The 144,179-nt window shown below is 40.8% G+C and overlaps 5 protein-coding genes and 1 pseudogene across 5 annotated transcripts; 2 read left to right on the forward strand and 4 right to left on the reverse strand.

Moving 5' to 3' along the window:
- Positions 1 to 23,932: 23,932 nt before the first annotated feature.
- On the reverse strand, positions 23,933 to 37,725 carry CLEC6A (C-type lectin domain containing 6A). Its single transcript, XM_070370017.1, is given in 7 exon segments — positions 23,933 to 24,380; positions 25,590 to 25,670; positions 25,672 to 25,697; positions 28,226 to 28,377; positions 33,390 to 33,491; positions 36,534 to 36,626; positions 37,547 to 37,725. Coding segments are annotated over 7 exon segments (612 nt in total). The 5' UTR covers positions 37,560 to 37,725; the 3' UTR covers positions 23,933 to 24,235.
- Positions 37,726 to 38,443: 718 nt separating this feature from the next.
- LOC102266907 (serine/arginine-rich splicing factor 3 pseudogene) lies at positions 38,444 to 39,794 on the forward strand (annotated as a pseudogene).
- A 9,231-nt stretch (positions 39,795 to 49,025) lies between these two features.
- On the reverse strand, positions 49,026 to 63,638 carry CLEC4A (C-type lectin domain family 4 member A). Its single transcript, XM_014482400.2, has 7 exons — positions 63,595 to 63,638; positions 63,295 to 63,499; positions 59,233 to 59,346; positions 56,581 to 56,682; positions 53,966 to 54,117; positions 52,726 to 52,850; positions 49,026 to 51,665 (listed from the first exon to the last, which is right to left on the reverse strand). The coding sequence occupies exons 2-7, from the start codon at positions 63,371 to 63,373 to the stop codon at positions 51,524 to 51,526; spliced, it is 714 nt and encodes a 237-aa protein (XP_014337886.1). The 5' UTR covers positions 63,374 to 63,499; positions 63,595 to 63,638; the 3' UTR covers positions 49,026 to 51,523.
- Positions 63,639 to 77,181: 13,543 nt separating this feature from the next.
- On the reverse strand, positions 77,182 to 88,995 carry NECAP1 (NECAP endocytosis associated 1). Its single transcript, XM_005908314.3, has 8 exons — positions 88,840 to 88,995; positions 83,584 to 83,684; positions 83,324 to 83,428; positions 82,579 to 82,660; positions 81,683 to 81,791; positions 81,410 to 81,593; positions 79,477 to 79,579; positions 77,182 to 78,910 (listed from the first exon to the last, which is right to left on the reverse strand). Exons 1-8 carry the CDS (start codon positions 88,932 to 88,934, stop codon positions 78,862 to 78,864), a joined length of 828 nt encoding a protein of 275 aa, XP_005908376.1. The 5' UTR covers positions 88,935 to 88,995; the 3' UTR covers positions 77,182 to 78,861.
- Positions 88,996 to 108,248: 19,253 nt separating this feature from the next.
- Positions 108,249 to 117,800, forward strand: C3AR1 (complement C3a receptor 1). Its single transcript, XM_005908313.2, has 2 exons — positions 108,249 to 108,463; positions 114,402 to 117,800. Exon 2 carries the CDS (start codon positions 114,413 to 114,415, stop codon positions 115,856 to 115,858), a length of 1,446 nt encoding a protein of 481 aa, XP_005908375.1. The 5' UTR covers positions 108,249 to 108,463; positions 114,402 to 114,412; the 3' UTR covers positions 115,859 to 117,800.
- Positions 117,801 to 119,806: 2,006 nt separating this feature from the next.
- On the reverse strand, positions 119,807 to 140,358 carry FOXJ2 (forkhead box J2). Its single transcript, XM_070371022.1, has 11 exons — positions 139,248 to 140,358; positions 131,786 to 132,132; positions 129,582 to 129,656; positions 128,546 to 128,614; positions 128,234 to 128,374; positions 127,564 to 127,759; positions 126,117 to 126,485; positions 125,460 to 125,561; positions 123,453 to 123,662; positions 122,516 to 122,617; positions 119,807 to 121,500 (listed from the first exon to the last, which is right to left on the reverse strand). Exons 2-11 carry the CDS (start codon positions 132,116 to 132,118, stop codon positions 121,412 to 121,414), a joined length of 1,686 nt encoding a protein of 561 aa, XP_070227123.1. The 5' UTR covers positions 132,119 to 132,132; positions 139,248 to 140,358; the 3' UTR covers positions 119,807 to 121,411.
- Positions 140,359 to 144,179: the final 3,821 nt, after the last annotated feature.

Genomic DNA, 144,179 nt, shown 5'->3' on the forward strand with positions numbered 1-144,179 from the left:
AAAAAGAATGAATTTCAATCAGTTCTAATAAGGTGGATGAAACTGGAGCCTATTATACAGAGTGAAGTAAGTCAGAAAGAAAAACACCAATACAGTATGCTGCTGCTAAGTCACTTCAGTCATGTCTGACTCTGTGCGGACCCCATAGACAGCAGCCCACCAAGCTCCTCTGTCCCTGGGATTCTCCAGGCAAGAATATTGGAGTGGGTTGCCATTTCCTTCTCCAATGCATGCATCCACATTAAGTCACTTCAGTCGTGTCTGACTCTGTGCGACCCCATGGACTGTAGCCTACCAGGTTCCTCCATCCATGGGATTTTCCAGGCAAGAGTACTGGAGTGGGTTGCCATTTCCTTCTCCACCAATACAGAATACGCATATATATGGAATTTAGGAAGATGGTAACAATGATCCTATATGCGAGACAGCAAAAGAGACACAGATGTAAAGAATAGTCTTTTGGACTCTGTTGGAGAAGGTGAGGGTGAGATGATTTGAGAGAATAGCATTGAAACAATATTATCATATGTGAAACAGATCGCCAACCCAGGTTCAGTGCATGAGACAGGGTGCTCAGGGCCATTGCACAGTGATGACCCTGAGGGATGGGATGGGGAGGGAGGTGGGAGGGGGGCTCAGGATGGGGAACATATGTACGCCCATGGCTGATTCGTGTCGATGTATGGCAAAACCCACTACAATATTGTAAAGTAATTAGTCCCCCATTAAAATAAATTAACTAATTTTAAAAAATCTTCTCCAACATCCCGGTTCAAAAGCATCAATTCTTCAGCACTCAGCCTTCTTTATGGTCCAACTCTCACATCCATACATGACTACTGAAAAAACGATAGCTTTGACTATATGGACATTTGTTGGCAAAGTCATGTCTCTGCTTTGGCAACTGCGAAGTGCAGGAGCAGCTGAGAGGAGCTACCCCACATTCAAGGTAAGGAGCAGTGGCTGCGGTTTGCTGGAACAGCCATGAAGAGATATCCCACCTCCAAGGTAAGAGAAACCCAAGTAAGACGATAGGCGCTGAGAGAGGGCATCAGAGGAAAGAAAGACTGAAACCACAATCACAGACAACTGGCCAATCTGATCACACGGACCACAGTTTGTCTAATTCAACGAAACTAAGCCATGCCATGTGGGGCCACCCAAGACGGCTGGGTCATGGTGGAGAGGTCTGACAGAACGTGGTCCAAGGGGGAAGGGAATGGCAAACCATTCAGTATTCTTACCCTGAGAACCCCATGAACAGTATAAAAAGGCAAAAAGATAGGACACTGAAAGACGAACTCCATCGGTCGGTAGTTGCTCAATATGCTACTGGAGATCAGTGGAGAAATAACTGCAGAAAGAATAAAGGGACGGAACCAAAGCAAAACAACACTAAGTTGTGAATGTGACTGGTGATAGAAGAAACGTCCAATACTGTAAAGAGCAATATTGCACAGGAACCTGGAATGTTAGGTTCATGAATCAAGATAAATTGGAAGTGGTCAAAACAGATGGTAAGAGTGAACATCGACATTCTAAGAATCGGCAAACTAAGATGGACTGGAATGGGTGAATTTAACTCAGATGACCATTATATCTACTACTGTGGGCAAGAATCCCTTAGAAGAAATGGAGTAGCCATCATGGTCAACAAAAGAGTCTGAAATGCAGTACTTGGATGCAATCTCAAAATGACAGAATGATCTCCTTTCGTTTCTAAGGCAAACCATTCAATATCACGGTGATCCAAGTCTATGCCCCTACCAGTAATGCTGAAGAAGCTGAAGTTGAACAGGTCTATGAAGACCTACAAGACCTTTGAGAACTAACACCCCAAAAACATGTCCTTTTCATTATAGGGTACTGGAATGCAAAAGTCGGAAGTCAAGAAATAACTGGAGTAACAGGCAAATTTGGCCTTGGAGTACAGAATGAAGCAGGGCAAAGGCTAACAGAGCTTTGCCAAGAGAACACACTGGTCATAGCAACACCCTCTTCCAACAACACAAGAGAAGACTCTACACATAGACATCACCAGGTGGTCAACACTGAAATTAGATTGATTATATTCTTTGCAACCAAAGATGGAGAAGCTCTATACAGTCAGCAAAAACAAGACCGGGAGCTGACTGTGGCTCAGATCATGAACTCCTCATTGCCAAATTCAGACTTAAACTGAAAAAAGTGGGGAAAACCACTACACCATTCAGGTATGACCTAAATCAAATTCCTATCATTATACAGTGGAAGTGAGAAATAGATTTAAAGGACTAGATCTGATAGAGTGCCTGATGAACTATGGATGGAGGTTCGTGACACTGTACAGGAGACAGGGATCGAGACCATGCCCAAGAAAAAGAAATGCAAAAAAGCAAAATGGCTGTCTGAGGAGACCTTACAAATAGCTGTGAAAAGAAGAGAATCAAAAAGGAAAGGAGAAAAGGAAAGATATACCCATTTGAATGCACAGTTCCAAAGAATAGCAAGAAGACTTCCTCAGCGATCAATGCAAAGAAATAGAGGAAAACAATAGAAGGGGAAAGACTAGAGATTTCTTCAAGAAAATTAGAGCTACCAAGGGAACATTTGATGCAAAGATGAGCTCGATAAAGGACAGAAACAGTATGGACCTAACAGAAGCAGAAGATATTAAGAAGAGGTGGCAAGAATACACAGAAGAACTATACAAAAAAGATCTTCACGACCCAGATAATCACGATGGTGTGATCACTCACCTAGAGCCAGACATCCTGGAATGTGAAGTCAAGTGGGCCTTAGGAAGCATCACTATGAACACAGATAGTGGAGGTGATGGAATTCCAGTTGAGCTATTTCAAATCCTGAAAGATGATGCTGTGGAAGTGCTCCACTCAATATGCCAGCAAATTTGGAAAACTCAGCAGTGGCCACAGGACTGGAAAATGTCAGTTTTCATTCTAATCCCAAAGAAAGGCAATGCCAAAGAATGCTCAAACTACGGCACAATTGCACTCATCTCACACTCTAGTAAAGTAATGCTCAAAATTCTCCATGGCAGGCTTCAGCAATACGTGAACTGTGAAATTCCAGATGTTCAAGCTGGTTTTAGAAAAGGCAGAGGAACCAGAGATCAAATTGCCAACATCCGCTGGATCATGGAAAAAGCAAGAGAGTTCCAGAAAAACATCTATTTCTGCTTTATTGACTATGCCAAAGCCTTTGACTGTGTGGATCACAATAAACTGTGGAAAATTCTGAAAGTGATGGGAATACCAGACCACCTGACTTGCCTCTTGAGAAACCTGTGTGCAGGTCAGGACAACAGTTAGAACTGGACATGGAACAACAGACTGGTTCCAAATAGGGAAAGGAGTACGTCAAGGCTGTATATTGTCAGCCTGCTTATTTAACTTATATGCAGAGTATATCATGAGAAACACTGGGCCAGGTGAAGCGCAAGCTGGAGTCAAGATTGCCAGGAGAAATATCAATAACCTCAGATATGCAGGTGACACCACCCTTATGGCAGAAAGTGAAGAGGAACTAAAAAGCCTCTTGATGAAAGTGAACAAGTTGGCTTAAAGCTCTACATTCAGAAAACTAAGGTCATGGTATCTGGTCTCATCAGTTCAGTTCAGTTCAGTTGCTCAGTCATGTCCGACTCTTTGCAACCCTATGAACCACAGCATGCCAGGCCTCCCTGTCCATCACCAACTCCCAGAGTTTACCCAAACTCATGTCATTGGAGTCGGTGATGCCATCTAATCATCTCATCCTCTGTTGTCTCCTTCTCCTTCTGCCTTCAATCTTTCCCAACATCAGAGTCTTTTCCAATGAGTCAGCTCTTTGCATCATGTGGCCAAAATACTGGAGTTTCAGCTTTAACATCAGTCCTTCCAATGAACACCCAGGACCAATTTCCCTTAGGATGGACTCATTGGATCTCCTTGCAGTTCAAGGAAATCACTTCCTGGCAAATAGATGGGGAAACAGTATAAACAGTGGCTGACTTTATTTTGGGGGGCTCCAAAATCACTGCAGATGGTGATTGCAGACATGAAATTAAAAGACGCTTACTCCTTGGAAGGAAAGTTATGACCAACCTAGACAGCATATTAAAAAGCAGAGACATTACTTTGCCAACAAACATCTGTCTAGTCAAGGCTATGGTTTTTCCAGTAGTCATGTATAGATGTGAGAGTTGGACCATAAAGAAACCTGAGTGCAGAAGAACTGATACTTTGAACTGTGGTATGGGAGAAGACTCCTAAGAGTCCCTTGGACTGCAAGGAGATCCAGCCAGTTCATGTTACACAAGATCAGTCCCGGGTGTTCATTGGAGGGACTGGTGTTGAAGTTGAAACTCCAGTATTTTGGCCACATGATGCGAAGAGCTGACTCATTTGAAAAGACCCTGATGTTGGGAAAGATTGAAGGCAGGAGGAGAAGGGGACGACAGAGGACGAGATGGTTAGATGGCATCACCGACTCAGTGGACATGAGTTTGGGTAAACTCCAGGAGTTGGTGATAGACAGAGAGGCCTGGCGTGCTGTGGTTCATGGGGTTGCAAAGAGTCAAACATGACTGAGCAACTGAACTGAAATAGGTCGGTCACAGCTTTTCTTCCAAGGAGCAAGCATCTTAATTTCATGGCTGCAGTCACCATCTGCAGTGATTTTGGAGTCCCCCAAAATAAAGTCTCTCACTGTTTCCATTGTTTCCCTATTTCCCGTGAAGTGATGGGACCAGATGCCATGATTTTAGTTTTCTGAATGTTGAGCTTTAAGTCAACTTTTTCACTCTCCTCTTTCAATTTCATCAAGGGGCTCTTTAGTTTTTCTTTCTTTTTTTTTTTTTTTTTAGTTTTTCTTCACTTTTTGCCATAAGGGTGGTGTCACCTGCATACCTGAGGTTACTGATATTTCTCCTGGCAATCTTGATTCCAGCTTGTGCTTCATCCAGCCTGGCATTTTACATGATGTCCTCTGCATATAAGTTAAATAAGCAGGGTAACAATATACACCTTGACATACTCCTTTCCCTATTTGGAACCAGTCTGTTGTTTCATGTCCAGTTCTGACTATTGCTTCTTGATCTGCATACAGGTTTCTCAGGAGGCAGGCAAGGTGGTCTGATATTCCCATCTCTTGAAGAATTTTCCAGTTTGTTGTGATACACACAATCAAAAGCTTTAGCATAGTCAAGAAGCAGAAGCAAATGTTTTTTCTGGAATTCTCTTGCTTTTTCTATGATCCATTGAAGGTTGGCAATTTGATCTCTGATTCCTCTGCCTTTTCTAAATCCAACTTGAACATTTGGAAGCTCTTGGTTCACATGCTGTTGAAGCCTCGCTTGGAGAATTTTGAGCATTATTTTGCTAGCGTGTGAGATGAGTGCAATTGCACAGTAGTTTGAACATTCTTTGGTATTGGAAAGAAAATTGACCTTTTCCAGTCTTCTGGCCACTGCTGAGTTTTCCAAATTTGTTGGCATATTGAGCCTAACACTTTTTTTTTTAATTTTATTTAACTTTACAATATTGTATTGGTTTTGCCATATATCAAAATGAATCTGCCACAGGTATACATGTGTTCCCCATCCTGAACCCTCCTCCCTCCTCCCTCCCCATACCATCTCTCGTCCCAGTGCACCAGCCCAAGCATCCAGTATCGTGCATCAAACCTGGACTGGAAACTCGTTTCATGTATGATATTATACATATTTCAATGCCATTCTCCCAAATCATCCCACCTCTCCCTCTCCCACAGAGTCCAAAAGACTGTTCTATACATCACTGTCTCTTTTGCTGTCTCGTATACAGGGTTATTGTTACCATCTTTCTAAATTCCATATATATGCGTTAGTATACTGTATTGGTGTTTTTCTTTCTGGCTTACTTCACTCTGTATAATAGGCTCCAGTTTCATCCACTTCATTAGAACTGATTCAAATGTATTCTTTTTAATGGCTGAGTAATACTCCATTGTATATATGTACCACAGCTTTCTTATCCATTCATCTGCTGATAGACATCTAGGTTGCTTCCATGTCCTGGCTATTATAAACAGTGCTGCTATGAACATTGGGGTACACATGTCTCTTTCCCTTCTGGTTTCCTCAGTGTGTATGCCCAGCAGTGGGATTGCTGGGTCATATGGCAGTTCCATTTCCAGTTTTTTAAGGAATCTCCACACTGTTCTCCATAGTAGCTGTACTAGTTTTCATTCCCACCAACAGTGTAAGAGGGTCCCTTTTCTCCACACCCTCTCCAGCATTTATTGCTTGTAGACTTTTGGATGAAAAGATGCTCAACATCACTCATTATCAGAGAAATGCAAATCAAAACCACTATGAGGTACCATTTCACGCCAGTCAAAATGGCTGTGATCCAAGAGCCTAACACTTTAACAGCATCATCTTTTAGGATTTGAAATAGCTCAGCTGGAATTCCATCACCTCCACTAGCTTTTTCGTAGTGATGCTTACTAAAGCCCACTTGACTTCGCACTCCAAGATGTCTGATTATAGGTGAGTGGCCACACCATCGTGGTTATCTGGGTCATGAAGATCTTTTTTGTACAGTTCTTCTGTGTATTCTTGCCACCTCTTCTTGATATCTTCTGCTTCTGTTAGGTCCCTACCATTTCTGTCCTTTATTGTGCCCATCTTTGTATGAATTGTCCCTTGGTGTCTCTAATTTTCTTGAAGAGATCTCTAGGCTTTCCCCTTCTATTGTTTTCCTGTTTCTTTGTATTGTTCACTGAGGAAGGCTTTCTTATCTCTCCTTGCTATTCTTTGGAACTCTGCATTCAGATGCTTATATCTTTCCTTTTCTCCTTTGCCTTTCGCTTCTCTTCTTTTCTCAGCTACTTGTAAGGTGTCCTCAAACAACCATTTGCCTTTTTGCATTTTTTTTTCTTGGGGATGGTCTTGATCACTGCCTCCTGTACAATGTTACGAACCTCCATCCACAGTTCTTCAGGCACTCTATCATATCTAATCCTTTGAATCTATTTCTCACTTTCACTGTATAATCATAAGGGATTTGATTTAGGTCATACCTGACTGGCCTAGTGGTTTTCCCTACTTTCTTCATTTAAGTCTGAATTTGGTAATAAGGATTTATTATCCTTAAGTTAATTAATAACAAGGATAGATAAATAGATATTAAAATAGTTATATATATACATAATGTACTTATATTATGATGATAAATTAGAAATATTTGAATGTATAAAAATTTATTAATTTATAATGATACAAAAGGAAGCAATTTATATTTCCAATATAAAATGTGAATATATAAGACTTGCTTATTTTTTTAAAAACTTTTTATTTTGTACTGGGTTATAGCCAGTTAACAAACATGTTGTAATAGTTTCAAGTGAACACCAAAGGAACTCAGCCACATATATACACGTATCCACTCTCCCCCGAACTCTCCCCTCCCAACCAGGCTGCCATATAACATTGAGCAGAGTTTCCTGTACTGTAGAGTAGATACTTGGTGGTTGTGCACTTTAAATATAGCAGTGTATACATGTCCATCCCAAACTCCCTAACTATCCCTTCCCCTCAAGCCTTGTTTATTTTTAACTGACTTTGGAAAACAAATGTATTATTATGATATGTACATTAATATTTGTCTTTTCTTCTTTCAGTAAGAATATATGCATTTCCAAGCATAGGTATTTCCTTGTTCTGTTTTGTAGAACTAAATAATTGATACAGAAATGGTAAGACAAGTAATTCTGGAGGAAAATTTCTGGAGCAAAAACAGGAATGACTAATGTGCAATAGTTGCTACATCTGAAAAACCAAGCAGAAAGAGAAGCCAGGAGTTCATACAAAGTAACTGAATAGGGGATTTCCATGGCAGTAAGTAAGCCTTCGGAGAAGGCAATGACAACCCACTCCAGTACTCTTGCCTGGAAAATCCCATGGACGGAGAGGCCTGGTGGGCTGCAGTCCATGGGGTCACTAGGAGTCGGACATGACTGAGCGACTTCACTTTCACTTTTCACTTTTCACTTTCATGCATTGGAAAAGGAAATGGCAACCCACTCCAGTGTTCTTGCCTGGAGAATTCCAGGGACGGTGGAGCCTGGTGGGCTGCCGTCTATAGGGTCGCACAGAGTCGGACACGACTGAAGCAACTTAGCAACAGCAGCAGCAGCAAGCAAGCCTGGTTAGGACTCCAGGCTTCCATTGCAGGGGGCACAAGTTCAACCCTTGGTATGAGAACTAAGATCCCACATACCCGTGGGGTAGGTCCAAAAATAAAAAATAGAAAGATAACTCATAATGTGCTACAAAGTTACAAATTAGTCAAACATGCTAAGAAAAAGAGCTAACAAGAAAGACTCCCTTATACTCTAGAAAATAATACCCTAACATCAAATGACAGACTTTGAAAATATAAGAAATACATGGCTTTGGAATAATGCTGACAGATGAAGTCAATGAGTTATGTAGCATTTAGCCAGTAAGATCGTAGTATATGTATGATATTTCTGGAAGAAATGTCTGGTTGCAAAAAAAAACAAAAAGAAAAAATGTGAAAAGTACAAGATCAAAATAGACTGATGTCACAAGTGAAATTTAAGAATAAAACAGCTATCAGATTCTGGTTCAAGACAGTGTTATAAGAGGTTCCTTAACACACTTCCTTCCATGGACACACCAAATCTACAGCTACACATGCAATAACTCCCTCTGAAAGAAATCTAGAAACAAGCTGAGTGACTCCTGCATATCAAGCAAACATAAAAAAAAAAAAAATCAAAATGGGTAGGACCATGGTTGACATATTGTCCATCTCTAAGGAAAACAAAATCTGGAGTCATGATTCAGCAGGAGAATGTTCACACCTTGGTCAGACTTGAAATCAGACAAGTAATAGCACTGAGAGCCTTGATAACGCTTGTGTGTAGGTACAGAGAACTGCCAAAGTAATGGCTTGAAAAAAGGATAGGTACAAGTAAAGATCACTTCAGTTGTGTCTGACTCTGCAACCCTATGGACCGTAGCCTGCCACTCCTCTGTTCATGAGATTCTCCAGGCATGAATACTGGAGTGGGTTGCCATGTGTTCCTCCAAGGGATCTTCCTGACCCATGCATGATCAAACCCATGTCTCCTGCATCTCCTCCACTGGCAGATGGGTTCTTTACCATTAGTACTACCTGGGAAGCCCTAGAAAGGATAGGATTGTGGGTCAATTGAATAGTTTTCAGCACAGGGTCCAAAATTCAGCAAGAAACCAGAGCCAGACTCATGGGCACAAAGCCTGAGTCAGAAACCTAATCATATTAAATGGATGAAAAATGAGTGTATTGGAAAGGGTCTTATGATCTTAAGATAAAGATTTTAAAAAGTCATAGACATTGCAAGTTAACTTATACTGTAGATATCAGGCTTTTTTGCAGCAAAATTGATTTCAACCCTACAAATCAGAGAAGCTGGTGTCCTTTATGATTTCTCAAGTCATCTCAGAAGCTGAGAAATACTGAGTCTGTAGGACGTTGACGTTGGCAAATAAAAACTGGAAAAGGCTGAAGAGAGGAGTGGCTGACAAGTATGGGTGCCCCGTAGACTAATTCCTAAGATGGTTTTAAAGGTTTTCTCTGATTCATTATCCAAATCTTTTGTTTAGTGTGTCTGACACACCGACAGTCCTGACAGTGTATGTCAAAACTTGGACTTTATCCCTAAGAACAATTCTTGTCTTTCTTTTCCCCTTCCTCAATGAGGGACCATGAAAATAAAATTAACCAAGTTATTTCAAGGAACTTTGAAAACTATCATGGGCCATGCCAGTGTAAGTTGTGTTGTATGAGTGGTCACCATCTTTGTTGTTATTACTGTGCAGGAAAACAGTTTCTTTTGCACAGTTGAGTTCAGTTCAGTTCAGTCGCTCAGTCATGTCCAACTCTTTGTGACCCCATGAATTGCAGCACGCCAGGCCTCCCAGTCCGTCACCAACTCCCGGAGTTCACTCAAACTCATGTCTATCGAGTTGGTGATGCCATCCAGCCATCTCATCATCTGTCATCCCCTTTTCCTCCTGCCCCCAATCCCTCCCAGCATCAGAGTCTTTTCCAATGAGTCAACTCTTCGCATGAGGTGGCCAAAGTACTGGAGCTTCAGCTTTAGCATCATTCCCTTCAAAGAACACCCAGGGCTGATCTCCTTCAGAATGGACTTGTTGGATCTCCTTGCAGTCCAAGGGACTCTCAGGAGTCTTCTCCAACACCACAGTTCAAAAGCATCAATTCTTTGGCACTCAGCTTTCTTCACAGTCCATCTCTTACATCCATACATGACCACTGGAAAAACCATAGCCTTGATTAGACGGACCTTTGTTGGCAAAGTAATGTCTCTGCTTTTCAATATGCTATCTAGGTTGGTCATAACTTTTCTTTCAAGGAGTAAGTGTCTTTTAATTTCATGGCTGCAGTCACCATCTGCAGTGATTTTGGAGCCCCCAAAAATAAAGTCTGACACTGTTTCCACTGTTTCCCCATCTATTTCCCATGAAGTGATGGGACCAGATGCCATGATCTTCGTTTTCTGAATGTTGAGCTTTAAGCCAACTTTTTCACTCTCTTCTTTCACTTTCATCAAGAGGCTTTTTAGTTCTTCTTCACTTTCTGCCATAAGGGTGATGTCATCTGCATATCTGAAGTTATTGATATTTCTCCCAGCAATCTTGATTCCAGCTTGTGCTTCTTCCAGCCCAGCGTTTCTCATGATGTACTCTGCATATAAGTTAAATATTGCACAAATGTTCCTAAACTGAAATCATGCAAATGAGACCAAAATGCAGGATCACTCAAGCAATTTGGAAGTAAAAAGCCAACCAAGACTAATGTTTAAAATTCATGAATTGAATCAATGCTACAAAATTTCAAATTAGCAGGTTGATGGCATGCTCAAGTCACTGGACAGCTCTGCACATCTTCAGGAAACAAGAATTAGACTTCTCAAAGATTGAAAAAGAGGTATAAATGCATATTATTTAAAGGACAACAGGTATTCATAACAGACTAACAAACTCCATTTCAATGATGGTCAATTAAGCAAAGCAAGTATAAGGTATTTTAAAATTAGCTTCCAAGAAGGATTCATATTGGTTTGGAAATTTTAAACAAAGGCATCTTACTCAAGACTCTGTTTTGAAGAAGATAGCCATTATAAACAAGAGAATGAAGCAAATTTGGCTTGTCTTACAGACTAGTTATAGCAGCTCAAAACCATGTGTCCCTGTTGGTGGGAATGTGAATTGGTACAGCCACTATGGAAGACAGTATGGAGATTCCTTAAAAAACTAGGAATAAAACCAGCATATGACCCAGCAATCCCAATCCTAGGCATATACCCTGAAGAAACCAAAATTGAAAAAGACACATGTATCCCATTGTTCACTGAAGCACTATTTACAATAGCTAGAACATGGAAGTAACCTAGATGTCCATCAACAGATGAATGGATAAAAAAGTAGAGGTACATATACACAATGGAATATTACTCAGCCATAAAAGGGAATGCATTTGAGTCAGTGCTAATGAGGTGGATGAACCTAGAGCCTAATATACAGAGTGAAGTAAGTCAGAAAGAGAAAGATAAATATTGTATACTAACACATATATACAGAATCTAGAAAAATGTTTCTGAAGAATTTATCTGCAGGGCAGCAGTGGAGAAACAGACATAGAGAACAGACTTATGGACATGGGGAGAAGGGAGGAGAGGGGGAGATGTATGGAGAGAGTAACATGGAAACTTACATTACCATATGTGAAGTAGATAGCCAATGGGAATTTGCTGTATGGCTCAGAAATAAAACAGGGGCTCCATATCAACCTAGAGGGATGGGATGGGGAGGAAGATGGGAGGGAGGTTTAAAAGGGAGGGGATATATGTATACCTATGGCTGATTCATGTTGAGGTTTGACAGAAAACAACAAAATTCTGTAAAGCAATTATCCTTCAATTAAAAAAATAAATTTAAAAAATGTGCCCTCCACATTAATGAAGAAACTAGACTATATCAACAGTTTCTAAAGTTGAAAATACTTCAGGGATTCATCAAATAACAAAATGCTTTATTTAAAAATACACACACAAAGATTTAGACTGCTACAGAGAGTTTGTGGAGAAAGATTTTTTTAAACTTCTTTGGTCAAAAAAAAAAAAAAAGTTAATATAAGTAACCTAAGCAATGCACCTGGGAGAATATGAACCAGTTCATGCCAGCTGTAATAATCTTGAAACATTATTTCAAAATGCCTCTAAAGTGGTGATAGTTCACATTAATTGATTAGACCAGGGATTATCCTAAGTACTGAACAGAAATTAACTTCCATGATTTTCACAAAACAAAGTATGTACTATTATCTTCCCACCATTACAAATAACATACCCACGCCTTTGAAAAGTTAAAAACTTGCCAGAGCTCCCACAGAGAGTATGCTAGCATTCAGATCTAGGTGATACAGCACATAGCCCATACTGTTACCTACCAAATTATAGCCCTCTGAGAAAAGAAGGACATTTCATCATGTAAAAAGCCACTGATTAATAGCAACTGACAGAAAATTTTAAAAAATAGCCTAACAGGGAGTAAGACTGTATCTAGTATGGAAATCATGACTGGACCACACTCAAAAAAGAGTTGGCAAGAGGAAGGAAAAGAAACAATGCGTACCCACTACAGAGGTGATGAAACCAGAATGGACAAACGGAATGAAAACCACAGCCGCAATCCAGTGATTCGGTGGGGACCGACAGCTTCCTCTTTTGAGGGAGCAAGTAAAGAACACACTGATATATGGCAATAGGTTTCTCAGAGTCAAAGGGTTCAGAGTAAACTAGAGGTGATATCTTGTGTTGTTGTTTTTTTTTTTTTTTTTGTAATTGTATCTTTCTAATTAACGGATAATTGCTTTACAGTATTGTGTTGGTTTCTACCAAACATCAACATGAATCAGCCATAGGTTTACCTATGTCCCCTCCCACTTGAACTTCCTTCCCACCTCCCTCCCCATCCCACCCCCCTCCCCATCCCACCCCTCCAGGTTGTTTACATCTCCATGATGATTAGTGATGTTGATTGATCATGTGTCTATTAGCCATCTGTATATCTTCTTTTAAAAATATCCAATTAGGTCTTCTGCTTATTTTTTTGAGTTGGTTTCTTCAATGTTGAGTTTCATGAGTTATGCACATATTTTGCATATTAATCCTTTATCAGATAAAAATTTTCCAAATTTCCACCTTTTTGTCTTGTTGATAGTTTCCTTCACCCTACAAAAGCTTTTTTGTTTCATATATTCTCATTGTCTATTTTCGTTTCCCTTGCTTAAAAAGACATATCAAAAATATAGTGTCAACCAATATCAAAGAGCATATTGCCTATGTTTTCCTCGAGGAGTTTTTATGGTATCGGGTCTTACATTTAAGCCTTTGGTCCACATTTTGAGTTTATTTTTTGTACATGGTGTTTTGTACATACTGGTGCACTCAATATGCTAGCAAATTTGGAAAACTCAGCAGTGGCCACAGGGTTGGAAAAGGTCAGTTTTCATTCCAATCTCAAAGAAAGGCAATGCCAAAGGATGCTCAAGTTCAGTTCAATCGCTCAGTTGTGTCCAACTCTTTGTGACCCCATGGACTGCAGCACACCAGGCCTCCCTGTTCATCACCAACTCACAGAGTCTACTCAAAGTCATGTCCATTGAGTCAGTGATGCCATCCAACCATCTCATCCTCTGTCATTCCCTTCTCCTCCCACCTTCAATCTTTCCCAGCATCAGGGTCTTTTCAAATGAGTCAGTTCTTCGAATCAGGTGGCCAAAGTATTGGAGTTTCAGCTTCAACATCAGTCCTTCCAATGAACACCCAGGACTGATTTCCTTTAGGATGGACTGGTTGGATCTCCTTGTAGTCCAAGGGACTCTCAAGAGTCTTCTCCAATACCACAGTTCAAAACCACAAATTCTTCAGTGCTCAGCTTTCTTTATAGTCCAACTCTCATATCCATACATGACTCCTGGAAAAACTATAGCCTTGACTAGATTGACCTTTGTTGGCAAAGCAATGTCTCTGCTTTTTCACATGCTGTCTAGGTTGGTCATAACTTTCCTTCCAAGGAGCAAGTGTCTTTTAATTTCATGGCTGCAGTCATCATCTGCAGTGATTTTGGAGCCCAAAAAAGTTAAGTCTGCCGCAGTTTCCACTGTTTTCCCATCTATTTGCCATGAGGTGATGGGACCAGATGCCATGATCTTAGTTTTCTGAATGTTGAGCTTTACGCCAGCTTTTTCACTCTCTTCTTCCACTTTCATCAAGAGGCTCTTTAGTTCTTCTTTGCCTTCTGCCATAAAAATGCTCAAACTAGTGCACAATTACAATCGTCTCACACGCTAGCAAAGGAATGGTCAAAATTCTCCAAGCCAGGCTTCAACAGTACATGAACCGTGAACTTCCAGATGTTCAAAATAGATTTAGAAAATTCAGAAAAAACAGGCATCAAACCGCCAACATCCGTTGGATCATCAAAAAAGCAAGAGAGTTCCAGAGAAACATATAATATTGCTTTATTGACTATGCCATAGCCTTTGACTGTGTGGATCACAGTCTGTGAAAAACTGTGGAAAATTCTTCAAGAGATGGGAATACCAGACCACCTGCCTGCCTACTGAGAAATCTGTATGCAGGTCAGGATACAGTTAGAACTGGACATGGAACAACAGACTGGTTCCAAATAGAGAAAGGAGTACATCAAGGCTGTATATTGTCACCCTGCTTATTTAACTTATATGCAGAGTATATCATGAGAAACGCTGGGCTGGAGGAAGCACAAGCTAGAATCAGGATTGCCAGAAGAAATATCAATAACCTCAGATATGCAGATGACACCACCCTTATGGCAGAAAGTGAAGAATAACTAAAGAGCCTCTTGATGAAAGTGAAAGAGGAGAGTGAAAAAGTTGACTTAAAGCTCAACATTCAGAAAACTAAGATCATGGCATCTAGTCCCATCACTTCATTGCAAATAGATGGGGAAAGAATGGAAACAGTGACAGATTTAATTTTGGAGGGTTCCAAAATCACTTCAGATGGTAACTGCAGTCATGAAATTAAAAGGTGCTTGCTCTTTGGAAGAAAAGTTATGACCAACCTGGACAGCTTATTATAAAGCAGAGACATTACTTTGCCAACAGAGGTCTGTCTAGTCAAGGCTACAGTTTTTCCAGTAGTCATGTATGGATATGAGAGTTGGACTATAAAGAAAGCTGAGTGCCAAAGAATTGATGCTTTTGAACTGTGGTATTGGAGAAGACTCTTGAGAGTCCCTTGGACAGCAAGGAGATCCAATCTGTCCATCCTAAAGGAAATCAGTCCTGGGTGTTCATTGGAAGGACTGATGCTGAAGCTGAAACTCCAATACTTTGGCCACCTGATTCGAAGAACTGACTCATTTGAAAAGACCTCATGTTGGGAAAGAATGAAGGTGGGAGGAGAAGCAAACAACAAAGGATGAACTGGTTGGATGGCATCACGAACTCAGTGGACATGAGTTTGAGTAAACTCTGTGAGTTGGTGATGAACAGGGAGGCCTGGCATGCTGCAGTCCATGGGGTCACAAAGAGTCAGACACGACTGAGCAACTGAACTGAACTGAACATGATGTGAGAAAGTAGTTCAGTTTGATTCTTTTGCATATAGTGATCCAGTTTTCCCAACATTTACTAAAGAGACTGTCTTTTCCCATTAGATGCTATTGCCTCTTTTGTTTAGATTAACTGACCATATAAGCATGGGTTCATTTCTGGGCTTTCTGTCCTTTTCCATTGATTTCTGTGTCTGTTTTTATGCCAATATCCTACTGTTTTGATTACTATAGTTTTTTAATATAGTTTGAAATCAGGAAGATTTATACCACCCTTCTTTCTCAAGATTGTTTTGGATATTCAGAGTCTTTTGTGCTTCCATACCAATTTTTGAACTATTTGTTCTAGTTTGATGAAAAATATCATTGGCATTTCGATAGGGATTGTATTCAATCTGTAGGTTGCCCTGGGTATAATGGTTATTTTAACAATGGCTATTCTTCCAATTCATGATCTCAGCATATCTTTCCATCTGCTTGTGTCACCTTCAATTTCTTTCCACGGTATCTTACAGTTTTCTGAGCACAGGTCTTTTACCTCTTTGGTTAGATTTATTCCTGTGGACTGTAGCCTGCCTGTTCATGGAACTCTTCTGTTCATGGAATTCTCCAGGCAAGAATACTGGAGTGGGTAGCCATTCCCTTTTTCAGGGAAACTTCCCAACCCAGGGATCAACCAAGGGATCAAACTCAGGTCTCCTGCATTGCAGGCAGATTCTTTACCATCTGAGCCACCAGGGAAAGGTATCTTACAATTATAAGGATCCCAAGGGTCAATCCAGCCACAGCATTAGTTCTGAAAGGGGAGAAGTCTATAGTTTATAGTCTATAAAAGTTTATAGACTATAAAACTTGCCAGGTTCCCAGGTGAATGTCCCTAAGCATTTCTAGCCAATAACATTGCTATCAATAGTCAAAGACCAGCAGAAAACAGGAAGTAAAGCAAGGAAATTTGTTGAGAATGATTCTTTATGAGTTGAGCACCTGTTTACATGGTGATTGAAGCCATTTACTGAAATGGAAGCACTAGAAAAAGCGGTTTTTAGTAAAATCTAGGGCATTCAACATGTTAAGCTTGAAATGCTTCTTTAAGATCTTCAAATAAGGGAACTTTACTCAATATTCTGTAATAATCTACATGGGAACAGAATCTAAAAAGAATGACTATATGTATATGTATAACTAAATCGCTTTGCAGTACACTTAAAATGTTATAACAAAATATTATACACCAACTATGTTGTTTAGTCACTGACTCTTATAATATCTGATTCTTGTGATCTTCATGGACTGTAGCCTGCCAGTCTCCTCTGTCCATGGGATTTCCAGGCAAGCATACTGGACTGGGTTTCCATTTCCTACCCCAGAGTATCTCCAGCCATTCCCCAGTGGCTCAGTGGTAAAGAATCAGCCTGCAATGCAGGAGACCTGTAGAAGGCACAAGTTCAATCCCTGGGTAAGTCAACTATACTACAAAACTGGAATGGGTAGCCTATCCCTTCTCCAGTGGATCTTCCTGACCCAGGAATCAAACCAGGGTCTCCTGCATCACAGGTAGATTCTTTACCAACTGAGCTATCAGGGAAGCTGCCACAATATAAACAAAAATTAAATTTAAAATAAATTTTTAAAAAAATATCTCCAAATGAGACAGCAAGACCTACTCATTTGGAACTCAGAAGAAAGATTCAGTTGAACAGAAATTTAAACATTAGAACAGAAAGTTTGATTAGTCCTAGCAAAATTATGTATTTCAGTAGGATTACACTTCACAAGCAAGGCACATAAAATTTTTCCATTAGGCAGACTTTTGAAGAGTCACTGGGAAAGAGGAAGGGGGTTTGTTCCTTTATGGTACGTTATGTCTTTGTTAGACTACGGAGAGTCATGTTCTTACAAACCACCAGAACACAACCACCCCCTCAAAGATCATTTTACCCCTGTTCTCCCACATGCACTCTCATTCATGTGCCTTAAGATACAATTTGCCATCACGATTTCAGCCATTTAATACTAACTTCCTCCTTTTGAGAGTTTCTGAAGTTTCCTGACTACTACTAACTACCAAGAATCGTAAGAGATAATATAACAGACAAGGGAAATTTTTAATGCTTTGAGATATCCTAAATTTCTTACAATAAAAACTCTCTCTTTGTTTTTTTGGAAAACACAGGCAGAGATCTTTCAATTCCTCACTTCATTTCATCCCTCTGTTCATTCTTTTTTTTTTTTTTTTTTTTGATGTGTGGGCACTCAACTCAGTCTGATTTTCCTGTATTCCTTAGTCAAATATGGATTTTCTAATCCACTTCCCCTTGATCAATGTTATACATATTCTTAAATCCTTCTTTCTCTATCACTTGACCTTGAAAACCTAAAATGGAGCTAACTTTTGTGATGATGCTGGGTTTGTTCTTTTTTTTTTTTTTGATTACACTAACATCTGAGGTTGTTTTTTTTTTTTTACCATTCAAGAAAATTTCAGGTTATATAAACCAACATGTTCCAAATTCACATAAGGAGGCAACTTGGTTTGCTCTCTCTCACTCTTATCTGATTTTTTATCATCACATCAGAAAACAGATATTTTAAATCATCTGAGAAATAACAAAGCAAAGTGATGAGAAATCTTTAATGTCTCTCAAAGTAGAAAATCTTAGATATCATCTTGAATCATGCTGCATGTTTCTCTTATCTTCCCAATTGCTCATAAATCTGAGTTATTTTTCTAATTTCATGCTTCCTTAGCCTATTATCATGTATGACTTCTATTTTAGTTCTAAAATCATCTAGCTTCACAATTCTTTCACTTTCTTGGGCGCTTACTTTATAGAACATCACTCTTGAAATCAACATCAATTCCTAAATTCCCATTCTCGGTTTTACTTCAACTCTCCTATCTGGAACTATTATAAAAAGAAAATACAATCTCACTTCCACTTTGAAGTTATTCTTCTAGAAACACTAGTATGTACCCTTGTAGTGAGGCATGTGGAATCTCTTAGGTCTGTTTCCGTGAAGCTTTTACCCAGGAAATCTGGATTTATTCAGAGAAGCTAGACCTTAGTCATTTTACTCTGAAAGATTAGGAAACTTTAGATGTGAAATTAATCTCAAAAGATGTAGTATTGTTAAAGGCTAATTTTTATTCAAGGGGAGAAAAAAATTCTAGAACCTGCATGTGTCATAACAAAAATTACTCATATTTGGGACTTCCTTTGTGGTCCATTGGCTCAGACTCTGAGCTCCCAGTGTAGAGGGCCTAGATTCATTCCCTGGTCAGAGAATTTGACCCTGCACGCTGCAACTAAAGAGCTACACGATGCAACAAAGATCAAAGATCAAAGGTCCCGCATGCCACAACTAAGACTCAGCACAGCCAAATAAATAAATATTTTTTTAATTATTCAAATTTCTTTAAAATCCAGATGAAATGTATGCTCTAACTTCACAGTCGTTTCCCTGCTTGTTCAGCCCTCTGTAGGCTCTGGCCTCTTTTTGCCAGAGACCTTGAGTCTAAGTCAATCCAGGCTCAATTTACACAGGCTGCTTTTTCTCACATTACAGCATTTTCATCACAGTGAAGAAAAGTAAAATAACTCCTACTCTGCAACATTTGTGTATGAACATGCCCATTAAAAAGTTTAATACACTATTAAATAATTAGATAATTTTTTAAAGAACCTTATATACATGCAAAACTTCTTTGTGGGATATGATATAATAATTTATAACAAGATGTACATAATAAGATATATTGATATATTTGGTCTTCAACCTTCATTTGTGACTCACACACCCAAAGTACTTGTAATTTCCTGAGTGATTAGAGCAATAGAAACATCTTTTGTTACACTTGTTTTTTGTCCTTGGTTTCTAATATAGCTCAGAGCAATAAAGGTAAAATGGGTGTCTTTTATTATTTTTTTAATGTATATGTGTCGTCGAGTCCCTTAACAATTCACCTGAAATTATCACATCACTGTTAATCAGCCATACCTCAATACAAAATAAAAAGTTTATAAAAGAAAATTAAAAAAAAAATTTTTAAACCTTTCAAGCACACCTGAGTTTATGCTAATGAGATAACTTTTGGAATGTCCCTATATAATCTATGGATAGAGGCTGATTAACAAGGGGACCAACCATATAATTAGAGTGCTGAAACTTACAGCCCCACTCACCATCCTCCAGGGAAGGGAAAGGATTGGAGGTTGAATTAATCACCAATGACTGATAATCAGTCATTCTATTGATACATGATGAAGCCCCAGAAAACCCCAAAAGGACAGGGTTCAGAGAGCTTCCAGGTCAGTGAAGAAGAATACCTCCATGTGCCAGGACAGTAAGGCATCATCCCAAACTTCATGGCAGCAGAAGTTCCTGTGCTCAGGAAACTTCCAGACCTCATTTCATGTATGTCTTCATCTGGCTGCTAATTCTTCTCCTTAACCTTTGTAATAAACTAGGAATCTAGAAAGTAAGAGGCTTCCCAGGTGGCTCAGTGGTAAAGAATCTGCCTGCCAATCCAGGAGATGCAGGAGACTTGAGTTGGATTCCAGGAAGGCCCTCCGGAGGAAGAAATGGCAACCCACTCCAGTATTCTTGTCTGGAGAATCTCATGGGCAGAGAAGTCTGGTGGGCTACAGTCCATGGGGTCGCAGAGTCGGATACCACTAAGTGTCTAAGCACGCATGCACACACTAGTAAGTAAACTGCTTTCCTGAGTTCTGTGAGCTGTGCTAGCAAGTTAAACAAACTGACAAATTAAAAATTAATACAAAATAGATGGTTTTATAAAAGATAAAAATTATTGGAAATGACTAAGAAGAATTAGAAATCCTAAGCCTCAAAATCATAGAGAAAAGGGAAAATGTGGTCAAAGAAATCCTCTTAAATAGACAGGAGTTCTGAGAACTTCATGGGCAAATTTAACCAAATTTCTAAGAAGTATATATACACCTATATGCTACGGTCTGAATGTTTGTGTCCCTCAAAAATTTACGTGTTGAAATCCTAATGCCAGAAGATGGTGCTATTAGGTGGTGGGGCCTTTGGGGGGTGCTTAGGTCATGAGGACGGGGCCATCGAGAATGGGACTCATAAAAAAAAAAAAAATGGGACTCGTGCCAGGAAACCCCTAGACTTTCCCTTCCATCCTGAGAAGAGACAGGATGAGGGTTGTCACCAACACATGATCATGCTGATGCCTTGACTTGGACTTCCCAGCTCCATTACTTTGAGAAATACATTTTCTATTGTTTATAAGCTACCCAGTGTCCAATGTTTTGTTACAGCATTCCAAACATGCAAAGACGCTATAATGCAGATAAATTTAATCAAATGGTTCAGAAAATAGAAAAGAAGAAGAGCATTCTGACTCATTCTACAAAGTAGACATAAACTGATTTCAAACTTGCAGAGCACACACACACATAAAAACTGTGGGTCTTCTCACTTACAGATAGAAATGCTTAGAGCAAACCTTACAATGTATTTAAAGAATGCTGTATTCCAACTATGTTAGATCTAGTCCCTCAGCCCTCAGCATCCACTCCCACCTCCTTCATCGTACCTACCATTGCTATGGAGAATGGAAAGCTATGAATGACATTTTCCAGACTCTCCTTTATTTTCTTGATGCAAATTTGTAAACATCAATTAAATTCAATGGTGTGTGAGACTTGGGAGTAAAAATGAAGCAGGAGCTAACTTTCTATTGATAATAAAGGTTTTGCCTTCCAATGCAGGAGGTGCAGGTTTGATCCCTGTTCAGGATGCAAAGTTCCCATGGCCAAAAAGTCAAAACATAAAACAACAATATTATTACAAATTCAATAAAGTCTTTAAAAAGAAGAGAAAATTGTGATGAGGGTGGCATGGAGGCAAAACTCTCTGGATGCTGCAGACCCTGGGATCACCGTTACTGCAGTATGACCTTGACCTCAAGAGCAACATTCAAGAATCACCAACTCGGAGAGATATAGAAGCTGAAAGGGCCCAGGCACCACCATTGCTCTGGAGAGGCAATGGACATCTTAGATGGACAAGTGTTGGACAGCAAGAGTCAATCCCAATGAACATTATCTTTTATCACAGGTTTCTTCTGTGGAATAGCTGAGTTTGTGGTTTTGTTTTTCAGAACTCTACTTCAGCAAGATGTGAAAAAGAGATGAGGTTATGGAAGCTCATCCAATTCCAGATATGATGAAGGAAGAGGGCCATCAGGAAAGTACCCCCTGTCCCCAGAAGAATGGGTTGAATTTATCACTTAGCCACCTGCTTGGCCCTAATCCTCCTTCAGTAGCCAGTGGATGAGGAAGGTGCATGTCTGCATTAAGAAGCAGACAAGTGGACATGAACTTTCATGGCAGAAGGAAACCAGCAAGAAACAGAATGCTGACCACGCTGGACAAGCCAGATGAACATGTGCATCTAACCAAGGACTGCTCTGTGTCCTCGCACTCGAATGAGGTTGTGCTGGGAATTCACTCTGCAGGGATCTGGCAGGACTGAAAGCAGCTCTCTAAATGCACAGGTTTGTCTCATCTTTTTTGTCATTTATTAAAGTATTAACACACTATATTAATTAAAATACTAATTAATTGACATACTATTAATTAATAAAATACTAATTAATTGATACACTATTAATTACAGTATTAATATACTATATATTAATATACTATATACTAGTATTAATATATACTATATTCTCACCTTTATATAATTAAAAAAAAACGTTCCAAATGTGAAGAAAAGTAAAATGCTGTGTATTGAGTGCTGCTAGTGTCACTGTTTTCAACTTCTGAAATACTGTTCGTGGTTTTTATTGTTGTTATTCTCATTTATAAATATATCACACTGTATTTACTAAAAAAAAAAAAGAAAGAATCCCCAACTCTCATTGATTGAGTCTCCAATCATTTTTCATATTTAAACTTTGGGTGCACAAAAAAATTTTCATTATAATTTGAGATTTCTAGTATACTAGCCTCTTGACATTCTTGTTTTCTTTTGTTGTGTTTGATGTTTATTATATGAATATCATTACCCAATATAAAAGCTAGAACTTTATAACATGTCTATGTGCTTCTGCCAATCCTGCCTCCTGCCTACCATACAAATGTCACCATTATATTGAGCTTTGATTATCAAACCCTCAATTTGTTTTCACTTTTACCATATATGTGCCTAAACAATGCAAGCATACTGATTAAAGTTGGTGGCTCAGAGGTAAAGAACTTGTCTGCCAATGTAAGAGAAGTGGGTTTGATCCCTAGGTCAGAAGATCCCCTAGAGAAAGCAATGGCAACTCAATCCAGTATTCTTGCCTGGAAAATCCCCTGGACAGAGGAACCTGGCAGGCTACAGTCCATGGAGTCACACGTCAGACATGACTTTGAGACTAAGCAGGCACACACTTGGAGAAGGAAATGGCGACCCACTCCAGTGTTCTTGCCTGGAGAATCCCAGGGACGGGGGAGCCTAGTGGGCTGCCTTCTATGGGGTCACACAGAGTCGGACACGACTGAAGTGACTTAGCAGCAGCAGCAGCAGCAGGCACACACTGATTAAAGTTATCCCCACGAAACAACTCTTCATTTTAATAACCACATTTCATAGACCCTAGATTTCTCTTAATACAGCATTTGTTGGATGATGTTTATAAATGAAAAATGTAGATATATGTACTTCCCAATGTGGTTGTACCAATATAAATTCAAATCAGTAAAGTGTAAGAGATCTCATTTATCTACATCTTCAACACTTGGTATTACTTATTTATTAGTTTTTGCCATTAAAATGGGTATGAAATATTATATTACTATGATCTTGACTTGCAGTTCTCAAGTTATGAGTGAAGCTGAGCATCTCTAAAAATACAGCTTTTTAGGTTATGTACTTCCTCTTCCATGAAGTGATTTTCAATTATTTTTCCCAATTTTTGTCTTTCTAATTATTTCATTACAGTTGTTTAAGGTTCTTGGTATTAATACTGTGCTCATTAAAAGTAATTGAAATATCTTCTCCCAGCTCAGTTTTCAAAAATTTTAAATTTAAAAACACTATACAGTGTTTTGATAAACACAAGTTCATAAAGAATCTGCCTGCCAGTGCAAAAGATACAGGTTCAATCCTAGATCTGGAAGATCCCCTGGAGAAGGAAATGGCAACCCACTCTGTATTCTTGCCTGGGAAATCCCATGGATAAACGAACCTGGCAGGCTACAGTCCATGGGGTCGCAAAAGAGCCAGACACAATTTAGCAACTAAACAACAACAAAGCCTTTTAATAGACAAAATAGTACAATATCTGGAACAAAGAATGTTGAAAAGAAGTATGAAAAAAGAAAAGAAAAGAATGAATAACAAACTAAACAAAATAAAAAAATTAAGGAAAGCTCATCCTAAGATTAGTGGGAAAGAGGTTAATAGAAGAGGACGAACTGAAGAGAGAAAGGCATCGGAATATCCCCATGACCTGATATGATAAGGATTACCGTAAGTTACAAAAGGAAATTATAATTTTACAGTGGCTCTAAATTTTAAAGATATTACTGAATAAAGTTCCACTCATAGGTAAATCTTCTTCATCTCACATATTGATTTCCTTTTAGAATCACAGAAAACATCATTCCAGCCCCATCCTCTCCCATCCCAGAAAACAACTGAAGCACATTCCTCTGCAGAAAAGTTGGGTTCATTTTGGTGCCAAAATCTAAGGAGAAACAAAGGGTAAAAATACTTCAGTGAATGCTGAGTGATTGGTTAGAAAGTACTTAGGATTAGGGTTGAAAAAATTGGGGTTCAGGATGAAAGAATATCCCAATGATGACTCCTTTTCTTTATATAGCCATCCTCAAAAAGCTCACATGCAGGTGATTTCCCTGATGGTTCAGTGGTTAATATTTTGCCTCCCAATGTAGAGGGCACAGGTTCCATCCCTGGTCAGGGAGCTAAAATCCCACATGCCTTGAGACCAAAAAACCAAAACATAAGCAGTATTGTAACAAATTCAATAAAGACTTTAAAAATGGTCCACATCAAAAAAAAAAAGTCTTAAAAATAAAACCACATGTGCAGACACATACTTTCACTCTTGCTAATCTAAAATTCTCCTGGAAAATAAGTTTTTATGAAACAAGGCAAGATTTAATGTTTTAAAATCTGATCTTCACTTCCTCCCCTATACAGACCACTTATCCTGACTTCTCTCACTTATGCACTCTTATCATATTTCTAAATCTCTCTGTTCTCATGGAGCTACACAAAGTGAGTATCAGAATGCTTGAGTCTGGGATACAATCTGTGGTAGGGTGGGACGGAAGGGACAGGACATTATTTTTTAAATTAAAAGACCTGGTACTGCTGCTGACTCATTTGACTTTAAGGAAGTAATTAAATTCTTCATCTACAAAGATAGGAATCACCATAAGTTCCCCAAATAGCTCACAAGGTTGTGTAATAATGTATAATTAAATTCAAGGTTTTTTAAAGTCACAAACAAATAGTATTATTATATAATTATCCTATTAGAATTTGAACATAATACTGCTTCAGACGTTTAAATCTTATTAGTTGGAGAAATACTTAACTGAATTGTTTAGGAGCAGCAAAAGTAACAGTTAAGAGCACCATCTTTGGACTCAAATAGAGTTGAGACTACTTTCTCATCTTACTAATTTATTGAACTTGGGCAATTTATTCTATTTCTTATCAGTAAAATGAGTTCTGAAAAAAAAGTTTTTATGAAATTTAGGTAAGATAATGCATGCATTTAGATAATCATAATCTAAATGATTGTTAGACTCTTGTTTTCATAATTATGGCCATTAGTATTAGCATTGATAGTTGCTGCTAACAAAATTTATCTAATTTTTTTGTGTAAACAAGGCACTAGGGTTCATTAATCTGAGTCTGCACTCACCTGACATTTTCCTTGTAAGGTGTCTGATCAATCCATTGCCAGTTGCCATTCCCTTGTGGGTCTGAGAGTCCCAGAAAATGTTTTATTCAGCTGCTGGATAATGAAATCCTATGTGAAGAAAAAGAGTCACAGACTGAAATTTCCAGGCTGGATCAAGTAAGGGTTATCTCTAGCTCTGGAGAAAAGAAAATGCAGGTATGAGGAACAGTGTCATGACAGCACACTGAACAAGAGTGATGGCTGAAAACACCAACATTATCCCAGAAGGAAGAAAGTGCTGTTCTATGAATTCCCATCTCAGACAATTTATTCTCTTCACCAAGAGACAATTCTTTTTCAATGTACAGACCAGTTTCTGTGCTTTAAATGTTTAATAAATTTTACAAATGTGTGTTTGTCATCTTATTTATCATTGTTTATCAGTAAAATTACATTTGGGTCATCAAAATTCAAATTTGTTTGTCTACTTTCCTAAGCAGTACTTCTCTAAGAAATAGATTTCAATACTTGCAGAAGTTAAACATAAAGGAGTTCTAACTAAGTTTTAACTGTAGTGTGCGATTAATTTCTGAAATTATTATTAGTTTTGACCAAGAGGAGCCAAGATAGAGAGTAGAAAGACCCCGAGTTCCCTCCTTTCACAGCACACCAGGATTACAACTATTTCTAGAGCAACTGGCAATGAGAATGACCTGCAGGCTAGTCAAAAGATCTTCTACAACTTAACAACAAAGTGACTGGCAGATGGGCCAGAGATACAGAGGAATCAAGATCCATACGCCCAGATAGGTAACCCATAGATGAGATAATAATTAAAATTACAGAGATTATCTACAAGAAGCAATAGACCATAGAGTAGTTAACTGGATAAAAAAAAAGCAAACTCCAGTGAGACTCACTTCAGTCTTAAGGACACACACAGATTGAAAGTGAACAAATGGAAAAAGATATTCCACACAAATGAAGCTAAAATGGAGCAGGGGTAGCAAAAAATGAATTTGGACCATTACCTTACACTGCATTAAAAAAAGAAGAATTCAAAATGGAAGAAAGACCTAAATATAAGACCCATAACTATAAAAATTGTGAAAGAAAACACAACAGAAATGTTCTAAGACACTGGATTTGCCAATTTTTTAGCTATGACACCAAAATCACAGGCAACAAAGAAAAAATAAACTAACTTAATCAAATTCTAAAATTTCTGAGCATCAAAGGAGATAATCAACAGGGTGTAAAGGGAACCTGTGAAATGGGGGGAAATATTTGAAAATCATATACCTGATAAGGAATTGATATCTAGAATATATAAAACTCCTATAGCTCAACAAAAAACCCCACAGATATCTCAACTTTTAGAATAGGGAGAATACTTGAATACACATTTCTCCAAAGAAGGCATGCAAATGATCAACAAATATATGAAAATATGCTTGATACTGCTAATCATTAAAGAAAAGGAAATCAAGTCACAATAAAATATAATTTCACACCCATTAGGATGGCCACTACTGGAATAAAGACAAAGAAAATAATGTGTTGTCAATAAAATGGAGAAATTGGAACCTTTGTGTGCTCTTTGTGGGACTATAAAATAGTGTAGCCACTGTGTAAAACAGTATAGTGGTTCCTCGAAAAATTCAAATTAGGATTACTATATGATCCAGCAATCCCACTTCTGAATATATATGCAGAATAATTGAAAGCAAAATTTCAAAGATCATCTGTGTTTATCTCAGCATTGTTCAGGAGAGCCAGGTGATGGAGCATCCCAAACGTCCATAAACATGTGAATGGATAAGTGATACATGTTTTATACATAGACTGGAATATTATTCGGGCTTACAAAGGAGGAAAATCCTGTCACATGCTACAAAATGGATAAAGTTTGAAGATATTACACTAAGTGAAATAAGGCAGTCACAAAAATACAAAATACTATATGATGACACTTGTATGAGGTATCTATAAGTATTAATAGTCAAACTCATAAATAAGGAAATTAAAAGGGTGGTTTCCAGGGACTGGAGGGAGGGGGAAATGGGTTGTCACTGTCCACTGGGTATAGAGTTCGGTTTGGCAAGATGAAAAAGTTGTTAAATCTTGTTATTGAGTTGGTCAAAAAGTTCATTTGGGTTTTTCCATAAGACATTAGCTCTAATACTTTGGTCACCTGATGCAAAGAGCTGACTCTTCTAAGAAAGGACTCTGATGCTGGGAAAGATCGAAGGCTGGAGGAGAAGGGGATGACAGAGGATGAGATGGTTGGATGGCATCACTGACTCAATGGACGTGAGTTTGAGCAAACTCCAGGAGATGGTGACAGACAGGGAAGCCTGGCATGCTGCAGTCCATGGGGTCGCAAAAAGTGAGACATGACTGAGCGACTAACCAACAATAAGACATTACAAATACAAATGTGAATATAGTTAGCACTACTAAACTGTACACTTAAAAAGAGTTAAGGTGGTAAGTTTTGTTATCCTGTTTTTAAAAAATTTTAATGTATACCTGTGGTGGGTTCATTTTGATGTTTGGCAAAACTAATACAATTATGTAAAGTTTAAAAATAAAATAAAATTAAAAAAATGTAATTAAAAAAAAATTTTAATGAAAAATAAAGAAAACCAAAGTACCTGCTCTGTTTCTGTGTTGATCACCACCAAGTGAGCTCCCATCCCAATGCAGTTCTGCTCACTCTTAGCCCAGAAATTCTCTTCAGAAGAAATAAAGTAGCAGCTGGAACCAAACGGCTTCCAGGTACCTGGGCAACATCCCCAAATCTTTTCTGCATTGTGTGAAAGGAAACGGTGAGTCTAAGATGAGAATAATAAGCTTAAAGGGCATGTTCTATACATATAAAATTCTGATGATCTGCAGTCGTTTTTCAAAGATAGGTTTCTTAATTCATGTATTTTCTTTCAGTTCCCTTAATTATATAATTTGATGCCATAGAATTGCTTGTAAATAAATATTATTCAACATTAATCCCTCAATATTTACTAAGGTTTGCCCATATAATTTTTCTGGATTTTTTTTTTGCCAAAAAAAGTCACTATCAATATATTTTTCCTATTCTTCATATTCTTTATATGTTAGAAGCACCAAATTCTTTCAGAGTTTCAAATTATCAACATAAGTTAGTCTGGAATTCCAGTTCTCCTTAATAATCTTGGGCAACCCACAGAGCCTCAAATTTTTAACATTTTAATAATGATAATTATTCTCAGGATGATTGTGGGAATTATAATTATTTATCATTAGAATTCTGTCTCTACCATTTATTATATATGTCCTTGAGCAAATTCCATAACCTCCTTGCACCCATTTTTTTAATCCTTAAAATGGAAATAACAATACCAAACTCAAGGTGAGAGTTAATCACATAATATATACAAAGCACTTTAAAGAATGCTTAAGATGTAATAATTATTCATAAATATTACCTAGTACTAATTTTTACACAGTATCAAGCACTTAAGACTATAAACAAATAGTTCTCCCCTTTCTCCTTCAAAGCACCAGTTTGTCACTCTCCTTAGATTAAAATATCTGCAACTAACTGTAAAAATATCCACTGATGTCTTTTATATGTACATATATATAATTTTAGCACATGTATATGTATATCTAAATAATATAACTTTGTTGGGTTTTGAACTTTCTTAAAGGTATTATATGTAGTCTTCTTGGGTTAATTTCTCATTCCATAATGCTAAAATTCATCCATATTGTTATATGTAGCTCTATTCTATTTGTGTTTTTTTTAATTATGGTCAAATTATTACATATTAAGTAATGAGGAAACATTTAAAGGCTTATAATTCATTTTATAATATTATAAAATGAATAAAATAGACTACATGAATATCATTTTAATATTGGCCCCCTTTAGAAATCTATCTTAATTCTATATTCTGATCACTATTAAAAATTGTCTTTTAACAAGACTTCTCAAAATGTGCCTTAGCAGATTATTTTAATTTTAAAAGTCTAATTTGACTGACTGTTTTGATAGTACGGATTGGTTTTGCCAATTAATTATACATTGCAAACATTTTTCACATGTTAAATACAAATCTCCAGTTCCAAGGTTGACAAAAATACTGAAAAATGTGATGAGTAGAAGAATTTGTCAAAAAGGCATATTGATTTTAATATATTTCCATTTCCTAACTGAGAATAATGGACTGATTAAAATGCTTTGTAAGTATTGAAAAATAGATGTAATTAATAGTCATTTGATAAGACTTCCTAAACATTTTTGGTGTACTTTCCAGAAATTGAGAAAGTAAATGACTACTGACTGAAAAATAGCAAGACTTTGTAAATTATTCCATTTATTATTCTTAACACCCAACAGCATTGAAAAATAACCTAATCAAATTCTCAGCAGACCATCACAAATAATTTTTGGTACTAGAACACTGTATGATTTCTGGAAAATTTTCAAAAAATTGACTGACATCCTAACAAAGCACATTCTATGCCTATCTATCTACTTATTTAGGTAAGTAAGGCTTATCTAAAGTTTGTGTTGCTAAAGTGAAAAACAGGAACAGAATTGACGTTGAATTCTCTCTCATTCTAGTAATAATGTTAACCAAGTAGATACTGTCTGATTGCATTTTTCAAGTCCCATTCATCTAACTAAGAGATGGACTTCCAATAGGATTTTGTTTTATTAGTAGTAACTTATCAATATTTAAAGTACATTTGAGATGTTTTGAACACAAGAAATTTCATTACACTTAAAGCTCAGTGTTCCACAGAATATAAATACATTAATAAAATTGGAGCATAACGGCTAGAAGCAGTCAAAATGTTTGGGCCTATACATGGATCACCATGAATGTGACAACTAATATGCAGACTGCTACCACAAACAATTGCCATTGGTGATGTGATATTCTGAAATAACAATGTTGAATAAACTTCTGAACAAAGGAAAAAATAAAAATATTAATGTACACTTATCTATATATTTTGGCAAATGGGGGAAGTGTGATGTAAATATTAGTCCAAGGGGGAAAAAGAATCATGTAAAATATCTAACCGTTAAATAATATATGTTATTCTTTTCCTTAATGTGGACCTTTTTAAAAGTTTTTACTGATTTTATTACAATATTGCTCTTGTTTTATGTTTTTTGCTTCTGTTTTGTGTTTTGACTCCCAATCAGACTTGCACCCCCTGCACTGGAAGATGGGGTCTTAACCACTGGACCACCAGGGAAGTCTTGGTTACTCCTTTTTTTTCAACGCATGATGAGAGTGGAGGTAACACTCTGTAATGCCATTAAGACACTGGTAGATACATTTTTAAAAGACGTAGCAGGTTTTTTAAACGTTAATATTAACAATGCTCCAGAAATTGAAGCCTTTGCTTCTGTGTGTGCTCAGTCGCTAAATTGTGTTCGACTCCGCAACACCAAGGACTGTAGCCCACCAGGCTCCTCTGTCCATGAGATTATCCAGGCAAGAATACTGGAGTGGGTCACCATTTTTTGCTTCTATAACATGATGCAAAAATATAGACATTGAATTAAATTATGTAAGTGAGAACATAATCTGTTTTGTTTACATTTACAAATTTATTTTTTATTTAAAAAAAAATTTTGCCCAACATATTACAGACAGAAAACTGTATAAAATTGATATATACATTAACAAATTATTGAAAGTTGAACATCCTTATAACTGCCACTTAGGTCAAGATATGGAATTTTACCAGCTACCCCAGATGGGCGTATATGTGCCCCATCTTAATCACAAGACCCTTTCTACTCCTCTAGATATAATAACTGCTTTTCGAAATCCTTTTAGGGGCTTGGCAAGCAGAACAGTTTGAATGTGACAGGTCGGGCTTCCCTGGTGGTCCAGTCGTTAGGACTGCCTGGCAATGGAAAGGACACCTGCCTGATCCCTGGTCCAGGAAGGCTGCACGTTCCATGGAGCCTCGAAATTTATGTGCCACAACTACTGAGCCTGTGTGCTGCAACTGTTAATACGGAAGCCTGCACGCCAAGAGACTGCGCTGCACAGCAAAGGAAGCCACCGCAGTGAGGAGCCCACGCACTGCAACCAGAGAAAGCCCGCGTGCGGCAACCAAGACCCACCACAGTCGAAAAATAAAATAAATAAATCTTTTTAAAAAAGAGGACAGGCCTTGGCAGAGCACAGGTCCACTGAAAAAACTCTGACTTTACCCATGCCTCTGAACATTTCAACACCAGGACTGGGTGGGGGAAAAAACGGGAAAGATACAATATGGATTTCAATTAGGTTTTAACTTCAATCAAATGGGAATTTTGTGTTTGAACTTTCATTTTTCATTGTCATAACAATTTGAAAAGTTATTGTTTAAAAGCTGGGCATTTATATTTGATGATATGGTATTACACAACATAATTTCATTCCATAAGCTTATCTGTAACTTAAATTGGTTGTGTTGAACACCCTGAGTGGCCATAACATTAAGTTGGATAGATTTAGAGAGTGAATTTGAAGTCTCTTATGTCAGATGAATGTAGAGTTAATTTAATTAATATCCATCTGTTTTGTTCAATTCAGAGTATTCTGAAGGCAAAGGCTTCCAGAAAAGTATTCTTTAAAATTTCAGTAGTTATGGTTGGAGTGTCTCCAGAAGTCAGGAGGAAGACAATCCTGATAGACTTATGTTTTCCTCCCCGGAAGGGCCACTCTACAGCTGTTTGACAAAAAATAAAACTCCAATGTGACAACAAAACCATAGGTCAGGGAGAATAAGGAAAATTACTCCTCAACACACCCATGCACTACATTCTTGCCAAATACCAAAAAAATGGGGGAATTTTCAACATCTCATATAAATACAAAGAAACCTCTGCCCTCTCATTACCTTTCATGAGTTTCTTCATAAAAGCAGAGGAGGAAATATTTAGTTCCTGAAATAGCAGGAGTCTAATGTCTATTTGGGTCTCATTACTTGGAAGGAGTCAAGTCATAATGACCACTGCAAACATGCACTTTGCCTTTCTTGGGCTTTTGTGAGTCAGGCCAGTGTTCAGCAGTTGTGGCGTGCGGGCTCAGTAGTTGCCACTCCTGAGCTCTAGAGCACAGGCTCAATAGTCGTAGTGCGGGAGCTTAGTTGCTTCACAGCATGTGAGATCTTCCTGGATCAGGGATCAAACCCACATCTACTGCTTGGCAGGTGGACTTTTTAACCACTGAACTCCCCTGAGCCTTGATATGGGCATTATTAATTGGGCATCTTAGATATCAAAAATATTTTATCCATTTGGTAGAGGGTGAGGGTAGTGTGAAACAAGAACCGTTAGGAATAATTTCCAGGGTGGGCTTCAGCAAATTATGAGGGTATGTTGGTAGCACATATTGAGGTCAACATGGCTGGAGGAGGCATTTTTTGAAGGCAAGTCTAGAACCTGATGTGAACAATGAAATTTAGAGATACATTAATTATATCCATGCAGCAACTTTGCGACCTGTGCTGTGCTTAATCACTCAGTCATGGCCGACTCCTTGCAACCCCATGGACTGTAACCCACCAGAAGCCTCTGTCCATGGGGATTCTCCAGGCAAGAATACTGGAGTGGGTTGCCATGCTCTCTTCCAGGGAATCTTTCCCAACCCAGGGATCGAACCCAGATCTCCCACATTTCACCAGATTCTTTACCATCTGAGCAACTAGGGAAGCCCGCAGCAACTTTATTTTTTTTTAATAGAATAAACCAATCTTGAACTCAACCCTGACCTCTCTCTAAGAAAAAGGGAAGTCTAGTTAAACATTGCAACACCTTACCTGTCACCCTTGTCCCTTCACTGAAGCAGGTTAGATTTGAATGGTGTGTGTGCAGTTCAGACAGCCTTTTGCCAATGTTGCCATGTGTAAAATAATAAGTCACTGTAAAAGGAGAAGAAGGATTAGTATCCTTCCGTTTTTTCACTATTGAGCCTTATGCTCTAAATCTGTGCCACGCTGGCTTACCTGCAACTGCCACCACTCTCTTCTTTCTAAGCCAGCTCAATAAAGACCATGCTGATTGTATATGGAATCTAGGGGAAATGTACTGATGAACCTATTTGCAGGGCAGGAATAGAGACCTGCACATAGAGAATGACTTGCGGACACAGGGTGAGAAGGGGAGGGCGGGACGAATTGAGAAAGTAGCATTGACTTATCTACACTACCATGTGTAAAATGGATAGCTAGTGAGAAGCTGCCATATAGCACAGGGAGCTCAGCTGGGTGCTCTGTGATGACCTAGAGGGGTGGGATGGGGGCGTGGAAGAGAGGCATAAGAGGGAGAGGATATATGTATCCATATGGCTGATTCACACTGTTGCACAGCAGAAACTAATGCAATTGTGTGTTGTGTGTTAGTCACTCAGTCGTGTCCGACTCTTTGAGATGCCCTGAACTATAGCCCATCAGGCTCCTCTGTCCATGGAATTCTCCAGGCAAGAATACTGGAGTAGGTTGCCATTTATACTCCAATTAAAAAAAAAATGTTTACTGCTTGCTTGTATGCATTATCATGTTTGTTTTTATGCCTACACATTTATTTTTTACTCTTTCCCCCATTAAAATTTAAGATCTATGTTCTAGGGCAGAGATTCTGTTTTCTTTTCTTTTTTTTTTTTTTGCCATTAGTTTTTATAAGAGTATGGTTGCTTTACAATATTGTATTAATTTCTACTGTCCAGCAAAGTGAATGAGCCATACATCTACATATATCCTCTCCCTTTTGGACTTTCTTCCCATTCAAGTCACCCCTGAGCATTAAATAGGGTTCCCTGTGCTATTATACAGTATGTTCTCATTAGTTGAGATTCTGTTTTCTATACCAGTTAATCACCTAGAGCTGTGACGATCACAATAATCAATAGACACTGTTCATTCACTGGCTATCTGCTTCTCTTCAATTTTTTTAACTCTTTATTTTGTATTGGTGTATAGCCAATTAACAATGTTGTGATAGTTTCGTGTGGACAGTAAAGGGACTCAGCCGTATATATACATGTATCCATTCTCCCCCAAACTCCCCTCCCATCGAGGCTGCCACATAACATTGAGCAGAGTTCCATGTTCTATACAGTAGGTTCCTTGTTGGTTATCCATTTTAAATATAGAAGTATGTACATGTCCATCCATAACCCCCTAACTATCTCTTTCCTCCATACTTTCCCCACCCCCTGATCCAGCAACTATAAGTTCATTCTCTAAGTCTGTGAGTCTTTTTCTGTTTTGCAAGTAAGTTCATTTGTATCCTTTTTTTTTTTTTTAGATTCCACATATAAGGGATGTCATATGATATTTCTCCTTTTCTGTCTGATTTACTTCATTCAGTATGACAATATCTAGGTCTACCCATCTTCCTGCAAGTGGCATTATTTGATTTTTTAATGGCTGAGTAATATTCCATTGTATACATATACCACATCTTTTTTATCCATTCACCTGTTGATGGACATCTAGGTTGTTCCATGTCTTAGCTATTGTAAACAATGCTGCAATGAACATTGGGGCACATGTATCCTTTGGATCATGTTTTGCTCCAGATATATACCCAGAAGTGGGGTTGCAGGGTCTTATGGTAGCTCTCCTTAATGTTAATAATCCTGAAGTGAGTTTTCAGTTTATTCCAGTATTTTTTAAAATTTCTGACTGCTGGTAGCTACACTTAAACACAGAGGATAAATAACAACCAAGGGGAGCCTTTAAACCTTTAGAGTCATTTTAAATGTCTCAAATGAACATAAACTTTTATGTTCAGGGTGTGCACATTGAGTAAGACCTGTTCTCTTTCAGATCCTGACTTGATTCTTCACTCATATTCTTCTCGTCCTTCTGTTATTGAAACCCTGTACTATCAAACGTTACTACCTCTCTCTTAGCCTATGTCTTGGAGTTATGAATACCTGCTTCCTCTTGATTACTGAAATAACTACCATTAAACCCCTTTCTCTCTTGCACTTGACCCTGTAAAGTAAAGCAAATTCTAATCCTGGTGATAATTCTTTGTGCTTTAATGAAGACTATAAGATTGATTTACATGTCAGAAGGAGCTTCAAATATGGCCCATTTGACATAGGAAGACAGTTTCACCCCCTCAGATTATTCAATAACTATTTTTAACCACCTTGTCAGTGAATAGAGAACTAAATTGTGGGTTAGAGAGCAAAAAGGCCTCTAAGACTTCTCACAAAATGAACTTGAACTATTTAACTGGAAGCAAAGGGAACAGGAAAGAAATACTTTATTCTCTTCTAGTTCCAATATTCCACTTGAAAACTTTTTCCTTTCCTAGTGGGAAAGACTCCCACATGAAAGCCAAAGACCCTAATGTAAAGTATTATGATCATAAAGGCAGTTATGGCCGTCCTCTCACTAGAGGGCTTTATGACACATGATCACAGTGAACCCAGGAGTGAAGATGGAGTCCTCGAGGATGGCGTCCTCAAGGATGGTGACAAGCAACATACAATCTAGGTGAGGTCATGATTGGGTAAATGCTAGTAAAACCAGGCAAAATAAATCTGGAAGAAGAACCAGTTATCAAAACATGGAGGAAGCAGAGAAAAGGGAGGAGCAGGGGAGAGGAAAATGAAGAAAAAGCATGACATTCCGAGTAAGAGCTAACATATTAATTCATGAAGGAGAACATATTCTAGGGAAGGGGTCCCCAATCTCTGGGATCTAATGCCTGATGATCTGAGGTGGAGCTGATGTAATAATAATAACAGAAATAAAGCTCACAATAAGTGTAATGTGCTTGAATCATCCTAAAACCATTGCCCACCTTAACCCCTAGTTTGTGGGAAAATTGTCTTTCACAAAGTGGGTGTCTGGTGCCAAAAAGTTTGAGGATCACTGCCTAGAGGGTCTACATAGAACTTGATGGGGAAGGGATCAAGGGACATAGCCCCTCAATGCTGAACTTACCCACACAGCTCACAATGAAACATGCACTGAGGAGGGCTAAGCCAAGTACTGCAATACACCAGAGCCTCATCCGGAAGCAGGATTCTGCATTCCCTGTCAAGTCAGCAAGACAGATGTAGTTACCAGGAGTTCCAGGAAGCAAGAGACCCTAAGAAGCTTAGAGCAATGAAGACATCAGATGAAGAATCTCAGAGTAATTAAAAGACTTAAATAAGAAGAGAACTTAGGGGACTCCCCTGGCAATCCAGTGGTTAAGAATCTGCCTTGCAATGCAGGAGACACAGGTTCCACCCCTGGCCGCAGAGATAAGATCCCACATGCTGTGGGGCAACTGAACCCACATGCCTCAACTAAGACCTAACACAATCAAGTAAGTAAATAAGTATCTTTTTAAAAATAGAGAGAGAGCTTAGAAATGCCTTCAAGATTAAATAACCAGGTAGTGGCTCTCAAAGGTGGACCTAGTGGTGAAGAACCCGCCTGCCAATGCAGGAGATATGAGACACGGGTCCAATCCTTGGGTCACGAAGATCCCCTGGAGAAAAAAATGGCAACCCACTTGAGTATTCTTGCCTGGAAAACTCCATGGACAGAGGAGTCTGGTGGACTACCATCCATGGGGTCACAAAGAGTCGGACATGACTGAAGCAACTTAGCAGCAGCTCTCAGGTCTTAAACAATCCAGGCAAAACTCATCCTCAGTCAAAGGTAATTTCCATTTCCTTCTTCTCTCTTCTTAATATTATAATCATCTGTTGACTTCCCCATCTTTCTCAAAATATCATTTCTGCCTCTTACTTCTCATAAATCTCTGTGGTATGTGGTTTCTTATACTTTCAAGTGAGCCTGGCCTCTGAGGAATTATTCTTTCTTTCAGTCTTCCATGACTCCACAATGTGGTCCAACCTCTTTCCCATCCATTTGTCTGTTGTCTACCTCTTCTCTCCAGATGACTCATCGTTTCATCACACACTTATACCTTTCTTTCTTGAATGGAGAAAAGGAATACTTACCTTCCCGCACCATTCTGTGGGCTCCCTGTGTTCAGAAGGCCCAAGAGCCTCTTTCTCTTTCTCTGTCTCTCTGAAGATGTTACCCAGAGCTCTGGCTTCATTCAAAGAAGTCAGAGCTCAGAGATGAACTGCTGAACACTCTGATGTGACTAAGAGACATCCAATATAAAGGGGACCTTGAAAGAAGAAGTCGCGGTTGGGACTATAGATTCCAGTGATTTTAAATAGTGGGTAAAATGAAAGAGAAACTGAGAAACCTAGCCTAAACTGTTCATGAGAACTTCAACAAGAATCTCATTTGTTCACTTTCTGACACGAAGTCTCTCTCTCTGATTCCTACTCAGAATAGAGTAGGAATCTTTTAAAAAATTACTTGTAAGATGTAATTAATTCAGTGGTCCTTAGCCAATTTGAGGGGGCTTTCCTTGTGGCCGAGTGGTAAAGAATCTGCCTGCCAATGTAGAAGACTTGGGTATAATCCCTGGGTAAGGCAGATCCCTTGAAAAGGAAATGGCAACCCACTCCAGTATTCTTGCCTGGGAAATCCCATGGGCAGAGGAGCCTGGTAGACATGAGTTTGAGTGAACTCCGGGAGTTGGTGACGGACTGGGAGGCCTGGCGTGCTGCAATTCATGGGGTCACAAAAGAGTCAGACATCATTTAGCAACTAAACAACAAGCCAGTTTTTACATTGAGTTTTATGTAAGACTTAACCCATGTGTTTAATAGTGTCCTAGGAAGTGAGCAAAAGTCTGATTGAATAGATATGACTTAGATAGTAAGGGTTAATATAATAAATTATATAAAGAACCATGGACATTGTTTAGGAATATAATTGCAAAGTGAAAGAGACTGGAATCTATCTGTAAAAGTGATAAAACATTCTTATTGGCCATTTCGTGGACGCCGGGTGTGCGAGAGCATCCGGGAACGCCGGGCGGGAGGTGGACCGGGAAGACCTAACCTAGGTTCTGTGGATTTGAACCTCCGCATTTCTAACCCAAGATCTCGAAATGCATCGTGATTCCTGTCCATTGGACTGTAAAGTTTATGTAGGTAATCTTGGAAACAATGGTAACAAGACTGAATTGGAACGAGCTTTTGGCTATTATGGACCACTCCGAAGTGTGTGGGTTGCTAGAAACCCTCCCGGCTTTGCTTTTGTTGAATTTGAAGATCCCCGAGACGCAGCTGATGCTGTCCGAGAGCTAGATGGGAGAACACTCTGTGGCTGCCGAGAAAGAGTGGAACTATCGAATGGTGAAAAGAGAAGTCGTAATCGTGGCCCACCTCCTTCTTGGGGTCATCGCCCTCGAGATGATTATCGGAGGAGGAGTCCTCCACCTCGACGCAGATCTCCAAGACGGAGAAGCTTCTCCCGCAGCCGGAGCAGGTCCCTTTCTAGAGATAGGAGAAGAGAGAGATCACTGTCCCGGGAGAGAAATCACAAGCCGTCCCGATCTTTCTCTAGGTCTTGTAGCCGATCTAGGTCAAATGAAAGGAAATAGAAGACCAGTTGGCAAGAGGAGTGGTGTACAGGAAATAACTTCATTTGACAGGAGTATGTACAGAAAATTCAAGTTTTGTTTGAGACTTCATAAGCTTGGTGCATTTTTAAAATGTTTTAGCTGTTCACATTTGTTTGTCTGTTGGAACAGTGACACAAAGGTGTAATTCTCTATGGTTTGAAATGGATCATATGAGGCATGTAATATCAAGAATTGTTATTTTACAATGTTCCCTTAAGCAAAATTTAATTTGCTTTGAATTTTAGTCTTGCATAGGCTGATAATAAACCTCTTAACTCCTGCCCAGACGATGTTTAACATTATGGAAATAAAAACTGGCAAAAATTGGAAGATTTTTTTTTCAACATACCTGGGATATGGTATGCAGCTGTAGTAAGCAGTTTTTAAAAGCTGCTGTGAACTCAAAAGCCAGCTGGAAAAATTAAAGCTGCACCCTTAAACTAGATTAGAGGTTTAAAAATCCCACTAGTCTTTACACTGGACAAAAGGTTGTCCAGTTGGTGTAGAATCTAAGAAGTTTCAAGGAAGTTAGTTTACCTTTGCTTTAGGTTGTAAGTTCATTCTGTGATTGCTATATATGAATACATAGCTCTTTGTAACGTTCTTTATTTGGAAATATGAGACTACTCAAGATAACAAATGTCCTGCCAGTTTAAGGGTACATTGTAGAGCTGAACTGAGTTACTGTGCAAGATTCTTTTTTCATGCTGTCATTTGTAATATGTTTTGTGAGAATCCTTGGGATTAAAGTTTTGGTTACAAAAAAAAAAAAAAAAAAATTCTTATTACATCAAGACCAAGACTGAAGAACATTTAGTAATATATTACAATCTCCTTGATTAAGTAACAAGGAGCTTGAAGTGGTATAACATGAAGGGTGAGCTTTATTAATTTCTTGTTATTACTCAAGGGCTTAGGGATCCTTCCTCACATACAGTTTCCAGAATGTAGAGTTTTCTGTTAATATTACATATATCTCCACAATCTCAATTGAGCAACCACAAATACAAGAAACAAAAATCAAAACTACCATGGATGTATGACTATTGAACTCAGCAGGATTTGCTTGTTTGTTTTTCTGGCTGTGCCATGCAGCATGTGGGATCTTTACTCCCGGACCAGTAATCAAAGCCATACCTCCTACATTGGGAGCTCAGAGTCTTAACCACTGGACCACCAGGGAAGTCCCAACTCAGCAGGACTTTTTAAGTAATAGGATAGTTATCAATAATAATGAAAATAGACATTGAGACTAGGATTAAAAACCCACAGAAGTCTCCCCCCACCAATTAGTTTGGGATGCAACAAGTCATAATGGGAGAAGAAGTGATTATAAAATGTCATCATCTGTTTCCAGTTCCCCTTAGAGATGAAGAAACATAAACCCAAGGATGAAACCATTTCATGGTCCAGAAAAAGAATATTCTCCTCAAACGTGGAGAAAAGGGAACTCCATACACAGTTGGTGAAAATGTAAATTGGTATAGCCACTATGGAAAACAGTATGGAGATTCTCTAAAAAACTAAGAGTAGAACCATATGATCCAGTATTTCCACTCCTGGGTATATATCCAGCAAAAATAAAAACTCTAATTTTAAAAGACGCACTATCAATCAGCATTGGATCTGATTGACATTCATAGAATATTTTATCCAAAATACACACTTGTCCCCAGCTCACATAGAATACTACCAAGATAGGCCACATTCTGGTCCATAAAATACACTTTAACAAATTTAAAATAATGGGAATTATACAATGTCTGCTGTCAGTCCACAGTGGTATTAAACTAAAAGTCAGTAATAGAAGAACAGCTGGAAAATCCCAAAATACTTGGAGATTAAACAACACACCTCTAGGGTACTCTTTCTACCCCCTTCTGATGGCTAAGTCAGAAGCTTTCTCTATCTCCTTTATACTTTAATAAAACTTTATTACACCAAAAAAATAAATAAATAAATAAACAACACACCTCTAAAAGACACAAGAGTCAGAGAAGAATTTCTTTTTTTAGCCATGCCACAGGGCGTGCAGGGTTTTAATTCCCCCACCAGGGATCAAACCAGGCCTACAGCAGTGAAAGAGTCGAGTCCTAACCACTGAATCACCAGGGAATTCCCCCCAGTTTTTTAAATTTTAATTAAATGAAATGAAATGTATCAAAATTTATGGGCTATAGCAAAAGAAATGCCTAGAGGAAAGTTTTATATCATTGAAGCCCTATATCAGAAAAGACGAAAGACCTAAAATCAGTAACTTAAGCTTCCACCTTCAGATCAGATCGGATCAGATCAGTTGCTCAGTCGTGTCCAACTCTTTGCGACCCCATGAATCGCAGCACGCCAGGCCTCCCTGTCCATCACCAACTCCCGGAGTTCACTCAGACTCACGTCCATCGAGTCAGTGATGCCATCCAGCCATCTCATCCTCTGTCGTCCCCTTCTCCTCCTGCCCCCAATCCCTCCCAGCATCAGAGTCTTTTCCAATGAGTCAACTCTTCGCATGAGGTGGCCAAAGTACTGGAGTTTCAGCTTTAGCATCAGTCCTTCCAAAGAAATCCCAGGGCTGATCTCCTTCACAATGGACTGGTTGGATCTCCTTGCAGTCTAAGGGACTCTCAAGAGTCTTCTCCAACACCACAGTTCAAAAGCATCAATTCTTCGGTGCTCAGCCTTCTTCACAATCCAACTCTCACATCCATACCTGACCACAGGAAAAACCATAGCCTTGACTAGACGAACCTTTGTTGGCAAAGTAATGTCTCTGCTTTTGAATATGCTATCTAGGTTGGTCATAACTTTCCTTCCCAGGAGTAAGCGTCTTTTAATTTCATGGCTGCAATCACCATCTGTAGTGATTTTGGAGCCCAGAAAAATAAAGTCTGACACTGTTTCCACTGTTTCCCCATCTGTTTCCCAGACAACTATAAAAACAGAGAAAATTAAATCCAAAATAAGTAGAAGAAAAATAAATAATAAAAGTGAGAGTAGAAATTAATGAAATTGAAAACAGCAAAACAATAAAGATAAGGAAACCAAAAGTTTGTTCTTTAAAAAATATCAACAAAATTATTTTAAAAATCAACAAAATTGATAATCTCCTAGCCAGTTAATGAAGAAAAGAATGAGAGAAGACGTAAATTACCAAAATTAGAAGTGAAAAAGAAGTTATAAAAGGAGTTATCATGAATGACCCACACAGACGTTAAAAGAATAACTAAGAAATATTATGGGAAAAGCCCACATAACTACATGCATTACAGAATGTGGATCACTTCTATTCATTGCTATAACACTGTTCTCAAAGCAGCTTACAATTAGCATTCTTATAAACATCTTTGTTAGACATGCACCTTAACACTCCCCTGCACGCATTTCAGGATAGTGGTCATGTCTACTCACTGACATAACAGTGGTCTGAACTCAACTTGCAAATTGCATTTTGGTTGTTGCTGTTTAGTCATTAAGTCACATCTGACTCTTTTGAGATCCCATGGACTGTAGACCACCAGGCTCCTCTGTCCATGAAATTCTCTGGGCAAGAATATTGGAGCAGGTTGCCATTCCCTTCTACAGGGGATCTTCCTGATCCAGGAATCAAACCCAGGTCAATCTGCCTGTAATGCAGGCAGATTCTTTACTGTCTGCAAAATTAGATAGTCTCTTTGGAAGTCTGGCAGTTTCTTACAAAGCCATGCATAATCTTAACATAAAATACAGCAACTGTGCTCTGCTCTTAGATATTTACCTAAATGAGCTAAAAGCATGTTCACAAAAAAAAAATCTGCACATGAATGTTTTGTTATTGTTGTTTAGTCCCTGAGCCATACTCGACTCTTTTGGAACCCCTTGGACTGTAGCCCGCCAGGTTCCTCTGTCCATGAAACTTCCTAGGCAAGAACACTGGAGTGGGTTGCCATTTCCTTCTCCGGAGGATCTTCCCAACCCAGGGATCAAATCCAAGTCTATGTGAATGTTTACAGCAGCTTTATTCACAGTTGTCAAAAACTGGAAACAACCATGATGTCCTTTGGTAGGTAAGTAGATAAACTGTTGGATCTAATATCTGTTGGATCATCGAAAAAGTAAGAGAGTTCCAGAAAAACACCTATTTCTGCTTTATTGACTATGCCAAAGCCTTTGACTGTGTGGATCACAACAAACTGTGGAAAATTCTGAAAGAGATGGGAATACCAGATCACCTGACCTGCACCTGAGAAATATGTATGCAGGTCAAGAAGCAATGGTTAGAAGCAGACATGGAACAGACTGGTTGCAAATTGGGAAAGGAGTACATTAAGGCTGTATATTGTCACCCTGCTTATTTAACTTATATGCAGAGTACATCATGTGAAATGCCAGGCTGGATGAAGCACAAGCTGGAAGCAAGATTGCCAGGAGAAATATGAATAACCTCAGATACACAGATGACACCACCCCTAGGGCAGAAAGCAAAAAGGAACTAAAGATCCTCTTGATGAAAGTGAAAGAGGAGAATAAACAAGTTGGCTTAAAGCTCAACATTCAGAAAATTAAGATCACAGCATCTGGTCCCATCACTTCATGGCAAATAGATGGGGAAATAATGGAAAGAGTGACAGACTTTATTTGGGGCGGGGGGGGAGGCTTCAAAATTACTGCAGATGGTGACTGCAGCCATGAAACTAAAAGATGCCTGCTTCAGATGAAATCAAAAAAGAAATCAAAATTTGCATAGAAACGAATGAAAATGAAAACACAACAACCCAAAACCTGTGGGACACTGTAAAAGCAGTCCTAAGGGGAAAGTTCATAGCAATACAGGCATACCTCAAGAAACAAGAAAAAAGTCAAATAAATAACCTAACTCTACACCTAAAGCAACTAGAAAAGGAAGAAATGAAGAACACCAGGGTTAGTAGAAGGAAAGAAATCTTAAAAATTAGGGCAGAAATAAATGCAAAAGAAACAAAAGAGACCATAGCAAAAATCAACAAAGCCAAAAGCTGGTTCTTTGAAAAGATAAATAAAATTGACAACCATTAGCCAGACTCATCAAGAAACAAAGGGAGAAAAATCAAATCAATAAAATTGGAAATGAAAATGGAGATATCACAATAGACAACACAGAAATACAAAGGATCATAAGAGACTACTATCAACAATTATATGCCAATAAAATGGACAACGTGGAAGAAATGGACAAACTCTTAGAAAAGTACAACTTTCCAAAACTCAACCAGGAAGAAATAGAAAATCTTAACAGGCCCATCACAAGCACGGAAATTGAAACTGTAATCAAAAATCTTCCAGCAAGCAAAAGCCCAGGTCCAGACAGCTTCACAGTTGAATTCTACCAAAAATTTAGAGAAGAGCTAACACCTATCCTGCTCAAACTCTTCCAGAAAATTGCAGAGGAAGGTAAACTTCCAAACTCATTCTATGAGGCCACCATCACCCTAATACCAAAACCTGACAAAGATCCCACAAAAAAAAAAAACTACAGGCCAACATCACTGATGAACATAGATGCAAAAATCCTTAACAAAATTCTAGCAATCAGAATCCAACAACACATTAAAAAGATCATCCACCATGACCAAGTGGGCTTTGTCCCAGGGATGCAAGGATTCTTCAATATCCGCAAATCAATCAATGTAATACACCACATTAACAAATTGAAAAATAAAAACCATATGATTATCTCAATAGATGCAGAGAAAGCCTTTGACAAAATTCAACATCCATTTATGATAAAAACTCTCCAGAAAGCAGGAATAGAAGGAACATACCTCAACATAATAAAAGCTATATATGACAAACCCACAGCAAACATTATCCTCAATGGTGAAAAATTGAAAGCATTCCCTCTAAAGTCAGGAACAAGACAAGGTGCCCACTTTCACCATTACTATTCAACATAGTTTTGGAAGTTTTGGCCACAGCAATCAGAGCAGAAAAAGAAATAAAAGGAATCCAAATTGGAAAAGAAGAAGTAAACCTCTCACTATTTGCAGATGACATGATCCTCTACATAGAAAACCCCTAAAGACTCCACCAGAAAATTACTAGAACTAATCAATGATTATAGTAAAGTTGCAGGATATAAAATCAACACACAGAAATCCCTTGCATTCCTATACACTAATAATGAGAAAAACAGAAAGAGAAATTAAGGAAACAATTCCATTCACCACTGCAACAGAAAGAATAAAATACTTAGGAATATATCTACCTAAAGAAACTAAAGACCTATATATAGAAATCTATAAAACACTGATGAAAGAAATCAAAGAGGACACTAATAGATGGAGAAATATACCATGTTCATGGATTGGAAGAATCAATATAGTGAAAATGAGTATACTACCCAAAGCAATCTATAGATTCAATGCAATCCCTATCAAGCTACCAATGGTATTCTTCACAGAGCTAGAACAAATAATTTCACAATTTGTATGGAAATACAAAAAACCTTGAATAGCCAAAGCTATCTTGAGAAAGAAGAATGGAACTGGAGGAGTCAACCTGCCTGACTTCAGGCTCTACTACAAAGCCACAGTTATCAAGACAGTATGGTACTGGCACAAAGACAGAAATATAGATCAATGGAACAAAATAGAAAGCCCAGAGATAAATCCATGCACATATGGACACCTTATCTTTGACAAAGGAGGCAAGAGTATACAATGGATTAAAGACAATCTCTTTAACAAGCGGTGCTGGGAAATCTGGTCAACCACTTGTAAAAGAATGAAACTAGAACACTTCCTAACATCATACACAAAAATAAACTCAAAATGGATTAAAGATCTAAACATAAGACCAGAAACTATAAAACTCCTAGAGGAGAACATAGGCAAAACACTCTCCGACATACATCACAGCAGGATCCTCTATGACCCACCTCCCAGAATATTGGAAATAAAAGCAAAAATAAACAAAAGGGACTTAATCAAACTTAAAAGCTTCTGCACAACAAAGGAAACTATTAGCAAGGTGAAAAGGCAGCCTTCAGAATGGGAGAAAATAATAGCAAATGAAGCAACTGACAAACAACTAATCTCAAAAATATACAAGCAACTCCTACAGCTCAACTCCAGAAAAATAAATGACCCAATCAAAAAATGGGCCAAAGAACTAAATAGACATTTCTCCAAAGAACACATACAGATGGCTAACAAACACATGAAAAGATGCTCAACATCACTCATTATCAGAGAAATGCAAATCAAAACCACGACGAGGTACCATTTCACGCCAGTCAGAATGGCTGCGATCCAAAAGTCTACAAGCAATAAATGCTGGAGAGGGTGTGGAGAAAAAGGAACCCTCTTACCCTGTTGGTGGGAATGAAAACTAGTACAGCCACTATGGAGAACAGTGTGGAGATTCCTTAAAAAACTGGAAATAAAACTGCCTTATGATCCAGCAATCCCACTGCTGGGCATACACACTGAGGAAACCAGAAGGGAAAGAGACATGCGTACCCCAATGTTCATCACAGCACTGTTTATAATAGCCAGGACATGGAAGCAACCTAGATGTCCATCAGCAGATGAATGGATAAGAAAGCTGTGGTACATATACACAATGGAGTATTACTCAGCCATTAAAAAGAATACATTTGAATCAGTTCTAATGAGGTGGATGAAACTGAAGCCTATTATACAGAGTGAAGTAAGCCAGAATGAAAAACGCCAATACAGTATACTAACGCATATATATGGAATTTAGAAAGATGGTAACAATAACCCTGTGTACAAGACAGCAAAAGAGACACTGATGTATAGAACAGTCTTATGGACTCTGTGGGAGAGGGAGAGGGTGGGAAGATTTGGGAGAATGGCATTGAAACATGTATAATATCATGTATGAAATGAGTCGCCAGTCCAGGTTCAATGCACGATACTGGATGCTTGGGGCTGGTGCACTGGGACGACCCAGAGGGAGGGTATGGGGAGGGAGGAGGGAGGAGAGCTCAGGATGGGGAACACATGTATACCTGTGGCAGATTCATTTTGTTATTTGGCAAAACTAATACAATATTGTAAAGTTTAAAAATAAAATAAAAATTTTAAAAAAACAGATGAATGGATAAAAAAATAAATAAATAAATAAAAGATGCCTGCTCCTTGGAAGAAAAGTTATGACAAACCTAGACAGCATATTAAAAAGCAGAGACGTTACTTTGCCAAAAAAGGTCCGTCTAGTCAAAGCTATGGTTTTTTCATAGTCATGCATGGATGAGAGAGATGGACGATAAAGAAAGCTGAGCACTGAAGAATTTATGGTTTTGAATTGTTGTGTTGGAGAAGACTCTTGAGAGTGCCTTGGACTGCAAGGAGATCCAACCAGTCCATCCTAAAGGAAATCAGACCTGAATATTCATTGGAAGGACTGATGCTGAAGCTGAAGCTCCAATACTTTAGCCACCGATTCAAAGAACTGACTCAGTGGAAAAGACCCTGATGCTGGGAAAGATTGAAGGTGAAAGGAGAAAGGGACAACAGAGAATGAGCTGGTTGGATGGTATCACCAACTCGATGGACATGAGTTTGAATAAACTCTGGGAGTTGGTGATGGACAGAGAAGCCTGGGGTGCTGCAGTCCATGGGGTCGCAAAGAGTTGAACACAACTGAGCGACTAAACTGAACTGAGATAAACTGTGGCACAGCCACATGATGAAAATTTTCCATGATAAAAAGAAAGGAGCTATCAAGCCACAAAATGATGCGGAAGAATCTTAACTATATATTGCTAAGTGAAATAAGCCAGTCTAAAATGCTACATAATGTATGATTCCAACTATATGACAATTTAAATAAGGCAAAACTATAGAAACATAAAAAGGTCAGTGGTGTCCAAGGGTCATGCAAAAGTGAAAAAGGAATGAATAGGTGAGGCACAGGATTTTTAGGGCATTTCAACTACTCTGTATGATACTGTAATGGTTAATACTGCTTATTTAACTTATATGTAGAGTACATCATGAGAAACACTGGGCTGGAAGAAGCACAAGCTGGAATCAAGATTGCTGGGAGAAATATCAATAACCTCAGACATACAAATGACACCACCCTTATGGCAGAAAGTGAAGAGGAACTAAAAAGCCTCTTGATGAAAGTGAAAGAGGAGAGTGAAAAAGTTGGCTTAAAGCTCAACATTCAGAAAACTAAGATCACGGCATCTGATCCCATCACTTCATGGGAAATAGATGGGGAGACAGTGGAAACAGTGTCAGACTTTATTTTGGGGGGCTCCAAAATCACTGCAGATGGTGATTGCAGCCATGAAATTAAAAGACATTTACTCCTTGGAAGGAAAGTTATGATGAACCTAGATAGCATATTGAAAAGCAGAGACATTACTTTGCCAACAAGGTCCGTCTAGTCAAGGTTATGGTTTTTCCAGTGGTCAGGTATGGATGTGAGAGTTGGACTGTGAAGAAAGCTGAGAGCCAAAGAATGGATGCCTTTGAGCTGTGGTGTTGGAGAAGACTCTTGAGAGTCCCTTGGACTGCAAGGAGATCCAACCAGTCCATTCTAAAGGAGACCAGTCCTGGGTATTCTTTGGAAGGACTGATGCTAAAGCTGAAACTCCAATACTTTGGCCACCTCATGTGAAGAGTTGACTCATTGGAAAAGACTCTGATGCTGGGAGGGATTGGGGGCAGGAGGAGAAGGGGACGACAGAGGATGAGATGGCTGGATGGCATCACCGACTCAACGGACATGAGTTTGAATGAACTCTGAGAGTTGGTGATGGACAGGGAGGCCTGGCACGCTGCAGTTCATGGGGTCGCAAAGAGTCAGATACGACTGAGCGACTGAACTGAACTGAACTGAATGGTTAATATATTACATTCCTAGTTACATATTGAAGACAAATAAAAACACATGACCACAAAAGTCATATAAATGAATGTTTATAGAAGCTTTATTCATAATGTCTAAAACCTAGAAAGGACTCAATTGTCACTAAAAGAAGAAAGGATAACATTATGATATATTATATACAATGGAATACAACTCAACAGTAAAATTGAATGTAGAACTGAAAAAATACAAAACGTGAATGAATATCACTAACACTGAGCAAAGGGAGGTAGAAACAAAACAGCATATTTTATTATTGCTCCTTTATGAAATTTTAGAGCTGGCAAAACAAATATGTGTGAAAATGAAAGTGTTAGTCACTCAGTTGTGTCTGACTGTGACCCCGTGTCTGCGATGTCGGAGACCCAGGTTCAATCCCTGAGTCAGGAAGATCCCCTGGAGAAGGGAATGACTACCCACTCTAGTATTCTTGCCTGGAGAATTTCATGGACAGAGGAGCCTGAATCTCTCGCATCACAGACAAATTCTTTACCGTCTGATCCACCATTGATAGAAATCAGATCACTGTTTTACTGGTGTAGAGACACAAGGAAATAGTCCACACTGATGGAAAGGTTCTTTATATTGTTTGATATGGTGGCTACAGGTTTGCAGGCCTTTGTCAAAATTATTCTACTGTACTCTGAAAATGTTAGCTTTTTACTGAATATAAATTAAACATTGATGATTTCTATATTGGTAAAGACAGATTGATTAATTGATGTTGCAGTCTCGAGATCATCTAAGCAAGATTAACACTTAACAGACCATAAATGGTCATCAAGTGTCAGCAGATTTCCACCTTCAGAGAAGACATACAAGTTGATCCTTTTAATTCCAAAGGACAAAAGTATTTTTCCCAGTACTGGACATTTCAGAGTTTCTACATCCTCTTCCATTTATAAGTGACAAAAGAGCTTAAAGTGTTGGTAGACTTTTTTTTGTTTATGTGTTGTTTTTAAAGTAACTAGAAAGATGAATATAGAGACTAAAATTCTAAGACATATTTCACTTACAGACTTAAATATATCTGCCAGATAAACCAACACATAAACACAGTGTTCAAATAGTTCTGGATGTAGTCTATCTCTTTTTTAAATTAGTTTTTATTGGAGTAGCTGAATTAGAACATTGTGTTAATTTCTGGTATACAGCAAAGTGAATCAGCTATATATATACACATATCCACTCTTTTTTGGATTATTTTCCCATATAGGTCATTACAGTGTATTGAGTAGAGTACCTTGTATTGTATGCTAGGTCCTTATTATCTATTTTATATTTAGTAGTATGCATATGTCAATCCCAATCTCCCAATTCGTCCCACTCTCCTTTTCCCTCTAAATGTCCATACTTTTGTTTTCTACATCTGTGACTTTATTTCTTTCATAAATAAGTTCATTTGTAAGCTATCTTTTTTTTTAACCTCAGAGAATATTTACCTAAATTTTAATCAAGAATTTTAAGGACTCCCCTGGTGGTGCAGTGGATAAGAATCCATCTGCCAGTGCAGGGAACACAGATTTGATCCCTGGTCTGGGAAGATCCCATATGCCACAGGGCAAATAATCCCACGCACCACAACTTCCAAGCCCACACGCTGCAACTATGAAGCCCAAGCACCCTAGAACTCATGCTCTGCAACAAGAGAAAGCAGCACAATGAGGAGCCTGTGCAGGACAACACAGAGTAGCCCCTGCTGGTCTCAACTAGAGAACGCCCACACACAGTAACAAACACTCGGTGCAGCCAAAGATAAATAAATCACTTTTTTAAAACAGAATTTTCAGATTGATTTTCTAGAATAGTGACCTCAGAGCAATTTTTATTATACATCCTGAACAAAATTTAGTATATAAACACTTCATATTGAACATTTATTTATATAAGAATTACATACCTATGATATCATACAATATGCCTACTATATAAGAATAAGGGTTTAAAATGATATAAAAAATAAACATTTTAATTTTGCATTTTATTCACTAATAGTAAAATTAATCTACTCTCACTTTTCAATTACTACTACTATTTTTAGAGAAAACAGTGTGCTATGATATGTTACATTATTTTGCAAATCTTAGCTCAAAACTGTTTTGAAAGTGTTTAAGTTACATATTGCTGAAGAATAAGCCACCCCAAAACTTAGTGGTTTATAACAGCTGTTTTATTATTTTCACAATTCTGTCTGTTAATTGGTACACAGCTGGATACTTCTTCATTTTAATCTCACTCTTTAGACACAAATCTTACATAAAATATATAACATACAAATAATTGCTGGTACTCAAAGGAAGATGAAAGAAAATAGGCTATGAATGACATTTACAAAAAGATGAAAAGTATAGTTCTAGCACTGACTAATATTTTCAGCTTGAAATAATGCACATGCCAAAAAAACATTTGGGAGTGGCAAATTTTGCTCCCCTTAAATTTCATGAATGAATAAATGAATGAATGTGTGCACAACATTCTGGAAAATTCTATTAAGATCCTTAAACAAGACATATGAATAACAAGAATATATTAGCTATCTCTATGATGTAGAATACCGATTCAACCTCATGGTCATGGAGAATGTTCCATTTTATAAGTAGATCTTCATCATCTTGCAAATAAACTTGTGAAACTCATTACAAGAACAATCATTCCAGCCCCATTTTCTTGAAGGAGCATTTAGCATAACACAACGCTCTTTAGGATTGTTGGGTTCACCTTCATGCCAGAATCTGAGCACCAGAAAAGGGGGAAAAAGGATGAGAACATTTCTTTAAGCAGTGCTTTGAAAAGAGACAGTAAGGGAGATGGCTAGGCATGGAAGTCAAAGTCAGATATGCCCAAATCATTCTTTCCCACTTCTCACAGCATTTTTCCTCCTCTGTATCTCTGATATTTCCCTTGAAAATTGTTCTTACATCACCCAGCACTGTGTCATCTTATTGCATTAAGCACCCTCCCAGCAGACATTCCAGAGGCTGTCTTCTGTTTGTCTATTTTACATCCTGTTACCAGGAAATTGTTAGTCCACAGACTCTCTTAAAAGATGTAAAAGACTTCATACCGGTCTCAGGTATCAATGTAGTATGCTTCATTTTCTTATGCACTGCTTTTGGAGTCTGATGAGCTAGCTAAAATCTCTGAATCTGCTCCTATCCCTGTTACCTTGGACAAGGAATTTAATTTCACAGATTCATAGGGACTAGATTAATATCTCTGTATGTTTCACACAGTGATATGAGGATCAAAGGTGGTAAGGTACTAAAATGTACTAAAATACTTAAGAGTTTCAAAAGAACTGCATAAATGTAAGACTATCAGAATTTAACTTATTTTCTGTATGAGAGATACTAAATTCTTGATAATTGGTCACGATCTTAATTGACATACATTTCTGTTATATTTAGAGGTAAATAGTCATGGTTGAAAGCATAAGTTTTGATGTCAAACTGACCTGGGTTTGAGGACCATTGTAACAGCTGCTAGATAACCACTGAATTATCTAAATACTTTAAACTCAGTTTCTTCATCTCTATAGTGAGAATAATAATAATGTGTGCCTCATAGCATTATTTGATGAGTGAGATAATAAGGAAAATTATTTAACCTAATGCCCAAGAATTAAAAGAATGTGAGTATTTTCTTTTTTCGAAGTATAGTTGATTTACAATGTTGTGTTAGTTTCAAGTTTACAGCATGAGCTTTTTTATATTTTAATAGCTGATCAATGGAACACCCTAAAATCCCTGTAGAATGGAGAAGCTGGGTTTCTTTATTGAATTCTGTACTCACGTGGCACTTTCGTTGTATGGTATCTCATCAACCCATTGCCAGTGTCTTTTTCCCGTTGTCAACGTCCTGTCTGACAGGCCCACATAATAAGCAGAGTGAGTTTTCAGTTTCTGGGTGATGAAATCCTAAATGAATAAAAGAAAGGAGTTATAGCCTTTAGAATAGTCAGATTGAATTGAGTTCCATAGGCTTTACAGAGAAGAGAGGAAAAAGAAAATTCATAATGAACCACATGGGGGCCCTGCAGAGGAGCCTTGGTTTTTTTCTGGCAGAGCAGAATAGAATCAAAGACATCTCTTTTGAGCCTGAGGTTGGTCTTAGACTGTTCAGGATGGATTGCTTATAAGTGACAGAAATTTGTTTCTCACAGTTCTGAAGGCTAAAAATCCCAGGTCAGGGTACCACGTGGTAAAGATGGTGATTCCTGTTTTCTCATTGTGTGCATTCACACATGTAGGAGGAGAAGTTGCTCTGTAGAATCTCTTTTTTAAAAACATTAATCCCATCCACAGAGGCTTCACCCTCATGACCTATGCAGCTCCCCAAATCCATACTTCCTAATACGATCATCTTTGGAAGTTAGAATTTCAACACATGGATTGGGGCGACAGGACACAAACATTCAGAACATAGTCATGTTCAATACATATGGAGGCAATTTCTATTCACAATCATAATGAACTCTCATCTCAGACTCACTTCCCTTCATTTCTTCCCTAAGAGAGGATATTCTTCAAAGTTGTACATGAGAAAAATTTTGCAAATTAAACAATTTTCCTTTTAACAACATCAGATGGTTAGCGGTCATTTCTGATCATTGATTGTGACTCTTCATGATTGAACTTCATTTCCCAGTTGGACTTAATTCCCCTTCCCTGTTATATAGTTAATAATTTATAAAACATTTATGTGTTTTATATTTCAACAATGATAATTAATACTATTTATTATTTGAAATAAAAGAAATCATATTTCAGGCTGAAATATTTTCAGCCTTCCACTTAACCCCTATATAGTATATTTTCAATGCCACAATTTATTTGGGGCAGAGGTTAGTTTTATAGAAGAAGAAAAAAGGCATGGAATGTAAAATCTTAGGTAGCCTTTTCTATTTATTTTCTTAAGCCTTCAGACACAGTATCAATATTCTAAGACAATAAAAGTCTCCTTCTTAACTAAGAGAGATGTTAAAAACTAGGCAACACTCCTGACTCTATTATCAATTAGAAACTAGTAATACCTGCTCGGCTTTGGTGTTGATCACCAACAGGTGAGCATTCATTCTCAAGCATTCTTTCTCACTATCATTCCAAGATTTAGCTCCATTAGAAATAAAGTAGCAGTTAGAACTAAATGGCCCCCAATTCTTTGGGCAGCAGCTCCAGTCTTTCCCTGTATTGAGAAGAAGGCTATATTAGTGCAATATATTAAAAGTAATTTTTAAAGTGTATAAATTATAAAAAATTAAGGACCAGAGGAGACTACATGGAAAACAGGACTCTTGTCAGGTGTCAAGGAGGTCAAGTCTGCCTACATCAGACCCCCTTTCTTTTGCCTGTGTCATATCCAGAAAAATCAGCTAAAACAGAAATTTAAAGAAGATCCTCAGAACATAACACAGAAATACTCAGGTTTCGATGGAAAATTACTTATCATACCAAGAACCACAAAATTAGCTTAAAAAATACATACATATATATATATATGCCAATACCAAGATAAGAGAAAACTGAAGTTATCTGGCAAAGATTTTTAAAAAGCCATGGAAAGATGCTTCAACAAGTAAGTACAAATGTTTGAACCATATGAAAAAATAGGAAGCCTCAGCAAAGAAATAGATAATTCAGCAAACACTTTAAAGATAAAAAAGAGAATCAAGTGGAATAGTTGGAAAACATAATAACCAAATTAAAAGCACAGTAGATGGGTTCAACAGCAGAATAAAGTAGACAGAAATATCAATGAATTATAATAATAATAGAAATTACTCAACTGAGCAAGTAATTCTAACAAGTGAAAAGCTGAACAAACTGAAAACCAGCAACTTTTCATACACAGAGCAAACTATCGCTCCCAGATCTGGAGAGACACAAAGGCAATATATTGGAGCAGAAACCTCTTTGGGAGCCAGTCCCAGGGTAGAGAAACCAGAATTGTAATTGTGGAATTGCTGGAAGCACAGCGTGGACAACTCTAAGAGATCAAAAGTCCAGGGTGACCCAGACAATGTAGAGGCACCAACACTTCCTTGAGTTTTACATCCTGGAGTTCCACAAGGTTGTTGTCATTGATTAAACTGCTGTTGTACAGTCTCCTGCACTGGCAGGCAGATGCTTTACCACTGAGCCACCAGGGAAGCCCCGACACTATTGACACTATGTATAAAATAGATAACTAATAAGAACCTACTATACAGCACAGGGAACTCTACTTTAATGCACTCTAGTGTTATAAATAAGAGAGAAACCCAAGAGGGTGGAGTATTTATGTATGTACGGCTGATTCATTTTGCTAAGTAGTAGAAGCTAACACAACATTTTAAAGCAACTATAATGCAATAAAAATTAGTTTAAAAGAGAAAAAAATATTTCAAGATGCCTGCAACTGCAATGTAATCTGTAAATGACTGTGATTTCTGTTGGTGAGACACACGCTATCATGATTTGTTGTTTCCATTCGTAATTTCCAGAGAGCAGTGCCATCTGCCAGGAGCTTGTTATGAACACAAACTTGAGATGGGCTGTATCTCTGGGTTGTATCAGGAGAGCAGCCAGATCCATCCCCTCCCCATCACTAGGCAGAACCAGTTTTTCAATTAGAAATAATTTGATAAGTGGAAAGATATCTCAAATGGAAAAAAAAGACTGTGAAACATACTAGTATTTCATCTTTAAAAAAATGAATAAAAGTGTACCATACTAACACTAGACCACACAAAGCAGGAAGTAGCTATATATATATATCAATAGATATATATATATATAGTATATATCAGTATATATACTTCAGAGCAAGGAAAGATTTCAGAGTTAAGGTGGACATAGAATAAGGATAAAGGGAATTTTTTCTTGTTCAGTTCTCCAAGAAGCCATGTTATTGCTGTTGTTGTTGTTGTTCAGTGATGAAGTCATGGCTCTTTGAAGCAGCATGGATTGTAGCACGCCAGGCTCCCCCATCCATGGGGTTCTCCGGGCGAGAATACTGGAATGGATTGCCATTTCCCTCTCCAGGGGATCTTCCTGAACCAGGGATCAAGCCCAAATCTCTTGTATTGGCAGGCAAATTCTGTACCACTGAGCTAGCAGGGAAGCCCCGACACTATTGACACTATGTATAAAATAAATTCCTTGGGTTTCCCCCAAGAAACCATAATCATCCTTAAACCATACGTATCTAACAACAGACCATTAAAAAGTAAAGCAAAACCATAGAGCTGCTAACAGAGTTTAGGTTTGGGATAAAAAAAAATGGAAATTTTTAAAGCAGAGTATTTTATGTATTCTCCCAAAAATGTTTTATGTACATAAAATATGATTTCTTAAAACATATATGAATTAAATCTCTCTTGACCAAATAAGTTTTAACCGGTATGTGAGTAAAAGAGCAAGTATGCACAGAAAGTTCAGAAAGAAGCAAAGACTGAAGAAACCGAAAAGCAATGTAATCTTTTTCATAATTAAGACTATTTCTTTGCACAAATGAATTAAAGATATGCATATTATAAAAATTGTAGGCCCTAAATAGTTGTATACTTAAAACTTAAAATGTTCATAAGACTCAATTTCTTAGTATTGGAAATATTGACCTAGGACACAGTACTATCAATAACTGAATCATAGGCACATTAATTTTTACCTTCTAGGGTCGAATTTTCTTTCACACATTCCAATTCTGTGTGAATGAGTTCTCTTGTAGCCTTTTCTTCTTTATGAACATAAGAACATTTTTGAAAAAAAACTGAAAAAGAGAATAAAATCATTCGTTTTCCTGGTAGCATTATAACTTCATTCTTTTTTCTAATCGTATAAACATTTTAATTAAAAGAAAGAAGTTGTCTGAATAGAGAAACAAGACTCAAATATGTGCTCAATTCTATGCTTATAGGAAATTAACTTCAAACTTAAACACCGAATGAAAGTAAAGAAGGCTAGAGTGGCTACACTAACGTCAGATAAAACAGATGTCTAGATAAAATGCAATATTTTTTTTTAGATTTTTATTTTATATTGGTGTAGAGTTGATTAACAATGTTATGTTAGTTTCAGAGATGCAGCAGTGACTCAGTTATACAGACACGTATCTATTCTTTTTCAAATTCTTTTCTCACTTAGTTTATTACAGAGTATTGAGCAGAGTTCCCTGTCCTCTACAGTACTGTCCCTGTTGGTTATCCATGTTAAATACAGAGTAACTTCCCAATTGGTTCTTATTCCTCAGCAGGCCAACACACAGATCTAAATATTCATCAAGCCCCCACCTCCTTGATTCTACCTCCTCATTATCGTTCAAAGGTATTCCCCTTCTCCTTCACTACCTTAAACCAGATTCTCACTATTTCTCAATTGGGCAATGAACTGTCTTTCTGGTTATTCTCTTTGCTTTCAATTCTCTCCTCATATATCCATTTTACACATCTCCACCAAAAGCGTATTCCTATAAATCAAATTGAGTTATATCACTTCCTTGCTTAAAATTCCATAATGGTTCTCCATGACTGTGACACATTGCAGAAATGGCCACAATTTTCAACTCTCCCTGTACCCATACCCCTTTGTAATATAACTTCTTAGTTTTTCCAGTCAACAAGTGGGGTCTATTTATTCACCACTTGAAAATGGACTGACTCTAAGACTTCCTTCAGCCAACAAAATGTACAAAAGCAACTCTTTCTGTTGTTGTTTAGTTGCTAAGTCATGTCTGACCCTTTGCGACCCCATGGACTGCAGCACGCCAGGCTCCCCTGTCCTTCACTATCTCCTGGAGTTTGCTCAAATTTATGTCCATTGAGTCAGTGATTCTATCTAACCATATCATCCTCTGCCATCTTCTCCTTTTGCCTTCAATCTTTCCCAGCATCAGAGTCTTTTTCAATGAGTCGGTTCTTTGCATCATGGCCAAAGTATTGGAGCTTCACCTTCAGCATGAGTCCTTCCAGTGAATATTCAGGGTTGATTTCCTTTAGGATTGTTTCAAGCTAAGGCTTCAAGAGGCTTTGTTCACAGCTGCTCTCACTCTGCAAGCCTACATGTTGCCATATCAACAAGCTCAAGCTCACCTGATGAATTCTAAAGAAGTGGAACCAATTTGTCCACATCATCCCAGTTTACATCCTCTTCCTCAGAAACTGGGTTACCTGCAGCTGGTACTTGACTATGTATGCATGAATGACTTTAGCCAGGACCAATGAAACGGCTTAGCTGAGCCCAGTTCAAATCGACAAACCACAGAATCATGAGCTAAAAACAGTTTGTTTTAATCCACCAAGTTTTAGACTGGTTTATTAAATAACAGAAGATAATTGATAAAATAATCTGCAGGGGGGCAGGAGGAAATCCACTCTTTAGAATTGTACAGGACACTTTTCATGATCTGAACCCTGCTTGTTTCTCCCATCTGCAACCACACAGTTCACTTAGAACCATATGTCACAGTCACTTAACATATTTTTCCAAATTTTTTCAAGCTCTCCCACATCTGTCATGCTTGGTCCACACAGGTATAGATGTCACCTCCTCCAGGAAGCCTATCTCAGCTTCCTGTGCTTCTTACTCACAGAACATTTACCAGACGTTGTTATAAACACTGCTTCATTCAACCAGTTGCCATCATCCTGCGGACTTCTCAAAACCAAGGGCTACAACTCTGCTGTCTCTATCTGGCACAGTGTCTGACATAGACTAGATGGCCACTGTTGCTTATTGAATGACCAAATGAATGAATAAAGTATCTACCCAAACTTATACTAGTTTTATGATTTTAAAAAACTTGATGAGTTCTTGATAGGCAGAAATCTACCTATTTGCCAAATGGATTTTAAGAGCTCATGCAGTCTTGAAAAAGACAAAAATAATTAAGATGAAAATTCAGTAGACTATTCTCCTGGGAGATTTCTTCCCATTTACTTCTTGTCCATCTGCTAGTCCCAAAATATGTCTATGTCCTCAACAGGCATAGCCTTATAAACACTACTAAGAAAACACAGATTTGGTCTCACATAAACAATTGTCTAGTGTAGAAATGGTGCCCTATAGATTTCATTCTGCAAAACAGAAACATGTACACACATATACTCTCAATTTCTCTGAAGAGAAGGAATGCCATTATTTCTGTAAGAGTGACTAAATGCAAATAAAGAACCAAGCTCACAATGAATTCCCACTATCTATGTCTTCCCCCAGAGAAGACTTCTTTCCCAGATTTCTGAATAAACTCATAGTTTATCTGTTTATTTGATGCCATCTCTTCAAGTCAGGCAGACATTTCTTATAGATCCATCTGGATACTTACAGATAAAAGCAATCAAAAATGAGATTGCTAATAGTAGCAGAAGTATCAGCAATGAGGTAAGAAGTAGCTTGGAAAAACTATGGCCACTTTGGTGAAGTTTGGTCTCTTTGGGAGCTGAAGAAAGAATCAAATTAATCAAATTATTATTATCATGAATAATAAATTCTGACCTTGACTTCCTCTTGCTCCTTCTCTTCCTCCTCTCCCTTTTCTTGTATAATACACTATTACTATTACATGACATTATTTCAAATATGAAGCTACAAAGGAAATAGTAATGTTCATTGTAGAAACGCTAGAAAATACATAAATGCACAAATTCCTACCATTGAGGATGAAAGTAAAAGTGTTAGTCGCTCATTCATGTCCAACTCTTTGCAACCCCATGGGCTGTATCCTGCCAGGCTTCTCTGTCCATGGAATTCTCCAGGCAAAAATACTGGAGTGGGTAGCCATTCCCTTCTCCAAGGGATCTTCCTGACCCAGGAAAAAACCTGGGTCTCCTGCACTGCAGGCAGATTCTTTACTGCCTGAGGCAGTAGAGAAACCCATTGGGGATAACTGTTAATATTTTGGTATACATTCTTCCCATTGGGGATAACTGTTAATATTTTGGTATACATTCTTCCAGCAATTTTTAAGTGTATATACATGCATGCACATTTTGCCACATGACTGATATACCATATATATTGGGATCGGACCCACTATTTTATTGTATTCTATATCACCATATTTTCTTCTTTTACCCACTGTATTGTGGTTGCATAGTATTTCATTATATATTTAAATAATCTTCCAGATTATTTCTAACTTTAACTACTTTACATAATGCCATAGCAGATAACTCTTTATAATTGTCTCTCATCACATCCTTAAAATAAAATCAGACTGTTTTTTTTAATTTATTAATTTATTTTTAATTGTAGAATGATTGCTTTACAACACTGTGTTGGCTTCTGCCATATAAACACCACGTTGTTCATCACAGCACTATTTACAATAGCTAGGACATGGAAGCAATCCAGATGTCTATTGAGAGATGAATGGATGAAGAAGTTGTGGTACATATATACAGTGGAATATTACTCAGCCAGACTGCTTTTTAACTTTATTTTTTTATGGAGGTATAGTTGAGTTACAATGTAGTGTTAAAAAATCAGACATTTTTAGTCACCATTTCATGGTTGAGAATTATTTTATCAAGTGTCCATTGATGGGTGAATGGATAAAGAAAATGTGACAACTGTATGGAATGGATATTATTCACTTATAAAAAATAAGGAAATCTTGCCTTCAGGATGGACCTTGAGGGCATTATGCTAAGTGAAATAAGCAAGAAAGAGAAAGACAAATACCATATGATCTCACTTATCTGTGTAATCTTTAAAGATAATAATAACTCATAGACACAGAGAACAGAATGGTGGTTGCCAGAGGTGAGGGGTGATGAGGTCAGCAAAATGGGTGAAGGGGGTCAAGAGGTACAAATGTCCAGTTACAAAATAAGTAAGTCCTGGGATATAAGGTACAGTATAATGACTACAATTAATAATACTATAGGCTATAATATACATATATAAAATACTGCTTATTTGAAGATAGCTAAGTGAAAAAATTGGCTTAAAGTTCAACATTCAGAAAACAAATATCATGGCATCCAGTCCCATCACTTTATGGCAAATAGATGGGGAAACAGTGGAAACAGTGTCAGACTTTATTTTGGGGGGCTCCAAAATCACTGCAGATGGTGATTTTAAAAGATGGTGATTGCAGCCGTGAAATTAAAAGATGCTTACTCCTTGGAAGGAAAGTTATGACCAACCTAGATAGCGTATTCAAAAGCAGAGACATTACTTTGCCAACAAAGGTCTGTCTAGTCAAGGTTATGGTTTTTCCAGTGGTCATGTATGGATGTGAGAGTTGGACTGTGAAGAAAGCTGAGCGCCGAAGAATTGATGCCTTTGAGCTGTGGTGTTGGAGAAGACTCTTGAGAGTCCCTTGGACTGCAAGGAGATCCAACTAGTCCATCCTAAAGGAGATCAGTCCTGGGTGTTCATTGGAAGGACTGATGCTAAAGCTGAAACTCCAGGACTTTGGCCACCTCATGCGAAGAGTTGACTCATTGGAAAAGACTCTGATGCTGGGAGGGACTGGGGGCAGAGGAGAAGGGGACGACAGAGGATGAGATGGCTGGATGGCATCACCGACTCGATGGACATGAGTTTGAGTAAACTCCGGGAGTTGGTGATGGACAGGGAGGCCTGACGTGCTGCGATTCATGGGGTCGCAAAGAGTCAGACACAACTGAGCGACTGAACTGAACTGAACTGAAGAGTACATCTTAAAAGCCTTCATCACAAGAAAAAAAACTGTGAAACTATGTATGGTGACAGATGTTAATTAGACATTGTGATGATCATTTTGCAATATACGTAAAAATCAAACCATTATGCTTATACATCTGAAACTAATATAATTTTGTCAGTCATATCTCAATTGAAAAAAAAATTATTTTCTCAAAGTTATAATATATTGCTAAGTGGGGGTAAAACCTGCAATAATGTATACTATGATCTCATTTTTAGAAAAACACATACGCACATTGATGTATTTTATATTTTGAAGGATGTACACAAAATGTAAATTATAGTTATTTCTAGATAGTAAGAATAAATACAGCAATTTAAATTTGTGTGTGGACTGAGAGACTGTCAAAGAGAGTAAAATAAGTCAGAAAGAGAAAAACGAGTATCATATATTAATGCATATATGTGAAATCTAGAAAAATGGTACAGATGAATCTATTTGCAAAGCAGAAATAGAGACACTGATGTAGAGAACAAATGTACAGACACCAAGGCAGGGAAAAAGGGAGGTGGGATGAATTCGGAGATTGGAATTGACATATACACTCTACTATTAGAACATATTATGCAGCACAGGGAACTCTCCTCAATACTCTGTAATGACCTCTATGGGAAAAGAATCTAAAAGAGTGGATATATGTATATGTGTAACTGATTCACTTTGCTGTACAGCAGAAACAGAACACTGTAAAACAACTGAACTAATAAAAATTTTAAAAATAAATAAATTTGTGTGTATCTCTGGTTTTTTATTTTTTTCTATGAACATTGCAGCATATAATAACAAAGTTATATAATTTTTTTAATTTGTCTTTTTTTTAAAGGTTATCAAGTATTTATTTATTTATTTATTTTGACTGTGCCTGGCAGCATGAGGAATCTTAATTCCCTGACCAGGGATTGAACTTGTGCATTGGGAGTACAGAGTCTTAACTACTGGACCACCAGGGAAGTCCCTATAAATTTTCTAAGGGGAAAAAAACAGTTTCCTGAGCATTTTCCATGTTTCCACAGAATTTTGGAAAACATAAGCAATCATAACATCCCTCTCACAGCTTCTCATAGTCTCCACGGTTTTTTTCCTCTTTTGTTCTGTATCTAAGATATCATACATGCTACCCAAATTACCTTTTATTTACTTCCAAACCTCACTGAATCCATCTCAGATACAGTGTGCAATGGATTTTCTGATTGCAGAGCAACCGTTCTCAAAACATAAGAGACTTTCTGTATAAGACTTTCTAGGCTTTCATCTGCAATGGTTTGTTCCATGTTAGTCTGATACTAACCAATACACTCAAACACTCTGCACTCAAACTCTTCTCCCGTGACTGACTGAGAAACAAAACCCACCAATTCATCATTAGCCCCTGCATCTGGACTGATGGTTTCAAGACCTGAACCCACTCTCTACACTGCAGTCTTAGTTCACCTCAGAAAGCACACAAGAACTTCTCAGCTTCATTACCATTCTCCTTAACTCAGGTCCATAGTGGATTTCTCACACCTCAGTTTTGTCGTGGCATACCTGTATCATCCTTTAATGCTTTTCAGGCAATTCGATCTGAGAATCCTGTGTTTCCCAACCGTGGCCAGAGAACCAGCAACCAACATTCCCTAGGCTTTATTTATAGTATTCTCTCTTCACCCTTCATCCCATCATTCACTTTGACCACTGGAAAGCGAGTCTTACCTGCAGGAAGCTCTGATTCGGTGCCTGAGGACTTGGGTTTATTAAACTTCACTTCAACATAAGTGACCTCTGAAGTCATGCTGCGATCTTCTGTTCTTGTCGAAGAATCCTATCCGTCTCTTCCTTAAAACCACTTAAAATGAAACGCAAGCACGGTGGTAACTTCTCATACTTCCTATCACACAACTAGCTGAGAACAGGGACCCTAGACAAACAACCACAAAAAACTTGAGAGGAATTTCATGAAAATTAAAAACCTCAGGGGCCCACACCCCAAGACAGGCGCAATGTGAATTATACCTTTAAACATTACGCCAGCAAATAGCAATAGAAGTAGGAAGTCAAAGGGTAGGGGAGAGAAATAGGAAGGAAAGGAAAAGGGGAACAAAGCAGAGACATTCTCCCTGATAACAGTGAACTTACCAGAAAGGATGAAATTAAAGCATTTGTGAGCATCTACCTGCAAATGGCTCAGATGGTAAAGCGTCTGCCTGCAATGCGGGAGACCCGGGTTCGATTCCTGGGTCAGGAAGATCCCCTGGAGAAGGAAATGGCAATCCACTCCAGCACTCTTGCCTGGAAAATCCCATGGACGGAGGAGCCTGATTGGCTATAGTCCATGGGGTCGCAAAGTCAGACACGACTGAGCGACTTCAATTTCACTTTCACCTGCACACAAAATCATTTGTAGATCCACCAACCTGAGTATATACTCATTCATGTTTGCATTCTCCTCATCTTCTGGGGTTGATCAGGCAACTTTGGGGACTACATTCCAACTGACAGAACAACTTTCTTGCCAAACTCCCCACTTCCAAAAGTCAGAGTCCTCTAATGCAGTGGGAAGTCAAAGTGTAGATTATGTGCCTTCAGAAGTTGCTCTCCTGTGTTCTCTGCTCATCCCTGTTCTTGATTAAGTCCATCATGCTTCCACATGCATTCTGCTTAAGTGCCCCCAGCAGCTCCTGAGAGCAGCTCCCTACTGGATGCTAGAGGAGAAGGGTGTCCTTCTTTCTTTCATCCCCAGGACACCACAACAAAAGGCTTATGGGTATACAGGAGCCTTTAACAAATTAGGATAATCTAATGGATTCACAGTTTAGAGGAGGAACTAAGCACTACATATAAGCCAAGAGGAAAGCACCCCCAAAATTAAATCCTTCATGCAGAATCTTTTTGCAGACATGCTCCCAGCTCACACCCAAGATTCAGCTCTCCCCAAATGAGTCTCCACTTTATTGTTTTTCTTTTTCCAGTTTTTGGTGAACCACCCAGCTTACAGGATCTTAGTTCCCCCACCAGAGCCCAGCAGTGAGGTACAGACTCTTAACCACTGGACCGCCAGGGAATTCCACTGATTCACCTTCTTTTAGTCTCCCCACCTAATTCCTCTCTCCCCTGCATAACACATACACACATACACACACACACCACAAGCATTTACCTCTGTATTTATTTCTATGTCTAAATATATTGAAAACTATGAGTTCACACTAACGTCTCTAATTCCAATCCTACACAAAGAGTTCATTCTATCTTTTTCTCTTTCTGCATCTCTAACTCCCTCTGTGACAGTAAGAAAACTGCTTCCATTCTCCTTACTTATTTGATCAATGTTGTTGTTCAGTCACTAAGTCGTGTCCAACTCTTTGCGACCCCATGGACTGCAACATGCCAGGCTTCCCCGTCCTTCACCATCTCCTGGAGTGTGCTCAAATTCATGTCCATTAATTCGGTGATGCCATCCAACCATTTCATTTTCTGTCGCCTCCTTCTCCTCCTGTCTTCAATCTTTTCCCAGCATCGGGGGCTTCTCCAATGAGTCAGCTCTATGTATAAGGTGGCCAAAGTATTGGAGCTTCAGCTTCAGCATCAGTCCTTCCAATGAATATTCAGGGTTGATTTCCATTAGGATTGACTGGTTTGACCTCCTTGCCATCCAAGGGAGTCTCTAGAGTTTTCTCCAACACCACAGTTCAAAGGCATTAATTTCCTAGATTTAACCCATTTTCTACCTTGGCTGCCCCTCCATCCTTAACTAAGATGCCCTTCTCTCCTCCATTGGGCTCCTTTCTCCATCCAGGCCCTACCGCTGTTGACACCACCTCCGTTCTGCATGGGAGTCCTGCACTGAGGCAGCCAATCCCCACAGCCATTTCTCCTCACCCTGCCCAGGTCTGCCACCTTCCACAGCACAGCCCTCCTTACTCTGCCTGGACTCTGATTCCTGAAACCAGTGCCCTGACTAATGTGGAATCTGTTCTCACCCCACTCAGGCTCTGACACCCTGTCCAAGGTCACCCTCCTGTGTGAAATCCCTCCTCACCCTGCCTGGGTTCTGAGTCTCCACGCTGTGCTCCCGTATCATGTGGACAGCCTCTGAAACCCACACCTGCGTGGACGCCTTCCTCCCTCTGCTTGGGCTCAGACACCTCCCCGCAAGGATGCCCTGGTCACTGCGTGAGCCCCCTGCACCAACCCCCACTCCGCCACACAGATGCCCTGTTCACCTCTCAGGCATTGGTACCCAGACCAGGCTGCTTATGACGCCCCATACCAGGCCACAGCCACGTGTGGACATGCTCCTCAGCCTGCGCAGGCCCTGATGCCAGAACAGTTTCCCCACCCCTACAGAGATGGTCTCTTCACTCAACTTGGGCTCCAACACCACTGCCAAGCCAGCCCCCTGCACAGTCACCCTGCTCACCCTGCGTGAGCTCTGACTGCCTGCACCAGACTACTTGCTCCTCCCCCATCCCACTATTCAACAAACACCCTCCTTGCTCTACCCACCTAATGCTTCATTTAGGACTGAATCGTTTAGTAAAGACAGGAAAGGTGGTACAAAAAACAGTAAGGGAAGAAAAAGAGCTAATTTTTATAAATTTCTCCAGCAAATAACTTCCAGACGTAATAAGCAGTACTGGACCTTAACCATCTAAGCTGGTTTCTGGATTCAGGGGCAGTTCACCAGCTGCCCTTGTGGCCTCAGACCACAAGGTTCACTGTCCCCATCACTACATGTGTGTCTGCAACTGACCCCAGCCACTTCACAGGTACCTGCAGCTCAGTGCACACAAAAAAGAGGTAAATAGTGACATGAAAGAACACACAGGGGGAGTAAAAGGGCAAAGTTTTTGCATCCAATCAAAGTTAAATTGTTATCAGCCCACAGTACCATGATAGAAGGAAGGAAGGAAGGAAGGAAAAAGGAAGATATGATGTTTTATGGAAGCTTCAGGGTAAAAATCCTGAAGCATAAACCTACAGTACAGTCACAAAAGATTAAGAGAAGGGAATCAAAATATACCACTACAGAAAATCATCAATTCACAAAGGAAGACAGCAAGAAAGGAACAACGGAACAACAGAACACAAAAAACAATTAGAAAGATGACATAGTAAGTCCTTATCTATCAATAATTACCTTAAATGTAAATGGATTAAATTCTCCAATGAAAAGACAGAGTGGCTGGAAAAAAAGCAAAACTCAACTATATATATTCTACAAGAAACTCAGCTCAGCTTCAAGAACACACATAGGTTAAAAGTGAAGGGATGGAAAAAGATACTTCATACAAGTGGAAGCCAAAAGATAGTAGGGATAACTATACATATGTCAGCAAAATAAGATGTTAAGCCAAATATGGTAGTGAAAAGCAAAGAAGGTCATTATATAATGATCAAAAAGATAACAATCATAAATATATACGCATTCAACATCAGAGCACCTAAATATATTAAGCAAATACTGACAGATCAGAAGGAAGAAATAGACAATAAATAATAGCAGGATACTTCAATACCTTATTTTCAACAATGGATCAATTATCCAGATGAAAATCAACAAGGATATGCTGGACTTCAACCATACTATAGACCAAATGGACCTAAAACAGACATCTACAGAACATTCTTCCAAAAAAGCAGAATATACATTCTTCTCAAGCACAGAATATTCTTCAGAATAGGCCAAATGTTAGATCAAAACTCAGTGTTCTTAGCAAACTTAAGAACACTAAACTTGTATCAATATCTTCTCCAACCACAGTAGCGTGAAACTAGAAATTAAGACCAGAAGGAACACTAGAAAGTTTACAAATATATGGAATTTAAACAACACAATCCTGAACAGCCAATAGTTCAAGGAAATTAAGAGGAAAGTTTAAAAATATCTTGAAACAAGCAAAAAAATGGAATACAACATACCAAAACCTATGCAAGGCTGCAAAAGCAGTTCTAAAACGGAAGCTTATAGTGATAGATAAAAGCCTACACTAAGGAAAAAGACATATCTCAAATAAACAACCTCACTTTATACTTCAAGGAACTGGAAAAATAAAAACAAATTAAGCCCAAAGTTAGTAGAATGAATGAAATATCTAAAGTCAGAGTGAAAAAGAGAAACCATAGGAAAGATCAACAAAACTAAGAGCTGGTATTAAAAAAAAAATAAACAAAATTAACTAAGAAAAGAAGAGGGAAGACTCAAATAAATAAAATCAGTAATGAAATTTGGGACATTACAACTGATCATACAGAAATGCAAAGGATCATAAGAGACTACTATAAACAACTGCACACCAACAAACTGGATAACCTGGAAAAATAGAAAAATTCCTAGAAACATGTAGCCTACCATGACTGAAACAGGAAGTAACAGAAAATCTGAAGAGACCAATAGCAAATAAGTAGACTGAATCAGTAATCATAAACTTACCAAAAAGAAAAGGCTCGAACCAGATGGTTTCCCAAATATCCATCCAACATTTTTTTAAAAAATTAGCAGCAATCCTTCTCAAACTCTTCTCAAAATTTCAAGAGGAGGCAACACTCTAGAACCCATTTTATAAGGCCAGCATTACTTTGATACCGAAGATGAAGATGCTACAAGAAAATGCCAGCATCACTGATGTATATGGATACAAAATTCTCAATAAAATACTAGCAAGCCAAATTTAATAACACATTTAAAGGACTGTACACCATGATCAAGTGTGATTCATCCCTAGGGTAAAAGATGGTTCAGCGTATACAAATTATTATCTGTGACACACTGCATTAATCAAATAAAAGGTGAAAATCACAGGATTATCTCAATGGATACAGGAAAAGCATTTGACTAATTACAACATCCTTTCAGGATAAAAACTCTCAACAAATTGGGTATGAAGGAACACACCTAAACATGATAAAGGTCATGTATGACAGGACCAGGCTAACATCATACTCAGTGATTAAAGGCTGAAAGCTTTTCCTCTAAGATCAGGAACAAGACAAGGGGGCCCACTCTCACCATTCCTGCTCAACAGAGTACTAGAAGTCCTAGACAGAGCAATTGGGCAAGAAAAGAAAATAAAGGTCATTCAAATCAGAAAAGAAGAAGCAAAATTTTCTCTGCAGATGATATGATCTTATATATAGAAAATCCTAAGAACTCCACACAAAAAAACTGTTAGAACTAATAAATCATTTCAGTAAAGTTGCAAGTTATAAAATAAACATATAAAAATCAGTTTCCTTTCCATATAACAATAAAACAACCAAAAAAGAAATTTAAAAATCCCATTCACAATAACACCAAAAACAATAAAATACTTAGGAATAAATTCAACTAAGGGGGTGAAATTTCTACATACCAAAAACTACAACTTTGATTAAAGAAACTGAAGACACACAAAAATTGAAAGCTATCTAGTGTTCATGGATTAATATTGTTAATTAATTGAAGAATTAATATTGTTAAGACATCCATACTACCCAAGCCAATTATAGATTCAACACAACCTCTATCAAAATCCCAATGGCATTCTTCACAGAAATAGAAAAAAAGGAATCCTAAGATTTGTGTAAAATAACAAAATACCACAAAAAAGTAATACCCAAAGCAACCATGAGGAAAAAAACAAAGCCAGTGGTGTAACACTTCCTAATTTCAAATTATATTACAAAGCTATCATAATTAAAAGAGGATAGTACTGGCATAAAAAGAGACACATAGAATAATGGAACTAAGTAGAGATCCCAGAAATAAGCTTCTGCATTTACAGTCAACCTATATTTAACAAGGGAGCCAAGAATACTAAATAGGAAAGGACAGTCTTTTCAACAAAACTCTTCAGTAGGAAAACTGATAATCACATGCAGAAAATTAAATTGGACCACTGACACCACTCCCAAAATTAACTTGAAATAGATTAAAGACTTAAACATAAGACGTAATATCATGAAACTCCTAGAAGAAACCACAGGGAGGAAGATTCTTAACATTGGTTTTGACCACAGTTTTTCAGATATCACACCAAAAGCACAAGCAACAGAAGTAAAAATCAACAAGTGGGACTACATCAAATTTAAAAGCTTCTGCACAGCAAAAGACACAATCTACAAAAGAAAAGACAACCTACAGATGAGGAGAAAATATGTGCAAACCATATATCTGATAAGAAGTTAATATCCAAAATATTTAAAGAATTTACACAACTCAATAACAAAACAACACACAAAAAAACTAAAAACAATTTGATTTTTTTAATGGGCAGAAGCACTAAATAGACATTTTTCTAAAGAAGACATACAGATGGCCAACGGATTTTTTTTTTTTTTTTTTTTTAAGTCACAAGCAACTGACTAACTTAGTATGACTCAAGACCACAAAGAAACCACTTCCATTTCATGCTGTTCTGATACCTAGGGTTGGGGCCCAGACTGCAAGTGTGATGCTTAGGACATATATGAAATGATGCTCAACATGACTAATCACCAGGGAAATGCAAATTAAAGCCACAAGGAGATATCACTGCACATCTGTTAGAATAACCAAAATTCAAAAGAAAAAAGATAACAAATGTTGGGGAGGTGTGGATCAAGGGGAATCCCTTGCACACTCTTGGTGGAAATGCAAATTGGTGCAGTCCTATGGAAAACAGTATGGAAGTTTCTTAAAAGATTAAAAATAGAACTACCATATGAGTCAGGAATTCCTCTTCTGGGTATATACCCAAAGGAAATGAAAACAGGATACTGAACAGATATTTGCACTCCCTTGTTTATTGCAGCATTAGTCACAATAGCAAGATATGGAACAACCATAGAGTCCATTTGCGGTGAATAGATAAAGAAGATGTGGTATACATATGCAAAAGAATACTATTTGGCCATGAGAAAGAAGGAAATTCTGCCATTTGTAACAACATGGACAGACCTTGAAATTGTTATGCTAGGTGAGAAAAGTTTGAGAAAGAGTAATACTGTATTTCATGATACCACTTATACATGTAATCTAAAAAAGCCAAACTTGTAGAAAAAGAGAACAGACTGGTGGTTACCAGAAGCTAGCAGGTGGAGGAACTGGGGAGATGCAGTTTAAAGGTGTAAACTTTCAATCAGTAGATAAATTAAGTTCTGGAAATCTAATGCCCCACACAATCATTAAAGGCATATCTTGGAGAAATCAGTTCTAGTTTCAGAAACCAGTTTCAGTTCCAGATAACCAGAATAAACGAATATTGCAACAAAGTTACAAGAATTTTTGGTTTCCCAATACATATAGAAGTTATATGTACACTATTCATGTGTACTAAGTCACTTCAGTCGTGTCTGACTCATTGCAACTCCATGGATTGTAGCCCTCCAGGCTCCTCTGTCCATGGGATTCTCCAGGCAAGAATACTGGAGTGGGTTACCATGCCCTCTTCCAAGGGGTCTTCCCAACCCAGGGATCGAACTGTGTCTCTTATGTTTCCTGCATTGGTTGGCAGGTTCTTTACCAATGAGCCACCAGAGAAGCCCAATGTCTACACTATACTGTACTCTAGTGAAAAACACCTTGAAAAATATACACACCTTAATTTTAGAATACTTCATTGCTAAAAAATATATTAACTATCATCTGAGCCTACAGTGAGTCACAGTAGTAATATCACACAGATGCTATAACAAATACAGTAATGATGAAAAAAGTTTAAAATATTGTGAATATTACCAAAACATGACAGAGAGACACCAAGTGAGCAAATCATCACAGTGCTGTTGAAAAATGGCACTGATAGACTTCCTAGATGAATGGATGCTACAAATCTTCAATTCATAAAAAACGTAGTATCTGCAAGTGTGATAAAAGGAGGTAAGCCTGTACACTGCTAAGTCGCTTCAGTCATGTCCGACTCTGTGCGACCCCATAGACGGCAGCCCATCAGGGTCCCCCATCCCTGGGATTCTCCAGGCAAGAACACTGGAGTGGGATGCCATTTCCTTCTCCAATGCATGAAAGTGAAAAGTGAAAGTGAAGTCGCTCAGTCGTATCTGACTCTTCGCGACCCCATGGACTGCAGCCCACCAGGCTCCTCCATCCATAGGATTTTCCAGGCTAGAACACTGGAGTGGGGTGCCATTGCCTTCTCCGAAGCCTGTATAGACAATATTATAAACTTCACAGTTGCTAACAGATTAGGTCTTAATTGTTCTCACCACAAAAAAAAAAAAAAAGAAATGACAACTACATGACATGACAGAAGTATTAGCTAACACTAGCTAGTGCAAAAAAATGTATCAAATCAACATTTTTTTACATCTAAACATTTACAGTTAATTAAATGTCAAATAAATGCCAATAAAATTAATTTTTATTAATTTATTTATTTAAATTGGTGGCTAATTATTTTACAATATTGTGGTGGTTTCTGCCATACATTGACATGAATCAGGCATGGTTGTACATGTGTCCCCCATCCCGAACCCCCTCTCCCACCTCCCTCCCTATCCCATCAATCTGGGTTGGCCCAGTGCACCATCTTTGAGTCCCCTGATTCATGCATCAAACTTGGACTGGTCATCTATTTCACATATGGTAATATCCATATTTCATTGCTATTCTCTCAAATCATCCCACCCTTGGCTTCTCCCAGAATCCAAAAGTCTGTTCTTTATATCTGTGTCTCTTCTGCTGTCTCGCATACAAGGTTGTCATTACCATCTTTCTAAATTCCATATATATATGTTAATATACTGTATTGGTGTTTTTCTTTCTGATTTACTTCACCCTGTATAATAGGCTCCAGTTTCATCTACCTCATTAGAACTGACTCAAATGCATTTTTTTTAATAGCTGAGTAATATTCCATTGTGTATATGTACCATGACTTTCTTTTCCATTCATCTGCCAATGGACATCTAAGTTGCTTCCATGTCCTAGCTGTTGTAAACAGTGCTGCAATGAACACTGGGCTACACATGTCTCTTTCAATTCTGGTTTCCTTAGTGTGTATGCCTAGGAATGGGATTGCTGGGTTGTATGGCAGTTCTATTTTTAATTAATTTTTTTTAAAGGAAAGGAATTCTCATCATTTTGCCCTTATACTTACTATCTTATTGCACATGTTGATAGCCAGGATTAGAATAGCCAGCCAATTGAAAAGAGGGGATATATGTACATGTATGGTTGATTCACTTTGCTGTGCAGCAGAAACTGACACAACAGTATAAAGCAACTCTACTCCAATAAAAAATAAATTAAAAGAAGAGCCAGCCGAGTAGCATTAGCAAAAGCAGTAAGAGAGTTTACCATACACCAGGTCTTGTTCTAAGCACTTTAAGTTTTTAACTTACTCTTTTGAACTGTGGTGTTGGAGAAGACACTTGAGAGTCCCTTGGTCTGCAAGGAGATCAAACCAGTCAGTCCTAAAGGAAATCAGTCCTGAATATGCATTGGAAGGACTGATGCTGAAGCTGATTCTCCAATATCTTCGCCACCTGACGCCAAGAGCCAACTCATTGGAAAAGACACTGATACTGGGAAAGATTGAAGGCAGGAGAAGAAGGGGACAACAGAGGATGAGATGGTTGGATGGCATCACCGACTTGATGGACATGCATTTGAGCAAACTCCGGGAGTTTGTGATGGGCTGGGAAGCCTGGCATGCTGCAGTCCATGGGGTCACAAAGAGTTGGACACGACTGAGCGACTTAACTGAACTGAACAGAATTCTGACAACTGTATAAAGTAGGAACTAGTATCCTCATTTTGCATATGAGAGAACTGAGGCAAACAAAAGTTAACTTGTCCAAGGTCAAAAAGCCAGAAAGTGGCAGACAAAATTTTGTGCCAAGGCAATCTGTCTCCTCTCAAGTTCATATTTGTTACCAGTACTGTTTACTGCCCATTATTCACCTATTTTGGTGGGACTGAGGAAGGGGAAAAGAAAAGTGTTAGCTTCTCAGTTGTGTGTGACTCTTGGCAACCCCATGGACTGTAGCCCCCACCAGGCTCCTCCATCTGCGGAAGGTGGGGGCAGGGTCATCCAAATTAATACGTATATCCCCCCTTCAAAGACTTATTTGGACTTGCCTGGTGTCTCAAATGGTAAAGAATCCACCTGCAATGCAGGAGACCTGGGTTTGATTCCTGGGTTGGGAAGATTCCCTGGAGGAGGAAATGACAACCCACTCCAGTATTCTTGCCTGGAGAATCCCATGGACAGAGGAGCCTGGTGGGCTACAGTCCCTGGTATCGCAGAGTCAGACACAACTGAGCAACTAAGCACAAAAAAGGTTTAAGTATTAAAATTTGAAGAAAGTATTACTCTGTTCTTCATTTTCTGCCTACCCAAACAGCTATTTTTCTACAGTCCCAAAAATCTTTGTATTGGGTATATGTTTAGACTCTTTAACTAAAATGTCCCTTGATTGTCTTCATTTATGTCTTTTAAGTGCCTCTCTGGCTACTAGGCAGAGAAGGCAACGGCAACCTACTCCAGTATCTTGCCTGGAGAATCCCAGGGACAGGGGAGCCTGGTGGGCTGCCGTCTATGGGGTCTCACAGAGTCGGACACGACTGAAGCGACTTAGCAGCAGCAGCAGCTGGCTACTAGGAAATCTGAGCAGTAGTTCCTAGAACAGCCCCACCCTCTAGTGGTCCCATGCTGCTATGCAGCCAGATAAAGCATTTACAGAAATCGCTTCAATGACTTTTTTTCCTGTAACAGGTGCCATGGCAGAACACACGTAAGAAAAAAAATTAAAAAGCAAACAAAACTTATGATAATGGGGGGGGAGGGAGAGAGGGACAAACTGGGAGATTGGGATTGACATATACACACTACTAAATATAAAATAGATAATAAGGACCTACTGTAGAGCAAAGGGAACTTGACTCAATACTCTGTAATGACCTACAGGGGAAAGAATCTAAGAGTGGATATATGTGTATGTATAACTGATTCTCTGTCATACACCTGAAACCAACACAACATAGTGAGTCAACTATATTTCAATAAAAACTTTTAATTTTTTCATTTAAAGAGCAAACAAAAGCATTCACAATGGGTCTTAATGCACTATTGTATTTAACAGTGGGTGACACTGATCCTAGGGAAGAACATTGTCTCAATGGACAATTACTTTAATCCTGACTCAGATGTAGTCTTTAGTATACTAGAGCTTTTTAAAAAAGAATGTATTACCCCCGTATCTTGAAAATTTTCAGAAAGGGACTGAAAATAACAATTCTCATTCTGAAATAAGTGCCACTCCGCATGATTTCAACCATGGTTGCTATGAAAACTCTACCAGACTTGAGGGACTTGCAAGTAAATGTAACTCTCTTCCTATTTCTTTTATATATATGTGTTATTTATTTACTTATTTTTGGCCACTCTGGGTCTTCATTCCTGCACGCAGGCTTTCTCTGGTTGCAGTTGAGTAGGGGATACTCTCCAGTTGGGGTGAGCGGGCTTCTCATTGTGGTGGCTTCTTTGTTGCAGAGCATGCGCTCAGTAGTTGTGGTGCATGGACTTCGTGGCCCAGTGACATGTGGGGGTCTTCCCAGATCAAGGATTTAACCCACGTCCCCGGCATTGGCAGGCAGATTCTTAACCACTGGATCATCAGAGAAGTCCTTTCTATTTCCTTTCTTTCTCAAGTGATTGATGGGGAGCTCATGAGTTCTAGTCACAAACCACATGTATGGTTAAAAAGCAATAACAGAAATGATCTTTCTTAAAAGCTAGAGAAAAAGCTAAACATAACTGAAGTGCAATATAATCTTAGCCAGTTCTGATAACTGAGACAGTAAGCCACCAAATTCATCAGCCCTGGGCTACAAGATATCCAGATTTCCTTTTCCCAGGCCATGGAGTCTATGTACTAAAGGAAAATTCATCTTCAACACTACTTTCTTGGGCCCTAACATTAACTGACTCTGGAGCATACAAATGAGACTTTCTGCAACTATGACAAAGCATTCAAGGAACACTTAAGGGCATGCAGCTAGTAAAAGCCAAAGTGAGAGTGAGTCATAAAAAGAAAAGCCCAACTTACTGATTCCTAGTCACACTTCTCTAAAATCACCGAGTATTTAATGAGTAACTACTACCTTGAAAGGTATATGCAAAGTACCGAGTAGATAAAAATGAAGACATGATCCTTATACCCAAGAGCTTACAAACTAGTTAAGAAGAGAATTTCAATAGCAAATTGAAATTTTCCTTCCCCAAAACAAGGAAGATCATCTTTCAGACTGAGAGGATAAGTAACATTCCATGAGCAGCACGTAAGCCATCCTTCCAGGACAGGAAGGGTGTTTCACCAAGCAGGTAGAGAAGGGAAGGAATTCTAGGCAGAGGGAACTGTAAGCATGCAATGCCCACGGTGCTGACAGCATATGAAGAATCAGTGTGCTGAAGTAAACTAAGTGCAAGGGAAACCTGAGAGTTGAGGATGAAGTGGTACTTTGGACATTAATCTGAAGTGAAGGAAAATTGTTAAAGGCAATTAATGAGTAGGGAAGAAAGGGCACGAGCAGGGCTTGGTTTCAGCCCTGGTGTTCTGGTGGCAACACGGAAGCTGAACGGAGCTGAGGCAGCTAGAAGCAAGAAGACTACCTAGGTTATCAGAATGGAGGAAGGGAGTGGTAAGAAAAGCTCACCTGACAACCCTGAAGGCAGATGTCAATGTCTGAGGGGGTTTGAGCTGGAAAAAGATTATCCACGTTTTCTGCCCCAAAACCCCCTTGAAGTTCAGGATTAATGTTTTTCTATCCACGATGCACATGCTAACTCACTTCAGTCGTGTCCAACTCTTTGTGATGTTATGGACTACAGCCTGCCAGGCTCCTCTATCCTTAGGAATTCTCCAGGTAAGAATACTGGTCAGTTGCCATGCCCTCCTCCAGAGGATCTTCCCAACCCAGGAATTGAAACTACGTCTCCTGCATTGAAGGCAGAGAACTGAACCCCAGTTCAATTCCTGGGTCAGGAAGATCCACTGGAGAAGGGATATGCTACCCACTCCAGTATTCTTGGGCTTCCCTTGTGGCTCAACTGGTAAAGAATGGGCGTGCAACGCGGGAGACCTGGGTTCCATCCCCGGGTTGGGAAGATCCCCTGGAGAACCTGTACCCATTTCATTGAAAGCATGGAATCTTAAACCACTGGACCACCAGGGAAGTCCCATTATGAGTTAAACTGAAAGAGGCAAAAGAAGCACTGGTATCATTCTGATTCATCTCCTGTGACAATCACTAAATGACAACTCCAAAATCCTGGCTTCCAAAGTCTGTGACTCTCACTTTGGTTCTATCACAAGCATTGATTCCCTTTATTTTTGCCAATCATAGTTCTGGAATATGAAAGGTGGCCTAGATCACGAAGATAACTTGAAGCAAATGAAATTAACTGTACCAGCAAATAATTAAAACAAACGGTCTCTACAACAAGCCTCTGTGGGTTGAGAGCCATGAGGACAGAGGTTGAGCCTTCACCTCTTAAAGGCTCCATCTCTTGAAAAAGAGTTAATAAAGTCTCCTTTTATTACCTATTGGCCCACCTATATTGGGTCAATTAAATTAAAAAGAAAAGGAAACAAGCAAATGAAAAGACAAAAGAGACGCTACCTTTTTCCGTACTTTTAATTACCATTATTGCACCAATACAGCATACATATGCTTTATATACATACATCTTAAACATCATTCTCAACTTTTCAGCAATTCAAATACATAATATATTATCATCTTGAGAATACAAAGAACACAACATACAGGAAGATTGAGAAAATAGGTTCCCAGTAGTTATTAGTCACTAGTGATTCTATAGACTTTCCTTCTAGTGTTTTCTATTGGAATTTTTAAATGTCCTGCCATGGCTCTGTAAGAATAGAGCTGCCTGGAACGGGAAGCAATGAAAACAAAATGGACCCAAAGTTTTTTAAAAAGAGTCAAGAAGGAAATCTAAGAGAGAGAATCTATTTAAAAACTAAATGTAAGGACTCTCTTCAGCCAGTAATATCCAAATAGGTACTAAGGGAAGAGGTGAGATCCTCACATTCACTCTCAAAATTGCCCCCTGACAAATCAGATAGCTGGAGCCCGTTCACTCAAGAGCGGGACCCCTTCACAGCGTTGTAAAAGGAATGGTGGGCAGAGGGAAAGTGGCAGGGGAGCTACTTGCTTCTCACATACCCCTGGTGGCAAGTATCACAGCCCTCATCCGGGCAAAAACTATCACAGCTAAAGCCATGGCTCTCCAGCTTCCTTCATCAATGACAATACATGTAATATAGCAGCTTTCTGCTGAAGAGCTGGTGGATTCACAAAGTAAAATGTTTATGAAAAGGGGCCAGATACCCAGGCAGCAAGGCAATGTGGGTACTGATCAACAGTTAAGTGCATTCAACCTCTCTACTCTACAAGTGAGGTTAAAAACCCCAAACCCTTTAAACTTTCAGTCAAATAATGGGGCCATAACAAAGTAACGCCGGGCTTCAGAGGCAGCAGCAAGATGGAGCTGCAAGAAAGTGACTGCTTCTCTAGAATATAACTAGGAAAACACAGCCCCTTGAGCCTCCTTCATCCAAAAGACAACCACTGATCAAAGATGCTGCACTGTTTGACAGACACAAGAGTGGAAGCGCCACCAACACAACCCTCTTATCACAGGAAGGGACGTGTAAACGTTTGCGCTAGAGGGTAAGGGGGCTGCACCCACACCGGCTGCTCACTCACAGGACAAGCCTGGGGGAGGGCACACAGCAGAGACCCAGGACGCAAGTCTTTCCTCACACCTACCCCCTATCAAAATTCTGAATCTGTAAACACTGAGGTCAGTCTGTCCATTTTTAGAGTCTTCGGCTAATGGAAAAGAAGTTCCAAGGTTTTTGTCTCCCCTGAAATTGCTAGAAAGGGCTTCACAAAGAGGCATGCCAGGGTCTTGAGATAATTCTGAAATAAGAATTTAAAGATGGGGAAAATTTTTAGAGATGGTAGGGACTATTTCCCCCTCAGAGACCCTGGCCTTTTGAGCCCTGTAGAGCCAGCCACAAGCATCATTAAGACCCACTACTTCCCTGCCTTGACAGGGAACAGGAGCCGGGAAATACTTTCTTGGCTGCACTCCAAGGAACAGCACAGGAGGGTGACACCACCAGCCTGAATGCAATGGAGAAGCTATGAGAACGATTGTCCAGGATTTTGGTTCTGGGGAGGGAAGCGGCTCCGAGCCCCCCCTCTCAGATTGGTGCCCTCAAAGTCATTATTATTCTTCACGTCTCTCTTGAACATCCCACCAGTGCTCTTCAGAACTGGACCCAGTTGGATGGCTGTGGTGCCTGGTTCGGAACAGAGCTGCAAGAGAGAACAGAGACAGCCAGAAGCATATTAGGATAGGGACTCCATTCTTAACAGTTTCCAAGAAATCTCTGCCCAGAATTCCTGAAACTGTACTTCAGAGCAATTGTGCTCACCAAGCCCTGCATCAGGCTACCCAAGTTCCATCCTGCCTGCGTGTGTGCGTGCTAAGTAGCTTTAGTCGTTTCCAACCGTTTGTGACCCCATGGACTGTAGCCCACCAGGTTCCTCTGTCCATGGGATTCTCCAGACAAGAATACTGGAGTAGGCTGTCATTCCCTTCTCCAGAGGATATTCCCAACCCAGGGATCGAACACACGTCTCCTGTGTCTCCAGCACTGCAAGCAAATTCTTTACCACCAAGCCAATGGGGAAGCCCAAGCTCCATCCCATAGTGATCTTATGCCACCATCCCAGCACTCCTGCACTCCTTACCTAGAATTCCTGCCAAACACCATGTATGACCTACAGATGCCCTGCTTTCCCAGATCAGAGATATCATTACATTGGCACACATCACTGATAGACCAGTTGAGAGGATGGTGGTTTCCCTACATTAATACCTGGATGCAGTGCTGAAGTCTCCCCACAAGTCATTGCTTGCAGAAACTGGAGCTGGTGCTGGTGTCGTGATAGGAGCAGGAGAATCCAAATCTAAAAGGATATCTGAGTACAAGGTAAGAGAAGAAACAGAAACAGGGAAACATAAACTTGTATTCACACAAAAACCTACACAAAAGTTCATGGCAACTTTACTTGTAATAGCCAAAAATGCAGTCAACCCAAATGTTCTTCTGTGGGTGAAACATACTGTGGTACATCCATATGATGGACTACTATTCAGCAATAAACAGACTATTGATATATATCAAAACAACCTGATGAATCTCAAGGGAATCATGCTGAGTGGCAAAAGTCAATCCCAAAGGTTATATACTGCAGGATTCCATTAACATTCCTAAGTGACAAAATTAAGAGATGGAGGACAGATTAGTGACTGATTGCCAAGGGTTAGGAACAGGGGTGGGGGTGAAGAGGGAGGAAGGTGTGGTTAAAAATGGGGGACACAAGGAGTCTTTGTCCTGGTGGAACTGTTTGGTGTCCTGAGCCTGGTGGTGGATCCAGGAACCTACACCTGATAAAACTGCACAGAACTAGAGCTGACCCTTGAACAATGTGGGTTTGAACCACATGGGTACACTTATGCATGGACTTTTTTCAATAAACACTCAGTACAGTACTACATGATCCGTAGTTAATTTAATATACAGATGTGGAACCACAGATATGGATAGTTGACTGTGAAATCATACACAGATTTTCTACTGCACAGGACAGGAACAGGCAAGAGATCAGTGCACAAAAGCTCTGCATTGTTCAAGGGCCAACTGCACACACAAATGAGAATACCTAACCATGAAGAAATCTAAGGAAGATAGGTAGACAGTCTCACTGTCAATTCTGCAAAATGTTACCATTGAGGTTAACTGGATAAAGAGTACATGGGATTTCTTATTTTTTACAGTTGCATGTGAAACTAGAATTATCTCAAAACAAAAGGTTTAATTTTTTAAAAAAATAAAAATAAACCTTAGATATTATCCTCAGTGCCTTCTGGCAACACTTAGCAAACGCAGCAGCCTAGAACCACTTTTACCTCAAAAATTCCAGAAAGAGAAAGTCTGCTCCTATAAAAAAACACTTATAATTGATTAATGATATAATTTTAAACAAATAATATTAAGTTATAATTAATTAATGATATGTTATAACTCTCAGATTCTAACACTAGGTTCTCTAATCTCAGGAAAATTCCTTTTCAAATAAGTTATAACTTTCAGATTCTAACACTAGGTTCTCTAATCTCAGGAAAATTCCTTTTCAAATTCTAATTTCTCATCTTTTAAACGGAAATGACTATATCTCTTCTTGTTTCCCACTAGACAGTAAGAACAAAAATGTACTCATAAACCCAGATGTTGTCTAATTTCCTCTCAACTGCCCTGTGAAGAAATGGAAAGGATTGAGAAATAACATTCACTGAATGATAACTACATGCCAAGTACTGAGCTAAGCGCCATCACATCATTTTACCCTCAGAGTCCTGAGCTAAGTTCTACATCTCCATCTTACAGGTAAGGATACGAGACTCACAGAACCTAAATGTTACCAAACACATCCAGATAAAAACTAACAGAGCTATGACCATAATCTTGGTCCATCTGACTCCTGGGCCTACTAGCATTTCACCAAGGTCCAATGAAGGAAACAGTCTTTTTAATATCTACCCATTTTTAGCCAAAAAATCAACCAGATACCATGACTCTCAGCTCACTAGAAAAGCTTTAATCCCTTGCTGAAGGCTACCAGAGTCAACTTGTCAGTGCCAAGTGCCTTTAAGAGCAAAACCACTGACACTCTCTTTGGCAAACAGGTTATTACCAATAAAACCCTAAGCTATGATTTCTCAAAGTTAAAAGTACTAGAGAGATTTACCTGCATCACTACCTCCATGATTGGATTTTGGTATGGGTGGTGGAGTGACATGATTGCTGATGGCAACTGAGGAGGATGGAGGGGGAATTGTGACTTTGCCTCCAGGTGGCGGTGGGAGTAAGCTGAGGCCCCCGGTCCCTGCAGTCTTGGGCTTAGAAGTACCTCCTTTCTTGGTTGTAATGTTCTACAAAAGAAAAAAAGGAGGGTGAGAAAAAGAAAGAGAAGTCATAGGCTTATGGAAATACAAGGAGAGGTGAGGGGAACCATACTCACCCCAATACTCAACTTGATGGTCTGCCCTTCCTTGAAGCCCAGATCCAACTTGGGACGACTATCCATTTCTTGAGATTCTTTGGAAATCTCAGATTCCTGTTTTACCCACCTTCAATAAAAGGGCACATTATTTTAATTAGGATTCCCTGAGAGCAGAGTTTGACAAATCAATCTGTGGCTAACTTATGTGAAACATGATTCCAGAAAGCAGAGTAAGGGAACATCAGACGTAGAAAGGAAAGGAAGAAAAGCCAAGGAAGAGGACAACTGGAGTTCAATACCACTGGGGAACTATACACAATGGCAGACTAAACATGTCCCTCCACGAGAGAGCACCTGGCCACCAATTCCCAGCCCTGTGATTGAGGACCACCTCTGACGGGGCAGGCCAGCTGCCCCCTCACTGAATGGGTGGCTTTCCACAACTTCAGAAAGTTCTGAGGCAGAAAAACCTGCCCTTTTCTACCAGTGTCCATGGTGCTATTCACCACAGCTAAGCCAAAAGCAAATGGGCTGAAGAAATACCGCAAGAGGCACAAAACATGTCAGTTACATGGAGTGACAAATCTGGCACGAAACTCCCCACTATCTCACAGAAAGCCCTGCTATTACTGTTATGCCCCTCCTCAGCCCCCTAAGAGCTACGGGCAACTTCCCCAGAGGTATAAACAGCAGCATCTTCCCAAACCAGTGTACAATGGGTTAAAAACATATTCCAGCTATAAGGATAGAATAGATACAAAGATAATGGAAGAAAACAGTGAACGGGACAATCACAGTCACAAGACCTAGTCTACCAAGTAATGAAAGCAGGAGGTAAGAGACAGTGCCCACTCAACGGAGGGGCAGCATTCCCCACACACTCAACCTGGTAACTCAGGACACGCTTCACTCACTTGAAGTGATCTTGCAGAGAGACATTGAAGTCAAAGGCATCACCCCGATCTGAGAAGCCAATGCCAATGAAAGCGCTTCGCCCTGTGAAAAGGATAAGAATCCTCCCAACAGGAAGCATGCCTGGGGCAAATGCTACTCAATGAAAATATAATAGTTACCATAACTAGACAACCTCTGTGAATGTAAAAGACTCTCTGAGAACTAGCAAACTGCATGCAGCCCATGGGCCAAATGCTGTCAGAGCTTGTTTTTTTAAATAAAATTTCACGAGAACAAAGCCATGCCAGTTTGTCTAATATTATCCACAGCAGCTTTCACACCATTGTGACAGAACTGAGTAGCTGCGAGAGCCCATGTGGCCCAGAGATGTTTATTATCTTGTGTCTTTAAAAAAAAGTCTGCCAGCCTCTGACTGGAAAAAAGATGCCTGCCATAAACACAGATGAGGTAAAGTAGTCCCACAAAGAGCCCTGCAACAATGAACAGGCAGTATTTGCCAATTCTTTGGTTAGACATATATTCTGATTTATTTACGTCTACTTTTAATCACCTCTTGAACCTGTGTTTATAACTATTACAAATAACATGTTAATCCTTTTCCTCTAGCAACTGGAGTTAACTTTGGACAAAGAGAAGAAAAATTTTAGTAAACTGAAGTAAGATAAATGCACTGGGACACATTTCCGTTGATGTGCATTAACTATTTTCCAAATCTCAATTCATTCAAAATCCCCAATCCCTTACCAGTTCCATCCTGGATCCGGATTACAAAGTAGCGGCTGGAATCAGTCACTGTCTCCACGGCAATACCAGGATATTGTTCTACTGGTGCCTGAGCAAAGAGTTCCCCTGACAGGTAAGAAAAAGACTTCTTTAAGCAAAGGAAGCAAAAAGTCTAAAATTCAATTAGCAAGTATTTCCACTCCAATCCACAATCTGAAGAGATTCATAAAAGAACACCAAACCAACATCCTTAATATGGTAGAGGGTCACGAGTAGATTACCTGAAACTTTATCCTCGAGTTTGATATAAGCAACCTTCCCTTTTGAAGTGATTCGGAGGCGACCAGTCCAATCGGGTTGATCTAATTTCCAGTCAGATGCCCTAGGATAGAAAAATGGAAAGTCTCAGGCCTCAGGTCTATGTCTTTAATTTACCGAAAACCTACACACAATCATTTGCCATATTTCTATTTCCCTGTTCTGAATTACTTACTCTTTCTGCCTATTAAATAATCAAAACACTAATTCATAATTCTCTCTACAAAGATGCCTCAGGTTACACACAGTCCAAAGCAAATAGAAGAAATGTTACTACTTAAGTCCAATAAGTATCAATAAAAATATGTAAAATTACCCAAAAAAGCAATTTAAAAATGTATCACAATGACACTATTTTCATACTGAGGATAGTACTTTATATAATAGTATTTTGCTGATCAGGGAACAACAAAGCCTACTAAATGAAATATACTGGGTAACAGAAGCCTCCCAAATCCCTAAATGTATTATCTTTCACTGAATTCAACCAATATTTACAGAGTGTGTATTAAGTCACAGGCACTATTCTAGGTATTTGGGATACAAGAGGGAACAAAGTTTAAAGCCGTCAGGAAGCTTACAATCTAACAGGAAATAGATAATAAAAAACAAACAATAGATACGTAAAATCATTAATAGCTCAGAAGGTGCTAAATGCTAAGGTAAAAAGAAAATCCCAGGGCAGAAAAAGGAGCTCAGGAAGATAGTGGGAGAATGAATAGGTTGCAGCTTTCAAAAGGGTGGTCAGGGCAAGCCTGACTAACAAGGTGAAATGTGAGCAAAATGTGAAGTGAGAGTTACCCATGCAGATATCTGGAGGAAAAGCATTCCAGGTGTAAACAGCTGGTGCAAAGATGCTAAAATGGGAGCAGGCCTGCTATATCGCCCTCAAGCAAGGAAGTCGCTGTGATTAGAATACAGAAGGAAATGAGGTGGGAGAACTAACTGAGGGACATCATGGAGGGGCTCACAGGCCACTCTAAGAACTCTAGCTTTTAGTCTTAGTGAAGGAGAAGCCATTAAAGCAGAAATGTGACATGATCTCCCTTTTATCTCAAAAGGATTACTTTGCTGTGCAGAGCAGAGATGCAGCAATATGAACGCTAAAGCTGGGGATTAGCTAAGAGACTACTGTAGTAATCTGGGGGAGTCACCATGGTGACCAGGAAGAGAAAGGAGCACAAGTGACTAGACGATGGATATATTTAAAGCAAAGGCAGCAGGATTTTCTAATGAATGGATGCAAGGTAGAAGAGAAAGAGAGACAACAAAGACCAAGTCAAGGATGACGCCAAGGTTTTTAGCCTGAACAGAGGAGTTGCCAATAATTGAGATGAGAAAGACTACAGATAGAACATCTCTGGAAAGAAAGATTAGTAGTAGTTCAGCATTGGCTCGGTTAAGTCTGAGATGTCTAATAGATTTTCAAGAGGAGATACAGAGCATACATGTGAATACATGAAGCTGGACTTCAGAAAGACATGTAGATTAGAGATACAAATGGGAACATTACAAAACACTGAATACTTATAATCTGTGTTCTAGATGAATTTGAATGAAATCTAAGACATTTAAACATGAACCAATTTTACAAAACACTGCATTTGTGATTCTGTTTTGCAAGCAGTGTGGAAAAGGGAGGGCAAGGTAAAAGTTAATAACTCATCCCGTGGGAACCTAGAGACTAACACCTGCAGTTAAGAAGGTAACAATAAAGTATATCTGGGTAAACATATGTTTAACAAGATGGTAAGTAAATGGTAGACAGGAAGACATGAAAATTTAAATTAGGACAAATTCTGAACAGGATTTTACAACATACATCTTCATCATGCCCTTCTCTCTTGATGTCCTGTCTCAAAGACCCCCAAGTACCTGAATCTGATCCAGTTCAGAGCATGCTCTAGAAGTCCTTATCTATTAAATTTTTTGAATAAGTCGTTACTTACTCCACTCTTCTGTCATGAGGTAGACATAGTGTGAATGGGCTACTGAAAATACTAGGAACAAGTTTACCAGATGCACTTCTTTGGACAGGTTCCTCGGTTTATTTGTATGTCTGGTGGCCAATATTTAACAAATTCTCAGTAAGTGAATGGATATTCACGCAGCAGCTTCCCCCAGCCCTGAACCTTAACTCCTCTCCAACTCCCCAGACCTAGCCAGGGGTACTCTTGATTTTTACTGGTCTTCGAAACGAACTTCACATATTTTCATCTACCTTGGCAATAAATCTTACAGCAGCTATGTGGAATAGGCATGAAAGCCTACTGTGTTGTTGCTGTACATTCACTCAGTCGTGTCTGACTCTTTTGGGACCCCATAGACTGTAGCCCAACAGGCTTCTCTGTCCATGGATTTTCCCACACAAGAATACTGGAGTGGGTTGCCATTTCCTTCTCCAGGGGATCTTTCCAACCCAGGGATTGAACTCGCATCTCCTGTACTGGCAGGGGGATTATTTACCACTGAGACACCAGGGAAGCTCACTAAGATACCAGGGAAGCTCACTAAGATGGCTGGAGATTGAAAAAACTACTCTCTCTAAATGAAGAAAAGGACAATAACACAGTAACAATCCTTAACTTCAAAGTCCAGTATTCTTTTCATTACATTAAAACACAGTGTAGGGTTAGTAATGATTTAGTTGAGGAAAAGGGTAATCATAAATAAAATAAGGTTTTACAGGTTAAGAACCATTTTCTAATCGTTTATAAGTTTCCCACCAACCCATTCTCCTTCTATAAATCTGGTCAGTGAAAGTCCAAGAAGTGACAGCTTTACAGGTGAATCGACAGTTTATACAGGTGAATCAAAGTCAATTATTCCCTCTCATCTCAAAGAAAGCATTTCTGATTCCTATAAAGTCCAGTTTTTCCTTTAACAGCAGCCTAGAGGATAAATCATGCTCATAATATAAAATGACTTCTGGTAAACAACAAAAAAGATTACACAAAGACAGAAAAGCACTATTTATCAAGCACCTGTTCCAGGAGTTATTATGCCCATTCTTGTGAAAACTGAAAGAATCTCACAAAGTACATAATATTATACTCATCTTTATAGATGAGAAAACTAAAGTTCAAAAGATTTAAGTGACTTGCCAGAAGTAACCCAGCAAATAAATGAGACTCACAATTCAAATTTAATTCTGCTCTCTTCACTAACAGTGGTTGATATAAAAAGCCTCTTGTAGGATAAAATGTCACTAATAAGCATGGAAAACATAGAATGACAAGGAAAAGGGTAAGAGGAAAATTAAGAAATTGCTTTGACGGCTCAGTGCAGTTAACTGACATAAGAATGAAGGATAAAGTTAAAATCAAGACAGAGAAAGCAGATGGGTAAAAGGTGTTTTTAAAAGCGTGAAGCAGAAGAAAAAGGCTTCCCTGGTAGCTCAGTCAGTAAAGAATCTGCCTGCAATGCAAGAGACCTGGGTTCAATCCATGGGTAGGGAAGATCCACTGGAGAAGGGAATGGCAACCCACTCCAGTATTCTTGCCTGGAGAATTCCATGAGTCTGGCAGGTTCATGGAGTCGAAAAAAGTCGGACTGAAAAAGAACTGAAACCCACTTCAATGTTTCATATCTTTAAGGAAGTCTTAATACCTAAAGTTAGGGGTCATCAGCTATTTTACCTTATTTGACAGATCGATCAATGCTAATTTAAGTGTAACCTATTCTTTTCAGTCAACATTTACAGAGTCTCCACTATGTGCAGGAAACTGTGCTAGATCCTAGAAAATGTTTAAAAGATCTTCTAAGTTTAAGAAGACCTCAAGTTGTTCATAGTCTAGTCTGGAGAACTGGGACAACAACCAAAAAATTAGTACATTGAAGGAAGGCAAGTGAGAGAGTCAAGAACAGGTACTACGGAGGCACACAGAGCACACCTAAGCCAGAACAGAAAGGTCAAGGAAGGCTGGCTTGGGAGAAGAGGTCTCAGCTGACTCACAGGTATTAGTCCCTGTGACTATCATCAAAAAGCATGTAGAGTCTTATTCACGGTCAGCAGGGGTCTGATTGAAAGCTTGAAATTAGGATTACCTTTTAGGGTACAACCCACAGGATCTAGTGCACAGGTCAGCAAGCACAAAGATACTGATTCAGGATGAACGAACCTCTGATAAGGAAGTACAACATAAGACACAGGGAGAGGGTAATTTTTAAGCCGAGGTAACAAATGCCAAGAGGAAAATCATGCTGGTGATGTGAGTCAGAGAGAGAAATCAAAATACTATATTTATAGACTGCTTTACTGTTTACTAAATTCTTTTTAGGAAATTCATTTTTAATTATTTTTCACATTTATTATGATTTCATTTAACCCTCCAAAAACTTCTAAAGGTACATAGCTAGAGCAGGTTTTATTATCACCCCCTCCCTTTTTTTTTTTTTTTTTTACAGATGAGAAAACTTAGGCTTGGAGAGGCTAAAAGATTTGTGTCAAATCACATAGCTGTTAAATTGCCAGGGCTCACACTCATATTTTTTAACAGGTAACCCAGTGAGTTGCAAGTTAATTCTTTGGACTGCATGTCCGTAACTTTTGACAGCATCCTCAGGCCCTCATAGTCATTGGATTACAAGATGGTTAGTTAGCCCTCCAGATAAAATGCTGTGTTAACTCTGAAAGCAAAAGCTACATGAGAACAGGGAAGGAAGGCTTGAAAATACTGTAGTATCACCTATACTATAGTATATGGTGGATGACTGTATTTGGTGGCAAGACTGAACTGCACAAAAGATAAATTATCTCATCCAGAGAGGGGCCTAAGACACAATAATCACCAACAAATGCGCACCAGGTATTGGAAATGGGGGGTACGGGGGCAAGGAGGTAGGGATGGGACGATAAAGGTGACAACTTGAAGGACGCAGGGATGAGCGAAGGGAAAGGTGACTGGCCAAGGCGCAGACACGACAGGAAGAGAATGAGGAGCAGATGGGTAATCCAGAGGGGTCCGGGGGGAGAGCGGTGGGAGGTTACAGGATGGTAATCGTTTTATTTTTTTTTTTTTTTAAGAGGCGGAAACAAGGATGTCGGCAGTCCAGAGTGGGGAAACAGCAGCGGAAAGGGTGACAAAAACCCAGGTGGCCAGGCTAGCAAGTTAACAATCCAGAGGAGGCAATGGCAGGGACGGGCGGCCTGCTACCTGAGAAACAAAGTGTCAAGCCTGACCGGGTAAGCGCGTGCCACAATGACTCGAAGTTAGTACCTGTAACCGCGGTTGGAGGCCCGAGGCGGAATCCGGTAAACGCTGACGTCAGGCTTCACACACAGTACAGACTCGTACTCCAACTCGGACGCCATCTTGGCTCTGCTCGCAGGGCCGCTGGGGGCGGGGCGTCAGCGCGGGGGCGGGACGTAGAGCCGGGGAGCTGAGTTCCAAAAAACTTCCGCTGACGCACTTCCGCTGACGCTACTTCCGCGAGCGTTCGGCCGGCGTCCTGAGATTAACCTCTGTTGGCGCGGGTTACGGAAGCCATGTTGAAACCTGGAAACGGTGAGGTTGCGTGAATCACCATTTTGGGTAATGGCAAGGATGCCCTCCAAGTGCGTGATTCACGTTAAGGATATCTCCATCCCCGAAAAGCGAGGAGAAGAAACGCCATCTTGCTCTCGGCAGGTACCAGCAGTGCTCTGGGAGAACGACTACCATTTTGAAGCCTGGCGAATTTTTTTCTTGTAAGAGTCACTTCTTAACCGTAGTTTTCAAGAGAAAAGAGGTATTCGCGGGTCCGTAATCCCAAACTGGATACCTAAAGAAAGAGGAGAGTGAAAAAGTTGGCTTAAAGCTCAACATTCAGAAAAAGAAGATCATGGCATCTGGTCCCATCACTTCGTGGGAAATAGATGTGGAAACAGTGTCAGACTTCATTTTGGGGGGCTCCAGAATCACTGCAGATGGTGATTGCGGCCATGAAATTAAAAGACGCTTACTCCTTGGAAGGAAAGTTATGACCAACCTAGATAGCATATTCAAAAGTAGAGACATTACTTTGCCAACAAAGGTCTGTGTAGTCAAGGCTATGGTTTTTCCAGTAGTCATGTATGGATGTGAGAGTTAGACTATGAAGAAAGCTGAGCGCCAGAGAACTGATGCTTTTGAACTGTGGTGTTGGAGAAGACTCTTGAGAGTCCCTTGGACTGCAAGGAGATCCAACCAGTCCATTCTAAAGGAGATCAGTCCTGATGTTCTTTGGAAGGACTGATGCTACAGCTGAAACTGCAGTACTTTGGCTACCTCATGCAAAGAGTTGACTCATTGGAAAAGAATCTGATGCTGGGAGGGATTGGGGCAAGAGGAGAAGGGGACGACAGAGGATGAGATGGTTGGATGCATCACCCACTTGATGGAAATGAGTTTGAGTGAAGTCCTCGAGTTAGTGATGGACAGGGAGGCCTGGCGTGCTGCAATTCATGGGGTCGCAGAGTCCGACACGACTGAGCGACTGAACTGAACTGAACTGAAAGAAAGTGTATGACTCAGGCGTAGACATGGTGGATTTTAATCTTCCGGAGTCCAAACTTCAAAAATGCCAGGCTTGATCCATTGCCTTATAATAACTCCTTTTTATCTTAGAGTTTCGAGAATGGCACCTGTTGAAATGGTCTGCTACACATTCAGTGTGTACTTTTGATTATCTTGTTTGGAAATTTTACCCATGTTAAGCTGTAAATGGGCTTCCTTGATGGCTCAGGTGGTAAAGAATCCGCCTTTAACACAGAAGACCTGAGCTCTATCCCTGGGTCCGGAAGATCCCTTGGAGAAGGAAATGGCAACCCATTCTTGTATTCTTGCCTGGAAAATCCCATGAACAGAGGAGCCTGGCGGGATACAGCCCATGGGGTCACAAAAGTCAGACACGACAGAGTGACTAACACACTAAGCTGTAAATGGGATCAGTTCAATCCCTGACCAGTTGGGACAGCATTATGGATTATTTAATAGCCGCTGTTTGCGTTCAGTTTTATTATAATGGTAAATTCTACTGCAGTGTCTCCATAAACACCTGCTTTGTATACTCCAAATTTATACTTGCCACAACAGTCACCTAATTGATTTAATTAGCACAGAGGGCAAGTGGAAAACCAATATACCAAGTCAAGTCTGTCTGACTACAACAGTGGTCTAGTCACCACTTCATCATGTTGACTGGTTGAAAACCTGTCTAATTTGTCTGCTCTGCATACAAAGTGATATCTTAAAACTCAAAAATGAGTCATAATGTCTAGCCATTATAAGGATGTGGGGAATCAACTACTCAAGTGTTTGCCGGAAGGTAGTGGTTTAGCATTTCTGAAGGTAAATTTCAAATTAATGTCCTGTATGTAACATTCAATGTAGCAAATCCACTAATAGCTATTTTAGGGCAATAATTTTATATGTGCAAAATAATATACACAATGTTTATTACAGCGTTGTTTGTAGTAGTGAAAAATGGAAACTAGGTAAATGAATATCAACAGAAAAGAAACTAGGTAAATGAATATCAACAGAAAATGGTTAATGGCATATCTATTACTATAGAATGCTTTGAGATTGTGTGTGTGTGTGTGTGTGTGTGTGTGTGTGTGTGCTGTGCTCAGTCATGTCTGACTCTTTGCTACCCCGTGAACTGTAGCCGGTCAGCCTCATTTGTCCGTGGATTTTCCAGGCAGGGAAATTGGAGTGGGGTGCCTCCTACTCCAGGGAATCTTCCTAACCCAGGGTTCAAACTCAGGTCTCCTGGATTACAGGCAGATTCTTTACTATCTAAGCCACCAGGGAAGTCCTTAAGTTCAGTTCAATTCAGTTGCTCAGTCGTGTCCGACTCTTTGCGACCCCATGAATCACAGCACACCAGGCCTCCCTGTCCCTCACAAACTCCCGCAGTTCACTCAGATTCACGTCCATTGAGTCAGTGATGCCATCCAGCCATCTCATCCTCTGTTGTCCCTTTGTCCTACCCCCAATCCCTCCCAGCATCAGAGTATTTTCCAGTGAGTCAATTCTTCGCATGAGGTGGCCAAAGTACTGGAGTTTCAGTTTCAGCATCATTCCCTCCAAAGAAATCCCAGGGCTGATCTCCTTCAGAATGGACTGGTTGAATCTCCTTGCAGTCCAAGGGACTTTCAAGAGTCTTCTCCAGCACTACAGTTCAAAAGCATCAATTCTTCGGCACTCAGCCTTCTTCACAGTCCAACTCTCACATCCATACATGACCACAGGAAAAACCATAGCCTTGACTAGACGAACCTTTGTTGGCAAAGTAATGTCTCTGCTTTTGAATATGCTATCTAGGTTGGTCATAACTTTCCTTCCAAGGAGTAAGTGTCTTTTAATTTCATGGCTGCAATCACCATCTGCAGTGATTTTGGAGCCCCAAAAAATAAAGTCTGACACTGTTTCCACTGTTTCCCCATCTATTTGCCATGAAGTGATGGGACTGGATGCCATGATATTTGTTTTCTGAATGTTGAGCTTTAAGCCAACTTTTTCACTCTCCTCTTTCACTTTCATCAAGAGGCTTTTTAGTTCCTCTTCACTTTCTGCCATAAGGGTGGTGTCATCTGCATATCTGGGGTGATTGATATTTCTCCCGGCAATCTTGATTCCAGCTTGTGTTTCTTCCAGTCCAGCATTTCTCTTGATGTACTCTGCATATAAGTTAAATAAGCATGGTGACAATACACAGCCTTGACGTACTCCTTTTCCTATTTGGAACCAGTCTGTTTTTCAATGTCCAGTTCTAACTGTTTCTTCCTGACCTGCATACAGATTTCTCAAGAGGCAGGTCAGGTGGTCTGGTATTCCCATCTCTTTCAGAATTTTCCACAGTTTATTGTGATCCACACAGTCAAAGGGTTTGGCATAGTCAGTAAAGCAGAAATAGATGTTTTTCTGGAACTCTCTTGCTTTTTCCATGATCCAGCAGATGTTGGCAATTTGATCTCTGGTTCCTCTGCCTTTTCTAAAACCAGCTTGAACATCAGGAAGTTCACGGTTCATGGATTGCTAAAGCCTGGCTTGGAGAATTTTGAGCATTACTTTACTAGCATGTGAGATGAGTGCAATTGTGCAGTAGTTTGAGCATTCTTTGGCATTGCCTTTCTTTGGGATTGGAATGAAAACTGACCTTTTCCAGTCCTGTGGCCACTGCTGGGTTTTCCAAATTTGCTGGCATATTGAGTGCAGGACTTTCACAGCATCATCTTTTAGGATTTGAAATCGCTCAACTGGAATTCCACCACCTCCACTAGCTTTGTTCGTAGTGATGCTTTCTAAGGCCCACTTGACTTCACATTCCAGGAAGTCCTTATGAGTGTATAATACAGGCTTCCCTCATAGCTCAGTTGGTAAAGAATCTGCCTGCAATACAGGAGACCCCAGTTCGATTCCTGGGTTGGGAAGATCCCCTGGAGAAGGAAATGGCAACCCACTCCAGTATTCTTGCCTGGAAAATCCCATGGATGGAGGAGCCTGGTAGGCTACAGTCCATGGGGTCTGGAGGAGTCGGACACGACTGAGCGACTTCACTTTCACTTTTCACTTTCATACATTGGAAAAGGAAATGACAACCCACTCCAGTATTCTTGCCTGGAGAATGCCAGGGACAGAGGAGCCTGGTGGGCTACTGTCAGTGGGGCCACACAGAGTCGAACACAACTGATGCAACTTAGCAGCAGCAGTAAGGTGTTATTATTCTTCAAATATCTCCCACTAAACTATCAGCTACAGAAAGCAAGAACTTTGCCTTTTCAGCACCTAGCATGATGCCCTTCACACAGTAGGTAATAATGGTTGAATAACACAAGATTTCTACTTAAGTACAGTCATTTAGCTTATTGAACTTGGCCATTCTCCCAAATCCCCCAATTTCAGGGTCCTATGTAAACTTTGCAAAAAATTCAAAGACTATGAAAGAGGCTTTTGGGGGGAAGGGAGTGATGGAGATACACTGTATCTTGATTGTCGTGTTAGTTGCACAAAATGTATATGTTAGTCAAGACTAAAGAAAATGTGCACTTAAAATGTATGCATTATGTTATATGTAAGTTACAACTAAATAAAATGTATTTTTAAAACTTTAAAGTCCATCTCCGTGCTTCTCAAGATCCATCCTTCTGTTGTTCTCCATTGAGTTGACCACTATAAACAATTTTTTTAATGTTCTTTCTGGTATTTTCTATGCATTATGCATTTATAAATGTATGTGAGTCTATGAATTTTCACAAATGGAATCATGCATGCTGTCCACATTTTGATTTTTACCTGACAATACATCAAGATACCGTTTTATATCAGTACATATAGGTAGACCGAAAACTTTTTAACATTTCATACATTCCATTGAAAGACTACCTATAGGTTCTTTTCAAACTACCTGTGAATTAGATTAATGAGATTTACTTTCAAAGAATCAGCCTATTATTAGAAGGTAGAAGTACATGCGTGCATGCATGCTAAGTCACTTCAGTCGTGTCTGACTCTTTGCAACCCTATGGACTGTAGCCTGCCAGGCTTCTGTGTCTATGGGATTCTCCAGGCAAGAATTCCAAACTGGGTTACCATGCCCTCCCTCAGGGGATCTTCCTGACACAAGGATCGAACCATAGTCTCTTGTGTCTCGTGCACTGGTAGGCAGGTTCTTTACTACTAGTGCCACCTGGGAAGCCCAATACTCTTTGCTACCCCATGGACTGTAGCCTGCCAGGCTCCTCTAACCATGGAATTCTCCAGGTAAGAACACTTGAGTGGGTAGCCATTCCCTTCTCCAGGGGATCTTCCCAACCCAGTGATTGAACTCAGGTCTCCCACATTGCAGGCGATTCTTTACTCTCTGGGCCACCAGGGAAGCCCCAGTAAAAGTGCAGGAACTTTAAATTAGGAGAGACCTTTAGACATACTGCCCTCGGGCGGGAAGATCCCCTAGAGAAGGGACTGGCTACCCACTCCAGTATGGAGAATCCCATGGACAGAGGTTACAGTCCATAGGGACACAAAGAGTCAGACATGACTGACTAACACTTTTAGACATATTTAGTAGTCTTTTCCAAACCATTTTTTTAAAATATGAGAACCCAATGCACCCATACAAACTCAAATATATATGCCTGAAACAAAGGTTTCCCAAAATGCTACTTTTACTAAACTTTTGCCAACAAAGGTCCATCTAGTCAAAGCTATGGTTTTTCCAATAGTCGTGTATGGATGTGAGAGATGGACTATAAAGAAAACTGAGCACTGAAGAATTGATGCTTTTGAACTGTGGTGTTGGAGAAGACTCTTGAGAGTCCCTTGGACAGCAAGGAGATCCAACCAGTCTATCCTAAAGGAAATCAGTCCTGAATAGTCATTGGAAGGACTGATGCTGAAGCTGAAACTCCAATACTTTGGCCACCTGATGCAAAGAACTGACTCATTTGAAAAGACCCTGATGCTGGCAGAGATTGAAGGTGAGAGGAAAAGGGGGCAACAGAGGCTGAGATGATTGGATGGCATCACCGACTCGATGGACATGAGTTTGAGTAAACTCCGGGAGTTGGTGATGGACAGGGAGGCCTGGTGTGCTGCAGTCCATGGGGTCACAAAGAGTCAGACACGACTGAGCAAGTGAACTAAACTGAACTGAACTAAACCCAATGGCAGTTTATAGTTTCTATTATATTTTACTCTATTTTCTGTTGTTCTCAACCCACAAAATTGATTTCAATACCCATTAGTACATTTGAACTTACAGTGAAAAGGTAAAAAGGGGTCTAACATTGCTCACCATTTAACAGGTTGAAAAAAAAACCTACTAAAGAAAGACCAAGAGTATATCTGATGATTAGATCATTTATTTAGGCCCTTATGTGCATTGAACTCTTCTTTTTGAAAGACATCTTATAAACTCTCCACTGGCTGTAAAATAAAGTCTAATGTCCTTAGGCAGATGTTTCTTCACCGTCTTGCCCCAGGTTTTCCTTCCAGACTCATGTAGAGCCACTTCTCACCCTTCCTCCCTCATTCGAATCCCCAATGTCCTCTCTAACTTACCTGCTCACAGTGCTATAATTTCCCAAATGCATTACCTCTATTCATGCTGAACGTATTTGCAAAGACTGAAATGCCCTTCTCATTCATTCTTTGGTAAAATGGCTTCAGATTCTAATTAAATGTCAATTTGGGAAGCTCTCTTCAAATTCTTTAAACAGAACTAGTAACACTCTTCTCTGTGCTCTCACAACTTTTTTTTAATACTTAGGTTTTAGTTCTTAGCCCATTGCATTCAACTGTTTATAAGTAAGTTTATTTTCCAAAAGAAAGAAGCATATTTGTATTTCCCCAGAATTTGTCATAGTTTCCAGAATATAATAAAAGCTCCATACATTTTTTTGTTTGTTAAATGAATGATCATTTCTGTCCATCTTTACAGGGGTGATTTGTCCTTTCTCAATCAAGAAAATTTCAAATGTCTTGGCTGGAATTCACCTCTGCCCACCACTAGAGGGTAGTAGCTACACAATTCAAAAATTCTAGACTGTCTATAGTAACTGTCTTAGAAATCAAGCCAATTTTCTCACTATTTGTGACTTTCTCAGTATATGTGATTTAACCAAGCTCAACAAAAGCACTTTTGCTGGAAATGATGGAGGCCTTATCCATCTCAAATCTTGATTCCTTTTAGATGTGTTAAACATGAAAATAGAGGTCATGGTTTTCTTGCCTTATACCAGTAACATATTTCTCAGCTCTTTCTTCTTTGCCCATACACAAAAAGTTATTTATCATAGGCTTTTAAATTCTGGTCTACTTTTTCTCAGTCCACTATTATTTATCATGAAATCATACTTGTTAAAGTACAATTTTCCTAAATCCTGGAGTTGCTACAAATGCAGTTATAAAATTGTAATGCAACTTGAATCATAGTTTATGGATCTTGCTTACTTATAAGGGATCTTAGGGACCTTGTGGAGAAGGCAATGGCACCCCTACTCCAGTGTTCTTGCCTGGAGAATCCCAGGGACGGCAGAGCCTGGTGGGCTGCTGTCTATGGGGTCGCACAGAGTCGAACACGACTGAGGACGCAGCAGCAGCAGCAGCAGAAACCTTGTAGTTGAAATCCCACATTTAAAATTTTGTTATTTTGTATTGGGATATAGCTGATTAAAAATGTGATAGTTTATATCTGATAAAAATGTGATAGTTATAGCTGATTAAAAATGTGATAATTTCTATAGTTTCAGATAGAACAGTGAAGAGGCTCAGTCATACATATACATGTATCCATTCTCCCCCAAACTCCCCTCCCAGGAAAACCACTCCATAACACTGAGCAGAGTTTCCTGTGCTATCAAGTAGATCCTTGTTAGTGTTGGTTATCCACTTTAAATATAGCAGTGTGTACATGTCCATCCCAAATTCCCTGACTATCCCTTCTCCCCATCCTTCCTCCCCTCCCACCCAGCAACCATTAAGTTCCTTCTCTAAGTCTGTGAGTCTGATTCTGCTTTGTAAATTACTTGATTTGTATCATTTTGTAAATTACTTCATTTGTTTCATTTCTTTTTAGATTTCAGGTATAAAAGACGTCAGAAGTTATTTCTCCTTCTCTGTCTCCTTCTCAGTATGACAGTCTCTAGGTCCATCCATGTTGCTGCAGGTGACATTACTTTATTCTTTTTAATGAGAAATCCCACATTTTACATATGAGAGACTTGAATACTAAACTTATTAAAGGATTTGTCTAAAGACACAGGTGGTGATACAGTGAGGACTGGAACCTCATGTCTCATGATTGGGGAACTTATTTTTTACCACCTCACATTATACAAGAAGCACACAACATACTGGTTCAAAAATAGTACACGTGTAATTTTGTGCACATGTTTGTTTTTTATTATAAGCTTTAAAGATAGCTTCCCAAGTACACAAAAATATATGAGATATTTATTACAGTACTTTTGCAGTTAAAAAGTAGAAATAATTTAAATGTCCATCAATCTGGAGTTGATCAATTTCGTAAGTAAATTATAGTACATCTATCAATGAAGCACTATTTGTGTCTGTCAAAAATTGCAATTAATCTGTATGTTCTGATCTGAAAAGGTAAACTAATAAGGGAAAACTGCAAGAAACAGAAGAAAAAGTATAATATTAAGTCATTTGTATAAAACTGTGTTAAAAGTAGTAAGGTTTGATAGGCATAAAATAATTATGGAATTATAGCTGAGACACTTAACAAGGACGGTTATTTCTGGGAAATGAAAAAAGGGGGGAAAGGGAAATTCTTTCCCATTTTATACCCTTCTTATAATGGTTATAATAACTTATCAAAGTAAATCAAGAACTGTTCACACAAAATTTTAAAACATAAAAGTATAACCACATATTTCTTACAGAGTCATAGATACATAGAAAAAGTATAAAGGCACACACAGAAAGAAAAATCATTACATCTGGGGAAAAAGGAAGATAAAAGATTTGGGATAGGAGTATATACATCTTTAAAAAATAACTTAAGTAAATATATCAAAATATTTAAGATCTTAATAAAGCTGATTAGTTGCAACTTGATAAAGCTGATGTTAATAATATTTTTTTGTATACTCATTTGTCTGTTTTAAGTATTTCATTATGATAAAATGAAGAGTCCAAAAGGTAAAAATTAAATAATGAAGAGTTGCAGAATTACATGTATACTTTTACATGTATACATGTGCAATGTTCAAAAATACACATATACTTACACATACATAGAATAATACTGGGGAGAAGGCAATGGCACCCCACTCCAGTACTGTTGCCCGGAAAATCCCATGGATGGAGGAGCCTGGTAGACCGCAGTCCATGGGGTCGCTAAGAGTCAGACACGACTGAGTGACTTCACTTTCACTTTCCACTTTCATGCATTGGAGAAGGAAATGGCAACCCACTCCAGTGTTCTTGCCTGGAGAATCCCAGGGACGGAGAAGCCTGGTAGGCTGCAGTCCATGGGGTCGCACAGAGTCAGACACGACTGAAGCGACTTGGCAGCAGAATAATATTGAAAAGGATGTAAAACCCACATTTAATATCCTAGGTGATAAGACAGCATCTTTTGTTCTAACACTTGGTCACTGATCCCAGTTTCTGACACAAGGGAAACTCTTGTGGTGACTCTAGGTGGGTTCTTGAATGGCTCCTGGATTAGGGCTCTGGAAAGACCAAGCCATGATTTCGTGAGTGCTCAGTTTTTCCATAATGTCCAACTCTTTGTGACCACATGGACTGTAGCCCAACAGGCTCCTCTACCCATGGGATTCTCCAGGCAAGAATACTGGACTGAGTTGCCATGTCCTCCTCCAGGGGATCTTCCCGACACAGGAATCAAACCCAAGCCTCCTGTGTCTCCTGCATTACAGGCGGATTCTTTACTGCTGAGTCACCAGGAAAGCCCAAACCATGATTAGAAGCTTGGAATTTCCAGCCCCACCCTGCACGCTCTTGAAAAAGGGAAATGGCTAGAAATAGTTAATAATTGAACATGCCTGTATGATAAGGCCTCCAAAAAATTGCAATAACATGGGTTTGAGAGAATTTTCAGATTGGTAAGCACATCCATGTTTTTACATCCATGAAAGGGTGACACATCCCAAGTCTACTGGAGACAGAAGCCCCTGCACTCAGGACCCTCCTAAACCTCACCTTATGGACCCCTTCATCTAGCTGTTCATCTGTGTCCTTTATCATGTCCTTTAACAAACTGGTAAACCTAAATATTTTTTCCCAGGGGCTTCCCAAGTGGCGCTAGTAGTAAAGAACCTGCCTGCCCACTCAAGAGATGTAAGACATGCAGGTTCAATCCCTGGGTGGGGAAGATACCCTGGAGAAGGAAATGACAACCCACTCCAGTATTCTTACTTGGAGAGTCCCATGGACAGAGGAGCCTGGAGAGCTGCAGTTCATCCATTAAACAAATTACTGCCAAATAACTGTTTCCTTGAATCTGTCAGCCACGCTAGCAGATAATCAAACACAAAGGGAAGAAAATCATGAGAACCCCTAATTTGTAGTCAAGACAGACAGAATTTGTGGGTAACATGGGGAACCTACAACTTGTGATTGGCATCTGAAGTTGGGAGCAGTCTTATGGAATTACATGCATGCTCAGTCATGTATGACTGTTTGTGACCCCATGGACTGTAGCCCACCAGGCTCTTCTGTCCATGGGATTCCCAGGCAAGAACACTGGAGTGGGTTGTCATTTCCTCCACCAGGGGGATCTTCCCAACCCAGCGATGGACCCCAGGTGTCTTGTGTCTTCTGCATTGGCAGGTGGATTCTTTACCACTATGCCACCTGGGAAGTTCAGCCCTTAACCTGTAGAATGTGATGCTATCTCCAGGTAGATAGTGTCAGAATTGGGTTAAATTGTAGGGCAGCCAGCTGGTGTTGCAGAATTATTTGATGTGGGGAAAGAACACACACACATTTGGGGACTTCCTTAGTGGTCCAGGGGTTAAAACTCCATGCTTCTACTGCAGGGGTACAGCTGGTTTGATCCCTCATCAGGTAAGTTTTCCACAGTGCAGCAAAAAAAAAAAAAAAAAAAAAAAACACACATCTTTGGTGACCATAAGTGTCAAAAGTGAAATGTCCTGTGTGAAAGCAAAAGAGACATATGGGAGCTGGAGACCTGGTGTTTTCCCTGCACAGAGGGGAAAACTGGGTGGTTTTTCAAACCGGTATCATTTTGTATCACTGCCTTGCCCACATTCTGGTGGAAATACACTGGGGAAGAAAAGGCAAAAGGAGAAAGGAAACAGAGGACATTTTCTAAATAGTGCACAAATAAGATAGATAACCTAAAAGATCCATCAAAATTTACTCAAAAATTTATCTACACTTCAAACATTTATGAGAGCCGTCTACCCCTCAATAATCCTGAATCCTGTCCCACCCCCACCAATTTTCTTACGGCCTCTCATTAGACTAGATGAACATAAACTAAAGCCTTATTTCTTGTCCATTTTGGGTTTCATGGAACTAAAGTCACAAAGGATGTTCAAGAAACACTCAGTTTACTTCCCTTTCAATCTCTCTTCCTTGGGTGGCTACCAACATCTAAAACAAAGCAAACTTTCATTTCCATCAACCTGACCCATTTATTGGCTTTTGAGCAGCAAGTAACTGGACCCCACACCTTTCAGTAACAAAACTAGCAATCCTGGCCAGAGCCCACAGCCACTAGCAGCTGCCAAGATTCCCTGTCATCTTCGTTGCAGAAGCCCACCAGAGTTGTCTGTGGCTGCAGAAGTCAGAAACTAAATGATTCCTCTTTCAGTCTCTCTTTCATATTTTAATATTTTTAATGTTTATTCTATGTTATAGGTTTTGTTCTTTTATTTTAAAAACATATTTGCAAACTTTGCACAAAAATTAAATGTCCATAGATGGAGGAATGGATAAAGAAAATGTGGTACATATATACAACACACTATTACTCAGCCATAAAAAAAGATAGTCATTTGCAGCAAATGGATGGACCTAGAAACTTTCATGCTGATGAAAAGTAAGTCAGACAGAGAAAGATAAATATGCTATCGCTTATATATGGAATCTAAAAATAATGGTACAGACAACTTATTTGAAAAGCAGAAAGAGACACAGAGGTAGAGAATAAGCTTATGGGTATTAAGGGGGAAAGGGGCATGGTATAAATTGGAAGACTGGATAAAATAAATAACTAATAAGGTACTGTGCAGCACAGGGAACTCTACTAAACACGCTAATGACCTTTATGGGAATAGTATCTAAAAGAGAGTGAATATATGTATATGTGTAACTGATTCACTTTGCTGTACTGCAGAAACTAACTTGACATTGTAAATCAACTACACTAAGATAAAAATTAACTTTTTTAATGCAATCATTCCCTTTTGCCTTCACTTCCCAAGAGCATATGAACATACCCCTCTGGCAGAGCCTATTCAGACCCTACCAAAGTGAAGGTCTAGGAAATGCAATACCCAAGCTTCTCATAGAGAAATAACAAGAAAGGATGGAAATGGGCTTGAATATCAATAAATAAAAATCTGACACAATCCCTGTTTTGCAGGCAAGGAAGTGAAAACACAGAGACTAAATAACTCCTGTGTGTTCATGCTAAGTCACTTCAGTCGTGTCTGACTCTGTGCAACCCCGTGGACTGTAGCCTGCCAGGCTCCTCTGTCATGGAAATCCCCAGGCAAGAATACTGGAGTGGGTTGCCATACCCTCTTCCAGGGGATCTTTCCGACCCAGGGATCGAACCCACGTCTATTTTGTCTCCTGCATCGACAGATGGATTCTTTATCACTGGGGCCACCTGGAAAGCCAGAATAACTCCTGAATGATCACACAATTAATAGGTGGCAGAACTAGGATTCAAACTCGGGCTCTGTACGTAGCTTCTATAACTCCCACATATGATTTTTGCTCAAGGCAACCTGCTTGATTTGTATCTACCACTCGTGTTGGTCTTGAAAGTGAAAGTGAAGTTGCTCAGTCGTGTCCGACTCTTTGTGACCCCATGGACTGTAGCCTACCAGGCTCCTCTGTCCATGGGATTTTCCAGGCAAGAGTACTCATCTGTCCATGGGATTTTCCAGGCAAGAGTACTAGAGTGGATTGCCATTTCCTTCTCCAGGGGATCTTCCCAACCCAAGGATTGAACCCTGGCCTCCCGCATTGTAGACAGACGCTTTACCGCCTGAGCCACCAGGGAAGTCCAATGTTGGTCTTGCTGCTGCTAAGTCACTTCAGTCATGTCCGACTCTGTGTGACCCCATAGACGGCAGCCCACCAGGCTCCCCGGTCCCTGGGATTCTCCAGGCAAGAACACTGGAGTGCGTTGCCATTTCCTTCTCCAATGCACGAAAGTGAAAAGTGAAAGTGAAGTCGCTCAGTCGTGTCTGACTCTTCGCAACCCCATGGACTGCAGGCTACCAGGCTCCTCTGTCCATAGGGTTTTCCAGGCAAGAGTACTGGAGTGGGGTGCCACTGCCTTCCCTCCACCTTAATGTGTGTTTTGCCCCTGCTTGAAATGGGAGAATTATGGGTTGTCAAATGTAAATGTTAGAGATCATTCAGTCCAATCCTTTAATTTTATATCTAAGAAAAAAAATTCTAGGTCAAGCATCCAGCCCAAGGTCAAGTAGTTAAGGCTAAAACTAGAACTCACTGTGCTGATTATGCATTTACTATCCTTTTTTCTAGTTACGTTTGGCTAGTGGGTCTTCCCACTGCGTATTTGTCCTTAGTGAACTGTACCACCTAAGGCAACTGGATGCAAAAATGCATTCTGTCCACTCACAGTCTGGGCCTTCCAACTCTAGACTTGGTACATTACTTCAAGAATATTGTTACCATCTGGTAAGGTGTTAGTGAAATGTGAGGAAATAGGAATACACATCAGACTAGGCTTCGGTTTGCCACAAGTAACAGCTGCCTATATCAATGACAATTACAGTTATTAATTTTGCTTTTCATTTTCCCAGTTCCTCTTAGCTCCCCTCTGTTGAAATGTTGAGATTTTGGCTGTCAGAGGCAACTGCACCATTGCCTCAGGGATCTGTGGAGGAGACTTGTTCACTGTAGCATTTTCATTTTCAAAACAAAGTAATCTAGTCACTCACATAAAAGTGTGCTAGTCGCTCAGTCGTGTCTGACTCTTTGCCACCCCATGGACAGTAGTCTGTCAGGCTCCTCTGTCCATGGGATTCTCCAGGCAAGAATACTAGAGTAGATTGCCATGCCCTTCTCCAGGGGATCTTCCTGATTTAGAATCAAACCCAGTCTCCCCACATTGCAGGCAGACTCTTTACCATAAAAGTGTGTTAGTCTAACTTTAAGAAAAATCCAAACTCCAACAGCTTTTGATACCATCTTGGATTTTGAAATAACTTCAATCTGCAACTGGCATTCAGAATGCCCTTGGCATGTCAGTCTGTGATGGCAGTAAAGACCTGTTAAAACACTTGAGCTGAACTTTATTAACCAAAATGGATACCACCAGCTTTATCAGGATTTCCCAAGCCAGTAATCAAACCCGAGTCTCCTGCATCGCAGACAGATTCTTTACCGACTGAGCTACGAGAGAAGCCCCTATCTTCTAAATAAAGCTTGCTTTATTTTTATTTTGAAAAAAATGAAAAATAAATTAAACTAGAATTCAGATTCCTAATCTAGAGCATTTTTCACCTCAAGAGTTTTCTTCCATGAAAAAATTTCCAGCTAATTCTAAACTCAGCCAGTCGTCATCAGTTTCATCCTTTGCTAACTAGCCATAGCATCTGTCTACATTATCATAGTATTTGGCATTTGGTTATTTTTCATTTAGAGTATAATTATATATGGTCTAATGGGCTTCCCAGGTGGCTCTAGTGGTAAAGAACTTGCTTGCCAATGCAGGAGAAATATGAGACTCGGGTTCAATCCCTGGGTCAGGAAGATCCCCTGGAGGAGGACAAGGCAACCCACTCCAGTAATCTTGCCTGGAGAATCCCATGGACAGAAGAGCCTGATGGGCTACAGTCCATGGGGTCACAAAGAATCGGACACGACTGAATCGACTTAGCATGCACGCCTGCACGTATATGGTCTAATAATGAATCTAATCATTTTTCATTAAAGACAGTAAATTTGTCATATATTCATTTTTAATTCTCTCAGACAGAGCAAGACAGAGAGTCTACAATTCTAAAACTTTTATTTTGACCAAGTGAATACAGATTTCTGTTATTGAAAATGTAGAATTAATCAGTGACTTGTAAAAGGTTTTAATATGACTGTGTTGCAACATATATTCAAAATTTCAGTCTTTCCAAAATACCTGATCTCTGCTTAGAAGTTTATAATTAGATACTAAAAAGGAACAAAACAGAGGAGAATCACATACATTGCCCCCAATTTTTCCATAGTACACCATGAAAGTGAAAGTCGATCAGTCATGTCTGACTCTTTGCAACCCCATGGACTATCCAGTCCACGTAATTCTCCAGGCCAGAATACTGAAGACGGTAGCCTTTCCCTTCTCCAGGGGATCTTCCCAACCCAGGTCAAACCCAGGTTTTCCGCATTACAGACAGACTCTTAACCAGCTGGGCCAAAAGGGAAGCCCATATTACACCATAAAACAACTAATACTTTGTGAGAAGGGACAGACACCCTCCAGAAATAAAGCCCTATTCACAAGGTGCTTTCAGTAATTTCCTTCTTGATCTGCAAATCTAAGTAATACAGCTGGAAAGTTCTCCAACTGGCTTTTGTTTTTAATTTTTATCTATTTGGCTGCTCTGAGTCTTAGTTGTGACACGTGGCACCTTGAATCTTCCTTACAATATGCAAACCCTTAGCTGTGGCATGTGGGATCTAGTTCCCTGACCCAGGTCCCCTGCATTGGGAGAGAGGAGTCTTAGCCTCTGAACCACCAGGGAGGTACCTCCACCTGGTTTTAATTGCTGTATAATCTTTTGAGAAAAAGGAATCAGTAAAACTGGATCCACACCAGAAATAACTTTAAAGACCTGAATTAATTTTTGGATTATATATTCGAAAGCCAGCATCCTTTTCAACTAAACATTCATTTTCATTTATTCCTTTACTGGTTCTCCAGACACAGGTTATTCCAAGCATGGCAGCAGGCACTGGAGATAGGAGCAAACTCTTGGTCTACCGGGATACAGAAATAAATTCTTACAGCACTATTATGTACATATGTATGCATGTACTCAGTCATTCAGTTGGGTCCAGCTCTTTTTGCAATCTCATGGACTGTAACACTCCAGGGGATTTTCCAGGCAAGAATACTGCAGTGGGTTGCCATTTTCTACTCCAGGGGATATTCCCAACCCAGGGATAAATTCTTTTGTAGCACTATTAGTATCTGTCAAATTTCTACCCATTGTTAAAGCTCAGCTCTTCAGTGCATTATCTCCCTGTTTGCTTCAGTGAGAATTAGTCATTCCCTATTCCTGTTCCCAGGGTTACTCTGCTAACAGCCCTTACTGTATTATTATAATTGTATATACACAGCTGTTTGTTTTTTCAATCTCCCACAGTGTAAACTACATAGTGTTTATAGTAAGAGCGGAGTACTTGTTATGGTACTGAACTTATTGATAAAGGCCCTACCTTTTGCAAGGGGAATAGTTACCCTCTCCACTGTTGGTGGGCATATAACCTGGTAGAGTCTCCTTAGTGGGAAATGACATAGCTTTCAAAACTGTGCATCAGTTCAGTTCAGTTCAGTCACTCAGCCGTGTCCAACTCTTTGCTATCCCATGAACCGCAGCACGCCAGGCCTCCCTGTCCATCACCAGCTCCCAGAGTTTACCCATGTGAAACCTTTATTTCACATGTTTATATGTAAAAGGATAGTGTGAGTGAGAATTGCATTCAAGGTCTACTTTGAGGAGAAATCACTGCTCAAGGTCCCTCTTCAGTCTTCTGCACTCCTTCCTGATGAAACTAATTAATCCAAGGAATTAGTTAATCCAAGTAATTAATTTACTAATTTAATTCAATTAACTAGACTGCTGCCTGTTTTCCAATGTTTGAATCTCTTACCCACCCACCAGACTCTGACTATGCTGCATTTATTTATTTATATTTTTTACAGTAATAATCAAGAATGCAAGGAGATCAAACCAATCAATCCTAAAAGAAATCAACCATGAATATTCACTGGAAGGACTGATGCTGAAGCTGAAGCTCCAATACTTTGGCCACCTGAAGCAAACAGCCGATTCACTGGAAAAGACCCTGATGCTGGGAAAGATTGAAGGCAGGAAGGCAGGAAGAGAAGGAGGCAACAGAGGGTGAGATGGTTGGATGGCATCACTGACTCAATGGACTTGATTTGAGCAAACCCCGAGAGATAGAGGACAGGGAAGCCTAGCAGGCTGCAGTCCATGGCGTCTCAGAAGCAGACACAATTTAGGGACTGAAAAACAATCAAGAAAGACAATTTCATAAATCACAACAATGTCACTTATACACATAAACATTTGAAGTTGATATGTGGAGGGAGAATATAATTCTAATTACCTCAAATTTTCATAGCAAGGTGACTCAGTTCAGTTCAGTTCAGTTGCTCAGTCGTGTCCGACTCTTTGTGACCCCATGGACTACAGCATACCAGGACTCCCTGTCCATCACCAGCTCCCAGAGTTTACCCAAACTCATGTCCATTGAGTCAGTGATGCCATCCAACCATCTCATTCTCTGTCGTCCACTTATCCTCCTGCCCTCTATCTTTCCCAGCTTCAGGGTCTTTTCAAATGAGTCAGCTCTTCGCATCAGGTGGCCAAAGTTTTGGAGTTTCAGCTTCAACATCAATCCTTCCAATGAACACCCAGGACTGATCTCCTTTAGGATGGACTAGTTGGATCTCCTTGCAGTCCAAGGGACTCTCAAGAGTCTTCTCCAACACCACATTTCAAAAGCATCAACTCTTCAGTGCTCAGCTTTCTTTATGGACAGAGGAGCCTGGTGGGCTGCAGTCCATGGGGTCGCTAAGAGTCGGGCACGACTGAATGACTTCACTTTCACTTTTCACTTTCATGCATTGGAGGAGGAAATGGCAACCCACTCCAGTGTTCTTCCCTGGAGAATCCCAGGGGCGGGGGAGCCTGGTGGGCTGCCGTCTGTAGGGTTGCAGAGTCGGACAGGACTGAAGCAACTTAACAGCAGCAGCACATCCATACATGACTACTGGAAAAACCATAGCCTTGACTAGACGGACCTTTGTTGGCAAAATAATGTCTCTGCTTTTTAATATGCTGTCTAGGTTGATCATAACTTTCCTTCCAAGGAGTAAGCACCATTTAATTTCATGGCTGTAGTCACCATCTGCAGTGATTTTGGAGCCCAAAAAGATAAAGTCAGCCACTGTTTCCACTGTTTCCCCATCTATTTGCCGTGAAGTGATGGGGCCAGATGCCACTGTGTGCCATTTAAACATTCTAAACAGCTTGTCACTAGGAATTCCCTGGAGGTTCCACTACAGGGGTCACAGGTTCGATTCCTGGTTGGGGTACTAAGAGCTCACATGCCACAGCGCAGTCAAATAAATAAATAAGTAAAATAGTTTGTCACCTCTTTTGAGAGAAATCCCATAATTCTTGAAGGACCTGCCCAGATCTTAATTCTACGTTCCTAGATTGCCCCTGGCTAAATACACCCCTGTTATTTTCTACTATTCAGTATTTTACTTCTGCTGCTACTTCTATCATTATGGTCTGGATTGTATTACAGCATTTTTTGTTGTTGTTGTATAGGTGCATATTCACACCAGATTGTGACTCTCTAGAAATAAGAATATAGTTTTTTGCATGATACAAAAAACTCTGATTTTTGCATGATACATTCCTTGACACATACTAAGCGTATAAGAGATGTTGGTTGAGATTTATTACATGGGGTTTTGAGGGTCATTCCCCTTAGTTACTCCTCACCCACATTCATATACCACTGGACCATTTTCTAAAACAAAACAAAAAAGCAAAACCCTATCAAGTGGGAAGCTCATGTATAAAAGTGCTTTCTCTAACCATGCTCTGTACTGCTGAAAACTTCTGAGAACCATGCTCTTCCGCTTCTGTTTTTTAACTTTTCTTATCTGAGACATTCAGAAATGACTCACTTTGAAACTCTTCCTGTGGAGTCAGATGGTAGTGGAAAGTGTTGGGTTTGGTTTATCATCAGAAACGGAGAGAGGAAAGAGGAGGCGCTCATCAAAGTTCCTAACTGTACTTCAGGACTTGACTGTGGTCAAGGGCGGGGACCAGACGGGACAAGTGGGGACCTCCAGACCTATGCAGAAGCCTTCAGCTATTATCTCGGGTTTTTGGTAAGGAAATCTAGATGCACCTGATGATTTATGCCCAGCTTGTTCTCTTTAGATAATGGTTTGAAGGTCATTATTTTCTATTCCCCCTTCTTTCCCCAACTGTTATTTCTTTTGCTTTATTCCCATGTCCACCTTTTTCTTTTTCTAACTATTCCATGTTCTATTTATCTTTGCTGTTTACATTTCATTCCGGAACTAATATTAAATTTTTACATCATTTTCCCTGCTCTTAAATTGGCTGTTTCTCCTTCTGATCTTTGATTCCAGCTTTTCCCAATAATTCCATTTTCCAAATCAGTGATTATGTATTTTTCTTAATATATATATTTTTTCTATTTCATTTCGCTCTTTTTCTCTTTTATTTTTTTCCACATTCTTTATTGCTACTGATTCTGTCATCCTGTTATTAGTATTTGATTCTGGTATCTACTTTTCTTTCCCTATTATAGCTGAATTTTAGTTTCAGGATTTTACTTATCTTTTTAATTCTGATTGGTCAATTCAGTATTGAAAATTTAAAATATGTATATAGAGAGAGTTACTTTTCAACCAAAACCAATTTCGTATTGAAAACTTAAAAAAAATAGAAAGAGAGGTACCTTTCAACCAAACACTTGGAGAAATATAAAAAGTTACCTTGAACTGAAAGATTTTTAAGATTCTGATTCAGATACACTTTCATTGCAAAATATGATATTTAAAGTATAGTATGCCAGATGATTCAGTTTCTTTGCATTAGAATTTTTCTCTTTTCAATCTTTATTATTTACTTATTATTCTTTATTACTGTGCTGCTCTTGATGCCTTTCTCTATTAGCAATACCAAAGGCTTTTCTGTTATGTGATTATTTGTAGTAAAAAGAGTTTTGGCCTGATAGTAATTGGACCTAGGATTTGAGATCACTCCTAGTTGTGACTATGTAAAAGTCCCCTAATTTGTTGAGTTTCAGTGTCCAAAACTATAAAAATAGAAATAAGAAGAAATAATTGCTAACTTTCTTTTCAGCCCTTGAACTCTCTCCATCTCTCTATATTTTATGAATTGATGTGTGAATATGTGTGTAGGACAGGTGGTCAAGGTAGCTGCCATGCACAAAAGCAAAGGAAGTGAACCTGACAGGCCTCGAATATTAGAATAAGCAAGGCTACAGAATGGAGAATGGGAAGCACTTCTTCTTTTTTGTTATTTTGTTTTGTTATTTTAACTTCTGCTAATCCCTATGCTAGCATTTAGTCAACTCAGCAGAACAAGTCATATGGTATTCTGGGTTTCTACCAAAGGAAACATAAAATGCTGTTATAGCCAACAAGAATTGGGAACTGGAAAACAAAAAAAAGGAAGTTAGAAGAGATAGCATCCTTATCGAATTAAACAAATAAGAATTAAAATTTTTATTTAATAGAAAAAGAAAAGAAACCCCAAGTATGAGCATCCATCCATTCAAGTAATCTTTAATCCTTACGTCTTACAAAGCATTGTGCTAAATTCTGTGGAGCAAGCATTTAGAAATAAGATATTTTTTTACCATTATGAAACTTAAGGCTAGAATAATAGACAAGACAGCCATGAAAATAATTGTAATGCAGAACAAAAGGCACGTTGCCCAGAGAATACAAAAAGTGGTTCAAACCCCACCATACACACACAAAATTTAGGAGGCTGAAGAAGTAAATTATGATTGGGATTATAAGAGAGGTTTCAAGGAAAATATACTTGAGCTTGATCTTGAAGAATGACTAGGATTTCAGCATAACTAGGATTTCAACAGATAGTGATTAAGAATGGAGGAAAGAGGAGGTTAAGGTAGAGAACAGCATTCCAGACAGAAGTGAACAGCAGTCGCCAAGGTAAGAAAATGGCATTGACTTGGAATAGTGAGTTGTTCAGGAAAGCTATAAAGTAAGGTATGTTTACAGGAATGTCAAAAATTACAGGAATTTCGCTGGCAGTCCAGTGATTAATAATCTGCCTTCCAATGCAGGGTAGGTGGGTTTAATCCCTGGTCGCAAAATTAAGATCCCACGTGCCACAGGGCAGCTAAGCCCATGAGCCACAACCACAGAGCCCACATTATTCAGCGAAGACCCAGCACAGCCAAAAAAAAGAAAAGAAAATTAGGGAAGAGTTATGTCACAGAGGCCAAGAGAAAGAGAGTGATAAGAAGCCAATGTAAAGTAATAGAGATATTGTGGAGGATAAAGATAGAGAAAAAGATGCTTGTATTTACTCTCTAGAGGTAGTTTTAGCAGAGTAATGGGATAGAAGACTAATTACAAAGGGTTAAGAAGTAACTGGTGAGAACACAGACCCCAAAACAAACCAGTATCCTTGAAAAAGAGAAGCTGCTAAATTAAAAGGCTTAAGAAATATCCTGATGCAAAGTGTGATCCTTAACTGGATACAATTGTTGACAAATCAGCTATAAGGGATATTTTGGGGATAGCGGGAAAAAAAGGATGAAGTCTGAATATTCATCAAGGTAAGTCTTACTGTAAATATGGGGACTGCTAAGTGATAAAAGTGATCAAAGAAAGCAGTTTATATAAAACAATATGCGTTTACACCCACGTTCATAGCAGTAGCATCTGCAATAGCTAAAATGTGGAAGTAACTCCAATGTCCATTGACAGATGAATGGATAAATAAAATGTGGTACACACATAGAGTGGAATATTATTGTCTTAAAAAAGAAGAGAATTCTGACACACACTACAACATGGATGAACCTTGACGACATTTTGCCAAGTGAAATAAGCCAGTCACAAAAAGACAAATGCTGTAGGATTCCATCTATACAAGGGATCTAGAGTAATCAATCCTAAAAGATGATGCTGTGAAAGTGCTGCACTCAATATGCCAGTAAATTTGGAAAACTCAGCAGTGGCCACAGGACTGGAAAAGGTCAGTTTTCATTCCAATTTCAAACAAGGGCAATGCCAAAGAATGTTCAGGCTACAGCACAATTGCACTCATTTCACATGCTTGCAAATTTATGTTCAAAATCCTTCAAGCTAGGCTTCAACAGTATGTGAACCGAGAACTTCCAGATGTTCAAGCTGGATTTAGAAAAGGCAGAGGAAGCAGAGATCAAATTGCCAACATCCATTAGATCATAGAAAAAGCAAGAGAATTCCAGAAAAACATCTACTTCTGCTTTATGCCAAAGCCTTTGACTGTGTGGATCACAAGAAACTGTGGAAAATTCAAGAGATGGAACTACCAGACACATTACCTGCATCCTGTATGCAGGTCAAGAAGCAGCAGTTAGAACTGGACATGGAACAACAGACTGGTTCCAAATAGGAAAAGGAGTACATCAAGGCTGTGTATTGTCACCCTGCTTATTTAACTTATATGCAGAGTACATTATGCGAAAACCTAGGCTGGGTGAAGCACAAGCTGGAATCAGAATTGCTGGGAGAAATATCAATAACCCCAGATATGAAGATGATATCACCCTTATGGCAGAAAACAAAGAGGAACTAAAGCACCTCTTAATGCAAGTGAAAGAGGAAAGTGAAAAAGCTGGCTTAAAACTCAACATTCAAAAAAATGAAGATTATGGCATCCGACTCCATCACTTCTTGGCAAATAGATGGGGAAATAATGGAAACAGTTACAGACTTTATTTTCTTGGGTTTCAAAATCACTTCGGACAATGACTGCAGCCATGAAATTAAAAGACGCTTGCTATGACCAACCTAGACAGAATGTTAAAAAGCAGAGACATTACTTTGCTGACAAAGGTCCATCTAGTCAAAGCTATGGTTTTTCCAGTAGTCATTGTATGGATGTGAGAGTTGGACCATAAAGAAAGCTGAGCACCGAAGAATTGATGCTTTTGAACTGTGGTGTTGGAGAAGACTCTTGAGAATCACTTGGACTGCAAGGAGATCAAACCAGTCAATCCTAAATGAAATCAGTCCTGAATATTCATTGGAAGGACTGATGCTGAAGCTGAAACTCCAATCCTTTGGCCACCTGATGCAAAGATCTGATTCATTGGAAAAGACTCTGATGCTGGGAAAAATTGAAGGCAAGAGGAGAAGGGGATGATAGGGAATGAGAAGGTTGGATGGCATTACCAACTCAATGGACATGAGTTTGAGCAGGCTCTGGGAGATGGTGAAGGACAGGGAAGCCTGGTGTGCTGTAGTCCATGGGGTTGCAAAGAGTTGCACAGGACTGAGCGACTGAACAACTAAGAGTAGTTAAACGCACAGAAACCAAAAGTAGGCTGGTGATTGCCATGGACTTCAGGGAAAGGGAAGTGAGGAACTGTTTTTTAAAAGATAGAGAATTTCAGCTTTACAAGATGAGAAAGTTCTAGAAATTGTACAATAATGTAAAAAACCCAACACTACTGAGCTGTACCCTTAAAAATGGTTAAGATGGTAAATTTTGTTACATGTGGTGGTGGTGGTTTAGTCGCTCAGTCATGTTTGACTCACTGCAAGCCAACTGTAGCCCTCCAGGCTCCTCTGTCCATGGGATTTTCCAGGCAAGAATACGGGAGTGGGTTGCCATTCCCTTCTCCAGGGGAACCTTCCTCACCCAGTGATCAAATTCACATCCCCTGCATTGCAGATGGATTCTTTACCAACTGAGCCACTGTATTTCACCACAATTAGAACAATTTAAATACCAGTATGCACAGTGTAATCTAATTTCATTAAATTTTTCTTAATAAAAAATATATATACATATAGTACACACATATGAATGTGAATAAAGATCCAGAAAAATGTAAATTAAGGTACTAAAAGTGTGGGAATTCCCTGGAGCAGCCCACCAGGCACCAGGGCCCACCAGGCAGCCCACCAGGCAGCCCACCAGTGCAGCCCACCAGGCACCAGGGCCCACCAGGCAGCCCACCAGGCAGCCCACCAGTGCAGCCCACCAGGCACCAGGGCCCACCAGCCCACCAGTAGTATCCAGTGGATACAACTTTGCTCTCCCAATGCAGGAGGCCCGGGTTCAACTCCTGGTCAGGGAACTAAATCCCACATGCTGCAACTAAAGATCCCACATGCAACTAAGACCTGACATAGCCAAATAAATAAAAATATTTTTTAAAAAAGATATTTAAGAGTAATCACTGACTAGTGGTATGTTTTTATTTTCTTATTTTTGCTTGTTTATGTTTTCCAATTTTCTTCATGAATTATTTCTGTTTCTATAATAATCAAGCTATTTTACCCAAGGTATATTCATAAAAAACAAATAAGAAAGCAATGATAGGTCGTAAGGAAATCAAGGGCTTCCCAGGTGGTGCTAGTGGTAAAGAACCACCTGCCTATGCAGGAGACTTAAGGATATGGGTTTGATTCCTGGGTAGGGAAGATTCCTGGGAGAAGGGCATGACAATCTGGAGGGCATGACAGTCCACTCCACTATTCTTCGATGGAGAATCCCATGGACGGACGAAGCCTGGAGGGCTAACAGTCCATAGGGTCGCAAAGAGTCGGGCACAACTGAAGCGACTTAGCACAGCACATAGTTGATTTACCATATTGTGTTAATTTCTGCTGTAAAGCAAAGTGACTCAGTTATACATATTCTGCATACATATTCTGAAAAATTCAGAATTTTTCATATTCTCTTCCATTATGGTTTATCTCAGGATGTTGGATACAGTTCCATGTGCTATACAGTAGGACCTTGTTGTTTAACTATCCTATATATACTGGTTTGCATCTGCTAATCCCAAACTCCCAATACTCCCCTTTTCCTCAGCAACCACAGTCTGTTCTCTATGTCAGTACAGTAGATTTTACATTGTCTTTCAGAGTATGTTTTTGAGTAATCCAGTGTGAAGTTAAGGAATATAAAATAAACCAGTGTTAGGGTCTTTGTGGCTCTCCATCTTTAAGTTAGAATTCTATGAATATGCATTTTTTTTTTTTAGTTTTAATATTTTTGTTTATATTTTTACAGAAGTTGGAGCAATGGAGTCTTTCTCTGCTGAGACCAATTCAACTGACCTACACTCACAGCCCTGGGATGAACCCCACATAATTCTCTCCATGGTCATCCTCAGCATCACTTTCCTACTGGGGTTGCCAGGCAATGGGCTGGTTCTGTGGGTGGCTGGCCTAAAGATGCAACAGACAGTGAACACAGTTTGGTTTCTCCATCTCACCTTGGCTGACTTCATCTGCTGCCTCTCCCTGCCCTTCTCCCTGGTCCACTTGGTTCTCCAAGGACACTGGCCCTACGGCTGGTTCCTATGCAAGCTCATCCCCTCCATCATCATCCTCAACATGTTTGCCAGCGTCTTCTTGCTGACCACCATTAGCCTGGACCGCTGTCTGTTGGTACTCAGGCCAATCTGGTGCCAGAATCATCGCAACGTGGGAACAGCCTGCACTATCTGTGGTTGTATCTGGGTGGTGGCTTTGGTAATGTGCATACCTGTGTTTGTATATCGGGAAACGTTCACTATAGACAACCAGAGTATGTGTAGCTACAATTTTGGTCACTATGGCTCATTAGATTATCCAGACTTCACCTATGATCTATTGGAAAACGGGTCTTTTGACAACTATCCGCCTGGAGAAATGGATGACAGGTTAGATTCCTTCTCTTCGCAAACCAAGGATCGGCCTTGGGCAGCCACCACTGGCCTCCATTCCCAAGAATTTCAAAGAACTTCTAGAGACTCACTCCCTATGAATTCAGCTAGATTATCTGTTCAACAACCACATTATGATTTGTTTCAGTCTGCTGATAAAGTCTCAGCTACACTCTCCAGTGACTTTCCCATTGAAGATCACAGAACTCACCCCCTGGAGAACTCAAATTCTTTTCTCCCTGCTGATTTAGAGTTTTTTTCTAATGCCTCCAGTGATTCGTTATACACATCTGAGCTATCACAAGGTTTCCAGGATGATTATTTCGGCCAGTTTGCATATGATCATCAAGTGCCAACACCCCAGGTAGCCATAACCATCAGTAGGCTAGTGGTGGGTTTCCTGTTGCCCTTTATCATCATGGTGGCCTGTTACAGCCTCATTATCTTAAAAATGCGTCGGAGCCGCTTCACCAAGTCTCGGAGCAAACTCTTGAGAGTGGCTATGGTGGTGGTGGTTGTCTTCCTTGTCTGCTGGGCTCCGTACCACATTGTTGGAGTCCTCTTATTGTTTACTGACCCAGACACTCCCTCTGGGGAATCTCTGTTGTCCTGGGACCATGTGTCTCTTGCTCTAGCATCTGCCAATAGTTGCTTCAATCCATTCCTCTATGCTCTCCTGGGAAAGGACTTTAGGAGAAAAGCAAGACAGTCCATGCAGGGAATTCTGGAGGCAGCTTTCAGTGAGGACGTGACACACTCTACCAGCTGCCCCCAAAACAAAACCTCTTTCGAAAGAAACAGTATCAGTACAGTTGTATGAAAACATGGAGCCATTGACCTAAGCAGAGGTTCTTAGGCGAATGCAACGTGTTTCTTAAAAGACAGGCGAGATGGGGAGCAGCGGGGTTCTTGCAGAGACCGTCAAAGAATCCATCTGGAGGTTCTCAAAGCGTGGTCCCAGACAAGGGGCATGAGCATCACCTTGAAAGTTGTCAGAAGTACAAACTCTCCAGCCCTTCCCCCTGCAGGCTGGCTGAACCTGAATCTCTGGGAGTGGGGTCCCAAGAGTGTTTGCACAAGCTCTCTTGTTTCTGATGAATGCTAAACTTGGGAATCACTGTAAAGATAGTTTATTTCAATCCCAAACAAAAGCACGTGAGATAAATGAGAATGCAGTCTGCTTAAAAATGATGTTTCAAAAGAAAATAATAATATTTCCAATGTCAAATATTTTCTAAATTTCCTTCCTGATTCAATTTAAAACCATTTCTTCCTGTGCTCCCTGAGTGAAAGATAATCTTTTATTCAATGGCTTTGTTGGGGTGATGGCAGTGGTGATGGTTTTAAATGAAAAAAAAAAAAAGGTGCAAAAAGAAAAAGTCTATAAAAACAAGGAACAGCTCTAAAAGGACTGTTTCTGAATAAAGTTGGTGCAACATGTGAAACACAAACAAACAAGGAGTTATGAGACTAAGTTGGGAGCAGAGTACAATGCCAGATGCCTGCTACTTGGAATTTTTTGGATACAGGACACAGGAATTCTGAGTTGCCTTCATTTCAGCTGAATAAGCATCCATTGTGTAAAGACTACTTAGGGCACCTAAGAACTTTCTCATGAAACGGTATATAAGTCACAGTTTGGGCAGATGGCTCCTCCGTTTGTTTGCTCTAACTGCTTATTGATAGAAGCATCTGTCTTTCATTCTTTTTCTTAAGCTCCTTAATTCCCTTACTTCTCTCCTGCCTCGAAATCTTCTTCCAGGCTTTTTGCCTCTAATAACCAATACTTTCATAACACGCAAATGACTCATTTGCTCTCACTACTTCCCAAGAAACTTATTTAAAACAAAAGGACAAAGAGTAGAAGATGAGGCAACTATTCTTGAATTCACTGCAAAATAGCTGAGTACCCTCTGGGCTTGTTACCCATCCAACTCCTAAAAACATGACTGTAGATGTGTATTTTTCACACTAAAATTATCAGATGTATCTGGGGTTTAATTAATCTTTATCTTTACCAATGTAATACATGCACACAGTTTTTTAAAGAGAAACCAATGCTCATAATGAAATCTAAGAGGTTTCCTGCCCCACTCTGGCCAGCTTCTCCTTCCTCCTACTCCCACTTCCCAGAGATAACCCTTGAAACCACAATCTGAGATATTCTTTCTGAAATTTCCCATCATATTTCTAAGTCATGACCTTATGATGCTAGTTTTTGTACATGATAAATGTCTTTTTGTTTTGGAAGAGGAAGAATTTTTTCTAAACTCCTTCATATTTTGTGTTTATGCAGCATCCCAATATTCATTAACCATCATCCTTTAATTTGTTCACAAGCACACATTTTCTGCTACTTTGCTGATCCATTCCAACCACGCTTCTTTCATTTTTAAAAAAGCATTCTCCAACCCCATCACCTTCTCGTTTTTTTCTGTATATGAAGTTTTATGTATGGATATTAAGCCTCTACATTTTCAGGTTTGTTTGTACTACAACTTAACCTCATCTGAGCCCAGTGATTTAACCTGAAACATAGAAAATGAGATGTTTTAGACTTGCAAAGCACTGTTCCTTGTTAAGTGGTGGAGGGGAGGGTCTGGACTACAAATGAGGTATAAAGTGCTATGTGGAAAATTTTCAAATCATTAGGAATGCTCTCACTTGTGCAATAATGATATCCAAGATGATGTGATTTGTCATGCTACTTTCCAATTTAATCTGCTCATATATTTGATGTGAATAAATGCTTTCTTTCTCCACAGTTCCTTGCAAGGCTCAGAGATTCATGGATCCTTTTAACTGACATTCAGGATATATCATAATCTCTAAACATACAGCAAATAAACCTCATAGTGGGTAGCTGTAGGCTTGCTGTAATGATGATTAGCTAGTTTTCTGGAAACCCCAACATTCTCATGGGACCCTGGATAGAAGTCTCAAACTCTTAGGGCTAGTGTACAGGATACCAGGGTGAATGATCTTGGCATAATTATCCCAAGTTGGCATACCTATTCAACAGTTGACATTTCTGGGCTCCTTTTGAGAGTTGTGTTTCCCTTGGAAATGTATTCTGAAGAAATCACTAGAATTGGAATCCCCTCATTTTCAATGTAAAACTCTGGTCAGTACCTGTAAGCTTTGCCCAAAGTCCCAGAGGGAGAGCCAAGTCCTTCTCAAATTGTAGTATTTTTAATCTTTAAAATACCCCAGAATGCAAGCAAGGCAGTTTAGTCCACACATCAAGCTGCAAGGTGGGACGGACTGCCTCTCCCAACAATATTTTGCAATAATTAACAGCATTAAAAAAAAAATGCTAGAGCCATGCTTTTAATCTTCCTTTCTTATCAATATTACCAAAAACATCAGTCAGATCCTGTGGGGGAACGAGGAGGAGGGGAAGTAGAAAACAAATGATTTCACATTTCCCTTTTCCCTACTCTGGCAAAAAAGAAATTCGACACCAGCACCAGGAAGATAAAACCATAAACATTCTTTTTTTTTTTTTATTAAGAAAGCATGCAAAAAACAACAACAACAACAACTTGTGAGCCCATACACCCCCCCTTCCCAGCCTGCGCCAATGCAAAGCATTATGGGTGGTATGAAGGACTCACCAAACCATAAACATGGGGGTTGAAGAGAGAAAGGCAGGGATGGGTGGATGGATACCAGAGAATTGCTCCTTCCGTCCCTCTCCCCTACGCTCTCCTCTATTTCCTCTTTTGGCAGTGAGCTCCTGTAGTTCTGCACACGTCACCCAAGACGACAACAATGACTCAACTTTCAAGGCTGGCAATGCTGGATCGACAAGAAAAAGGACTATTCTCTCCCTTTCAGGGAGGGGAGGGGAAACTGAGGCCCAAAGAGAGTTGGGTTTGTCCTGTGCCATTTAGCGAGGCTGGTTTTAGCGGAGAGGGGGGCTAAAGGCCCCGAAGGCCTGACGGCCCATCTCCAGCCCAAGCCCTAAACTTCAGTGACTGGCTGCCCGCCAGAGTTCTCGTTTTCAGAAGACACAGATGAACTATACACAGGAGACATTTCCATGTCTGATTTAGTCTACCCTGGCAAATCTTGTGTGGATCTGGGTAGAAGAGGGGTTGAGAAACGTGATGATTTGTAAGAGAGGAGATCTTAGGAAGAACAGATGGGACGCTGTGTGTAGGAGGCACCCTGACTGGAAGGATAAGGAAGACACGCCTCAGATGGGGGACACTGGGCTAAGGCGTGTCACCACCCTGGAAGAGGAATTCTCCTTTCCCCAGTGGGAAATCTTACGCCATACTTCAACCCCACAAACTGCCCTCCAACACGACAGGGGGTTCAAGCTACTCACACCCCCACGTCTTACTAAGAACTTCAAAGAAATAAAGTGCTGTTTAGTTAACTGCCCTTTTTTGCCCCCCCGACTTCAGCCTCACTTCAACAAACTCTCAGTATAGAACCCTTTACGAAGAAAGGAAGGGGAGGATGAGGGGAAAAGCAAGAGAGCGGAAAGCATGGGTAAATAAAAGGACAGGGAAAAAACCAGAAATCACAGAGAAAATGGCCTTGTCCATTTCGCACATTTTGTCCTACAGCTTTAACAAAGTGACCATTCAGTAAAGTAAAAACGGAAATAAAACTGTTCTTCCTTCTCAGAACTAGAATTCAACAATTAATATCCAATATATGCTAAGTACTTTGCAGCCATAAACCATGGCCACTCCTTGATAAAGGAGATAAGTTTCCCCTGTACCTTTTTTTGGGGGGAGGGGGCAGGGGGGGGTCCTTCTTTGGCCCTCATGAAGCTCTTTGTATTCAGTTATTTATTACCCTCTCCCAAGTTCCTTCATCCTTCAAAAAACCTGATTGCAAAAGCTTCAGCCCCAGTGATCTGGATTCCAAGAGAAGCATTTGCCTACATAGGTAAATAACTGAAATATTCCCTGTGCATGTCTACACCACTTCCCCTTTCCTCTCTCACCCTCCTGCCACCCGTACTGTAGGTTTGGTTCTGCTTTGATCCATGGGAAACAGATTCCAGTCTTGCCCGAGGACATGGTGAGACTAAAAGGAATCATGGGTTACTCTTCTTTCTTGAGAATCCCAGAAAACGGGAGAAGAAAATTTGATGGGCGGAAGAGCTGGGCAGACAACCGAAAGAGGATGAAATAATATTTGCCAAATGAGATAAGGGGATGAAAGGAAAACTGGTAAATGCAAATAAAAGCCAGTTAATTTCCAGAGAACATGATGTTTAAAAAGCCAGAATGGTTCAATAGAAACCCTCTCCAAAAAGCTGACCCTATGCTGAAGGGTTGTCCTCATTTTCACCAGAGACGCAGCACATCCGTGCTAAGTTGCTTCAGTCGTGTCCAACTCTGTGACCCTATAGACTGTAGCCCACCAGGCTCCTCTGTCCATGCGATTCTCCAGGCAAGAATACTGGAGTGGGTTGCCATGCCCTCCTCCAGGGGATCTTCCCAGCCCAGGGATGGAACTCACGTCTCCTGCCTTGGCAGGCGGGTTCTTTACCACCTTGTGCCACCTGGGAAGCCCTGAAGAGAAGGAGAGTTCTGGCTAGGACTGACTCTATGTCCTATAGAGAACAGGCCAGGAATAAGTCAATGGCAGTTTATTTGACAAGAGTGGCAGAGACCCAATTTCTGACTGTTTTATATTTCATCACCCCTCTACAGCGTTCTACTCTACCCAACCCAGACCTCTTATTCCACTAGGATTTTATCTCCACCACCATCACTCTTACCCTTGATGGGGAATGAGGACCAGCAGAAGTAGGATTGGAGATATAAAGGGACAAGGAAGAGCTCAGAGGACAAAATTAGCACCATTAAGTAAAACCTGCAAATTCATGGCTGCCAAGCAGCATTTTAAATCCCTTCTACTTAATAATGTGGCCTCTTCAGCCCTGGATTGAACTGATATCCACGGAAAACAACATAGGGCTGAAAGGTGGGATTAGCACTGAATTGCCCAAAGAGAAAGGTAAATCAAAATTTGAGACCTTTCACTGTGGCTCTCATGGCTTCACCTTCCAGCCAGGTGACTTTAAATTAGCAAGAGGTGGACATGGACAATGGTGTGGGGACAGGAAACTGGAGACAGCATATAACCAATAATAATAATAATAATATAATAAGAATAATAATAAAAGAATAGGGGAAAAAACTAGAAGGAAGAGGAAGAATGAGGCAGGAAAGAGGGGGTTATCTTCGGCAGCATCTTGCGGTGGCTTCTCTGGCAGAGAAAGAAAAAAAAAGGATATATATCTATATACAGGCAAGGGCGGAAGAGTGGGCGGGGGCTGGGCTTCCCCCACTGCCCTATGTCACCACCCAACCCTGGGCTGATGGCCGGGCTCTCAAATGCACTAGGTAATCAAGTCCCAATCGAAGTCATCTGGGATCTCCTCACTGGCCCCAGGAGGTGGGACTGGTGGCCGAGGGACCATGTGGTGTGCTGTGGAAAGAGAAAAGGAGATTAAGAGGAGAGGGCATGGAGGCCATTCTGTCCATCTCGATGGACGGTGATCAACCCCAAGCACCCCCAGGGGGAAGGTTTGGGGAAACTACCATCCTTATCAGCCCAGAGTTATTTTTGCTGCCAGCTACCACTTCAGTGAGGTCCCAGGAAAGAAACTAGAGTAAACTGCGCCATATGACAATGTAACAGCAGTAAAATGTAACAGCCATTAAAAATTATACTTATGGGGAATGCCCTGGTTGTCCAGGGGTTAGGACTCCTTGTTTTCACTGCCTAGGGCCCGGGGTTCAATCCCTGGTCAGGGAACTAAGATCCCACAAGCCACGTAGAGTAGTCAAAAAAAAAAAATTATATTTTCAAAGATCATATAATAACATCAAAAACATACAGAAATAGCAATACTACTATTTGAAATAGCAATACAGAGATTTGTATATAAGAAGGAATACATGGACAAAGACCCCCTAAATTGAAAACACTGTGGTTAGGCAGGATGATAACAGTGGTTTTTCTAAAATGCATTTAAAGGTGAAGGATCTGTTCATTTTGCACTATTCATGACAATTTAGGGTATCCACGCCTACTCACACCAACAGAGATAGTTCAGTCCCAGACCCCTGATACTAGAGGTCAGGTGACATGGGCACAAAGCAGGTACATGTATATAACATGTTCATTTCATTTGTCTGAGTGCATCTTCCATCCAGATTCCGAAGTGAAGCATATATGTTCTACTTGTCTATCTTTTGTTTATAATCATGCTTCTACTTTCTGTCATCATGGTAGGCACGGGCTAATTTTAAAGCTCGTTGATCTTCTCTTGTCTCCCATGACATACACCTCCCAACAGGTGGCCCACCCTCAGTCTCAGGAACCAGGAGGGCTCACCCGCTCTGGCAGGTGCAGGCAAAAGGGCTGATAATGCAGGCTCAGAGCCACAGGAAAGCCAAACAAACTCGCTGGTGCTTAAAACAAGTCTCCTGGCTCTTACCTGGGCGACTGTATCCTGCTGAGTCCTGGGTGGGGAGTGGGTACATTGGTGATGGGCCAGGGTAGAGATGGGGGGCTTGAGGGTGCACATAAGAGTTCACTGCTGTGAAAGCAAGACAAGAGTTAAGTGAGTGGGACCCCTGTACTCAAGGAAGCAGAGTCTGATAGAGAGGGTGACATACTCCCCATCACCTTCAGCTCTTCTCCCTTACCCGCTCTGTTCTGTAGCTCCTGTGGGCATCAGTGCTTTCTGTAGAAGCTCTCAGTCCTAGTCACTTAGGGTACAAAGGCAAAGGCACCCAATACTAGCCCCTGCAATATTACAGCTATCAGCAGGGTGATAAACACAGAACCTTCATCACTGACTCTCCCTCACTTCACTGGTTTGCCGATCATGACCCTATGTGATACGATCCAGGGAGGAGTTTCCTGAGACACAGATTTAGAACAGGGACTTTCTCTTCCCTTTTCCTAAGTAACCCTGACCTCCCAGATCAAGATCTAAAAGGAAAACTTCCCTTGGAATCCAGTGGCTAAGAATTCACGTGTCAATGCAGGGAACACGGGTTCGATCCCTTCTCCGGGAAGATCCCACAAGCCACGGGGCAACTATGCCCATGTGCCACAGCTACTGAAGCCTGTGAGTCCTAGAGCCTGCACTCCACATCAGCAGAAGCCACCACAGTGAGAAGCCCACCCACCTGTACTTGAAAGCAGCGCCCACTCACTGCAACTAGAGAAAACTCTGTGCGCAGCAACCAAGACTCAGAGCAACCAAAAAGAAAAAAAAAAAACCTAAAAGGAGATACAGTCTATTTCTTTGGCCTTTGGATCAGTGCCCATAAGCTGATGTTTCTCAGTTCTCTTCCACCCTTCTCATCCCCCTTCCTTCACATCATCCAGTCTCCACCTCCTTGGCAACTGGCTTCGTGTGGTACCTTGGTTCATGGCTGGCTCCTGCTTGCCACTGGTGAGAGTACAGGAGTCCGCGATGCGGGAGGGGGCGGGTGGCCGGTGGGAGCCTCCCTGGGGGGGCACATGACCAGTCTGAGTGAGGAAGTGATTGAGGGAGTCACACAGATTGGCAATGTGATGCTGGTCCAGGCTCCAGTTCTTCTGCTCTGCCTGCCGCAGGCTCTCCATCAGCTCTGCCAGTAAAGAAGCAAGAAATGCTAACTCCTGCTATTTTTGCAATGAATGGTGAGATTTCAAATTTTAATTTTTGCTTTCTGAATTTATCTATTGCTTGACAGGCATTATGAAAAATAAACTGTGTAGTCCATTAAAAAAAAAAGAAATGCTAACCTTGCCAGAGCCCCAACATCCCTAGTGGTTCTATACCTAAGTCACTGCTCCAGTCACACTGTCAATCAACACCACTGATTATACGTGTTACCAAGGAAATGGCAACCCACTCTGGTATTCTTACCTGGAAAACCCCAAGGATAGAGGAGTCTGGTAAGATCTACAGTCCATATGGTTGCAAAGAGTCAGACACAACTTGGCAACTAAACAACAACCCCCAATAATTGACATCTACATTTTCAAACTCTCATTCTATTTCTTCCTTACCAAACTCATATAATTTCCATATTACTGGTGAATAAAAGTTTCAAAGTAACTGAGTGAATTAGCCGTGGTCATATTGTCAGTCACGAATTTTCCTGGGAAGAATACTGGAGTGGCTTGCCATTTCCTATTTCCTCCTCCAGGGGATCTTCACAACCCAGGAATCGAACCCCATGTCCCCTGCATCTCCTGCATTGGTAGGTAGATTCTTTACCAGGTGCCACCTGGGAAGCCCCCATACTGTCAATAAATGGTGGCAAAACTATAAAATGGTGATCCAGGGCTTCTGAATAAAGAGTCCTCCTTCTCCCAAAGATAAAACTGAGTAGAATAAACCACTGTCATTTTGAATAAAGGCAAAAATTAATCAAGATAAAAATCTGGCTTAAAATTCAACATTCAAAAAACAAAGATCATGGCATCTGGTCCCATCACTTCATGGCAAATAGATGGGGAAACAATGGAAACAGTGACAGGCTTTATTTTCTTGGGCTCCAAAATCACTGCAGATGGTAACTGCAGCCATGAAATTAAAAGACGCTTGGTCCTTGGAAGAAAAGCCATGACCAACCTAGACAGCATACTAAAAAGCTGAGATATTACTTTGCTGACAAAGGTCCGTCTAGTCAAAGCTATGGTTTTTCCAGTAGTCATGTATGGATGTAAGAATTAGTCCATAAAGAAAGCTGAGTACTGAAGAATTGATGGTTTAGAACTGTGGTGTTGGAGAAGACTCTTGAGAGTCTCTTGGACTGCAAGGGGATCAAATCAGTCAGTCCTAAAGAAAATCAGTCCTGAATATTCATTGGAAGGACTGATGCTGACGTTGAAATTTCAATACTTTGGCCACCTGATGCAAAGAACTGACTCATTGGAAAAGACCCTGATGCTGGGAAAGACTGAAGGCAGGAGGATGAGATGGTTGGAGGCATCACCGACTGGACAGACATAAGTTTGAGGCAGGGAAGCTGCTGTGCTGCAGTCCATGGGGTCGCAAAGAGTGGAACACAACTGAGAGACTGAACTAAAGATTAACTTGAAGAAGGTATCAATATTCTCCACCTGTGTAACATGAAATCCTCCATCCTCAAGCTTTACTTGGGGAAGGAAATGGCAACCCACTCCAGTATTCTTGCCTGGAAAATTACATGAACAGAAGAGCCTGGCGGGCTATAGTCCAAGTGGTCACAAAGAGTCGGACATGACCAAGCACACAAGCTTCACTTAACCATCCCCTCTGGTTCCAGTTTCCATTGGGTTTTTCCACTTACATCCCTCAACACCCACCCACCCACCCACCCCCACCACCAGGCACCACCGGTTCTTCCGTTCTATTTGTTTTTTCTTATTTCAGGCACCATCACTCAGTCACCAACCTGAGAACTGTGACTGCTCAATGCTGGACCAGTTGAGCCGGTTCACCATCTTAAAGCTTTCCTTTAAGGAATCGATATTGGAGCACCAGTCTGGAGGAAAGGCTGTGAAGAGGAAGGGGATGGGGGAATAAGACAGAGTGAGGGGTGATGAGACAGCCACCAGCTGACAGCAGTCTGAGTTATGAATGCAAGATTCTTGCATCTACAAGATGCAAGTTACATTACCAAGATAACTTTGGACTTTCCCTCCCTGGAGATTTAGGACAAACCGAGCTATTGATGCTGTAATTACAAACAGCCCAGCTCACAGACAAGAGAATAAGTAAAACAATCCAAATTTGTCTAAAAATTCTCTTAATATAGAGCTCCAATTTGCAACTTCTGTTGCCCACAGGAGCTCTGGGGGGAGAGTAAGGCTAAAAGAGCCACTATTGGGACTTTCCTGGTAGTCCAGAGGTTAAGACTGCCCTTCCAATGCAGGGCCGGGCAGGTTTGATTCCTCCTGGGGGAACGAAGATCCCAAATACCAGTAGGCACGGAAACAAATAAATAAAAGACCCGCTGTTAATTTCCTAACCAATCCCCTCTCCTTCCAGAGTCAGAACAGGAAGGTCAGCTGGCAGTCCTTCCGGGGCTCCGCGTACCTCGCTTACTCACCAAAGCCAGTGCTGTTGATGGGTGCCTGGCCTTGTGCCTGTTGCTGTGGCGGCGGCTGCTGGGCGGGGTGGGAATGGGGGTGGTGCTGATGGGCGTGGTAGCCTCCGTGCTGCAGCGGGGGCGGGTGCATGGCCATCACCGGGGGTGGCCCGTAGCCCTCGGATCCCGTTGGCTTACCCCCGGGTGGGGTACAGCCGTCGGGGCTGGGGGTGTGCAATGGCGGCGCACCCCCGACAGCAGAGGTGCCCTGGGCGGGTGCCTGCGGCTGTGACTGCGGGGGCGGCGGCTGCGGCTGCGGCGGCTGCTGCTGCTGCTGATACACGTAGTAGTTGTTGGAGGGCGGCAGGTCCCCCAGGAGAGACGAGAAGCCTGCGGGGGGGGGTGGGTCAGGCAAAGTGGGTCAGGATTTCCACGGGGTTGAGACCCAGAAAAGGCAGCCGACGAAGGGTAAGGACAATCTGGACAGCAGGGTCCCCTCCAGCCCTGGTCCCCTCCAGCCCCTGGGCAGGTATAACTGACAGACAGACAAGGGTCTTGACAGCAGGACAACTACTGGAATTTTAGCCAAATGTCAACATGCACCTTTTTATGCTATTTTTCAAGGATATTGATGTAGGAATCATAGTTTCCAAAGACATCAGACATCAGATAGAGTTCCAAACATGTGCTGTGCTTAGTCGGTCAGTCGTGTCTGACACTTTGCGACCCCCTGGACTGCAGCCCGCCAGGCTCCTCTGTCCATGAGGATTCTCCAGGCAAGAATACTGGAGTGGGTTGCCATTTCCTTTTCCAGGGGATCTTCCCAACCCAGGGATTGAACCCAAGTCTCCTGCTCAGCAGACAGTTTCTTTACCACTGAGCCATCTAGAAAGCCCCAAAATTAAAATTTAAAATTTTAATTAAAAAAATTTTTTTTAATTAAGTTGTTCTCACAAACACAGAGATTCTTAAAAAAAAGAAACTGCTGTCCCCTAGTGGCCATCCTCATAATGACTTGAAGCAGCCATTAAATCACAGCCCTTGGTTCTAGAAGGGGGATTCCTCCAGCTCACTTACTGCAGCTAAGGAGCCAGCCCACTGCCTCTTGAGACAGCTGTCCTTCAGTACTAAGTCAGAAGAGATCTGACTCCAGACAGTTCTGGCTCATGACCCACTTTCTTCCCTGACCAGTGATCGCCCTCTCCTCGTGTTACACGTAGGAAAAAGGGAGAGAAGAGAATGTCACCATCTGTTCAAAAATACAAGGACAGGGACTTCCCTGGTGGTCCATGGGCTAAGACTCCCCGCTCCCAGTGCAGGGGACCTGGGTTCAGTGCCTGGTCAGGGAACTAGATCCCACATGCCACAAGAGCTTACATGCCACAACTAAGACCTGGTACAGCCAAATAAATATTAAAAAAAAGAAAATACAAGGACATCCCAGCTCCCCTCCCCAGCCCAGACTCACCATGCTGAGACGAGGAGGACTTCTCCAGCATGGACTTGTAGAGGTTGCGGAAGGACCAGCTTAGATCCTGAAAATTGATCTCCGAGTAGGAGAATTTGAAGTCATGGTTGGTGTTGTACAGGGGAGGGGGCCCCTCGGTGCTCTCTCGACCTGGACCTGCCGCTGCCACCGCTCCGCTGTCCACAGACCCTGTGCCCTAGAGGAAGAGGCAAGAAAGACTTGGTCCATGTCCTATGTGAGGGACCCATACGACACTTTAGTGGACACCAAGCTCTCTTGCCTATCCTTTTCATCCTCTCCCATCCTTTCAATGAATGAGCATCATTTTTCTCCTTTTCTCATTCCTATCTTGATATAGTCTCTTGCCCTTCCCCTGTGTTGCATCCATGCTCGTCTTTCCTTTCTCAGAAACTTTTTTGATCCCTTTCTTGTCTTCTCACCATTTTTATTTTTCTGATCTTTCTTAAAACGTTGTTTCTCTCTGCCTTTTGCTCTCTCCCTCTCTCTGCTTCTTTCTTTTGCTTTCTCCTTCTTTCCCAATTTATCTGCCTGCTATAGCACAGACAATCAATACATAATTTTGAACTGACAGACATATCAATCTATTCAATCACCCACCCATCCACCCGTCCATCCATCCCTTATGCCTCCTGCCACCTCCACCTCCTACCTGGCTATAGCTGGCAATCGATGTGGGGCTCTGAAGTGGTATCTGAGGGTTCCCCTCAGGAGGCAGTGAGGCTTCTCCACTCCCTGGAACCCCTCCCCGTGGACTCTTGCTGGCCTCCTGTTCTGGTGAATCCTGAGACAGCTGAGGGTTGTGAAAAAAGAGCAGTCTATAAGCAGATGCTAAACCTCCCCACATGATTCATGGTTCCATCCTTGCTGGTGTCTGACCTTTGCCCCATGTTTAGGAAATGACTGGGAGATGCGGGAGGAGCAGCGGGCTCAGAAATGGCATCTCATTGAGGTAGAGACTTACATCATCATCTGGAGGGTGTCGTCTCTTCCGGGAGATGTCAGGGCAAGTATCAATTGTCCAATAAGAACCCTAGAAGAACCCATCGCCAGAGAGAAAAAAAAAATCATTATATATGGAAATACCGCCCACTGGAAAAGTAGACATTTGAGAGGATTTTCATATAAAATTGGGCTTCCCTGGCTTCATATAAAATAGGCCCTACCATAAAATGATAACAAATCCACCTGCAATGCAGGAGGCATAGTTTTGATCCCCAAGTTGGCAAGATCTCCTGGAGAAGGGAATGGCTACCCATTCCAGTATTCTTGCCTGGAGAACTCCATAGACAGAGAAACTTGGTGTGCTTGCAAAGAGTCCATGGGGTCACAAAGAGTCAGACACGACTGAGCGACTATCACTTCTTCATATAAGATAAGAGCTATATTAAGAAAAATGACTGGCAATTCACATAGAATCCTGAGAGTAACAGCTATTTTTGAGTACTAAATCTGTACTAAATCACAGAGTATGTCAGAGGTACCCACTGTGGTCCAAACACAGGTCTCGGTCATAATGAAGATGCAGAACACAGCATCCACCTCAAAGAGCTGCAAATGCCCAAACCAACCTACCCCTTCCATGTGATCTAAGGCAAAACTCTCTGAGACTTTAGCATCCATGGCTGTCCAACAAAGAGGATGATCTATCACTTCTCCCCTTCGAAGATAAAAACCACGAGATTTTTCTATAGAAAAATGCCTCCAAAGCTTATTTTACATCTAGAAAGAGCCCGATACACCAAAAGAGGGCATCGAAGTCAATTTTTTCATAAATATTTCTATTAAGAAAAAATTTCACAGCTTTCCTTAGTCATTCATTCTTGTGAGGACCCATAAGTTTGATAACCAAGCTCTTCCTCTGAGAGAAAAATAAAGCTGCTTCTCTAATTAATACGATTTCCTCTTCTGGGTAATTAAAACAGCCACAGGACTCTGAGCTGTCAACTACTCTCCTTTCCTTCCTGGTCCTCCCCTCTCCAATTACAGCTGAATCTCACCTTTCCAGGGTCATCCCGTGGTCTGGGCACCTTCCGGAAACACTTGTTGAGAGAAAGATTGTGCCGAATTGAATTCTGAGGAAGCACAGAAGCAAGTTAGATTTGAGTATCATGCAAAGCAGGAAATTTTCCAATAGTTCACAAAAGGACACAAAGGGAAATAACACACGCTAAAGTGCAAGTGTCAGGGTAAACTGAGCACCTCATAACCATACTGATGGAGGAAATCGCCTATCAGATAGCAAGAGCAATGAGATAAGAAAAAGCAAGTAAATTGATGAGAGATTAACTGCTGTAAATTTGACTACCTGGTGCTTCTAGAGAGCTGATTATATATAGTTTTTTCAATCTTTCCACCCAAATCACACCCAACTGATGACGGTATATAAATGCCTCAAAATCACATTTGCACAAACCTAAGTGCCCATCCACAGATGAATGGATAAAGAAGATGTGGCATATAGATATACGGCATATACATATATACACATATACACACAATGGAATACTGCTCAGCCATTAAAAAGAGTGAAATTTTGCCATTTGCAGCAATATGGACCGATTTGGAGGGCATTATGCTTAGTGAAATAAGTCAGACAGAGAAAGACAAACATTACATGATATCATTTACCCATGCTATCTAAAAAATAGAACAAACTAGTAAATACAACAAAAAAGAAGCAGACTAACAGATATAGAGAACAAACCATTGGTTACCAGTGAGGAGAGCGAAGGAAGTAGAGGCAATACACGGGTAGGGGATTAAGAGGTACAAACTATTATATATAAAATCGGCTGCAAGGATATATTGTATTGATACGATATGGAGAATAAATACAGATTTTATATTAACTATAAATTAAAGTATAACCTTTAAAACTGTGAATCACTATACTGTACACCTTAACTTAATAATATTGTATAGCAACTATACGTCAATTAAAAAAGAATCACATCTGCTCAGCTCCTTAATTAATTCTATCAACAGTGAAAGAACATTTTAAAACTAATGATGTGGGAATTCCAGAGGTCCAGGGGTTAGGACTCCGAGCTTTCACTGCCAAGGGCACAGGTTCGATCTCTAGCTGAGGAACTGAGATCACACAAGCCACAGTGGCACAGCCATGAAAAAAAATACAAAACTGATGATGTAATGATGTAAATGATAACAAAATATAAATTATAAGTGAAACTAGGTACAATTCACCTTTTTGTCTTCTCAAGAGCCCAGGGAATGGTCACATTTGGAGGAAAGAAATATTGTTGCATACATGCCTTGGGTGAAGTTGGTGGGGGCTGTGGCAGCTAGCAGGAACATATTTATAAGGGAAAAACTGAATGCTTTCAACAGTCTCCAGCTCATCATCTGGCTTGTATGTGAGCTGATGATTTACAGAGTGACACAGCTACACTAAATCCCAGTTTCTACTCAACAACTGGCAAGTGAGTGATTGCTCCCAAGGACTGAGAACATCAGCCTTCCTTCTATGCGTGGAAGAGAAGGCCCCTTTTTCCTTCACCTCCAGCCAAACCACTTATCCTCTCCTTCCTTGCTTGGTGGATGAGCTGCTGGGGAAGGACCTAATTACATTATTTTTTTTTCCTTGGTACATAGTTTTTAAAAAAATAATGACTGTGTGCAATGGAGTTCTGCAAACCAGATGAGGTTTGATCTCTAGGTAGGATGGAGCGATGCCATGCCTTGCATGTGACTTCAACAGAGCAGAATGGCAATAAATATCTGTGAAATAAACCAAGGGACAAGAGGGTAGGATGAGGGACTTCCCTGGTGGCCCAGTGGCTAAGACTCTGTGCTCCCAATGCAGGGGGCCTGGGTTCAATCCCTGGTCAGGGAACTAGATGTTGCATACCATCACTAAGTGTTCACATGGCGCAACTAAGACCTGGCACAGCCAAATAAATAAACAATTTTTTTTTTCAAAGAGAGTATGGTGAGCATCAGCATCCTGCCATACCGTAACTATACTCAGAGGTTTGGTATCACTAGAATTTCCCAGATACACCTTATGAAAGTTGTTCAACTCTGGAAAAAAAAAAGTAAGGGATGGGAGATTTGAGATTTTTAAGTTCACACATCTCTGAGACAGCTCAGAGTGAAGTGGACCAGGTTACAGGAAGACACAAAAGTAGAGGAAAATGTTGTCAAGGCTAAGAACCATCTCAGGGCATAGAAGCTGTCCCACCTTCCAACCAATGCCTGCATTCTTGTAATAGGGGAAGTTGTCACAGATCCAGCGGTAAATCTCACTGAGGGTCATCTTCTTGGCTGGAGAGGAGTTGATGGCATAGGTGATGAGGGTGGCATAGCTGTACCGGGGTTTACCATCCTGGTGAACGGCAGCCTCGTCTTTACTCAGGGTGGCGTTCGGATCTGTGGGGGAGCCTGGTGGACATTTGCGGCTCCCACCAGGAGGCCCAGCCTGAGAGGCGCTTCCCAGCTTTTCGATGGTGGCCCGGAGGGTCAGCTGGGGGAGCCAGTCTATGGAGGTGAGGCTGCTCTCTAGGTCAGAAGCCATGGTATTTTTGGATTCTGCAGAGAAGAGGAAAATAAAATAGACAAGTGTTACCTGTGGTCACTTGTGGCAAGTAATACCAAATCTTAGGGCTTTAGGGGAAGGAGAGTTTCTTCTCACTCTAATTCCTATAGAAGACTCCACTCATGAGATAACCAGGTTCCCAGAACCCTCAAATGCATACGTCAATCACCTGCCAGATGACAGACTGGCACTTATCCTGCAACTTCGCATGGAACATGGCAGAGGCCTCTTGCTTCATGCAGGACGAAAAGGGAGATCAAACCACCCAGCAAGTCGAGCTGTTCCTCAATTCTCCTTTCTTAAAGCCCTACAACATAGTATTTTAAAGCTTCGTGGAGGGCTTTGCTGGTGGTCCAGTGGTTAAGAATCGGCTTTGCAATGCAAGGGAGACCGGTTCGATCCCTGATCTGGGAAGATCCCACAGGCAGCAGAGCAACTAAGCCCATGCGCCACAACTATTAAGCCTGCACTCTGGAACCCTGGAGTCACAACAACTGCGCACACAGGCTGCAATTACTGACGCTAGAGCCAGTGCTCGGCAGCTCGTGCACCGAAACTAGAGAAAGCCTGAGTGCAGAAACGAAGACCCAGCACAGTCAAAAAATAAAATAAATAAATCTTAAAAAAACAAAAACACCTGTGTCGAATCGATTTCTTAAAAAACCACTTAGACAGCAGGTAAAACCTGCCAAAGTCTATTCTCCAATTATGTGTCACATGTTATATTTACATTCAACATCCACAGAGAGACAGCACGAGCAAACGTGTAAAGAAAAACAATCAGAGTAAACACAAGTATACCCTAAAGAAGCACGCATCAACACTTCCAAAGGTATTTCACATTAGTTCCATCCCCAGTGCTCGCCCTTGGATCCCACATCCATGTGCCTAATACGAGGAGTATTAGGTACGTAAGTGTGACAACCAGCCAAACAGGGATGGCACACAGACAGCAGCCCGTGACCAGAAACCACAAGGAGATACACGGCATACGTTACCCACGGGGCACAGACTCACAACACAGAGGGCAGGAGCCGGAGCACGGCTGCCCTCGCACCTTTAAAGCACCGCCCCCTCGCGAGTTCCCGCCCACAGACGGCGACACCAGGAAGAAGTCACTGCAGAGGCCCTCCGGCCCTCCCACCGCTCGGCCTGCCTGGCTGCACTGAGCCAGGGAGACACCCAGCTGTGCGCGCACCGGTAACAATCAGATAGGCAGCTAAAAATAGCCATTCTGGGGCTCAGGGTTGGCTCCCCTTCTGCCGCCTCCTCCTCCTCTCTCTTGCCTTCCCGGCCAGGCACGCACGCTCGCGGCACCTCCATGCAAACTCCTGGCGCTGCCAACCCTCCCACGCCGGCTGTCTGCACACCCTGCCGCCACCCACGCGGCCTGGGCACTCTCTCAGACGGAGGGGTGCAGCCAGAGTGACGTCTGGGTGGGGGAAGGTGAAGGACAGTAGGTGAGATTTGCATTGCAGGGGCTGGAAAGAGTGGCATGATCCACGTGGTAGCCATTGGCACTCCCCTAGGGTGGAAGCCAGCACCACCCCACCCCACTCCACCACCACCCCGACTCTGTCCCACCCCCCTTCCCCTACCCCCTCACCCCCCTACCCCATTCCTTTACCCCTCCCAACCCCGCCCAGACACACAAACATACATTAATTGTGCCTGCATGCTCAATCGCTAAGTCGTGTCTGACTCTTTGCGACCCCATGGACTGTATAGCCCACCAGGGTCCTCTGTCCATGGGATTTTCCTGGCAAGAATACTGGAGTGGGTTGCCATTTCCTCCACCAGGGAACCTCCCGACGCAGGGATCCAACCGCCTCTCCTGCACTGGCAGGCAGATGCTTTACCACTGAGCCACCAGGGAAGCCCTCCAGGGAAGCGCCCTGCCCCTCCCCACCCCGCCACCCCACCCCCAATCCATGATTGCTGCCGAACCACCTTGTGCCTGCACTGTTGGCCAGGTTCCAGCTAGGGTTTCTTCCTCCGACCCCTGCTGAAGGGGTAATCACTCTTGAGGAGCCAAGGCTAACAAGTCTCAGAATCCTGGACAGAAAACACATTGGGTGTGTAATGCCTAAATCCACTCACATAATGTGCACCAGCATTACATACAACTACACGCAAATCCACACACTGTAGTTAGAAGCTCAGTTGCAGGCATGGGCCCAGTCTCCTGCCTCCATCTCTGGGCTCACTCTCCTAGTTCTTAACTCCTCTGGCCTGGAGACTTTCTCCCAAGGGTCAGCAAGCTCACTCATCCCCTAATCTCTCAGTTCCCCACCCACACAGTCTCTGCATGCGTGTGCACGTTCTGGAGCTCCTCACCAGCAACACATCAACTCCGCCCACTCTGTACTCAAGGAAACACCTTAGTGCCTCGGGGGCCTGGGCAGCGTGAGACCCAACAGCAACCCAGGTTGGTTTTATAAATAGCATCGCAAAGGGGATTCCCCTTTATGCTGAGCTCCTTTCCCCACCATCCTTTCCCATCCCACCACCACCATTTTGCCCTAAAACCGTGGAAACCTGGAGACTAACAGGGACACTGAATCATTCCAGGAAGCCTCAGCTCCTGGCAATTTACTAAGGCAGAGCAGAGCAGCTACTGGGGTAACGTGCATTCCGCAGCCATCTGGTTCTGGAGCTACGTTAGCCCAGCTGAATGGGAACACGGCAATGAGCAGGTTCACAATGACCAGGGTTCTCCTGGGTTTCTAAGGAAATTTTACCCTATTATCTCCTGCTAAAGATCCTGGGAAGTTTCACTTTAAGAACATAGCAGGGGCTTCCCTGGAAGCACAGTGGATAAGAGTCTGCCTGCCACCACTGGGGACACAGGTTCCATCCCTGATCTGTGAACAGATTCCACATGCCACGGAGCAGCTGGGTCCATGAACCACAACTACTGAGCCCTCATTCTAGAGCCTGTGAGCCTCAACGACAGCAGCCAGCGCTCCGCAACAGGAGGGGCCACTGCAGGGTGAGGCCGGTAGCCCAGAGTAGCCTCCACTCAGTGCAACTGGAGAGAAAGCCCACGCAAAGCACTGAAGACCCTGCCCAGCCAGAAATAAAAATAATAAAAGAAGGAAAGAACACAGAAGTCTTCAGGGGACATTTCATTTGCAACCCTCCCAACACTGGATAGGGAGAGACAGGAGAATACAATCAAAGCAGTTTACAGAACCCACTTGGCAGGTGCCAATCACTGTGAATTCCATAAACGGAAGTGCCCTCAGCCTTTTGCTGGTTCTGTGCCCTTCCCTAGCATTTCCCCAGCACCAGGTTAGGACACTGAGGTTAAATTTAACCTTTCGCCAGCACCCTCCCAGCCAGCCCTCCAGCTACCGCCCCAGCACTCAAAATATCTTCCAATCTTACCAGCTACAAGCCACTTACAGCAAAAGATCCTGATTTCTCAGCACCATTCTCCCTAAACCCATCCCACTTCCTTGCCCCCAGCACTTCCCCATTCTTGAAGGGCAGCCCAGCGTGTAGAACCTCAGAGAATGAGGTTCCCTGGTTCTATTATGAACCTTGACACCTACACGCTGAGTCTCCCTAAACACCCCTTGCCTCCCTGAAGCCTTCCTGCCTCAGTTTCCTTCTTCAATAAAAGGATGCCATCACAAACACTGTCAAAGCTTCATTCCTAGAGGGACATGAATGAAGCTTAAAGAGCTGGTGGCTGCCACACATTCCACATTCCCCCAAAATAATGGCACCAGGCTAGTGTTCGGGGCTATTATTAGAAAGGTACATAAAAGGTACTTCCATTTCTCAGTCCAACCAACCCAGTTACCCAGACCTCTCTCTCCAGGTGGGCCTTGTGCCACAGGGCTGGGGCAGAACCTGAGTCAGGCTACATTCTTCTCTGCAAGCTGGAAGACTGAAAGGAAATACCCATAGAAACTGGGAAAGGCAGCCAAAGGGCAGGCTCCATCACATCCATGGAACGTCTAATGAAGACTTCACTACTGGGAGAAAGAGAAAAACAGAAAGACATTCTGGTGGAGGGGAAGACTGATCCCAGGTGAGACGTGTAAGACCCCAGATAACAGGCACAGTTTTCTCCCCATTTTCTCCGAAAGGCCAGTAATTGTTCTCTGTACAGTGCCAAGGTCAGGCATTAAGGAATGATAACTTCCTGCTCTGTACCTAATGCAGAAACTAACAGAGCAGTGGCTAAGTTTGCCACCTTGCTGATTACCAGCCCGGATGTCTGGGTTTCAGTCCTGGCACCACAGCCTACCTACTGGCTGTGCAACCTCAGGCAAGTTACTTAACCTGTGTTGTAGTTTCTTCACTGGAAAATGGAGATGATAACTTGTATATACATAGGGTTGTTGGGAGGATTACCTTGAGTTAAAATTTTTAAAGCACTTAGTGAGTGTTATATACGTGTAGCAATGACTATTTTTGAATGAGAAAAAAAAAAGAGAATAATAGACATTGAAAATTAGAAAAATGGACAGACCATACAGGTAGGCCTGGAAGAAGTAGCAAACCTACAATGAGTTCACAATAGTTTTCAGGATGTCAGAATCTCAAACTTTCCTTTGCGGTGAGTGTCACTCCACTAAGGACTGACCGGGGCCACGACTAGTAAATTCCCAAGTATAAAGAAATGGGGGAATATCATCTCTTATTTTCCACAGGGGACTAGGTCGAGTCATAAGATGTGATCTGGAAAATAGCACCAAGTCATAGTTAATCCAACCCAATAGCTGTCTGCCCCTAACTGATTCCACGGAGGCGAGGAGAATCAGGGAGACTCAGTCCCAGCACAGCCGCTTAGGCTGTGTGGCAGTGGGTCATCTGGACGTGCTCTGGTCCCGGTGGCTCTGGGCCATTCAACAAGTAGCCCTCCAGCATCTGGTAAAGTGCTTTCTGGGAAATAGGCTGCTGTTCTCCAGAGCCAGCTCTTTTCAAACAAAAATGGGGAAGGGAGTTCTAGAGTAAACAGCCGAGGATCCTCATGCTTATTAGACCAGAGATGTCAGAGCTGACGCTCTCTATCAGCCCTAGCAGAAGTGGTCCCAGCCAGAGATCGGGCTGCAGCCACTCACGAGGGCTCCCATTGGCTGGGGCAGGCCAACCCTGTCCTCCCAGCTGGGCATCATTACCAGCATTCTCCTCACTTCTCTGCACTGGCGCACCTGTTTTAAGCGGCCTACCAGAAACACACAATTCTAGGTAATTGGAGCCTAGTCTGAAAAGCACACACAGACTTGGCCTTGGTGCATGATGGGGACAGAGCCACATCCATGTGAAGTAAGAAACAGACGCACGTTATTTTACAGCGCAGCCCCACAAACCCAGATTACAGCCCTCTCATGGACCACAACCAACAGGTAGCTTCCAGGACACAGTGAATGTACTTAGAGATTCAGGCAGTTCACCCAATGGCCAAAGGAGGAAACATAAAAACCCAAATAGGATGAAGCATCCCGAGACTTCCCTGGTGGTCCCATGGCTAAGACTTTGTGCTCTCTACACAGAGGGCCTGGGTTGAATCCCTGGTCTGGGAACTAGATCCCACATGCTGCAACTAAGCCCCAGAGCAGCCAAATAAATATATAAAAATGAGAGAGAGAGAAAGAAAGAAAGATGAAGCCTCTCACTTGGATTCGCTGTGGGGTCTAATGCTCCTTACAGAAGACAAAGTATTTCCTAGCGGTGAGGCAGGAACACAGGCACCTAGCTGGGGACCCCAGGTTGACAGGCAGAGCGCTACTAAACCCACAGCCCAGGCTCCGCCAGAAGGATGTCCTGGCACCTTTTTCTTGCCTTTTCTGAAGATCCTGGGCTTTGATGGTTCTTGCTATTTTCCTATGAAAGATAACATACATTCAAGGTTCCAGACACCCAGAACTTGCACACGAAACAGGAAGAGATAGGATGAAGCTATCAGGTGATTTTCTGAAAAGAAATTCCTCGGGGGTCAAATCTTCCTGGCAGTCAGCTTATTTCCATTGAAGACTGGAAGTAGGCTGAGCATCACCCCTCCCCTCCTCCTCTCCAGGGTCTGCCTTTTCCTGAGGAACTGTCAGCAAAGGACAGGAGCAGTGTCGGGCACTGGGACAGCGGGGGCCGGCCAGCATTAGGGACAAACTTCAACCCAGGATCTGGCATTCCCTGCAGACTTTTTTCTTGCCTTGGGACATGGGATCTCCATTTTCCCTGTGGATGTTATACTTCCAGCCCGGAGTGGAGATGTCATGAGGGGAGGCTGGGAAGCACAGTGAGTGGAGACAGACCACTTTTCTTATAAAGGGAGCAGTAATCACCATGGGCTGGAGAGAACAGCTCTGCTGCTGCTGCTGCAGCTGCTAAGTCACTTCAGTCGTGTCCAACTCTGTGCGACCCCATAGACAGCAGCCCACCAGGCTCCACCACCCCTGGGATTCTCCAGGCAAGAACACTGGAGTGGGTTGCCATTTCCTTCTCCAATGCATGAAAGTGAAAAGTGAAAGTGAAGTCATTCAGTCATGTCCGACTCTTCTCGACCCCATGGACTGCAGCCTACCAGGCTCCTCTGTCCATGGGATTTTCCAGGCAAGAGTACTGGAGTGGGTTGCCATTGCCTTCTCCGGAGAACAGCTCTGGTGGACATTAAATGACCTAGGGTTACAGGTAAGAAAATGTAATACCAATGGAAGCCCCAGACAAGGCCAGGCCACAAGATGCCACCATGACTTCAGTGAGAGCCCATTCTTGGTGTGACAAGGCCCAAGGATAGAGGGTGGTGTGGCAGTCCGGTTGGGGTGTGTCTCATCATGACACTGTACGGATGGAGTGCTAGAGATGCAGAGGTTTTCTGATGTCCCTTGCCCTGGGCATGAAAACAAACATTTTCCTAGGGACCTCCAATGAACCCCATCCCATCAGTCCCCCCAACACTAAGAAAGCCATTTCTCATAGCCTCTGCAGCAAGATGAGGGTTTGAATCCAATAGCTTCGGAACACATTTCCCAGAAGAGTCTCTGAGTTGTTGCTCTACCATCCCAGTAACGAAACCCATCTCAAGAGGCACCATCTCAGGCCCCCTACACCCACTAGTGTCTAAAGAAGACAGAAGATGAAAGAAAGCACTAACCTGCCTCCACGTCAGCCGCAGCAGAGGGCGGGGACCACCTGGTACTGGAGTCTGGGGTTGGAGGGACCCCTCTCTTCAAAGGCAGATGCGGAGCCTCATCCTCAGTGGCTCTTCCCGTTCTTGGCTGAGCCTCCCAAGCTGGGGAGGAGAACTGGGTCCCCCGAGGATGAGGAGTGGAGGGAGGGCGAGGGGGAGAAGGAGGTCCCACCTGGGGAAGGTGGCACACCCCCCACACTCGGCCGGCGACCCTGGGGAGGAGGGGAGGAGCCTCGTCCAACCCGGAGTTGTCTCCTCCCCCTTGGGGGAGTCCCCCTCCCCCCCAAACTGAATCTGTCGGGAGTGGAGGGCTCTTTCTGTCGGCTGGAGATCGGAGCGGAGGGGCTCTGCCCTGTTCCACCGTCCGGGTACAGGGAAGTTGGGGGGACTTCTTCCCCTCTCCTGGAAGGCTGGAAGCCGAGTCGTCTTCTCTCCCTGGGGTGTCCTCTGCTTCTGAACGTGAGCAGTCCTCGCCCCCGTGAGCACGGGCTGGGCGGCAGGGTGCCTACTCCAGAGGCATACCCCGTTCTCTCCGGCCCCCAAAAGTCCAGAACTGAGGAGAGTGTGCTTGCAGGAGTGGAGGCACGCGGGGCTGCTCACTCGCTTCCTCGGTAAGGATCACCCCTCTACTTTGGAGGCTCCATTCCCGGGACGGTGCGGGGATCCTCCTCGCCTCTAGGAAGGAGAGACTCGCCCCCTAGCGGGGTCTCCTCGGTCCCTCGCCCGGGCGCGAAGGGTCTTTTCCCGTCCCCCTCCCGCCTCCGCTCCCGGGGCGCCTCCAAGGGTGGGGTTTGCTTGCTCCCCGCTCTCCCGGAGCTGGCCTGGGCAGCCGGGGCCGGGAGGCCGCGGCTCCTGACGCGCGTCCCTGCGGCGGCCGCGCCTCCTCTCGTCCCGTTCGCGTCCGCTCCGCTCCCGCCGGCGCGTGGGGCTCCCCGCGCCGCCGCCGCTCGGGCTCCGGCCAGTCCGGACTCCCCCGGGGAGCCAGGCGGCGGACGGAAGGTGTCAGGGCTCGGCCGGGGCTCGGGCTCGGCGCGGCTCCGCTGCAGGCCCCGGCTCCTCCCCGGCCTCCGCGCCGCGCTCGGCGCCCCTCCCCCGCCCCCGCCCGCCGGGCCGCCGCCACCGCCTCCCCGCGCGGGTTAAGGAGGAGCGGGCGGCGCAGAGCCTTGGGTGCGCTGCGCCCGGTGAGCCGCGCCGCCGCCCCCCGCGCCCCGACCTCCCGGGGGACCGACGCGCGCCGCCCGCGGCCCTGGGGACGCGCGCCCCCCACCCCGCGTTCCCCTCCGGTCGCCACTGGTTCCCTTGCAGCTCGCCATCCGCCAGAGACGACACCCACTGCTGTCTGTCGGGAGAGTCCCTCGTTTGCGCCGCAGGAACTGTCAATTTCAGTTCCACGCTAATTCTGCCATACTGATTTTTTTTTTTTTTTTTTTAGTTCATTGTTTTCCATATATAGATGAACATAGGTTTTCCCAGGAATGCCTTTGATAGGTTTCCTTTTTTCCCTGAATAGCTTTTAAAGGGGTATGGGATTGAGCCGAAGTTAGTATATTACACTGATACCATCCCAGAGTTCAGTAAATGCTTGTTGAACGACTGAATGTAAAAGGTGATCAATGACCGTGCAACCGAGAAAACTCTGGACCAAACATCAGAAAATTTAGGAGAATCTAAACTTGTGCAAGGCCAAGTTCTACGGCATCCAGGGCGGCGAAGAAGAGGTCCTTATACTCGCCTTACCCACCCAATAAGGCTCCTGCAAGAATCTAATGATCTCATTTATGTGGAAATGCTTTTTAAACCACTGTACATAAATGTGTAAAGAATACTGTTCAATTCACTTGGCAATTCTATAACATATCTTATCCGGGTCACAGTATAGAATGTTCTTATCCTCTGCCCTTAACAGAATAATCCCCACCCAAAGACAGAAAACACCACCAGATGACTACCTCCATTTTTCCTCTTGAACTCATGTTATGCTGCAAATTCTTCTGCAAATTCTTATGTGTTTCATCATCTGGCCTCTTGAACTTTTCTCAAACCACTCTACTTTCTGTTAAATAAGAAAACAATATTATCCATGAAATGTTTTAATTGCTCAAAAAATAAAAAGGCAGAATACTCAGGATTACAGCTTGATCACTACATTTCATATTTATATATTAAAGTTTTTTTCCTCTTCTGGTTAAATATATAATACTGTATTTTATATTTATAATGTGCCAGGCATTGACTGAGCTATGCATGTATTATCACATTTAATTCTTCCCAATCCCATAAGGCACTATTATTAAGCCTATTTTACAGGTGAGAAAGCTGAAATAGAGCCATAGATTGTGTCTGAGTTCAAATTATTAGTAAAATGCAAAATCAGGACTGAAATTAACAAATTCAAAATCCAAATGATTCTTCTATCCCATTTTCCTGAGCTGTCAGAACTAAAAGTCATTCCTTTAATTGTAATTAAAGGCAGTCAATTCCAGCTGAGCCTTCTCTTCCTTTTCTCTCTTACAACATCCAGAATTAAAATCGTCTTTTTCTCTCCTCTTTGAAACATTGATTCATTCGCCCACACACAGATAATTTGGCATCAGATGTTTCTTACTTTGTGTTACAGGTTTTGTTACGTTTCTTTCTTCAATCCTTTTTGACTTTTTTTATGTATATGAAATTTGAGGATCAGGGGTAGAGAGGTCAAAGTACTGAAAGTGAGAAAGTTAGGGAAGGCTTAGAATCCTTCTTCTAGAAATTGAGAGAAGTAAAAAGGTCAAGAAATTATTTGACCTATACAAGATATTTGCTGCAGCACTATATATAGCTGTAGGAAATTAGCTAAACATCTATAATAAGGCAACTGTTAAATACCTTATGGTACTGCTATATAATAGAATACTGCTGCTGCTGCTGCTAAGTCGCTTCAGTCGTGTCCGACTCTGTGCGACCCCATAGATGGCAGCCCACCGGGCTCCCCGGTCCCTGGGATTCTCCAGGCAAGAACACTGGAGTGGGTTGCCATTTCCTTCTCCAATGCATGAAAGTGAAAAGTGAAAGGGAAGTAGCTCAGTCGTGTCTGACTCTTAGCAACCCCATGGACTGCAGCCTACCAGGCTCCTCTGTCCATGGGATTTTCCAGGCAAGAGTACTGGAGTAGGGTGCCATTGCCTTCTCCGTAATAGAATACTACTTAGCTTTTAAATGAGTAAATATATTTCACTCTGGAATGTAGAATTAGTGAGTAATTGTTTTAATTCTTATGTCTTTACCATTTAGCTATTTTGCAATAGTCATGTTATTATTTTAAAGAACTAATTTTTTTCATACATCTAAATATTTTCCAGTGAGAATATCATGTTAAAAAAAGTTTGTATAATATGATTATGTAGGTGATTTTTGTAATATATATGTATTGACATCTGTATGTATATATTTGTGTATGTACACATACACACACACACATAGATGGATATACACCAAAAATGTAAGCTTAAAGATTATTATAATTTCTCATTTTCCACTATATCTATAATTACTATCTGTATGGTTTTTGCTTATGTGTTTTGTTTTGTTTGATTAAAAAAGAACCTGAAAAGCTAGTTTTGTTTTGTTTTTCCCCTGAGACAGGAAGAAGCACTTGCATTCATTCTCCATTTACTTTCTGTTAAGGAAGGTGATATGGAACAGAATAAAAATGTAAAGGATCCACCCTTCTCAATAATAGAATCTAGTGTCTAGTTATTCATGTGTGCTATTCTACCTTGAGCAAAATGCTTCTTCTAATATTTGTGACCAATATACCACAACACATATTTTGGAAGCATTTATGAAACATTTGTGTGTTACATGAAACATGGTAAAGTAGATAGAATTCATGTATTCAAATCCCAGCTTTGACACTCAGTAACAGAACTTAAGTCATTTAACTGCTCTGGTAGTCAGTTTTCCTCATCAGTAAAATGGGAATAATAATATCACCTACTTCATAGTGCTGGGGAGGGACTGTGGTTCCACGCACAGAATGCACTTAGATACATGCATGGAGGAAGAGGAACCTAGAAGTTGGAAGAGTCTTAAAAGACATAGCAACCAAATGCAATGTATACAGATCAAGAGACACGACACACCTGTCAAATACAATATATGGACATTTCAGGGGATCCTGATTTGAACAAAGGAACTGGGAAAGACACCAATTTCTCAATCAAAATTTCAATCCTGACTTTGATGATATAAAAGAATTATTGCTATATTTTAGATATGTTAAAGAATTATGCTATTATTTTTTAAAGATCTTTATCTTTTTAAGATTCATACTAAAGAATTTAGTCATGGAATGCCTGAAATTTGCTTCAAAATAATCAAGTGATAAAGGAAAGAGGTATAGATAATAAGAAACTAGCCAAATGTTGCTTATGACAACATGGGCTTTTTTTCAAGCATCTGTTTTTAATACTATTCTACTTCTGCATGTGTTTGAATTTTTACAAGGTAGTTTTTTAATACTGTTTAAAAAGCTATCGAACGATTGTCAATATTTGCGTGTACTTAGTATTAGTAGCTCAGTCGTGTCCAAGTCTTTGCGACCCCATGGACTGCAGCCCGCCAGGCTCCTCTGTCAATGGGATTCTTCGGGCAAGAACACTAGAGTAGGTTGCCATGACCTCCTCCAGGAGATCTTCCCAACCCAGGCCTCCCGCATTGCAGGGGGATTCTTTTACCGATTGAGCCACTAGGGAAGCCCTTGTAAATATTTACTGTATGCTTTATATTTGTAATGTTATCTGATGTTTGTTTACACCTTTCAGATCACAATGTGTTTTTATTTACACGAAGTATTTTAGTACTCACACTGAACGTATATGGTAGCTATTATTATTCCCATTTTACAAATGATAAGAC

This window comes from Bos mutus, chromosome 5 (assembly GCF_027580195.1).
Source record: "Bos mutus isolate GX-2022 chromosome 5, NWIPB_WYAK_1.1, whole genome shotgun sequence".
Classification (NCBI taxonomy): domain Eukaryota; kingdom Metazoa; phylum Chordata; class Mammalia; order Artiodactyla; family Bovidae; genus Bos; species Bos mutus.

Bases quoted from the DNA above. Each gene is read 5' to 3' on its own strand.
- CLEC4A (XM_014482400.2), bottom strand. From the start codon at position 63,373: ATGACTTCAGAGGTCACTTATGTTGAAGTGAAGTTTAATAAACCCAAG. The intron at 59,347-63,294 runs GTAAGACTCGCT...TTCTTTCTTCAG, and splicing joins CGAATCAGAGCTTCCTGCAG to CTCCCAAAGAGACCAAACTT. The intron at 56,683-59,232 runs GTAAGTATCCAG...TCTCTTTTTCAG, and splicing joins ATTTTTGATTGCTTTTATCT to TTTTTTTTCAAAAATGTTCT.
- NECAP1 (XM_005908314.3), bottom strand. From the start codon at position 88,934: ATGGCGTCCGAGTTGGAGTACGAGTCTGTACTGTGTGTGAAGCCTGAC. The intron at 82,661-83,323 runs GTAAGGGATTGG...TCCTTTTCACAG, and splicing joins CCGGATCCAGGATGGAACTG to GGCGAAGCGCTTTCATTGGC. The intron at 78,911-79,476 runs GTATTAATGTAG...TCTCTCTTGCAG, and splicing joins GACTTCAGCACTGCATCCAG to CTCTGTTCCGAACCAGGCAC.
- C3AR1 (XM_005908313.2), top strand. From the start codon at position 114,413: ATGGAGTCTTTCTCTGCTGAGACCAATTCAACTGACCTACACTCACAG.
- FOXJ2 (XM_070371022.1), bottom strand. From the start codon at position 132,118: ATGGCTTCTGACCTAGAGAGCAGCCTCACCTCCATAGACTGGCTCCCC. The intron at 126,486-127,563 runs GTGAGTCTGGGC...CCCCCCCCGCAG, and splicing joins GTCCTCCTCGTCTCAGCATG to GCTTCTCGTCTCTCCTGGGG. The intron at 125,562-126,116 runs GTGAGTAAGCGA...TCCTCTTCACAG, and splicing joins CATCAACAGCACTGGCTTTG to CCTTTCCTCCAGACTGGTGC.